Source organism: Scyliorhinus canicula, chromosome 24 (genome assembly GCF_902713615.1).
Source record: "Scyliorhinus canicula chromosome 24, sScyCan1.1, whole genome shotgun sequence".
Classification (NCBI taxonomy): domain Eukaryota; kingdom Metazoa; phylum Chordata; class Chondrichthyes; order Carcharhiniformes; family Scyliorhinidae; genus Scyliorhinus; species Scyliorhinus canicula.
In genome coordinates, this window is record NC_052169.1 from 200,708 (window position 1) to 303,261 (window position 102,554).

General features: G+C 48.3%; 3 protein-coding genes and 1 long non-coding RNA gene across 8 annotated transcripts; 2 read left to right on the top strand and 2 right to left on the bottom strand.

The window, feature by feature from the left end:
- The first annotated feature begins 1,993 nt into the window (after window positions 1-1,993).
- Window positions 1,994-27,983, top strand: larp6a (La ribonucleoprotein 6, translational regulator a). The gene is made up of 3 exons (XM_038784505.1): window positions 1,994-2,201; window positions 12,192-13,278; window positions 27,787-27,983. The coding sequence occupies exons 1-2, from the start codon at window positions 2,046-2,048 to the stop codon at window positions 13,275-13,277; spliced, it is 1,242 nt and encodes a 413-aa protein (XP_038640433.1). The 5' UTR covers window positions 1,994-2,045; the 3' UTR covers window position 13,278; window positions 27,787-27,983.
- Window positions 26,837-39,478, bottom strand: tm2d3 (TM2 domain containing 3). Of its 5 annotated transcripts, none has more exons than XM_038784507.1 (6): window positions 39,340-39,464; window positions 37,038-37,133; window positions 36,689-36,846; window positions 32,418-32,592; window positions 29,974-30,049; window positions 26,837-28,319 (listed from the first exon to the last, which is right to left on the bottom strand). In XM_038784507.1, the coding sequence occupies exons 1-6, from the start codon at window positions 39,404-39,406 to the stop codon at window positions 28,154-28,156; spliced, it is 738 nt and encodes a 245-aa protein (XP_038640435.1). In that variant the 5' UTR covers window positions 39,407-39,464; the 3' UTR covers window positions 26,837-28,153. The 5 variants fall into 5 exon arrangements, with proteins under 5 accessions (XP_038640435.1, XP_038640434.1, XP_038640439.1 ...); XM_038784506.1 differs by having other exon boundaries at window positions 39,307-39,421; XM_038784511.1 differs by lacking the exon at window positions 39,340-39,464 and adding an exon at window positions 38,807-39,051.
- On the top strand, window positions 28,319-34,516 carry LOC119956929. The gene is made up of 2 exons (XR_005458708.1): window positions 28,319-28,611; window positions 33,671-34,516. It is a non-coding gene; the product is annotated as an uncharacterized LOC119956929 (long non-coding RNA).
- Window positions 39,479-46,287: 6,809 nt separating the features above from the next.
- Window positions 46,288-101,635, bottom strand: LOC119956788 (threonine--tRNA ligase 1, cytoplasmic-like). Its single transcript, XM_038784208.1, has 19 exons — window positions 101,371-101,635; window positions 90,039-90,128; window positions 89,520-89,710; window positions 88,409-88,532; window positions 87,878-87,999; window positions 87,174-87,291; window positions 83,979-84,043; window positions 77,196-77,274; window positions 76,941-77,087; window positions 71,329-71,427; window positions 67,542-67,708; window positions 62,665-62,827; window positions 60,318-60,455; window positions 56,473-56,550; window positions 56,286-56,386; window positions 54,597-54,701; window positions 48,256-48,328; window positions 48,064-48,178; window positions 46,288-46,781 (listed from the first exon to the last, which is right to left on the bottom strand). The coding sequence occupies exons 1-19, from the start codon at window positions 101,605-101,607 to the stop codon at window positions 46,633-46,635; spliced, it is 2,361 nt and encodes a 786-aa protein (XP_038640136.1). The 5' UTR covers window positions 101,608-101,635; the 3' UTR covers window positions 46,288-46,632.
- Window positions 101,636-102,554: the final 919 nt, after the last annotated feature.

A 102,554-nucleotide genomic window follows, 5' to 3' on the forward strand; every position in this document is an offset into this window, starting at 1 on the left:
GGGAGGGGAGGGTCGGAGGGGTCTCGGGAGGGAGAGGGTCGGAGGGGTCTCGGGAGGGGAGGGTCGGAGGGGTCTCGGGAGGGGAGGGTCGGAGGGGTCTCGGGAGGGGAGGGTCGGAGGGGTCTCGGGAGGGGAGGGTCGGAGGGGTCTCGGGAGGGGAGGGTCGGAGGGGTCTCGGGAGGGGAGGGTCGGAGGGGTCTCGGGAGGGGAGGGTCGGAGGGGTCTCGGGAGGGGAGGGTCGGAGGGGTCTCGGGAGGGGAGGGTCGGAGGGGTCTCGGGAGGGGAGGGTCGGAGGGGTCTCGGGAGGGGGGTGATGCTGGTGGCGGCGGAGATAAAAGTGAAAAATTGTCCAACTCTTTTGGATTGTGATTTGATGGACTGTATTTTGTACTTGTTGATGTTACAGGAATATCAAGATGAGAGTTAAGACCTTTTAAGACTGAGATGAGGAGGAATTTCTACACACAGGGTGGTGAATCTTTGGAATTCTATATGCTGGAGGGCTGGGCTCAATTAGTCAGCATGTTGAAAACAGAAAAGCATGCTTGGATTGCAAGTTGCACATTCCTCTCTGGTGCAAAACCACAACAGGAAAAGTAGCCCAACCATGGCTAACACAATAAATTAAAATAGCATTTGACCCAAAGGAGAGTCGATAAAGTTACAAGAAAAATTAAGGAGGGGCAGCATGGTGGCACAGTGGTTAGCACTGCTGCATCACGGCACCGAGGTCCCGGGTTCGATTCCGGCCCCAGGTCACTGTCCGTGTAGAGCAGGGGTGTCAAACTCAAATATACCGTGGGCCAAAACAGTCGAGGGCCGGGACTGGTTCAATGTTTTTTGCAAACCTTATTGAAATGAACTTATTGAACCTGGAACTAATAAAGCTTAGGTTATTGCCTATAAAAACAACATTAAATATTAAATAAATAAAAAAATTAGTTGCATTTATTTCTTATTGCTTTATCTGGAGCTTTTCCAGAGTAATTTCTAATGAAACATTTTTCCACAGGCCAACACTTTGTGATTCACGCTATACCTGAATAAACTCGGCATCAGCCATATCATACGCCATAGGCGCTTCAATTGCTGGGGCCAGCTTTAATAGTAATTAGATATTATTAGGGCAGCACGGTGGCCTAGTGGTTAGCACAACCGCCTCACGGCGCTGAGGTCCCAGGTTCGATCCCGGCTCTGGGTCACTGTCCGTGTGGAGTTTTCACATTCTCCCCGTGTCTGCGTGGGTTTCGCCCCCACAACCCAGAAATGTGCAGAGTAGGTGGATTGGCCACACTAAATTGCCCCTTAATTGGAAAAAATAATTGGCTAATCTAAATTTTTTTAAAAAATTAAAATTTAAAAAAAAAGTAATTAGATATTATCTCGCGGGCCAAAGATAATTCCACCGCGGGCTGGATTTGGCCCGTGGGCCTTGAGTTTGACATATATGGTGTAGAGGGCAGGTGGATTGGCCATGCTAAAATTGCCCCTTAATTGGAAAACATTTTTAAAAAGGGGATAAAAATAAAGAAAAATTAAGGAGCCTGAGTATTGAGAGCAGTTTAGAATTCAGCAAAGGAGGACAATATCTAAGGAAGGATGTGTTGGCCTTGGAAAGGGTCCAGAGGAGGGTCACAAGGATGATCCCTGGAATGAAAAGCTTGACTTATGAGGAATGGTTGAGGACTCTGGATCTGTACTCGTTGGAGTTTAAAAGGATGAGGGGGGATCTTTTTGTAACTTACAGGATGCAGCTAGGCTTGGATAGAGTGGATGTGGAGAGGATGTTTCCACTTGTACTCTAAATTTATTTTTTTAAAGGGTAAAAAATGAAGAGTTTTGATCGCACAGAGAATCGATGGATTTGGAGAGCAGGCAGGCATGGAATTGAGGTAGAAGAGCGACCATGATCGTATTGAACAGCAGAGCAGGCTCAAAAGGGCTGAATGTCTACTGCTAGTTATGTTCATATATTTTTGTGTACCTCTTCAAGGGCTTCTTTCAGTGGAGCAGAGAACGAGCTGGATGAGCTGGACGGTGACTGGATGACTCCTGACCCTGAGCTGATGCAAAACCTAATTTCTCAGATTGAATATTACCTTTCGGATGAGAACCTGGAGAAAGATGCATTTCTACTGAAGCATGTGAGAAGAAATAAAATGGGATATGTCAGTGTTAAACTACTGACCTCCTTCAAAAAGGTAGTTAAATTAGAAAATACTTGGTGTATACAATCGGAGACTGTTCCAATATCTTGTTTGCATGTGAGTTAGTGTTTCGTATGATCAAAAAGGTCGTTTTTTTTTAATGTTAAACGTTGAATTGAGGTGATCAGAGCCTGAAATGATGTGAAGGGTGTGCTGGCCTTGGAAAGGGTCCAGAGGAGGTTCACCAGAATGATCCCTGGAATGAAGAGCTTGTCGCATGAGGAACGGTTGAGGACTCTGGGTCTGTACTCGTTGGAGTTTAGAAGGGTGAGGGGGGATCTTATTGAAACTTACAGGATACTGCGAGGCCTGGATAGAGTGGACGTGAAGAGGATGTTTCCACCTGTAGGAAAAACTAGAACCAGAGGACACCATCTCAGACTAAAGGGACGATCCTTTAAAACAGAGATGAGGAGGAGATTCTTCAGCCAGAGCGGGGTGAATCTGTGGAACTCTTTGCCGCAGAAGGCTGTGGAGGCCAATTGACTGAGTGTATTTAAGACAGAGATAGATAAGTTCTTGATTAATAAGGGGAACAGGGGTTATGGGAGAAGGCAGGAGAACGGGGATGAGAAAAATATCAGCCATGATTGAATGGCGGAGCAGACTCAATGGGCCGAATGGCCTAATTCTGCTCCTATGTCTTATGGAAATGGAATGTAAATACATGATTCAAGCTTTCAAGGATTCGTGTTCTAGATTGGGTTTTGGATTCAATTAAAATCTGTGCTGAATTTTCTAATTATTGATTGGGTTGTGGAATACTATAATTAGCTCACTGTCTTAACTCAGTGGGTTAGTTATCTGGTATGTGAAGGACCAATTCAGCCCTGGCACCATGCTTGGAAGCAAAGATAAATTTCACTATGTAGTACTGTTCATAGATGAGTTGCCAAATGATGCGGGTACTAATGAGGTGTCTCAGAAACACCCGTGAAAACATTACCCATGTAAAATTCAAAGCCATAAATTCAATCCTCCCTTTTTTAAAAAAAAGCATTTTATTGGAGGCATTTTTAATATATATTCACAAAAAGCCAACTATGGCAACAGGTAACAAAACAACCTCCCCCCACCCCCTACTTCCCCCTCCCCAACCTTCACGCTTCCTTCCCAGGTGCACTTTTTCATTTGCTTCGCCCACCTCAGTATCTTCTCCTTATTGAAAGAATGATGCAGCCGCACCGCCATCGCCTCGGCGTCTCCCCCGTCTTCAGCTGCCTCCTCAGTGCCCGGTGTCATAATATATATCTGTGTATATAATGAACTGCAGACAGGCAATGATTGACACACAGGATGACCAGTAGGCACACAGAACCGAGCAGCCAATCACCAGACTGGACACTACCACTATAAAGCCAGAGGGCACCAGGTTTCCTGCTCTTTCGGGACCCAGCCTCTGAGACAGTCAGAGTTTGTGAGCTAGTCAGTGCAAACACCATGCGGTAGCTAGTTAGTCTGGTCAGGCTAGTGTCAGGTCTCCCGTCAAGTCAGCATAGTGCCTTCCCACAGTTGAACATGTATAATAGTTAAGAGGTTAAATAAAACCGTGTTGCATCTTATCCAGTGTTGGAGGTCTGTCTCTCGCTACACTGCATCAAGTGCAGTCCACATCGACCCAGCCTGCCCAACACATCACCCGGTGCGCGCAATCCACCTTGGGAGGGGGGTCAAAGAACCCCTCCCCCACCAACGTCTCCAACATACTTGCCACATACTTTGCGGCCTGCGTTCCCTCAATCCCCAAAGACAGCCTGGAGATTCTGCCTCCTAGAATGGTTCTTGAGGTCATCCACCTTCTCCCTCTATCTCTTCTGGCTATCCGCCATAAGCACCATCTCTGCCTCCAGCAAGGCCAGCTGGTCCCCATGCTCCCCCATCGGCTCCTCCATCTTCTGTAGTGCCAGACCCTGCGCCTACAGCCTCTGCCCCACTCTCCCGATAGCCGCCCTAAGTGGTTCCACCACCCATGCCAGGTCTTCTGAGGCCTCCTGCCTCTGCTGCTGGAACTTTGCATTCAAAAAGTCCGCAAGCTCATAGCGCCAGGGTCCCAGGTTCGATTCCCGGCTTGGGTCACTGTCTGTGCGGAGTCTACACGTGCTCCCTGTGTCTGCGTGGGTTTCCTCCGGGTGCTCCGGTTTCCTCCCACAAGTCCCGAAAAACGTGCTGTTAGATAATTTGGACATTCTGAATTCTCTCTCTGTGTACCCGAACAGGCGCCGGAATGTGACGACTAGGGGATTTTCACAGTAACTTCATTGCAGTGTTAATGTAAGCCTACTTGTGACAATAAAGATTATTATTATTAAAGCTGTTCAGCAGACTACTGGGCTCGCAACAATACCCCAGCATCCTCTGCCATCTTTTCCTGTGTCGCATCTCAAAATTCCAGCTGCTGCTTCATACTTGTTACACTCCTCGTCTGATAAGCCATAAATCGGCCCCACCGGTGGAGTATTGCAGTTCCCCAGTGCTCATGCACCTCATACCAGCAAACACCCCCTAAATCGAGTAGGAAAGGACCGAAAAATCCCACCTCGAGCGGGAGCCACCAAATGTGTGACCGCTCACTCCATGGCTGCCACCGGAAATCATTCAACCCCCTTTCTGTCTCAACAATCTGTCTCAAAAATTCTCCTTTTAAGTATTTCCAAATGAGTATTTCCAAAACTCTAACTGCAACAAGGTTAACTGCCTTTTATTGAGATGATTACTGAAATTTCTTCCTTTCGCTTCTAGCTAAACAAATCTTCTAGTCGATTTTCCCCTCACCAACTTGGTCTCAAACTGAATACCAGCTCCCAATCGCAATTCTCCCATTCACTGTCTTGATGTGTAGGTCTGGCTTTACCACTTTACTTTCCAGGAGCTACAAGCTACCTAATGCCCAAAGCTGACAGTCTCTTAGCTGCTTTCCAAACATTAACCAGTTTTGCCTGTTTATGATCCAATTGAATTCACAGAAATCGCTCAGCTCTGCCCATCTCCATGGCAATCTCTCACCAAGTCTGTTCCCAGGTAAAAAGGCAAATTAACTACCTTCCAATTCCAAAACGTTCTTTAATTCTGGGAAACCACATGAATAACTTGTCCTTTATTGTAATAACTGTAAAAGTCATGTCTCCAATTCTTCCGTTAAATAAGTGCCCTATGGGGGTGGCATGTAGCGCAGTGGTTAGCACTGGGACTGCGGCGCTGAGGACCCAGGTTCGAATCCCGCCTCTGGGTCACTGTCCGTGTGGAGTTTGCACATTCTCCCCATGTCTGCATGGGTTTCACCCACACAATCCAAAGGTGTGTAGGTTAGGTGGATTGGCCACGCTAAATTGCCCCTGATTGGAAAATTAAAAAATAATAATTGGGTACTCTAAATTTATTTATTTTTAAAGTAAGTGCCCTCCTCCCCACTATTTTTGTGATCTTTCCTTTCTAACGGAGTTATATTTTCGATCGACGAGAAAGTCCAGGGTTATGGAAGATGGACAAGAAAGTGGACAGAGGCAACAGCCAGCCATGATCGTATTGGATGATGGAGCAAGGGCCAAATGACCTACTCCTAATTCTTATGTTCACCTCTTAAGTCAACATGACCCCAGGTGTGTTTGAATTAAAATTCCACCCACGTTTCCTCATCACTTTCCCAATTTGATTCTTCCCATTCTCCACAGTCAAAACTTTAATTTCTAAAGCCCACGAACTAGACGTTTTCAACAATATGCTCATCAAGTAACGGCACAACCTTTTTTACATCTAACTGAGGGGTCAGGTCAGATCTTGATTTAACATCTCGTACAAAAGACTGAGAATTTCCCGGTTCCTCATTCAAGCTGTAAAGTGCAACATGGTATTGGGCAGAATTGGGTAGTTAATATGCCCAACTTCACCTACATGACCTCGACTCGATGGATTCACATGAAGAGTTGACAGTTGCGTGAGCCAAAATACTACAGTTTTTTAATAATAATAATCTTTATTAGTGTCAGAAGGAGGCTTACATTAACACTGCAATGAAGTTACGTCGCCACACTCCGGCGCCTGTTCAGGTACACTGAGGGAGAATTCAGAATGTCCAATTCACCTAACTCGGCCTTTTACTGGAGAAGGATGGAACACGTCCATTGTCTTTAGAATGCTCTGAAAGGTGTCCGATTCTACCACTGCTTCAGTTGTGTGCACCAGTTACTGTGTACCAGTTTATTTAGACCCACTGAAATAACTTCTCATTTCTTCCAACCCGTTCTTTTTCCAATTACTTTCCATAACTTAAAGTTATCGACCCAAGAGTTTCTCCTTAACTCAATCAAAACCCCTCAAATCTGAAGACCTCCTTTTCCTACTTTGAATAACAGCTTCTTCAATTTCTCCATGGTTTGACATCCATCCTAAAATATGGTACAGCTTGCGCACAATATTCCATAGAATCATTCAGGACAGAAAGATGCCCTGTAGACCATCAAGCCTGCACCAACAAAAACTACTCTGAAATCGACACTAATCCCACTTCCCAGCATTTGGCCCAGAGCCTCGAATGTTGTGAAATTTCAAGTGCTGATCCAAGTATTTTTAAAGATTGTAAGGTTTCCTGCCTCAACTACCCTCCCTTCATTCCAGATTCCCAACACCCTCTGGATGAAAAACCTTGCCTTTCACCTTAAAATAATGCCCCCTTGTTATTGACCCTTCAATGAAGGGGAACAGCTGTTTTCTATCCACCCCATCCATGCCCCTCATAATCTTATCCACCTCAACCAGAGCCCTCCACCTTCTCTGCTCCAAAGCAAACCTGTGCTTTTCCAGCCTTTCTTCATACCTAAAATGCTCCATCCCAGGCAATGTCCTGGTGAATCTCCTCTGCATCATCCCAATTTGGGCCATTTACAATAACAAGCACCACCAAGCACCCCTCCAACGCACACGTTACTATCATGTGCCTACCTCCACCCCCCTCAATCCGCCGCCACCTTCACCTCTCCATCTGAAGCTTCACTCTCTTTCCCACCACAATCTCCACCCCCCTCGGCCCAGCACAGCCCCAGGGACTCGGGTTCGATTCCAGCTTCGGGTGACTGCCTGTGTGGAATTTGCACGTTCTCCCCATGTCTGCGTGGGTTTCCTTCAGATGCTCCGGTTTCCTCCCACAGTCCAAAGATGTGCAGGTTAGGTGGATTGGCCATACTAAATTGCCCTTAGTGTCCAGGGGTGTTACAGGGGAGTGGGCTGGGTAGGGTGCTCTTTCAGACGGTTGCTGCAGACTCAGTAGGCCGAATGGCCTCCTTCTGCACTGCAGAAATTCTATAACATCACAAATGGTTGCGGATAACTGCGCAATGTGCAGCACCATTCGCGACTCCTCAGATAATGAAGCAGTCCATGTCGATATGCAGGAAGACCTGGACAATATCCAGGCTTGGGCTGACAAGTTATATTCGCACCACACAAGTGCCAGGCAATGACCATCTCCGACGAGAGAGGATCTAACCATCGCCCCTCGACATTCAATGGCGTTACCATCGCTGAATCCCCCACTATCAACATCCTGGGGGGTTACCATTGATCAGAAACTGAGTTGGATTTGTCCTGTCGCTTGTGTGCAGGGCACACCTGAGAAATGTTCTACATTGCCAGGTAGATGCAAGTGATCAAGCTGCACTTACCCATCATTAAGGATGGAGATATTTGTGTCGCCTCCTCCTCCAGTGAGTTAATTGTCCACTATCATTCACGGCTGGGTGGGGCAGAACTGTAGAGCTTAGACCTAATCCGTTGGTTGTAGCTTCACCAGGTTGACACCTCATTTTGGGTATACCTGGTGTTGCTCCTGGCATGCTCTCCTCCACTCTTCATTGAACCAGGGTTGATCCCTTGACTTGATGGTAATGGTAGAGTGGGGGATATGCTGGGCCATGAGGTTGCAGATTGTGGTTGAATACAATTCTGCTGCTGCTGATGGCCCACAGCACCTCATGGTTGCCCAGTCTTGAATTGCTAGATGTGTTCAAAGTCTATCCCATTTAGCACGGTGGTAGTGCCACACAACACGATGGAGGATATCCTCAATGTGAAGACGGGACTTTGTCTCCACAAGGACTGTGCGGTGGTCACTTCCCTCATCACCTGCTGCAGTCCCAATCTAGCAGCTATGTCCTTTAGGACCTGGCCAGCTCGGTCTGTGGTGGTACAATCGAGCCACTGTTGGTGATGGACATCGAAGTCCCCCACCCAGAGCATAATCTGCATTCTTGCCACTCTCAGTGCTTCCTCCAAGTGGTGTTCAACAAGGAGGAGTACTGATTCATCAGCTGAGCTGATGGTGGCTGGTACGTAGTAATCAGCAGGAGGTTTCCTTGCCCATGTTTGACCTGAAGCTATGAGACTTCATGGGGTCCAGAGTCGATGTTGAGGACTCCCAGGGTAACTCCTGCCCGATTGTATACCACTGTGCCGCCACCTCTGCTGCGTCTGTCCTGCTGGAGAGACAGGACATATCCAGGGATGGTGATCGGGGTGCCTGGGACAATGTCTGTAAGGTATGATTCTGTGAGTATGACTATGTCAGGCTGTTGCTTGACTAGTCTGTGAGACAGCTCTCCCAACTTTGGCACAAGCCCCCAGATGTTAATAACTTTACAGGGTCGGCAGGACTGGGATTGCCATTGTCGTTTCCGATGCCTGGGTCAATGCTGGGTAGTCCGTCCGGTTTCATTCCTTTTATGTATTTTTGTGGCAGTTTCATAGATTTCATAGAATTTACAGTGCAGAAGGAGGCTATTTGGCCCATCGAGTCTGCACCAGCCCCTGGAAAGGTCACCCGACCTATGAAGATCCTATCCCCATAACCCAGTAACCCCACTTAGCCTCCTTTTTGGACACTAAGGGTAATTTATCACGGCCAATCTACCTAATCTGCACATCTTTGGATTGTGGAAGGAAACCGGAGCACCCGGAGGAAACCCGTGCAGATATGGGGAGAACGTGCAGACTCTGCACAGACCGTGACACAAGCTGGGAATCAAACCCTGGTCCCTGGCACTGTGAAGCAACTGTGGTAACCGCTGTGCTACAGTGCCGCTCGTGAGCGGCTTGCTAGGGTATTTAACAATCACATTGCTGTGGGTCTGGAGGCACATGTAGGCCAGACCAGGTAAGGATGGCAGATTTCCTCGACAATGGTCTCATAGTCACTATTAGACTTTTAATTCCAGATATTTTTTATGGAGTTTAAATTCCACCATCTGCCGTGGTGGGAATGAACCTGGTTCCCCAGATAATTACCACGGGCCTCTAGATTACTATTCCAATGACACTGTGCCCCCATCGCCTCTCCAAGTCAGACACAATTTTATTAGGAAATCCTTTGTTAATTCATTATAAAAAGAAAGCCAAGTGCTGGAAATATTCAGCTGGCAGCGTTTGTAGAGAGACAGAATTAAAGCTTTGTGTCTAATATGACTCTTCAGGGCAGCACGGTGGCACAGTGGGTTAGCCCCGCTGCCTCATGGCGCCGAGGTCCCAGGGCAGCACGGTGGCACAGTGGGTTAGCCCCGCTGCCTCATGGCTCCGAGGTCCCAGGGCAGCACGGTGGCACAGTGGGTTAGCCCCGCTGCCTCATGGCTCCGAGGTCCCAGGGCAGCACGGTGGCACAGTGGGTTAGCCCCGCTGCCTCACGGCGCCGAGGTCCCAGGGCAGCAGGGTGCCAAGGTCCCAGGGCAGCAGGGTGCCAAGGTCCCAGGGCGGCACGGTGGCGCAGTGGGTTAGCCCTGCAGCCTCACGGTGCCGAGGTCCCAGGGCAGCACGGTGGCACAGTGGGTTAGCCCCGCTGCATCATGGTGCCGAGGGCCCAGGGCAGCACGGTGGCTCAGTGGGTTAGCCCCGCTGCCTCATGGCGCCGAGGTCCCAGGGCAGCACGGTGGCACAGTGGGTTAGCCCCGCTGCATCATGGTGCCGAGGGCCCAGGGCAGCACGGTGGCACAGTGGGTTAGCCCTGCAGCCTCACGATGCCGAGGTCCCAGGGCAGCACGGTGGCACAGTGGGTTAGCCCCGCTGCCTCATGGCGCCGAGGTCCCAGGGCAGCAGGGTGGCACAGTGGGTTAGCCCCGCTGCCTCATGGCGCCGAGGTCCCAGGGCAGCACGGTGCCGAGGTCCCAGGGCAGCATGGTGGCACAGTGGGTTAGCCCCGCTGCCTCATGGTGCCGAGGTCCCAGGGCAGCACGGTGGCACAGTGGGTTAGCCCCGCTGCCTCACGGTGCCGAGGTCCCAGGGCAGCACGGTGGCACAGTGGGTTAGCCCCGCTGCCTCATGGTGCCGAGGTCCCAGGGCAGCACGGTGTGGGTTAGCCCCGCTGCCTCATGGTGCCGAGGTCCCAGGGCAGCACGGTGGCACAGTGGGTTAGCCCCGCTGCCTCACGGTGCCGAGGTCCCAGGGCAGCACGGTGGCACAGTGGGTTAGCCCTGCAGCCTCACGGTGCCGAGGTCCCAGGGCAGCACGGTGGCACAGTGGGTTAGCCCTGCTGCCTCACGGTGCCGAGGTCCCAGGGCAGCACGGTGGCACAGTGGGTTAGCCCCGCTGCCTCATGGCGCCGAGGTCCCAGGGCAGCACGGTGGCACAGTGGGTTAGCCCCGCTGCCTCACGGTGCCGAGGTCCCAGGGCAGCACGGTGGCACAGTGGGTTAGCCCCGCTGCCTCACGGTGCCGAGGTCCCAGGGCAGCACGGTGGGGCAGTGGGTTAGCCCCGCTGCCTCATGGCGCCGAGGTCCCAGCGCAGCACGGTGTGGGTTAGCCCCGCTGCCTCATGGTGCCGAGGTCCCAGGGCAGCACGGTGGGGCAGTGGGTTAGCCCCGCTGCCTCATGGCGCCGAGGTCCCAGGGCAGCACGGTGGCGCAGTGGGTTAGCCCTGCTGCCTCATGGCGCCGAGGTCCCAGGGCAGCACGGTGTGGGTTAGCCCCGCTGCCTCATGGCGGCGAGGTCCCAGGGCAGCACGGTGTGGGTTAGCCCCGCTGCCTCATGGCGCCGAGGTCCCAGGGCAGCACGGTGGCGCAGTGGGTTAGCCCCGCTGCCTCATGGCTCCGAGGTCCCAGGGCAGCACGGTTCCGAGGTCCCAGGGCAGCACGGTGGCACAGTGGGTTAGCCCCGCTGCCTCACGGTGCCGAGGTCCCAGGGCAGCACGGTGGCGCAGTGGGTTAGCCCTGCTGCCTCATGGCGCCGAGGTCCCAGGGCAGCACGGTTCCGAGGTCCCAGGGCAGTACGGTGGCACAGTGGGTTAGCCCCACTGCCTCATGGCGCCGAGGTCCCAGGTTTGATCCCAGCTCTGGGTCACTGTCCATGTGGAGTTTGCACCCCCACAACTCAAAGGTGTGCAGAGTAGGTGGATTGGCCATGCTAAATTGCCCCTTAATTGGAAAAAAAATAATTGGGTACTCTAAATTTATTTTTAAAAAAGATTTTAAAAAATAATATGACTCTTCAAAGTTTTCAGAAGAATTCTTATGAACCCATGGTTTTTCCATGACAATAGCCTCCAGTAGGTTTTTCACCACTGGCCTGTGGTTACCAGGTTCATTCTCTCTTGTTTTTACACATGTGTAACATCTACAATCATAATGCATCTCTCACATCTGTGGGGTTTGAGGAATTGTGGTCACAGTTTCTGTTTTGGACCTAATTTCTCTACTTTATCCTCACTAATGTCTCTACACCCTCCTCCTCTACTGTGGCATTCAGTTCATCTACTTGTGAAGAATAGACGCAAACTACTCGAGCAGATTTTAGGAATATAAAACTGTGTCAAGATTGCTTGATTGGACATATTTATTTTGCAAAATAAACTCAGTAAAATTCGTACTTAAACTCTGTGTCCTTTTGAAGTTTTCCCCTCGTAAACTGCAAGTGGTTGCTACAGTACAGTCAGTAATGCCTTTAGTGAATTGACTTCGCTACAAACCTAGCTGATAAACTAGGAACTATTAAAACCAGATCTTTCCTGTTTCAGGTGAAGCATTTGACTCGTGACTGGCAAACCACTGCCTTTGCTCTGAAGCACTCACAGCTACTGGAGCTGAATGAAGAAGGAAGAAAGGTGAGAAGGAAAACTCCTGTTCCAGTGTTCCCTAGTGAAAATCTTCCCAGTCGGATGCTGTTGGTAAATGATATGCACATGTGCCCAGAATTTCAAGCTTTAAACCAAAACCAGGAATCTGAAAACAGTGGCTTGCAAGAGAAGGTAATGGAGTACATAGTAAAGGTGTTTGGCTTGTTTGGTCCAATCTCTTCTGTTCGTGTTCTAAAGCCTGGAAAGGAGCTTCCTGCAGATGTGAAGAGGTTAAGCAGTCGCTATTCACAGCTAGGAATGAAAGAGTGTGTGATTGTAGAGTTTGAAGATGTTGAATCTGCAATCAAAGCACATGAGTCACTTGGAAAAACAGATGATGGCATGAAAGTGGTGTTGATAGGCATGAAACCACGAAAGAAGAAAGTTGTCAGAGAGAAGACCAAAGAAGCTGAAGATGATGGCAAAAATGGGTCAAAAAGCAAATCTGCCAATAAGCGAGTGGAAGAGCTGCAGTACACGGGTGAAGATTCCTCTGTGTACAGCTCATCGGACACTGAAAGCAACCCTGCTTCTCCAATGTTTAGCCGCAAACTTATACCCAATAATCAGCTGTGCCCCAACACCTATCAAAACAATCATCTGAGTCCTAATGCTTCACCTCGATCCAGTCCATGGACTAGTCCCCGTTCAAGCCCATCGATACAGCGGAAGAACATAATTCCATGGAAATCTCCACTTACTGTAGATGCAAAGCTCAGCCCTGCTACAAGTCCTGAATTAGGAAGTAAGTGGACTGACTATTCATCTGACAGTAGCAACACGCCCTCTGGCAGCCCATGGGTACAGAAACGAAAGCAAGCACAGGTGATATCGCATGAAAACAGTCCAACAGACAGCCCTCTGCTTTCCCGAAAAATGCATTCTGCAGGTGGACTGCCCCAAGGAGTAGTACGTTTGCCCAGAGGTCCAGATGGTACAAAAGGATTCCAAACCTTTGCAGAAAGGAAGAAGCCACTTGTGATCTGAAGTATGTCTTTTTTTCTGTTCCCTGTAATGTACTACTTGCTATATTTCTTTTTATAATGGCTCCTGAGTTTATGTACCTGGCTATTGGAAATAACTGAATTTAGACCAAGTGCAATGGGCTCAAGATGAATCAATCTTACAAAGTTTGTTTAAAGTGCTATTTATAACTCTGCAGTCGTGAATTGCAATTATCTTATTTTCCACGATTTGGGGGAAGTATTTTACCCGTTTTACGTTAAAGTTTTTGTTTTGCTTGGCAAGTGGGCAGTTCCTTCATTGAAGGTGAAATACATGTGCAGGAAACCCTATCAGCAGGCAGTAAAAATTATCTAAGCCACAAACAGGATGATGTTTGGCAACGTGACTCTGTAGAAGTGATTGGCCAGAAAACCTCGGATGGACTTGAAATTATTGGGTTGTGACTGACCGTACAGAAATGAAAGAAGCTTTTGTCTTGAATGGTGAGTTGGCAGTCACATTTGGGCCATTGTATATTGCTGTGTTGCAAATAAATGCAGATTAAGCATTCTTGTTTCTTTTATACATTTATTGTGAGAACTGATTTTCCTTCCCTTCCTAAAGGTATCTTTTGTCTGAAATCCAAGGCTACTATTCCACCCTCCATTTCCTCGACCCAAGCACTGCTACTTTTATGAGCCTTTATTGTGGCAGCAGCAACTGCTTGAATTTCACCCTGGGCTTGTTGGTATCTGGCGGGAAGACTGATTAACACTGTTAGAGCCGGCAGCACGGTGGCGCAGTGGGTTAGCCCTGCTGCCTCACGGCACCGAGGTCCCAGGTTCGATCCCGGCTCTGGGTCACTGTCCATAGAACATAGAACACTACAGCGCAGTACGGGCCCTTCGGCCCTCGATGTTGCGCCGACCTGTGAAACCATCTGAAGCCTATCTGACCTACACTATTCCATTTTCATCCATATGTCTATCCAGTGACCACTTGAATGCCCTTAAAGTTGACGAGTCTACTACTGTTGCAGGCAGGGCGTTCCACACCCCTACTACTCTCTGAGTAAAGAAACTGCCTCTGATATCTGTCCTATATCTATAACCCCTCAATTTAAAGCTATGTCCCCTCGTGTTGGTCAACACCATCCGAGGAAAAAGACTCTCACTGTCCACCCTATCTAACCCTCTGACTATCTTGTATGTCTCTATTAAGTCACCTCTCAGCCTTCTCCTCTCTAACGAAAACAACCTCAATTCCCTGAGCCTTTCCTCGTAAGACCTTCCCTCCATACCAGGCAACATCCTAGTAAATCTCCTCTGAACCCTTTCCAAAGCTTCCACATCCTTCCTATAATGTGGTGACCAGAACTGCACGCAGTACTCCAGGTGCGGCCGCACCAGAGTTATGTACAGCTGCAGCATGACCTTGTGGTTCCGAAACTCAATCCCCCTGCTTATAAACGTCCGTGTGGAGTTTGCACGTTCTCCCCGTTTTTGCATTGGTTTCGCCCCCACAACCCAAAAAGATGTGCAGGCTAGGTGGATTGACCACGCTAAATCGCTCCTTAATTGGAAAAAATGAATAGGGTACTCTAAATTTTAAAAATCAAACAAATACTGTTAGAGCCAGAGTCTCACATGAAATAAAAAGTGCAGATACACATGGATTTTAGTGCTGAGTGTTCAAGTGTAAAAGATCACATGAAAAGTATCAAATTCCAGGTTTATCATAATAATAATCATTTATTGTCACAAGTAGGCTTCAGTGAAGTTACTGTGAAAAGCCCCTAGTCGCCATATTCCGGCGCCTCTTCGGGGAGGCTGGTACGGGAATTAAACCCGTGCTGCTGGCATTGTTCTGCACTACAAGCCAGCGATTTAGCCCACTGTGCTAAACCAGCCCCTGGTTATATTTATATTTGGACCATAGAACACAGCATTGCTGAATGTGTTCTAATTACATAGAGGATATTGTGTGAAGTTCGAAGGAGGATATTCTGTAAAAAAAAAAAAATTGTTTTTTACTGTATTGATACAGGAGTTAAGGGCGGCAGGTAGAAAGGTGAAAATTGAATCTGAACACCCAAGGTTTTGAGAGTAATTAATGAGTAACAAAGACTGTTAGGCTAATCTTAAAGAGGGGATATTATACATTCCGCTTTGGGCGAGTCTAATTGAAGAGCTGGCAAAGGTACAATTGACAATTACCATTTGTGTTTGACTATTTGGAAGAGGTACAGATAAGATCCCAAGATGTGGAAGCAGAAGTAGGCCATTTGGCCCATCGAGTCTGCTCCACCATTCAATGAGATCATGACTGATCTTATGTGATAATCCTCAACTCCATCTTCGCCCCAAAACTCTTGACTTGCCTTCGGCAGGAGGGAGGACTGGACCTGCGTGGGTCACCGTGTACTGAGGCACGGATAAAGACAGCCCGAGGCTCGGGGTCTTCTCGAGGCTCAGGAGCTGTTCAAACAGCATGCTGGGGTTCAAGAAAAAAATCAACAGCAATATCACAGGATGTGGTAAACTGATTGGTTGGTGAGTAACTGATATTAGGGACTGTGTAACTGAAAAAGATAACGGTTAGTGAACCAAGCTTGTAGGATAAAGGAGAAGTGACCCTGAAAGCAGAGCCAGAAAATCGAAAGAGCTAATTGGGTGAGTACAGTTATCAATTGTATAATAAGGAGTGGAGAAGATGTAAGAGCGAGAGCAGCTGGGAGTTTGAAAGAACAATGGAGAAGGATAAATACATACCGCCAGTTCAGAAAGTGACGTAGGACCAGCCAAAGCAACTGATTTGGTGAGTAGGTTTGAGGTGCAGAATGTTTGAGGTGAGGGACGCCGTCAGTGTCCCTGCTGATTTCATCTGTGGGAAGTGCACCCAACTCCAGCTCCTCAAAAACCGTGTTAGGGACCTGGAGCTTGAGCTGGATGAACTTCGGATCATTCGGGAGGCAGAGGGGGTCATAGATAGGAGCTTCAGGGAAATAGTTACACCAAAGACTGGAGATAGATGGGTAACTGTAAGAGGGACTGGGAAGAAGCAGTCAGTGCAGGGACCCCCTGCGGTCGTTCCCCTGAGTAACAAGTATACCGTTTTGGATACTTGTGGGGGGGGACGACTTACCAGGGGTAAGCCATGGGGTACGGGCCTCTGGCACGGAGTCTGTCCCTGTTGCTCAGAAGGGAAGGGGGGAAAGGAGTAGAACATTAGTAATTGGGGACTCAATAGTCAGGGGCACAGATAGGAGATTTTGTGGGAGCGAGAGAGACTCACGTTTGGTATGTTGCCTCCCAGGTGCAAGGGTACGTGATGTCTCGGATCGTGTTTTCCGGGTCCTTAAGGGGGAGGGGGAGCAGCCCCAAGTCGTAGTCCACATTGGCACTAACGACATAGGTAGGAAAGGGGACAAGGATGTCAGGCAGGCCTTTAGGGAGCTAGGATGGAAGCTCAGAGCGAGAACAAACAGAGTTGTTATCTCTGGGTTGTTGCCCGTGCCACGTGATAGTGAGATGAGGAATAGGGAGAGAGAGCAATTAAACACGTGGCTACAGGGATGGTGCAGGCGGGAGGGATTCAGATTTCTGGATAACTGGGGCTCTTTCTGGGGAAGGTGGGACCTCTATAGACAGGATGGTCTACATCTGAACCTGAGGGGCACCAATATCCTGGGGGGGAGATTTGTTAGTGCTCTTTGGGGGGGTTTAAACTAATTCAGCAGGGGCATGGGAACCTGGATTGTAGTTTTAGGGTACGGGAGATTGAGAGTATAGAGGTCAGGAGCACAGATTTGACTTCGCAGGAGGGTGCCAGTGTTCAGGTAGGTGGTTTGAAGTGTGTCTACTTCAATGCCAGGAGTATACGAAATAAGGTAGGGGAACTGGCAGCATGGGTCGGTACCTGGGACTTCGATGTTGTGGCCATTTCAGAGACATGGATAGAGCAGGGACAGGAATGGTTGTTGCAGGTTCCGGGGTTTAGGTGTTTTAGTAAGCTCAGAGAAGGGGGCAAAAGAGGGGGAGGTGTGGCGCTGCTAGTCAAGGACAGTATTACGGTGGCGGAAAGGATGCTAGATGGGGACTCTTCTTCTGAGGTAGTATGGGCCGGGGGTAGAAACAGGAAAGGAGAGGTCACCCTGTTGGGAGTTTTCTATAGGCCACCTAATAGTTCTAGGGATGTAGAGGAAAGGATGGCGAAGATGATTCTGGAAAAGAGCGAAAGTAACAGGGTAGTTGTTATGGGAGACTTTAACTTTCCAAATATTGACTGGAAAAGATATAGTTCGAGTACATTAGATGGGTCATTCTTTGTACAATGTGTGCAGGAGGGTTTCCTGACACAATATGTTGACAGGCCAACAAGAGGCGAGGCCACATTGGATTTGGTTTTGGGTAATGAACCAGGCCAGGTGTTAGATCTGGAGGTAGGTGAGCACTTTGGAAACAGTGACCACAATTCGGTGACCTTTACGTTAGTGATGGAAAGGGATAAGTATACCCCGCAGGGCAAGAGTTATAGCTGGGGGAAGGGCAATTATGATGCCATTAGACATGACTTAGGATGTGTTGGTTGGAGAAGTAGGCTGCAAGGGTTGGGCACACTGGATATGTGGAGCTTGTTCAAGGAACAGCTATTGCATGTTCTTGATAAGTACGTACCAGTCAGGCAGGGAGGAAGGGGTCGAGCGAGGGAACCGTGGTTTACCAAAGAAGTGGAATCTCTTGTTAAGAGGAAGAAGGAGGCCTATGTGAAGATGAGGCGTGAAGTTTCAGTTGGGGCGCTTGATATTTACAAGGAAGCGAGGAAGGATCTAAAGAGAGAGCTGAGACGAGCAAGGAGGGGACATGAGAAGTCTTTGGCAGGTAGGATCAAGGAAAACCCAAAAGCTTTCTATAGGTATGTCAGGAATAAAAGAATGACTAGGGTAAGAGTAGGGCCAGTCAAGGACAGTGGTGGGAAGTTGTGTGTGGAGGCTGAGGAGATAAGCGAGATACTAAATGAATACTTTTCGTCAGTATTCACTCAAGAAAAAGATAATATTGTGGAGGAGAATGCTGAGACCCAGGCTATTAGAATAGATGGCATTGAGGTGCGTAGGGAAGAAGTGTTGGCAATTCTGGACAAGGTGAAAATAGATAAGTCCCCGGGGCCGGATGGGATTTATCCTAGGATTCTCTGGGAAGCCAGGGAAGAGATTGCTGAGCCTTTGGCTTTGATTTTTAGGTCATCATTGGCTACAGGAATAGTGCCAGAGGACTGGAGGATAGCAAATGTGGTCCCTTTGTTCAAGAAGGGGAGTAGAGATAACCCCGGTAACTATAGGCCGGTGAGCCTAACGTCTGTGGTGGGTAAAGTCTTGGAGAGGATTATAAAAGATACGATTTATAATCATCTAGATAGGAATAATATGATTAGGGACAGTCAGCATGGTTTTGTGAAGGGTAGGTCATGCCTCACAAACCTTATCGAGTTCTTTGAGAAGGTGACTGAACAGGTAGACGAGGGTAGAGCAGTTGATGTGGTGTATATGGATTTCAGTAAAGCGTTTGATAAGGTTCCCCACGGTCGTCTATTGCAGAAAATACGGAGGCTGGGGATTGAGGGTGATTTAGAGATGTGGATCAGAAATTGGCTAGTTGAAAGAAGACAGAGAGTGGTAGTTGATGGGAAATGTTCAGAATGGAGTTCAGTTACGAGTGGCGTACCACAAGGATCTGTTCTGGGGCCGTTGCTGTTTGTCATTTTTATAAATGACCTAGAGGAGGGCGCAGAAGGATGGGTGAGTAAATTTGCAGACGACACTAAAGTCGGTGGAGTTGTAGACAGTGCGGAAGGATGTTGCAGGTTACAGAGGGACATAGATAAGCTGCAGAGCTGGGCTGAGAGGTGGCAAATGGAGTTTAATGTGGAGAAGTGCGAGGTGATTCACTTTGGAAAGAATAACAGAAATGCGGAATATTTGGCTAATGGTAAAATTCTTGGTAGTGTGGATGAGCAGAGGGATCTCGGTGTCCATGTACATAGATCCCTGAAAGTTGCCACCCAGGTTGATAGGGTTGTGAAGAAGGCCTATGGTGTGTTGGCCTTTATTGGTAGAGGGATTGAGTTCCGGAGCCATGAGGTCATGTTGCAGTTGTACAAAACTCTGGTACGGCCGCATTTGGAGTATTGCGTACAGTTCTGGTCGCCTCATTATAGGAAGGACGTAGAAGCTTTGGAACGGGTGCAGAGGAGATTTACCAGGATGTTGCCTGGTATGGAGGGAAAATCTTATGAGGAAAGGCTGATGGACTTGAGGTTGTTTTCGTTAGAGAGAAGAAGGTTAAGAGGTGACTTAATAGAGGCATACAAAATGATCAGAGGGTTAGATAGGGTGGACAGCGAGAGCCTTCTCCCGCGGATGGAGGTGGCTAGCACGAGGGGACATAGCCTTAAATTGAGGGGTAATAGATATAGGGCAGAGGTCAGAGGTGGGTTTTTTACGCAAAGAGTGGTGAGGCCGTGGAATGCCCTACCTGCAACAGTAGTGAACACGCCAACATTGAGGGCATTTAAAAGTTTATTGGATAAGCATATGGATGATAAGGGCATAGTGTAGGTTAGATGGCCTTTAGATTTTTTCCATGTCGGTGCAACATCGAGGGCCGAAGGGCCTGTACTGCGCTGTATCGTTCTATGTTCTATGTTCTATGAGGTTTTTTTTCCCAATCTTTTTAATCAAATTCATTGTTTAAAACATAGTTGGGTCTAAAATAAATATATAAATAAAAAGGAGTATAGATTAGTACCGTAAAATTAGACTTCAATGAAGTTACTGTGAAAAGACCCTAGTCGCCAGGCTGATACGGGAATCGAACCGTGCTGCTGGCCTTCCTTGGTCTGCTTTAAAAGCCAGCGATTTAGCCCAGAGTGCTAAACCAGCCTCTATAGACAGACGCTTCTGTGATCACAAACGTGAATCAAGTATGGTATGTTGCCTCTCTGATGCCAGGGTCGGGAATGTCATGGAGCGGCTGCAGGGCATTCTGGGGGGGCTAGGTGAACAGCCAGTGGTTGTGGTACCAATGCATCGGCAAACTAAGGGATGAGGACCTAAAGCTGAGTACAGGAGGTTGGGAGATGAACTACAATCCAGGACCTCAAATGTAGTAATCTCAGGATTACTCTCAGCTCCACGCGCTAGAAAGAGCAGGAATAGGAGGATAGATCTGATGAATGCGTGGCTGGAGAGGTGGTGCAGCTGGGAGGGATTCAGATCCTTGAGGCATTGGGACTGGTTCTGAGGTGGGACCTGCACCCAGGCAAAGCTGGGACCAAGGTCCTTGCAGGGGCTTTCACTATTTCTGTTGGAAAGTATTTAACCTAGTGTGACAGGGGGATGACATCCCAGGTGTAGGGTCAGATAGGTCAAAGGCAGATCAGGAAAATGGAGGCAGAACTTTAGCCAATGATGTGGAAGATGTTGTGATAGACTTGGAATTACAGGAGAAGCAAAGTTTTTTAAAAGTGTCCAGCAAGAGAAAATGGCAAGGTTAAACTGTTTATACTTCAATGCGGGGAGTATTACAAACTAGGAAGATGAGTTGAGATCAGGGGTAGATACATGGCAGCAGAATGTCATTGCTATACACATAAACCTGGTTAAAGGAGGGGGGAAATTGGCAGCTCAATATCCCTGGATACAGTTTTCAGGCAGGACAGAGGGGGAGGAGGAGGAGGGGGAGCAGCACTAATGGTTAAGGAATCCCATTCCAGTTTTGAGAAGGGATGAGAGACTGAACGGGTCAACACGAGACTTTACGGGTTGAGTTTAGAAATAAAAAAGGGCAGTCACATTACTGAGAGTTTACTACACTCCCCAAATAGTGAAAGGGAGATAGAAGAGCAAATATGTAGGCAGGTTTCTGCCTGTAAGAACAAGAGGGCAATAATAGTCGGGGACTTTAACTATCCCAAAATCAACTGGGATTGAAACAATATAAGGGGAACTGAAGGAGAAACATTCATGCAGTGTGTCCAGGAAAATTTGTTCACTTAATTAGTGACAATCCCAACAAGATGAGTTGCAATTCTAGACTTCGTCTTGATGAGCACAGTGGGTGAAGTGACAGTTGGTGACTATATCGGGATGCTGATCACAATTCAGTTAGATTCAGTATTACCATGGAAAAGGACCGAGATAAAGCAGGAGTAAAAGTTTTGAACTGGGGGAAGACAAATATTGTAGAAATAAGAAAGGACTTGGCTGAGGTGGATTGGCCAGCATCGCTAGAGGATAAATCAGTGGGACGCACTAAAAGAGATCCTAAAGGTGCAAAGTAGACATGTCCCCTCCAAGAATAAGAGTGGGACTGTCAAATCTACACCCCCCTGGCTGTCTGGAGGAATACAGGGGAGGGTCAAACACAAAGAGAAAAAGATGGGCACAAAGAACAAAGCACTGCAGGTAGCCTAGACAAGTATATAAAGTGCAGGGACAAAGTCAAAAAGGAAATAAGGAAGTCAGAGAGGGTATGAAAAAAAATTAGCAAATAAAGTTAAAGAAACAGTTTTACCAATATATTAGTGGGAAAATGTTCGTTAAGGAAAAAGTGAGACTTGTCAGAGATGAAGTGGGGAACTTGTGTGTAGATGCAGAGGCTATGGGAAGTGTTCTAAATTAATATTTTGTCTCCGTGTTTACAAAGGAAAGGGATGATACAGATATAGTAGTCCAAGAGGAACACTGAGATACCGGATGGGATAATCATAAAGAGAGAGGATGTACTCAGAGTTGAAATCCTTGAAAGTTGATAAGTCGCCAGGGCCAAATGGAGTGTTTCTGAGGCTGCTGAACATGGTCAGGGAGATGATAGATGCTCTGAGGTTGATTTTCCAATCCCCACTCGACACTGGAGGTACCAGAGGACTGGAGAAATGCAAACATGGTGTCATAATATACATCCATGTATATGATGGCGTACAGACAGGCAGTGATTGACACACAGGATGACCAGTGAACACACAGAACACAGCAGCCAATCACCAGACAGGACACGACCACTATAAAGCCAGAGGGCGCCAGTTTTCCCGCTCTCGGGATCCAGCCTCTGAGACAGTCAGAGCTTGTGAGCAGCAGCTAGTACAAACGCCATGTGGTAGTCAGTCTGGTCAGGCTAGCCTCAGGTCTCCAGTCAAGTCAGCATAGTGTCAACCCACAGTTAAGCATGTAATATAGTTAGATGTTAAATAAAATCATGTTGCATCTCAGCAAGCCTGTCTCTCTTCATTGCATCAAACGCAGTCCACGTAAACCCAGCCTGCCCAACACATCACATGGTACCATTGTTTAAAATAGGATCAAAGGAAATGCCAAACAATTATAGGCCAGTTAGTCTAATGTCAGTGGTAGGCAAATTAGTAGAATCGATCCTGAGATAGGAGGAGTAACTGTCACACACAAAGGCATGGACTAGTCGGATAGACAGCATAGATTTGTTAAAGGAATGTCTTGCCTCACAAATTTGATCGAATTCTTTGAGGAAGTGACAAGAAGGATTGATGAAGGTAGTGCAGTGGGTGTGGTGTACATAGATTTTAGCATGGTGATTATCAAGGTCCCACATGGTAGTGAATGCTCATGGGATACAGGGAAACTGGATAAAAAGTAAAAGTTGGCTTAGTAACAGGAAACAAAGCGTAATGGTCGATGGATGTCCTTGCGAATGGAAAGTTGTTTCAAGTGCTGTTCCACACGCAAAGAACAATACAGCACACAAACAGGCCCTTCGGCCCTCCAAGCCTGCACCGATCATGTGTCCTATCTAGACTACCCGCCTGTATCCTTCTATACCCTGTCTGTTCATGTGCCTATCCAGGTAAGTCTTAAAAGTCACGAATGTATCTGCTCAATCACCTCACTCAGCAGTGCATCCCAGGCCACCACTACACTCCATGTAAAAAGCTTTCCCCGCACCTTGAACTTGTGCCCCCTTATAATTGTCATTTCCGCCCTGGGAAAAAGCCTCCAACTGTTCACCCTATCTATACCCATGATAATTTTATAAACTTTTATCAGGTCGCCCCTCAGCCCCCATCTCTCAGGGAGAACAATCCCAGTTTATTCAATCTCTCCTCGTAGCTAATACCCTCCATACCAGGCAAACATCCTGGTAAACCTTTTCTGTACTCTCTCCAAGGCCGCCACGTCCTTTGCGGTGACCAGAATTGGAGACAGTATTCCAAATGTGGCCTAACCAATGTTCTATATAATTGTAACATAATTTCCGAGCTTTTATACTCGATACCCCAGGGCAGCACGGTAGTACAGTGGCTTCACCGCTCCAGGGTCCCAGGTTCGATTTCTGGCTTGGGTCACTGTCTGTGCGGAGTCTGCACGTTCTCCCCACGTGTGCGTGAGTTTCCTCCAGTTTCCTCCCACAGTCCATAGATGTGTAGGTTAGGTGGATTGGCCTATGAAGGCAAGCATGCCATATGCTTTCTTTACCACCATTTCCACATGTGCTGCACTTTTAACGATTTGTGGACCTGCACACCCAGATCTCTCTGAGTCTCTATATTCCTGATGGTTCTGTCATTTATTTTATAGCTCCCACCCGAATTGGATTGGTGTTGGGACCCTTAGTTTGTGTTCTATATTAACAATTTGGACATGAATGTGGGGAGCATGTTTGGAAAATTTGCAGATGACAAGATTGGCTGAGTGGTGGACAATGTAAAGTTATAATAGTATAACCTTCAATACAATATAGATGGGCGATAAAGGGGCAGATGGAATTTAACTCCGAGAAGTGTGAGGTCATGCATTTAGAGAGGTCGAACATTGTAGGGAGTACACAATAAATGGGATATAGAGGGGTAGATGAAGTCGGGTCCCTAAAGGCAGCAGTTCAAGTAGACAAGGTTGTTAAGAAAGCATAAGGAATGTTCTCCTTCACTGGCAGACATATAGAATATAAAAGTACATGTTAGAAATGTATAAAACACTGGTGAGGCCACAACTGGAAGGCTCTGGAGAGAATGCAGAGGTTTACAAGAATGTTGCCTGGGTTAGAAAAGTGTAGCTATGAGGAGAGATTGGATAGGTTGGGGTTATTTTCCTTGGAACAAAGAAGGCGGAGGGGTGAGTTGATTGAGGTTTACTAAATTATATGGGGAAGAGATCGAGTGCACAGGATAAAATTGTTTCCCTTGACGGAGAGTTCTAGAACCGGGTACACAGATTTAAGGTAAGTGGCAGAAGATGTAAAGGGGACATGAGAGAAAAAACTTTTTACGCAGAGGGTAGTGGGAGTCTGGAATTCACTGCCCGAGTTGGTGATGGAGCCAGAGACCCTAAACTCCTGAATCTTCAGCTTAAGTGCTCAAAGCTACAGGGTTATGGGGCAGGTGCAGGCAGGTGGGATTAGTATGGGCACCTGGGCCTCCTAGGGCTGGCATGGACAATATGGTCATGTTTAGCACACTGGGCTAAACAGCTGGCTTGTAATCCCAAACAAGGCAGCAGCGCAGGTTCAATTCCTGTACCAGCCTCCCCGAATAGGTGCCGGAATGTGGTGACTAGGGGCTTTTCACAGTAACTTCATTGAAGCCTACTTGTGACAATAAGCTATTATTTTTTTTTTTTTTTTTAAATAATTTTTATTGAATTTTTCAAAATACAAACATTTTAACCCCCCCTACCTTTACATTTAAATTATAACAAAACAAAGTCAAACCCCCCTACTTAACAAGAAAAAGAAAAAAAACCCCCCCCCCCCCCCTACCCGCGCGTCCCCCCCCCCCCCCCCCCCCCCGCCGGCGAACCGACAGTCAGACCAACTTATCATTTCTAGCAGCGTCCTCGGGCAGGCCTTGCCCGTGCCACCGCCGCTACCGTACTTCCTTCGTCGTTGTCCCCCCTCCCCCCCCCCCCCCGCCCTCCCCTCCCCTCCCGGGTTGCTGCTGTCATGGCCTCAGTTTCTATCTCTGATCCAAGAGGTCTAGGAAGGGTTGCCATCGCCTGGAAAACCCCTGCACCGACCCTCTCAGGGCGAATTTGATCCTTTCCAATTGGATGAAGTTTGCCATGTCGTTTAACCAGGTGTTAACACTCGGAGGCCTTTCGTCCCTCCACTGAATCAGGATCCTCCTCCGAGCCACCAAGGACGCAAAGGCTAATATTCCAGCCTCCGACAATAAGCTATTATTAATAGCCTCCTGTGCTGTAATGATTCCCTTACGGATTAAATTCTGCCCATCTTCACCTTGAACTAACGACTCAGCCTCGACTGCTCTTTGTTGTAAAGAATTTCACATATTCACTACCCTCAGAAGAAATTCCTCCTCTGTCTTAAATGGATGACCTCTTACTCTGAGATTACGCCCTCTGGTCCTAGACTCTCCCACAAGGGGAAACCTCTCACATCAAGCCGGTCAAGACCCCTCAGAATCCTATATATCTCAATAAGGTTATGCCTCATTCTTTTAAACTCCAATGAGTACAGGCTCAGCCTCATCATAAAATCCCTCCAGGATCTACCTCGTGAACCTTCTCTGGACAGCCTCCAATGCCAGTATATCCAGCTTAGATAAGGGGACAAAAACTATTTAATATTCCAGGTGTGGTCTAACTAGTGCCTTGTGCAGTTTTGGCTGGACGTCCCTATTTTTATATTCCATTCCCTTTGAAATAAAGGCGAACATTCCATTTGCCTTCCCTAGTCCCTGCTGAATGTGCATGTTAGCTTTTTCTGATTTATGCTACTCAACAGCATGTCAATTCAGTTGATTTACAGGGCAACACTGTAGCACAGTGGTTAGCACTGTTGCTTCACAGTCCCAGGTACGATTCCTGGCTTGGGTCACTATCTGTACGGAGTCTGCACTTTCTCCCCGTATCCGCATGGGTTTCCTCCGGGTGCTCCGATTTCCTTCCACAGTCCAAAGATGTGCTTTTTAGGTGGATTAGCCATGATAAATTGTCCTTAAGTGCCCAAAAAAGGATAGGGTAGAAGTGTGGGCTAAATGGGGTGTTCTCTCCAAGGGCCAGTGCAGACTCGATGGGCCGAATGGCCTCCTGCACTGTAAATTCTGTGATTACCATAAAGAATTGAAGTTGCCCAATCGGAACTAAAACAGAACTCCCCACTGTCAAACCAAACAAATGGACAGTGACTGGTAAATGGCAATAGTTTTGTGCTCATACTGAACTCATGCTTGACTTGAGTAGAAAGCAAAGTTGTATCAGGACATTGTAATATTTGGTTGAAAATATATTATACGTTATCACAGTAAGATGGCTGAGAATGAAGGATGCAGATTCAAGGTATCTGGTGAAAAATAATGCAGCCTGTTATAATCTGGAACGCATTGCCCTCAGCGAGATTCACAAAACCCATTTGACTTCAGAACAAATCACTTAGGTGGTCATTCGGAATGATTCTAATACTTTCTTGATGTTACACTGCAAAGGCACACAGATATTATTCTTGTCTACTAGAAACAATGCTTGCATGTCATTCAGGTATATTCAATAAGAGACCATCTTCCCACTTTGTCAATTAATGAAGTTTAATATGAATCAAAAAATGAGACTTCTTCAATTTGTGGGTTATATTGATCCAGCAATCTTTATTTTCACATTTTTGTAACAATACAATAAATCTTTCCACGCCTCAATCCAGGAGTCAAACTGCTTGTAGCTCAGACAACCTTGGAAGACCAGAATCTTGATGTCTCAGTAAGAATTTATCAATGCACCTACTGATTTTGTACAGTACCAGGCTGCAGATTGTTGAAATTATGATCAGTTTCTGCCTCCTCATCTCACTCCACCAGTCTTCCAGATGGGCTGTCAGCTGCACAAAGTCAGATTGCAGCTCAGTCTGCTGCAGCCTTGCCTGAGACCACAGGTTCATTTTGAAATGATCACTAACGTATAGGTACATCATTATTCTCATGATAAGATCACATTAGCATCCCATCACCCCTCTTTTGCTCTCCCATGCCACAAAAGGAGGTTCCCATTATCATTTGCATCTGCTAATTCCACCTAGTGCCTCCTGCGGTTTGTGTTCCCTTTGGAGTTGGCAGAACAGGTGTAAGGTTGGTGCAATCGGACTGAGCTGGTGTGTTATTTTCAGGCATGTAATCTGCAATTATATCAGAGGTTACTCACCATATACACTGAACTGCACTGGTAGCAGACAGGTATTGATCCCAAGGTACACCCCTATCCGTCAGTGCATGCCACGTGACATATCAGAAGCTGGTGCACTTTCATCATCCAGCACCAATTCCAGGAAACACAACTCAGCAATATTCCCAATTTGCTGGGCTGAAAATCCCACAATTTGGTGATTACTCTGCCATCATTCACCGATCCCTATTTATTTATCTGCTTTCTTTCTCTACTATCTGAGTAAAATGTTAAAAGTATTTTTAAAAATGGTAATAAAGTTTCAAACAACTTCAAACTTTTTCAGTTTTATATTCAGTGAATTCCATATTTTGTCAAATTCCACTTCTTGACAGGGTCATTACTTTTAACCAGTGTTTTTCAGGAAAATATTGAATCCTCGCCTGTCTGCAGCCCTCCACAGAAGGACTCGATCAAAACCAGCAAGAATCTGGAGAATAATCAGTGGAAAAGCAAAAAACCACACAGGGTCCCAAGAATGCTTTCATTCGTCACTTCAATGATCAGCAAAACCTAAAAGCAATAGGAAGCCACTGCATCTGGTTGAATTGTCTACAAATTCTCACCTTCGGAGAAAAAGGCAAAAACAGTCAGTACAACTACTGTACACAACAGCAGCCTGCTTTCCCATCACTTTCCCGCAACTGCTGCTCCATAATTCCATATGGCGCTGTCACTTGTACAATTCAGGGCCGTCACAGGGCAAGGCTTCATGTGCAGCTCAAATGTACAGAGAGCCATCTGCTGGACCAACATACCCAATCCCAATCAGCAGCACATCTATCAAGGTCCATATTCCAAGTCCTCCGAAGCTGAAGAGTTTGCCAAGACCCTCCTTCCATTGGCCCAAATAGAAGCGGTCAGCTCCGAACCCTCCCAATGTGATGCTGAAATCAAATTAAACTTCCATTAAGTAAGAAGGAAATGGTGGACAACAAGCAAAGGTTCCTGGTTTTCCTCCCTGACCGGCAAACAAACACACAAATCACCTTTTCTTTGACTTTCTTTTGGCTGAGTCAGTAACAGCATTTCCACATGATATTGTTACTGATCTCAGCTGAGATTGTACAACTGATCTCACTGTTCTATATTAGAGAAGATCAGCCAGAATTCCCATTATTCATCACTGTCAAAGGACTGGAACAAAGACGAGAATGGACACAGGGTGAGCTGAGTCAGGTTTGTCTTACAGTTTAATACTTCAAGAAAAATTATTTTTTGTAATAAAAATATATAACTTTTAAAAATTACTCCTTCCAAAATGTTTACCTCTCACTTTTCAGGGTTAAATTCCATCTGCCCCTTAGACCATCTCGTCTACATCTTCCTGTAACCCAAGACACTCAACCTCACAGTTAAAATTGCAGATAAAAAATTAAAGGGTGATCAGATTAGGTGTTTCAGATAATTGAAGGATTTGTAAGGGAAGAGAGTGGAAAACTCTCCCCCTCTGGGAGGAGATCCAAGAAGGAGGACTTTGTAATTAGAGCTAAGCAGTTTTGTTTTCTCTTCATCCTTTGATATGATGCAAGTGTCAGTAGCGTGGCCAGCATTTGTGGGTCATCGCCGTCATTTCAGAGGATAGTTAAGAGTCAACCACTTTGCTGTGAATCTGGAGTCACGTGTAGGTCAGACAGGCAAGGATAGCAAATCCTTCACTGAAGGACATTAGGGAACCAAATGGATATTTCCGACGATCAATTGTAATTTCACCATTACCGAAACTAGCTTTCAATTGAACATTTTTCAAAATTTTATTTAAATTCCACTAGCTGCTGTGGTGGGATTTCAATCCTTGTCCCCACAGTATTAGCCTGGGTCTCTGGACTACTAACCCAGTGACACTGACACTACACCACTTCTTCAAACAAATGTTAATGAAAAATTGGAACTCTCCCCAAAAAAGCTGTTGAGGTCAATTGAAAATGTCAAAAAATCAGATTGATAGTTTGTTAGGCAAGGGTATTATGGATTACAGAACCAAGGTAGGTTGAGTTAAGGATCAGAGCAACCATGACCCAAGTGAATGTTAGAAAAGATTTGGCCACTGAAAGTCCTCCTGTTCTTATGAATTCACTGTTCAGTATTTCTGAACCCTTCCTGGAACTTAGAAAGTCCTAATGCAAGACTGAAACTGGATATAACACATTAAGTGACACCAATACAATAATTTCTGTTATAGACACAAATCCTAGAAATAACCACATGATCACAACGGACTGATTTCTACAACTGGTAAAAATAATTTCATCCAGCACCACTCTATTGTCCCTTACAACCATTTCAGGTGGGGAACGAGTGGGAAGGAAGGGCAGATTGATTCATATTAACGGATACTTCTTAATAGAAGTGAAACTCTTTATAAACTATCGTGAGCACAGGGCAGTCTCCTTCCCGTAAAGACAAATCATCTTCTCAGATCATCCTGGATGATAAGAGGTCACCCAAAGGCCTGTCAGGCTTTGACAAGAGCAAGGATAAGATTAAAATTCAGACAGGAGTCTCAGCCAAGAAACAACACAAATCACTACATGGTCTCACCTCAGAGCCAACGCAGTTGACCACTTGTAACCCCCTGTCCAATTGCAATACATCTTCTTTTGAAATGTACGATTGCCTGACGAATAAAATAAAAATCACTTCAATGTAAGATTCAGAGTTTACAGAACATATTATATCAGGGTAGCCTGTGTCTTTATGGTTGAAAATCAAGCACAAAGGAATACTTAACCTGAAAAAATAGAACAAAAAACTAGAAGTCATACAAATGTACTGTCAGGTTTCAGCACATTGAATCGCCCCAACATTAGATTGTTTGTTCAGATCTTACTGGTACAAAACCAGCTCCTAATTGGTCAAGTAATATAAAAGGATACGGTTAGCATTGGTCTTGACAGCCAAGGGAATGAGGGGAATTTGATCCAGCAAGAACTTTATACAAGAGCTGGAATGTCATTTCTGACCCTCTCATTACAAACTCAGCATTCCATTTGTTCTTTTTGATTATTTTTTTGTACTTGTCAGCAATATTTTAATGATCCATGTACAAGGATCCCCACTCAAAGTCTCTTTGCTCTTCAACTGTTCCAAGCTAGTTATTCGCTGCCAATAAATCAATGGAAACTAATATTTTCAATTGAAAATAACTGCATCAATTTGATCTCCATTTCGCCATATCCCCAAGATGAGGGATAAGTATGGCATGTTGCAAGAACCTAGGATAACGAAGGATATTGTGAGTGTAGTTCAAAAGAAAAAGGAAGCATTCATAAGATCTAGGAGGCTGAGAATAGACAAAGCCCTTGAAGAAGTACATAGAAACAAACTTAGGTAAGGAGTTAGGAGGGCTAAAAGGGGTCATGAAAAATCCTTGGCAAACAGGATTAAAGAGAATCCCAAGGCATTTTGCATGTATGTAAAGAGCAAGAGGATAGCCAGGGAAAGGATTGGCCCACTCAATGGCAGAGAAGGGAATCCATGCGTGGAGCCAGAGAAAATGTACAAGGTACTAAATGAATACTTTGAACAGTATTCATCAAAGAGAAGGCCTTGGTGGATGCTGTGTCTGGCGAAGGGTGTGTAAATATTCTGGGTCATGTCAATATTAAAAAGTTGTCGGGCAACTTAAAAAGCATCAAGGTAGATAAGTCCCCAGGGTCTGAAGGAATATACCCCAGAAAATGGAAAGAGGGAGGGGAGGAAATTGCTGGGGCCTTTACAGAAATCTTTGTAAGCTCATTGGCTACAGGTGAGGTCCCAGATGACTGGAGAATAGCCAATGTTGTTCCATTGTTTAAGAAGGGTAGCAAGGATAATCCTGGAAATTACAGGCCAGTGAGCCTTACGTCAGTGACAGGGAAATTATTGGAGAAGATTCTTAGGGACAGAATTTACTCACATTTGGAAACAAATAGACTATTTAGCGAGCGGCAGCATGTTCTGTGAGGGGGTGTTCTTGTCTCATTAACTTGATAAGAGTTTTTTGAGGAACTGACAAGATGATTGATGAGGGGAGGGCGGTGGATGTTGTCTCCATGGACTTCAGTAAAGCCTTTGACAAGGTCCCTCATGGCAGACTGGTACAAAAGGTGAAGACACACGGGATCAGAGGTGAGTTGGCAAGATGGATACAGAACTGGCTCGGTCATAGAAGACTGGGTAGCGGTGGAAAGGTAATTTTCTAAATGGAGGGCTGTGACTAACGGTGTTCTGCAGGGATCAGTGCTGGGACCTACGTTGTTCGTAATATATATGTAAATGATTTGGGGGAAAATGTAACTGGTCTGATTACTATGTTTGTGGATGACAAATATTGATGGAGTTGCGGATAGTGAAGAGATTTGCCAGAGGATACAGCAGGATATAGATAAGTCAGAGACTAGGGTGGAGAGATGTCAGATGGAGTTTAATCCGGACAAATGTGAGATGATGCATTTTGGAAGGTCTAATACAGGTGGGAAATGTACAGTAAATGGCAGAACCCTTAAAAGTATTGACAGGCAAAGATCTAGACGTACAGGCCCACAGAACACTGAAAGTGACAACACAGGTGGAGAAGGTAGTTAAGAAGGCATACGGCATGCTTGCCTTCATCGGTCAGGGCACTGAGTATAAAAATTGGCAATTCATGTGGCAGCTGTATAGAACCTTAGTTCGGCCACATTTGGAATATTGCGTGCAATTCTGGTCGCCCCACTACCAGAAGGATGTGGAGGCTTTGGAGAGGGTACAGAAGAGGTTTACCAGGCTGTTGCCAGGTATGGAGAGCATTAGCTATGAGGAGAGGTTGGATAAACTCGGATTGTTTTCACTGGAATGATGGAGGTTGAGGCGCGACCCTGGAAGTGCAGAAGTTTTAGTTTAGACAGGCATCATGACCAGTACAGGCTTGGCAGTCTGAAGGGCATGTTCCTGTGCTGTACTGTTCTTTGTTCATCTCTTTCTGACACATCATCTTCACCAGCTCTCCTGAAAAGACCACTCACCAAGACAATGCACATGTTCCAGGGTTGTGCAGTTGGAAATAAAATATTCTCGTGGGCACTGCACTGTCTTACATTTGGTGGTTTCTTTGCAGCGATACTCAGTGGGTGGCAGCTGCCAACAGAACCGGCAGATCATCGTAATCTGGAATGTTTTCTGTTCCATCTTATTTTCATCCTGAGTATGGAATGAGCAAGATACAAAAACATAAATAAGGGGAGAGAAGAGAATGATTATATAAAAGTTCTGATGAAGGTTGTTATGCCGAGTAGTTATGACTGCAAATTTATGAAGAACCTGTAAAAAGCCGAATGAAAATGGACAATTTACCGTGAAACAGGGGATCAGGTGACCTTTCCCCTTTCATTGCAAACACATGAAACTGCCTCCGGCTTGAAGTAGCCTGTATGGTCCGGGCAGGAAAACATAACTAATGTTCTGGACAGTCCACCATCTGCAGTGGTGAGATTTGAACCTGGGTCTCTGGATTATTAGTCCAGTGACAATACCACCTCCATCTAAGGGAATATTGTTATATTTAGAAGGTTCGCTGGGGTGTAGATAATTTGAGGGATTGAGTTTAGTCCTAGTTAAGCAGGTCATGGGACCTCGGTGGGAGGAGACTGGACATGCCTTGTGCTTGGGAGACACGGTGTAAATAATGGGAAGATCGAGGTCAGTCCGTTGTTTTGCCATTGGATTTTAAGTTCAATTGAAGTGTCTGACAAGACGGAAGGATTTTCAGGAAAGGGACTCTCTCCAAAGGTCTGCAGAGAGAAGCCAAATAACCTTGATGGTTAATTTTATTTACAAGAGGCTTCTGAACTGTATTGAGTTGCTTAATTGGAATATACAGTGGCAGGTGCAGGTAGTGAGTTAAAGTTTTATTTTCCTTTGAATTAAGAAGTGTTTTAACTGTTAATTATAAAGCTATTTCATTGTGGTTAATGTGGTTAATTCAGTGTTTAAATTAAAGTTTGTTTTACCACAGAAGATACCTATTAATCAGTCTTATTACTCTTGCGGTTTACAAGTCTTCCCTCAGTTTTATAAATTTTAAATTGTTGGGATTCTCGCATGGGATCTGAAAAATATATAGATTGAAATTGCCCATGTTTACTGTGTTACGACCCTCGTTCAATGCACCTCCAATTTCCTGACTTATACTGTGATTATGTTACCTATAAACAACTCCCACCAATGTTTGCTGCCCCTTGCTGTTTCTTTGTTCCATCCAAACTGATTTGTGTCTTAGGCTTCCAGGATGATTCTGGAGCAGCAAATGTTTTCAAGAGCAAAGTGAATTCCCAAAAACACCAGATATGATAGAAGGATGGGTAAACCAGTCGTGTGGCAGACACATTCATGTCTGTAGAGCAAAAATGAGTGTCGTATGTAATTAACATTAGCAATTGGTATGTATATTGTATTTTACACCTGTTGCAGTAATGTTTTTACAATGTCTGAGTTCAGGTATATATATCCGTTGCTGTAATATTATTAAAGAATCTAAGTTACATTTCCCAGACACTATGGCTGCAGAAGATGCAATGAAGATATCATAAAAAGTGAGATCGTCAGTCATTCCAACCATGTATATGATTGTTATTATATTGTTTACCTATATAGGGCTAATTGATTTTTTTTATAGAAAGAAGGCATCCCGGGGTTTAGATAATGAAAGACAATGTTTACGGTGAAGTAGGTAATGGGATTTTTGTGGGATGAAGATGATGTAATTAAGGGGAGAGCCAGGTCTGGAGGGAGCAGCTGTAGTTTAGGTTGGCTGGAAGCTTTTGCAGAAGGCGATCAGATTCAGCATTAATTTGAGAAACAACGATTTGCAGGTTGTTTCCTTTCTCTCTCTTCCAGCAATCTTTCAAAGAACTCAGTCCAGAGAACAGCAAGTAATCCTGTGCTTGCTAACTTTCATTTAGAAGTGTGTTTTAACCTGTGGTGGGTTTTGCTTGATAGATAAGGTATCAGCCAGAAGGTAGTGTTTCCTTTTATTTTATTGTTAAGTTGGTATCTGGTAACTGTAAGCAATATTTCTGTGACATTTAATATTGTACTGATAATAAAGTTTGTTTAATATACCATATTCCTGTTTGTGTGTGGAATTACTCCTGGAGCAAAATGTCCTTTCCTCACAGTTTATCTTACAAGTTAAAAAGTTGTTGGGGTTCTTGTCCGGTATCCTAGTCAATGTTGGAGTCTGGTCTGGGATCGTAATCCATACCAGGGAAAACTGACTCTTATGAGAAATAGTGCCAATTTGTCTAAAGAGAACAGGAAAGGTGGAGATGAAGGAGAGACTCAGCAAATCAACATTCTGAAAGGTATCAGGCACAATACCACCAGCTTCTATTCACTGACTGGTCTAAGCAGTCCCACCACCTCTCCATTCCAGAATTGATAACAGAACCTCAAACCCTCTCTGCACCACCCAATGGAGCTCTACACATTGCTACTCCTCTCCCTGGATTCAAATACCTATCTTTTGACCCACAGTCATCACCCCCAATTCTTCTGCTGGTACTCTTGTTTTTCCAGTATAAAACAGCACATAATGTTTACTATATTAAATATGCTACATAGTAGACAACTAAATGTGATGCCCCCATTCAAAAAAGAGGCAAAAAGTAGGAAATTATAGGCCGACTAGTCGGTGGGCTTGTAATGAATATTGATGGTCAGTCTATCACCGAAAATAGAGACAAGAAGAAAGAACAAAGAAAATTACAGCACAGGAACAGGAGACAGAGCCTGCGCCGATCCAGATCCTTTATCTAAACCGGTCTCCTATTTTCCAAGGATCTACTTCCCTCTGTTCCCACCCGTTCATATATCTGTCTAGATGCATCTTAAATGATGCTATCGTGCCCGCCTCTACCACCTCCGCTGGCAAAGCATTCCAGACACCCACCACCCACTGCATAAAAAACTTTCCACGCACATCTCCCTTAAACTTTCCCCCTCTCACCTTGAAATCGTGACCCCTTGTAATTGACACCCCCACTCTTGGAAAAAGCTTGTTGCTATCCACCCTGTCCATACCTCTCATAATTTTGTAGACCTCAATCAGGTCTCCCCTCAACCTCCGTCTTTCCAATGAAAACAATCCTAATCTACTCAACCTTTCTTCATTGCTAGCACCCTCCATACCAGACAACATCCTGGTGAACCTCCTCTGCACCCTCTCTAAAGCATCCACATCCTTCTGGTAATGTGGCAATCATAACTGCACGCTGTATACCAAATGTGGCCGAACCAAAGTCCTATACAACTAACATGACCTACCGACTCTTGTACTTAATACCCCATCCGATGAAGGCAAGCATGCTGTATGCCTTCTTGACCACTCTATCGACCTGTGTTGTCACCTTCAGGGTACAATGGACCTGAACTCCCAGATCTCTCTGTACATCAATTTTCTCCAGGACTCTTCCATTGACCATATAGTCTGCTCTTGAGTTAGATCTTCCAAAATGCATCACCTGGCATTTGCCTGGATTGAACTCCATCTGCCATTTCTCTGCCCAACTCTCCAATCTATCTATATTTTGCTGTATTCTCTGACAGTCTGCCTCGCTATCTGCAACTCCACCAATCTTAGTATCATCTGCAAACTTACTAATCAGACCACTTATACCTTCGTCCAGATCATTTATGTATATCACAAACAACAGTGGTCCGAGCACGGATCCCTGTGGAACACCACTAGTCACCTTTCTCCATTTTGAGACACTCCCTTCCACCACTACTCTCTGTTTCCTGTTGCCCAGCCAGTTCTTTATCCATCTAGCTAGTACACCCTGAACCCCAGACGACTTCACTTTTTCCATCAAAGAGGTCAAAGAGGTTAAAGATGGACCACGTGAAGGTGAGAGAGAGGTGGAAATTGGAGGTACACGTGACAAATTTTTCCAGATCCAGATGCGAGCATGAAGCGACACCAATACTGTCATCGATTGAGCCAGCCAATATCATGCTACCAGTTCTCAATGAAATGATCATGGGGAGATAGGAGGCAAGGGAAGGGTCCAGGTAGAGGGAGAGTACAGGATGCAGGTGAAAGGATCAATTGAATGGGGGTGGGCAGGGGCAGAGACTGTCCAAAGAAGTGAGCACGAGGTCAGAGGTGACAGTTCAGCATTATACTATATAATAGGCCGTTTTAACAAGTTCAGGTGAACTAAACCAAAGATAAGGCCAGAAATGGATAGATTTATATTTCCATAATCTCCAAACATTGTACAGAAGGTTTACTTACTGTGCACTGTACACCTGGCTTGACTGTACAGTTGAATGATACGTCCTTTCCATAGGTGCAGTTCCAATACAGCGGACAATTCATACACACTGGTGGCAACTTGACACACCGTCCAGCACTGGGGCAGTCCGCCAGGTAAGAAGGTTCTGTAGTTATTGCTAGAAACAGTGACAGGTAGAGTTTCACTGAACCATCACTGTGTCAAAGGGTAAGCTACATCTTACATTTAGACTGGTCTCATGTTCTACTTTAAAGTTGATTATTGTACGAGTCCATTTTAACAAACATTAACTATAGAATAGGAGTAACAAAAAGTTAGAAGTTACATTGTTAGTCTATATTTCCTTACAGGCTGCTAGATGAGCACGGATGGTGCCTAGGGTGGATGGAAATACAGCATCTTTGGGTGACAGCATTCCGTCAGGTTCCTTGGTGCTCAGGGAGTCTGTTGGAGAATATTTACACCGTGTTCAGGCTGAAACTTGTGTATCATTCACCAAAATACCAGCATCACTTCATAACTGGGTCATGACAAAAATGTCAAGGAGATAAATGACCTCAGCTGGACAAACAAGATGTGCCAGATGTTGATGAAGAGGGAGAGGGATCAGCACGGGGAAGGGGGGGCACAGTGGGAGCGACACGGGGGGGGCACAGTGGGAGCGACACGGGGGGGCACAGTGGGAGCGACACGGGGGGGCACACAGTGGGGGGGGGGGCACAGTGGGGGGGGCACAGTGGGGGGGGCACAGTGGGGGGGGGGCACGGTGGGAGCGACACGGGGGGGGCACAGTGGGAGCGAGACGGGGGGGGCACAGTGGGAGCGACACGGGGGGGCACAGTGGGAGCGACACGGGGGGCACAGTGGGAGCGACACGGGGGGCACACAGTGGGGGGGGGCACAGTGGGGGGGGGGCGCACAGTGGGGGGGGGGCGCACAGTGGGGGGGGCACAGTGGGGGGGGGGCACAGTGGGGGGGGCACAGTGGGGGGGGGCACAGTGGGGGGGGGCACAGGGGGGGGGGGCACAGTGGGGGGGGGGCACAGTGGGGGGGCAGCACAGTGGGGGGGCAGCACAGTGGGGGGGCAGCACAGTGGGGGGGCAGCACAGTGGGGGGGGGGCACAGTGGGGGGGGGGGCACAGTGGGGGGGGGCACAGTGGGGGGGGGAACAGTGGGGGGGGCACAGTGGGGGGGGCACAGTGGGGGGGGCACAGTGGGGGGGGGCACAGTGGGGGGGGCACAGTGGGGGGGGGCACAGTGGGGGGGGGCACAGTGGGGGGGGGCACAGTGGGGGGGGCACAGTGGGGGGGGGCACAGTGGGGGGGGGCACAGTGGGGGGGGGCACAGTGGGGGGGGCACAGTGGGGGGGGCACAGTGGGGGGGGCACAGTGGGGGGGGCACAGTGGGGGGGGGCACAGTGGGGGGGGCACAGTGGGGGGGGCACAGTGGGGGGGGGGCACAGTGGGGGGGGGGGCACAGTGGGGGGGGGCACAGTGGGGGGGGGCACAGTGGGGGGGGGCACAGTGGGGGGGGGCACAGGGGGGGGGGGGACAGTGGGGGGGGGCACAGTGGGGGGGGGGGACAGTGGGGGGGGGCACAGTGGGGGGGGGCACAGTGGGGGGGGGGCACAGTGGGGGGGGGAGACACAGTGGAGGGGGGGTACAGACATTAGCACTGTTGTTTCACAGCTTCCTGGGCCCCAGGTTCGATTCCCGGCTGGGTCACTGTCTGTGTGGAGTCTGCACGTCCTCCCCGTGTCTGCGTGGGTTTCCTCCGGGTGCTCCGGTTTCCTCCCACAGTCCAAAGTGCTGTTCGGTGAATTGGACATTCTGAATTCTCCCTCTGTGACCCCCAACAGGCGCCGGAATGTGGCGACTAGGGGCTTTTCACAGTAACTTCATTGCAGTGTTAATGTAAGCCTACTTGTGACAATAGAGATTATTATTATTATGGGGCCATTCCCGGGACACGACGGACGGACCCCCGGGACTGAGCTGGATCCCGGCCTCGGATCACCCAGACCCAGCGACACCTTCCCGCAAAGCCTCCGCTCCGCCCGGGCCCGAGGTGGAGCCCAAACCCCGGACTCACCGCCCCGCTGGAGGCCCCGGACTCACCGCCCCGCTGGAGGCCCCGGGCCCCGGACTCACCGCCCCGCTGGAGGCCCCGGGCCCCGGACTCACCGCCCCGCTGGAGGCCCCGGGCCCCGGACTCACCGCCCCGCTGGAGGCCCCGGGCCCCGGACTCACCGCCCCGCTGGAGGCCCCGGATCCCGGACTCACCGCCCCGCTGGAGGCCCCGGATCCCGGACTCACCGCCCCGCTGGAGGCCCCGGGCCCCGGACTCACCGCCCCGCTGGAGGCCCCGGACTCACCGCCCCGCTGGAGGCCCCGGACTCACCGCCCCGCTGGAGGCCCCGGGCCCCGGACTCACCGCCCCGCTGGAGGCCCCGGGCCCCGGACTCACCGCCCCGCTGGAGGCCCCAGGCCCCGGACTCACCGCCCCGCTGGAGGCCCCGGGCCCCGGACTCACCGCCCCGCTGGAGGCCCCGGACTCACCGCCCCGCTGGAGGCCCCGGACTCACCGCCCCGCTGGAGGCCCCGGGCCCCGGACTCACCGCCCCGCTGGAGGCCCCAGGCCCCGGACTCACCGCCCCGCTGGACATCCAGCAGCTGCCACAGAATCAGCGCCCATTCCAGAAACTTCCACAGCGCCATCGCCCCGACCCAGCCAATCACAGCCCAGACACACCCAGCCAATCACAACCCAGACTGACCCAGCCAATCACAACCCAGACAGTACCAGCCAATCACAGCCCAGACAACACCAACCAATCATAGCTCAGATAGCACTAGCCAATCACAGCCTAGACAACACTAGCCAATCACAGCCCAGACAACGTTAGCCACTCACAGCCCAGACAGCGCTAGCCAATCACAGTTCAGACAGCACAAACCAATCACAGTCCAGACAGCACGAGCCAATCACATCCCAGACAGCGCTAGCCAATCACAGCCGACAGCTCTAGCCAATCACAGCTCAGTCTGCACAAGCCAATCACAGCCCAGACAGCGCTAGCCAATCACAGCTCAGTCTGCACAAGCCAATCACAGCTCAGACAGTACAAACCAATCACGGGCAAGACAGCACTAACCAATCACAGCCCAGACTGCACTAGCCAATCACAGCTCAGACAGCACTAACCAATCACAGACTGTATAAGGAAAGTTTTTTAAAATATTTTTTATTCTCCTTTTTCACATTTTCTCCCAAATTTACACCCAACAATAAACAATAATCAGTAACGAATGTAATGTCAATATATAAAACACAAAAGAGTGGCTAAGGTAAATATTGGTCCTTTAGAGGATGAGAAGGGAGATTTAATAATGGGAGATGAGGAAATGGCTGAGGAACTGAACAGGTTTTTTGGGTCGGTCATCACAGTGGAAGACACAAATAACATGCCAGCGACTGATAGAAATGAGGCTATGACACGTGAGGACCTTGAGAGGATTGTTATCACTAAGGAGGTAGTGATGGGCAAGCTAATGGGGCTAAAGGTAGACAAGTCTCCTGGCCCTGATGGCATGCATCCCAGAGTGCTAAAAGAGATGGCTAGGGAAATTGCAGATGCACTAGTGATAATTTACCAAAATTCACAAGACTCTGGGGTGGTCCCGGCGGATTGGAAATTAGCAAACGTGATACCACTGTTTAAAATAGGAGGTAGGCGGAAAGCGGGTAATTATAGGCCAGTGAGCTTAACTTTGGTAGTAGGGAAGATACTGGAATCTATCGTCAAAGAAGAAATAGCAAGGCATCTGGATAGAAATTGTCCCATTGGGCAGACGCAGCATGGGTTCATAAAGGGCAGGTCGTGCCTAACTAGTGGAATTTTTTGAGGACATTAGCAGTGCAGTAGATAACAGGGAGTCAATGGATATGGTATATCTGGATTTCCAGAAAGCCTTTGACAAGGTGCCACACAAAAGGTTGATGCATAAGATAAAGATGCATGGCATTAGGGGTAAAGTAGTAGCATGGATAGAGGATTGGTTAATTATTAGAAAGCAAAGAGTGGGGATTAATGGGTGTTTCTCTGGTTGGCAATCAGTAGCTAGTGGTGTCCCTCAGGGATCAGTGTTGGGCCCACAATTGTTCACAATTTACATAGATGATTTGGAGTTGGGGACCAAGGGCAATGTGTCCAAGTTTGCAGATGACACTAAGATGAGTGGTAAAGCAAAAGTGCAGAGGATACTGGAAGTCTGCAGAGGGATGTGCATAGGTTAAGTGAATGGGCTAGGGTCTGGCAGATGGAATACAATGTTGACAAATGTGATGTTATCCATTTTGGTAGGAGTAACAGCAAAAGGGATTATTATTTAAATGATAAAATATTAAAACATGCTGCTGTGCAGAGAGACCTGGGTGTGCTCGTGCATGAGTCGCAAAAAGTTGGTTTACAGGTGCAACAGGTGATTTAAGAAAGCGAATGGAATTTTGTCCTTCATTGATAGAGGGATGGAGTTTAAGACTAGGGAGGTTATGCTGCAATTGTATAAGGTGTTAGTGAGGCCACACCTGGAGTATTGTGTTCAGTTTTGGTCTCCTTACCTGAGAAAGGACGTACTGGCGCTGGAGGGTGTGCAGAGGAGATTCACTAGGTTAATCCCAGAGCTGAAGGGGTTGGATTACGAGGAGAGGTTGAGTAGACTGGGACTGTACACGTTGAAATTTAGAAGGATGTGGAGGGATCTTTCAGAAACATATAAAATTATGAAGGGGATAGGATAAATGCGGGCAGGTTGTTTCCACTGGAGGGTGAAATCAGAACTAGGGGACATAGCCTCAAAATAAGGGGAAGTAGATTTAGGACTGAGTTTAGGAGGAACTTCTTCACCCAAAGGGTTGTGAATCTATGAAATTCCTTGCCCAGTGAAGTAGTTGAGGCTCCTTTATTAAATGTTTTAAAGATAAAGATTGATAGTTTTTTGAAGAATAAAGGGATTAAGGGGTATGGTGTTCGAGCCGGAAAGTGGAACTGAGTCCACAAAAGATCAGCCATGATCTCATTGAATGGCAGAGCAGGCTCGAGGGGCCATATGGCCTACTCCTGCTCCTAGCTTCTTATGTTCTTAATCCCCATATCAATAACAATGATCCATCCTCCCACCAAACCCCAGACATTAGCCCACATGTTAACATAAACAAATGACAAAAAGGAATCAGGAATCACCCATCGTCACCATTAACACACACAGCCCCCCTCCTCCCAACCCTCCCAGCCCCCAACCCCCATAATGTTCAATTTGATCCAATTCTTTTCAAGCGTCAAGAATTCCAGCAGTCCCCCTGCCACACCAGGGCACAGGTTGGAGAGGTTGATCTCCACCCTGACAGGATCCGCCTTCGAGCGATCAACATAGGCTACAACATCTGCCTCCAAGCCCGTTTCCAACCCTGGCTGATCCGACACCCAGAATATGGCCTCCCGAGGGCCCGGGTCCAGTTTCACGTGCACCACTTTAGAGATTACCCAAAACAACACCTTCTAATAATCCTCCATCTTTGGATAGGACCAAAACATATGAACGTGGTTTGCCCCCCCCCCCCCCCCCCCCCCCCGTGCAAAGTGAACCAATCACAGACTGTACAGAGTTAGCCAATCAGAGACTTTAGTTGAAGGCAGTATAGTAGCATTGTGGATAGCACAATCGCTTCACAGCTCCAGGGTCCCAGGTTCGATTCCGGCTTGGGTCACTGTCTGTGCGGAGTCTGCACATCCTCCCGGTGTGTGCGTGGGTTTCCTCCGGGTGCTCCGGTTTCCTCCCACAGTCCAAAGATGTGCAGGTTAGGTGGATTGGCCATGATAAATTGCCCTTAGTGTCCAAAATTGCCCTTGGTGTTGGGTGGGGTTACTGGGTTATGGGGAGAGGGTGCTCTTTCCAAGAGCCGGTGCAGACTCGATGGGCTGAATGGCCTCCTTCTGCACTGTAAATTCTATGACTATGACTAATTGCAGCTACTTAGTTTTGCTGACACTGAAGGATAGATAGTTGTCACTGCACCAATCCACGAGGTTCTCCCTCCTGTACTAACTTATCGTTATTTGGGATTCAACCCACTACAGTCGTGTCATGAACAAATTTGTAGATGGAATCACATTTAAGGGGCTACGGGGTTATTGGAATAGAGCAGGCAAGTGGCTTGGGTGGAGTGCACTTTCAGAGGGTCGGTGCAGGCTCTATGGACTGAATGGCCTCCCTCTGTACTGCAGTGATTCTATGATTGATTTAAGTGCTGAGGTATACGCTGATTGCACACAGCGAGCCATGTGCTCTCTCTGCAACCAACATGTAAATATTTTATTTTTAACATTTGAAGTTGATCTAGTTCTATTAATATATGAATGATTAAGCATTTTCCTCATGATGTCATTTTTTGCTACTCACCTTAGTTCTCAATCCTTCCATCAAGGAAAGAAGTTTCTTTCCATGGTAGCCATAGGTCATTTTATGCAGGACCGTCCCCAAGATTGAGCCAGTCCAGCCACTGTCCAATAATGGATTTAATGCTGGCATTTTGTGCCCTCATTCACTTACCTCAGGGCTGTGCCAGCAGCTTCATACCAACGTGGACATCGAAAACAGATTGGCTTCCACATTTTTTTTCAACACATCACCTCCCTTCCCTTAACTACACCACTCATCTCTCATTTACTTTCAAGTGAGTCTTTTCCATCTCAAGTTGCAATGCATCTCCATACACGATGACATCAATCACATGTTGTAAGGTGTTTGGTATTAGTGGCGTCCAGCGATGATACCGCTACCTTCCTATTGACTCCGTCCAGCCCCCTCATGATATTGAGAACCTCTCTCAAATCTCCTCTCAACTTTCTCTTCTCTAAAGATAACCCAACTCGAAAGATAATCCCAACTTCTCCAATTGATCCAGGATAAAGTCCTTCAACCTAGGACCATTCCTGTAATTCTATTCTGCAACCTTTCTTTTCCTTTCACATCCGTCAAGAAATGGCATGGTAAGATTGGAGACAGGGGGCTGGATTCTCCGTAGCCCGATGACAAAACCATGTTCGCTGATCGGGCGGAGAATGGATTTTCATGCTTAAATCGGGGCTGGGGCAGGTTTGACGTCAGTCCACCCCCTCCAACTGGCCTTGGCCGGCCCGCCTACAATGGGCTGAGTTCCCGATGGAGCGGGGCACGTGTGGTCCCAACTGTGAGAGAACCTGGCGCGACGGCTGCGGACTGTGTCCAGCGCCACCACACTTGGCCGGGTTCCATGCCACTGGGGGGGGGGGGGGGGGGGGCTTCTGCAAGAGCTGGGAGGACTGGTAGGGAGTGGGCTATCAGTTGGCGAGTTGGGGTCATGCAAGGTCAGCACCATGTTGTGCGATGCGACCAGTGCAGGTTGGCATCGTGCAAGTGCGGCCTGGGAACTGGCCATTCCCGGCGCAGGTTTCAGTCGGCGTCAGTGCTAGCCCCTCACCGGTGCTGGAAACAGTGAGGGTTGCGCACCAATTTTTCAGTTGTAAAAGACCACACCCATGCTCCGCTGGCGCCGGCACTTAGCCGCTGAAACGGAGAACCCAGCCCAATATTCCAGTTAAGGCCAAACTCGTTTCATAAAAGCTCACCGTAATGAGCCTCCTCAAACTACCCCGGTCACCTACAACTGTGTGTGCAAATACATCACGAGCTTTCTCTGTTCCTCAACCCCCTTCAGAATGGTACCAGTTCGGGCAGCACGGTGGCGCAGTGGTTAGCACTACTGCTTCATGGCACCGAGGACCCGGGTTCTGTCCATGTGAAGTTTGCACATTCTCACTCCCACAACCCAAAGTTGTGCAGGTTAGGTGGATTGGCCACACTAAATTGCTCCTTAATTGGAAAAAAATAATTGGGCACTCTAAATCTTAAGAAAAAAAATGAATGGTACCATTTATTGATTCTGGCAACTCGTGTGCCTCCTGATTTTAGTCGCTCCATCAATGGCGGCTGTGTCATCAGTTGGAACCTTCGCTTTCCTCCTTGAAACCCAAAATCTCTATGTGGCTTCATAGAATTTACAATGCAGAAGGAGGCCATTCGGCCCATCCAGTCTGCACCGTCCCTTGGAAAGAGCTCCCTATCTAAGCCCACACCTCCACCCTATCCCCGTAACCCCACCCCACCTTATTGGACACTGAGGGCAATTGATCATGGCCAATCCGCCCAAGCTGTGCGACTTTGGACTGTGGGAGGAAACCGGAGCACCCGGAGGAAACCCACACAGACACGGGGAGAACGTGCAGACTCCGCACAGACAGTGACCCAAGCCGGGAATCGAACCTGGGACCCTGGAGCTGTGAAGCAACAGTGCTAACTACTGTGCTACCGTGCTGCCCAGTGTCATATTGTTGTATAATGTTCTTCTGAGCCACTTTGGCATGTTTCATTATGGCAAAGCCACTACGTAAACGTTTTTGGCCTTCATACCAAAATGCATCACGTCACATTTCTCTGCATTAAACTTAATTGGCCATGTGCTTGCTCATTCAACCAGCCTGTCTAGATCTCTCTCTCCTCCGCACAGTTCACAAAACCTCCAAGTTGTCATGTGAAAATTATGAATTGTACTCGAGACATCCAAATCTTTATCACGCTTCAAAAAAAAAAGCATTGGGCGTGAATACCAATCCCTGGGCATAATTTTAAGCACAATCCACTATCAAATCCACTTTGCCTTTCCTTAATTATTATTACTTTTTAAAATTTCGAGTACCCAATTAATTTTTTCCAATGAATGAGTAATTTCAGCCGGGGGCTTAATGCTGCGTGTCTCCCCCCCCCCCCACCGGACGGAGGACTGGTGCAGGGCGCTGCCGACTTTCTGGTTGGAAAGCCAGACGGACAGACAATGCCGCAGGATCAGAGAACCCAGCACCCTGACTTTCTTCCTCTCCCACTCCCTCCTGAAAAGTAAATCTTGAACCAGCCCCAGAAAATCACGATGACTTTGAATTTTAGTTTCCACCTGCAGTTTCAAGTGGCTGAGAAAATATTCTTTATTTTGTCAAATATTAGAAACAGGGCAGCTCACAAGCGAGATATATTAATTCCAAAGTCTCTATACCACCAAGATTAAATCTTTTTCATAGAAACCCAATACAAATTCCCCCAAAATTGATAATGGGGGTGGGGGGGGGGGGGATGCTGAACAAAAGGCCACAGTACTCCATCTGAACGATTCTCCTCTGAGATCGCCACAATAAAGTTACTGATTCCAGTGCCAATTGATACCAGCCACCCAGCGAGATGAATAATGGCTGGTTTAAAGCTGCCATGTAGGGAGCGGAAAAGCTGAGTTATTAAGGGATGGAACTGAATCATCGTGACTTCCAGGGCTCAGTGATGTAAATGGACCAAAGGGAGAGTCACAGCTTTCAACACCAACATTCAAACTTCCGTGACATGAAGATCAGATGCCTCAGGATAGATCTGGGAATGAAGCTGAATCGTGCGATCCGTATATCCCAGCGAGTGACACTGAACGATCAGAGGAAGAAATAAAGTCAGGAAACCAGGGAGCTGCACAACATCAGCCAATATTTTATTCAACACAAAGTGAAATTATGCCTTTTGGGATTACATTTACCTTTATTTCCTCCATGCACTGGAACATGCAGTGAGCAGCAGCTGATCCGTGTGTTTCTTTGACATAGTCAGAAATGAAATATGTGAGTTTAATTGAACAAATTCCAGAATCAGATTAGCCAAGCTTCACATCTCCATTATAGACTGATTTCCCAGTCAGAATAACATTATAGCTTCAATTAATAAGAGGTTCATTTTAAATTGTTCCAAATGGGCTCTGGGGTCTTCAATAGTTCTGCTCTATGTTTATTCATCCACCCAGTAAACAGGATGGGAAATTAAAACTCCTCTTCGGCCCTTACTCTGCGCAGTTGCTTCAGCCTCTTCATTTTCTCGATAGTTGCTGCCACAGAAAGCTCACCGTGTACCTTGTTATCTCTTGTACGGACATTTACCGAATTATTGGCTTTCTCTCTCTCTCCGACTACTACAGACAAAGAGGGTTCACAAAAAATCACTCATTTCCAGTGCAGCTCAATACAGATGCTGAATTCCTGCAGCAAATATTTAAACACAAGACAGAGTGCAGGAACTGCAAGAGGGCAAGGGTCACTGGGGCGCCATTTTTGCAGTCAATAAAAGCATCCAAATAGTCTAGTTGATTCCTGTTTCACGTGTCCACTTTCACCAGTAATTGTCAGAGACTCTAATAACTGCTCAGATTTATCACAATAGGCTGTTGGATCCCTCCCATCCGGACACCTCCGTGCTGGGGACACCCTCCGTCCATCAGCCCCGACACCTCCATGCTGGGGACACCCTCCGTCCATCAGCACCTCTGTGCTGGGGACACCCTCTGTCCATCAGCACCTCCGTGCTGGGGACACCCTCTGTCCATCAGCACCTCCGTGCTGGGGACACCCTCTGTCCATCAGCCCTGACACCTCCGTGCTGGGGACACCCTCTGTCCATCAGCACCTCCGTGCTGGGGACACCGTCTGTCCATCATTTCCAATACCTCTGTGCACAGCTGAGAACAGAAGCATACAGCAGTGGGAATCTTAATACATCCCTTCATTCCGTGTTAACAACAGTGTTGAAATAGGAGCACAATGGACTGACATAAGGATAAGCAGGGTGACAGTGCGGCACCTCCTGAGTTTACTGCAAGTTTAGAAAGTTGCAAGATGCAGTGAGCTGGATAAACATTAAGTCATCAAAGAGCCACTTTCCATTTAAATTCCAATTAACAGACATTTTCTACAATAAACATAAATTTGCATTAAAAAGAATAAGGGATCCCAGCAATATTTACGGATTGTGTCAGGCAGCAACAATCAAAGTTGTCACTAACCCTGCCAAGTGTTTCTCTTCACATTTGACAACACACAGACACAGATCGTGCTGATTGTTAGAGGAACATTTGGTAACTGGTTCCAATAGAGTAAAGACCATGCAGATGGAGTGAGAGAGGGGGAGTGGGCCGGGGGAGCGGGCCGGGGGAGCGGGCCGGCGGAGCGGGCCGGGGGAGCGGGCAGGGGGAGCGGGCAGGGGGAGCGGGCAGGGGGAGCGGGCAGGGGGAGCGGGCAGGGGGAGCGGGCAGGGGGAGCGGGCAGGGGGAGCGGGCAGGGGGAGCGGGCATGGGGAGTGAGTGAGGTGGAGTGAGAGAGAGTGAGCAGAGGGAGTGAGCAGAGAGAGTGAGGGGGAGTGAGTGGTGTGCAAACTGATTAAATTAAATCTTAGACGAGGGAGCATCAGATTTCATTTACCTAAGATGAAATTGTACTGAGCAAGTTGTGAATTCCGGATTTTCTTATTCAGCAAACAGCCAGGATCCAGGTCCACATCGGCCATGAAACCAGCTTCAACAAACTCTTGACAAACCTAAAAGAAACATGCTTAAAGATCTCTTCAAATATTGTTAAGATCAACCATTCAGTACCATACACAGCTGTGCTCACCATCCGACCATACTCCTCACAACCTGATCCAACAGGTATCACCACAATCTGACAGGGGGACAGCCAGAATGGCCTAGATTAAAACAGAAACAGTCACAAGATTACTCACAATAATCAAATAGTTTGAATATTATTCAAACAAAGCGACAGAACTTGCCCCTTATGATTTCAGCTTCCCAATAAATGTTTTCATTGATTTTCATATTTTATGGCCTACAATTCTGTCATCACTGAAAGTCAAAGTTTGCATATTTACATAGTTCCTTCTGGGGGAGTCCCCTACCCTACTTCTATCCCTAGTTCTTCCTCCCATTTTTCTCTCGTCTCATCTCATGTGCCTCCTCCAACAGTCGCCCATACGGGTTCCCCTCAGTTCCCTTTTCCCAAATCGCTCACGTCCAACAGTTCCTCTACCAGCGAGTGTCTCGGCAACCTGGGGATGTCATCGTTTTTACGTTCTTTATGTCTTAATTATGAGAGGATAGTGGGTGCCTGGAACCCGCTGCCGGAGGAGGTGGTGGAAACAGGGACGTTAGTGACATTTAAGGGGCATCTTGACAAATACATGAATAGGATGGGAATAGAGGGATACGGACCCCGGAAGTGTAGAAGATTGTAGTTCAGTCGGGCAGCATGGTCGGCACGGGCTTGGAGGGCCGAAGGGCCTGTTCCTGTGCTGTACTTTACTTTGTTCTTTGTCCTTTGGGCAGTTGAAAACTCTCCGTAAGTTCTTCCAGCATCGCTAATCCGTCATTTGTGTTTAAGTTGCTGACTGTCAACCTCCACCATCCTGTCTCCACCTTTTAAAGGTGGTGTCCACTGCAGCTGGCGTGAACCTGTGCTTGTTGCAGATGGGGCCATAGTGCACATGTCGGTTAGGCTGAAGTGTTGCCTCAATTGGTAGCATGTCCAGAATGGGCTACCACCACTGGGCTTTAAGAGTGTTTGGTTGGTAGGATTGGGAGCGCTGTCGTGACCAGGGCTCGGAGGGGTATCCCCGTGCAGGAACTCTCCTCCATCTTTACCCACTCTGCTGGGCTTACCTGGACAATTTTCTACTTTGCCAGGTAGGTGCCAGTGTTGTAGCTGGATGCGAAGTTAGTTCTGGGACACTATTGGCTGAATGCTACCAGGTCTCACAGCCTTTGCAGTATCCTGTGCCTCCAGCCATTTCTTGACACTGCACAGAGTGAATAGAATTGGCTGAAGACTGGCATCTGTGATGCTGGGGACCTCTGGAGGAGGCACATATGGATCATCCACCAGGCTCTGTCTGCGTCGAGAATGTCAGGTTGTGGGTGGCATGATAGCGCAGTGGTTAGCACTGTTGCTTCACAGCGCCAGGGTCCCAGGTTCGATTCCCGGCTTGGGTCACTGTCTTTGCAGAGTCTGCACGTTCTCCCCGTGTCTGCGTGGGTTTCCTCCGGGTGCTCCGGTTTCCTCCCACAAGTCCCGAAAGACGTGCTTGTTAGGGGAATTGGACATTCTGAATGCTCCCTGTGTGTACCCGAACAGGCGCCGGAATGTGGCGACGAGGGGCTTTTCACAGTAACTTCATTGCAGTGTCAATGTGAGCCTACTTGTGACAATAATAAATATTATTATTATTCAACAGTTGTGCTTTAAACTGTTCTTACTTCCAAGATAAGTTGGGGTCTCAAGGGTAGCTGATCCGCATATTTACATGGATACAAGGGCAATGCGATTCACGTTGCATGGAGATGGAAACTCTTGCCTTCTCAAAGCCTAAGATATCCTGAGTCATGTTAGTCTGGCAGGATCTGGGACAATACAAGTAGCAAGATTCTGTGATTCATCACCTGCTCGGTTTGACAAGACTGAATTCAGAAGTCAAAGTTTAAACAAGGCTGCAGGATTCCTGTAGCTTGTGCTGGAGTAAGTGTCTCGGCTGGGGGGTGGGGGGAGGATCGTCTCTGTGAAATAATCAATTCTGAGATTAAACGTCCCGAGGCTGCGGAAACAGAAGTAACCCTCAGGAGCTGAGGGTCACCTTGGACAGGTTCTGAGAGAATTGAATATCACCTCAAGTTAAGTGAGTGTGAAAATGGAAGGTTGTCCTCTTGACAATAATAAAAGAACTGAATATTGTTTAAGTGGAGAGACACCACTGAATGCCCCGAGAGGTTCCGGTGCATCAATCACAAAACGTTAGCATGCACATACGGAAGAATTAGGAAGGCAAATTGAATGTTGGTCTCTATTGCAAGGGGAAAGGGGCATAAAAGTAGTTTTACAGGGTTGCATTGGTGAGACCACACTGAGTGTATGGTGTGATTTAGAACATAGAACATAGAGAAATACAGCACAGAACAGGCCCTTCGGCCCACGATGTTGTGCCGAACTTTTGTCCTAATTTAATCATAGTGTCCAAAATTCTATGATAATCTAAGGGCAATTTATCATGGCCAATCCACCCAACCTGCACATCTTTGGACTGTGGGAGGAAACCGGAGCACCCAGAGGAAACCCACGCACACACGGGGAGGATGTGCAGACTCCACACAGACAGTGACCCAAGCCGGAATCGAACCCAGGACCCTGGAGCTGTGAAGCAATTGTGCTATCCACAATGCTACCGTGCTGCCCTTAAGAACAAATTAATCAACATTCCATTATTCTACCCTAATCCATGTACCTATCCAATAGCCGCTTGCAGGTCCCTAATGTTTCCGACTCAACTACTTCCACAGGCAGTGCATTCCATGCCCCCACTACTCTCTAGGTAAAGAACCTACCTCTGACATCCCCCTTATATCTTCCACCATTCACCTTAAATTTATGTTCCCTTGTAATGGTTTGTTCCACTCAGGGAAAAAGTCTCTGACTGTCTACTCTATCTAGTCCCCTGATCATCTTATAAACCTCGATCAAGTCGCCTCTCATCCTTCTCCGTTCTAATGAGAAAAGGCCTAGCATCCTCAACCTTTCCTCATAAGACCTACTCTCCATTCCAGGCAACATCCTGGTAAATCTCCTTTGCACCTTTTCCAAAGCTTCCACATCCTTCCGAAAATGAGGTGACCAGAACTGCAAACAGTACTCCAAATGTGGCCTGACCAAGGTTTTGTACAGCTGCATCATCACCTCTCGGCTCTTAAATTCAATCTCTCGGCTAACGAACGCTAGCACACCATAGGCCTTCTTCACAGCTCTATTCACTTGAGTGGCAACTTTCAAAGATCTATGAACATAGACCCCAAGATCTCTCTGCTCCTCTACATTGCCAAGAACCCTACCGTTAACCCTGTATTCCGCATTCATATTTTTCCTTCCAAAATGGACAACCTCACACTTGTCAGGGTTAAACTCCATCTGCCACTTCTCAGCCCAGCTCTGCATCCTATCTATGTCTCTTTGCAGCTGACAACAGCCCTCCTCACTATCCACAACTCCACCAATCTTCGTATCGTCTGCAAATTTACTGACCCACCCTTCAACTCCCTCATCCAAGTCGTTAATGAAAATCACAAACAGCAGAGGACCCAAAACTGATCCCTGCGGTACGCCACTGGTAACTGGGCTCCAGGCTGAATATTTGCCATCCACCACCACTCTCTGACTTCTATTGGTTAGCCAGTTCGTTATCCAACTGGTCAAATTTCCCACTATCCCATGCCTCCTTACTAACTATCTCTTTAAGGAGGGATAATCCCGAAAAGACGTGCTGTTAGGTGAATTGGACATTCTGAATTCTCCCTCTGTGTACCCGAACAGGCGCCGGAATGTGGCGACGAGGGGATTTTCACAGTAACTTCATTGCGGTGTTAATGTCAGCCTACGCGTGACAATAATAAAGATGCTGATGATAAACTTGCATTGGAAGCAATTCAGAGAAGATTCACGGAGGTGCTTTCAGGATGAAGGTATTGTCTGCTGACGAACGGTTGAGCAGATTAGCCCTGTACTCACTTGAATTCAGAAGAACAAGAGGTGATCGTATCGAGACATTTCAGAGGTTGGCTTGGTCAAGGCTGAGAGAGACAGATTTTTAATCAGTGAGGGAATCAGGGTTCTGGGGATACGGCGGGAAAGTGGAGTTGAGGATTATCAGTCAGTCATGGTGGAGCAGACTAGATGGACCGAATGGACTACTCTGCTCCAATGTCTTTTGCTCTTATTCTGAAGTTATGGAAACTTAGATGGTGGAAGGATGAGTTTTATAACAGGGGAATATTAGGTCTAGAGAGTACAGTTTCAAAATAAGGGGTCACTTTCTGTACCAAACCCTCAAAGTCAGCAGTGAGTTCAAACAGCAAAACTTCAAACAAAATCAAACATTTAATACAAGTCAGTCAAACAGTAGCACTTCATTTCCTCGGGGCTGAGCTTAATCTCAGAAACATAGAAAATCTATGGCACAAGAGGCCATTTGACCCATTATATCTGTGATAGTCAAGAAAGTACTATCCAGCCTAACCCCACATTCTGTGGGCTTGAAGATTACAGCACTGTCAGGGCAGCACAGTGGTTAGCACTGCTGCTTCACAGTGCCAGCGGCCCGGGTTCCAACCTCGAGTGACTGTCTGTGTGAAGTTTTCACTTTCTCCCCATGTCTGCGTGGGTTTCCTCCGAGTGCTCCAATTCCTCCCACAGTCCAGGTTAGGGTTGACCATGCTAAATTGGCCCTGAGTGTCCAAACATGTGCAGGTTAGGTGGGGTTATGGGGATAGGGCAGGAGAGTGGGCCGAGGTGGGTTGCTCTTTCAGAAGGTTGGTGCAGACTCGATGGGCCGAATGGCCTCCTTCTGCACTGGAGGGATTCTATAAATATGGAAACATAGTTTAAATGTGAGGAGGGCTTCATCCCTTCCCACACTGACATGTATTTCTGTCGAGTAGACACCATTACATTTACAAGTGATTCTTAATAATAAAGGCGAATAATGTTTGAAACATTCAAACAGATGGTAAATCAGATTAATCGGGCTTTCAATGTTCTTTTAAGTAACAGCAATGAAGAGTAAATTTTCCCAGGGTTCAGTGGGATTATTACAAAGGCTGCGAATAGGCCAATGTCACCTTTTCCCGGGGACGGCCTTCAAGGCAGACCAGTGCCTTGACATAAATCAGTCAGAGCTCCTGTCTAATCCTGACTGTCCATCTGTTGCCATTTAAAGCTCTTCAATGTTTGCACTGACATCAATAATCTCCAAATAATGTTTACTCACCAGAAGCATTCTTCCACTCAACAGCATTGTTACACTCAGAAAAGCTGATTAATTCAGCATTTTGGCCACTCCTGCAAATGACACAGAGCTGGGCAGGAAGTGAATACAAAGTGTATTAACTGGGGCTCAGGTACCAGACTCTAACCTCCAGGATCTCGGATCCAAACCAGCTCAGAGTGAATGGGATTGAAATCTTCCTGACTGGGAAGGTTATCTGTGAAATAAACGCCAATCAAGAACATCGAGGTCAAGGCCCAGAGCTGAAAATTGCTGCTAATTATTCAGCACGACCTGGAAAAGTGCACAAAGCCCAGAGCAGGGCCAGATTGTGGGGTGGAAAGAAACATCATCGTGGGCACAGAAAAATCACCACAAAATATGAAAATGCATGACAGCCTTCACTATAAAGGACTGATGATCAGAGAGACCAGAGCATCTCACACATTGTTAGCTGTTGCAGAGAGGAGAAGTACAAGAGCTTACAGCTTACAGCACAGATCTTCACCATGTGCTGAGTGATTAGACTGGTTAGGATAGGCACAGGTCTTTAGTTAATCTAACATCGTGTTAACCCACAGTAAGAGTATGTTCAACAGTTTATAGTTTAATAAAATAGTGTTTTAAGTATTTTAAGTGTTGGTGGCCTGTATGTGTTCCACGGATCCAGAGCACCCAACACATCACATAGCACGTCAACATATTCAAATTCAATACATCAGAGTTTCTGTTGTTTCCATGGGAGAGTCGGTCTTCACAGCCGGGGGGGGGGGGGGGGGAATGCCTCGATGTTTATTTGGGAGGTGGGTATCGGCAAGAACGTGCTAACATTTACAGGGAATCCTTGCAACCTGGGGTCAGCAATCTAATTCACTTCATAAGTGGGCCTCCCCAGCTCTATCTATGCTGCATGTGACTTCAGTCCCATGCCAAATTGTGAGATTGCCTTCAGCATGTTCCCTACATTGTAGAAATAAATATTAAAGCAGCTCTCAGTATCAAAGGAACCTCATGTTGAGGATTTACATGACAGTGAATTGAGCTGGTACTGTAACGACCTCTGACTCCAGACATTAGTCAACGTCCAAGGGTGAGGGCAGTTGAGTTTGAGAATGAGACACTCGCTCTCTACAGTGTCTACTAGTTGAAACGTTACCATTTCCCGGCGTAGTTCTCAGCAAGAATTGCCATCATGCGTTCCAGCGACCCCAGCACAGCGCGATGAATAATAACTGGGCGGCTTCCATCCATTCCATCCTTACTGTACAGAACAGGAAAGTGAAGTAGCAGCGACATTGCAAAAACAAAGACCTCCCCAGTCCCAACTCCCCTCCCTGCAGGGCATTGACCCAACCTAACCAAGCACACCCAACACACACACCCACCCAACACACGCACCCACCCAACACACACACCCACCCAACACACGCACCACCCAACACACACACCCACCCAACACACGCACCCACCCAACACACACACCCACCCACCCAACACACACACCCACCCACCACACGCACCCACTCAAAACACACGCCCACCCAACACACGCACCCACCCACCCAACACACCCACCCACCCACCAACACACCCACCCACCCAACACGCACCCACCCACAACACCCACCCAACCCACACACCACACCACACACCCACCCAACACACACACCACCACACGCACCCACCCACCCAACACACACACCCACCCAACACACACACCCACCCAACACACACACCCACCCAACACACACACACCCACCCACCACACGCACCCACTCAAACACACGCCACCCAACACACGCACCCACCCACCCAACACACGCCCCACCCAACACACACACACGCCCACCCAACACACACACCCACCCACCACACGCACCCACTCAAAACACACACCCACTCACAACACATGCACCCACCCACCCAACACACGCCCACCCAACACATGCACCCACCCAACACACGCACACGACCACCCAACACACGCATCCACTCACCCAACACACGCACCCACCCAACACACACCCACCCAACACACGCACCCACCCACCACACACACCCACTCAAAACACACGCACCCACCCACCAACACACGCACCCACCCACCCAACACACGCACCCACCCACCCAACACACGCACCCACCCACCCAACACACGCACCCACCCACCCAACACACGCACCCACCCACCCAACACACGCACCCACCCACCCAACACACGCACCCACCCACCCAACACACGCACCCACCCAACACACGCACCCACCCACCCAACACACGCACCCACCCAACACACGCACACGACCACCCAACACACACCCACCCAACACACGCACCCACTCAAAACACACACCCACTCACAACACACGCACCCACCCACCAAACACACGCACCCACCCACCAAACACACGCACAGGACCACCCAACACACGCACAGGACCACCCAACACACGCACCCACCCACCCAACACACGCACCCACCCACCCAACACACGCACCCACCCACCCACCCAACACACGCACAGCCACCCAACACCCGCACCACAAACATGCACACCCCCCCCACACACCCCTCCCCAACACACACACCCCCCTCCCCAACACACACACCCCTCCCCAACACACACACCCCCCTCCCCAACACACACACAACCAGACTTGGAAAGTGGGACTAACGCAGTCAGTAAAGCTTGATGCCACATTGGCGTTGCAGTGAACGCAAAGCAACTTCTGCACCCAGCACAGGATGCGGATGTTGTGGGTGGGTAAACGGGGAATCAAAAGTAAGATGAGCAAACAAAGGGGATTCTGAGAAGTCACAATAACATCTTCAAACTGAACTGACCTAACGTAAGTCAGATTAAGCCGTATGGGCAGCTGGAAATCCAGCTGGATGGTTGCACACTGATGGTTTCGGTCTAGAGCGTCCTTTATCTCAATGTCAATCTGCAGCGAACCAGAGAATCAGAAAGTCAGAAAGTCAGTGCCAGCTTTGAGAAGATGATTGAACCAGAGTGATGCTCAACACTAACCTTTGGTCCAGGCAATGCTTCATCTCCGTCACTCAGTCTCCAGCTCTCGCCAAACTCATCCAAACAGCATTCCAACTGCTAAAGCACAGGAAATAAAAGCACAAAACTCAGCTTGCCTGACTGTTTTTTTTGGAATAAATTTAGAGTACCCAATTAATTTTTTCCAATTAAGGGGCAATTTAGCATGGCCAATCCACCTACCCTGCACATCTTTGGGTTGTGGGGGTGAAACCCACGCAGACACGGGGAGAAAGTGCAAACTCCTCACGGACAGTGACCCAGGGCCGGGATCGAACCTGGGACCTCAGAGCCATGAGGCAGCAGGGCTAACCACTCTGCCCCCGTGCTACCCTGTTATATTTTTTTAAAACATGTCTTTAAGAACTTCCATCGAAATTCAAATACTGGTACCATGAGGGGCATGGACAGGGTGGATAGGGAGCAGATGTTCCCTGAGTCAAAGGGTCAGTTACGAGGAGAAACACGTTCAAAGTGAGGGGTGGGAGGTCATGGGGAGATTTGAGGAAAAAACGTTTTCCCAGAGGATGGTGATGATCTGGAACGCACGGCCTGGGAGGGTGGTAGAGGCGGGTTGCCTCACATCCTTTAAAAGTACCTGGATGAGCACTTGGCACATCATAACATTCAAGACTATGGGCCAAGTGTTGGCAGGTATGATTAAAGTGGCAGGTCAGGGCCTTGCATGCATCGGTGCAGACTGATGGGCTGAAGGGCCTCTTCTGCACTGTATTGTTCTGTGGTTCTGTGAACCTCTTTGCTCAGAGGGTGGTAAACCTGTGGAATTCTCGACCACAGAAGGTTGTGGAGTCCAAGGCGCTAAATATATTTAAGAGGGAAATAGATTTCTAGACTCTAAAGGTATCAGACGGTTTGGGGAAAGTGTGAGGTTGAGATAGAGAATTAGCCATGATCATATTGAATGGCGATGAAGGGCCGAATGGCCTATATCTGCTTATGTGTCTATGCTTCATCAAACAATTTGTCCCATCTGAAATGCTAATCTTTTTTGACTTCGGTCACTGATCTGTAATGTTCCAGCATTTTCCACTTATTTTTAACATTTTCCAGCTTTTGTGGTTTTGTATTTATCCAGGTGAGTACTGGTTGTTGAGTGAAATTTGGAGTTGGGTGGTAACAGGGAGTTCGGTGGAACTGTGAGAAGAGGCTACAAGAGAAAGAGAGAGAGCTGATTGGTAAGGAGTGGGTAAAATCGCTGCGTCTTTCCAACTGGTTGGTTTAACTGGGCAGGTTCAGCACAGTTGGCTAAACGGCTGGCTTGTGATGCAGAACAAGGCCAGCAGCGCAGGTTCAATTCCCGTACCGGCCTCCCTGAACAGGCGCCGGAATGTGGCGACTAGGGGATTTTCACAGTAACTTCACTGAAGCCGACTTGTGACAATAAGCAATTATTATATTAGTATTATTCTATCACTTTTATGGTTTGAAAATCCGTTTTGTGGTTTAGAGTCTGTAAGAGCTCTAATTGGCAGTTACGGGAACAAAGACAGGCCCTGGAGAATTTGATATAATCTGATCTCAAGCATCTTCTAAAGGTTTAATTTAAAGGGTTAGGTCATAGCAGGAGCTCAAAGCCTTGGTTTGCTCCTCTTTCTCCATGTGGGAAGACGGGAACATTTCCAATTCCTGGGACCAGCATGTGTGCAGGAAGTGTCCTGGAAGCCCAAGTTTCGGAGCTGGAGCAGGGGCTGGGGACACTGTGGAGCATCCACGAGTCGGAGAGTGTCGTGGATTGCACGGATAGAGAGGTGGTCACACCACGGGCTCAGACTCTGCAGGCAGGAAGGGAATGGGTGACCACCAGGCAGAGCAAGAGAGCTAGGCAGGCAGCGCTGGAATCTCCTGTGGCCACTCCCCTGCAAAATAGATATACCATTTTGGATACTGTTGAGGAGAATGTCCTCTCAGATTGAGTCGGTTAGGATTGTATTCGCTGGAGTTCAGAACAATGAGGGGGGAACCTTACAGAAACTGTACAATTCCAACAGGACTGGAAAGGGTAGATTCAGGAAGGATGTTCCTGATGGGGGGTGTCCAGAACCAGGGGTCACAGTCTGAAGATACGGCATAAACCGTTTAGGACAGAGATGAGGAGAAATTTCTACACCCAGAGAGTGGTGAGCCTGTGGAATTCATTACCACAGGAAGTAGTTGAGTCCAAAACATTGTATGTTTTCAAGAAGCAGTTAGATATAGCACTTAGGACAAAGGGGATCAAAGGATATGGGGGAAAGCGGGATTAGGTTATTGAGTTGGATGATCAGCCATGACCATAATAAATGGTGCAGCAGGCTCGAAGGGCTGAATGGCCTCTTCCTGCTCCTATCTTTTTCCATGTTTCTATGATACAAAGTAAAGCTCCCTTTACACTGTCCCCATCAAACATTCCCAGGACAGGTACAGCACGGGGTTAGATACAGAGTAAAGCTCCCTCTACACTGTCCCCATCAAACACTCCCAGGACAGGTACAGCACGGGGTTAAATACAGAGTAAAGCTCCCTCTACACTGTCCCCATCAAACACTCCCAGGACAGGTACAGCAGGGGTTAGACACAGAGTAAAACTCCCTCTACACTGTCCCCATCAAACACTCCCAGGACAGGTACAGCATGGGGTTAGATACAGAGTAAAACTCCCTCTGCACTGTCCCCATCAAACACTCCCAGGACAGGTACAGCACGGAGTTAGATACAGAGTAAGGCTTCCTCTACACTGTCCCCATCAAACACTCCCAGGACAGGTACAGCATGGGGTTAGATACAGAGTAAAGCTCCCTCTACACTGTCCCCATCAAACACTCCCAGGACAGGTACAGCACGGGGTTAGATACAGAGTAAAGCTCCCTCTACACTGTCCCCATCAAACACTCCCAGGACAGGTACAGCACGGTGTTAATACAGAGTAAAGCTCCCTCTACACTGTCCCCATCAAACACTCCCAGGACAGGTACAGCATGGGGCTAGATACAGAGTAAAGCTCCCGCTACACTGTCCCCATCAAACACTCCCAGGACAGGTACAGCATGGGGTTAGATACAGAGTAAAGCTCCCTCTGCACTGTCCCCATCAAACACTCCCAGGACAGGTACAGCACGGGGTTAGATACAGAGTAAGGCTTCCTCTACACTGTCCCCATCAAACACTCCCAGGACAGATACAGCACCGGGTTAGATACAGAGTAAAGCTCCCTCTACACTGTCCCCATCAAACATTCCCAGGACAGGTACAGCACGGGGTTAGATACAAAGTAAAGCTCCCTCTACACTGTCCCCATCAAACACTCCCAGGACAGGTACAGCACGGGGTTAGATACAGAGTAAAGCTCCCTCTACACTGTCCCCATCAAACACTCCCAGGACAGGTACAGCACGGGGGTTAGATACAGAGTAAGCTCCCTCTACACTGTCCCCATCAAACACTCCCAGGACAGGGACAGCACGGGGTTAGATACAGAGTAAAGCTCCCTCTACACTGTCCCTGTCAAACACTCCCAGGACAGGGACAGCACGGGGTTAGATACAGAGTAAAGCTCTCTCGTACCCTGCCGGATCAATCATTCCCAGGGCAGGTGCATCAAGGGTTGGATGCAATATAGTTTGTAGGGAGTTTGCTGTAAAGAGCTTGAAACCCTCCTTTTCAATAAGGGACATGAGAGCTCTTACATGCATGAGCATCAAATACCCAGAGAGTTTCCAAACTCTCCATAAAGGAGACACCCAGCCTCGCACTGTTGATTTTAAAGCAACTCACTATCACCAATCACTTGGTTATCCAACATTAACCTGTACAGTCCAGTTATCACTTGCCTTTTCAGCCTGATTCCACAAGTTCACATCTCCAAGAAACACCTCTGTCCGTTTGGAGAGGTTGAGCTGGAAACTAAAGCCAAACACTCCATACACTGAGCGGAGGAAGACCAGGCATCCCCGGATCTCCTCCTCAATCTGAAATAAGAAAAAGGAGAATGAGAACATCCAACTACAAATCAGCAAAGGGACAACCTCTTTGGCAAACTCAGTACATTTCAGGGAATGTGTTAAATAGCAAGTCTCTGTGTCAGCGACAGCTGGAGATCCAGTGTGTGGTCACTGGGCTGTGCTCAGTAATCTGACCTCAGCTCAGATGGTAATTCAGTATTACCATAGGTCTCGGCCCTGGGGATGGGCAAAAAATTTAGCTGAAGGTCTTATTCGTGATCACTGGCCAGCAACACCTGCTGCTCAGAATCAGGAACAGTTGCCAGTCTCGACTCTCAAGAATAAAGTTCCATCACTTATCCAAGGGTAATTATAGGCCAGTGAGCTTAACTTCAGTAGTAGGGAAGATGCTGGAATCTATCATCAAGGAAGAAATAGCAAGGCATCTGGATAGAAATTGTCCCATTGGGCAGACGCAGCATGGGTTCATAAAGGGCAGGTCATGCCTAACTAATTTAGTGGAATTTTTTGAGGACATTACCAGTGCAGTAGATAACGGGGAGCCAATGGATGTGGTATATCTGGATTTCCAGAAAGCCTTTGACAAGGTGCCACACAAAAGGTTGTTGCATAAGATAAAGATGCATGGCATTAAGGGTAAAGTAGTAGCATGGATAGAGGATTGGATAATTAATAGAAAGTAAAGAGTGGGGATTAATGGGTGTTTCTCTGGTTGGCAATCAGTAGCTAGTGGTGTCCCTCAGGGATCCGTGTTGGGCCCACAATTGTTCACAATTTACATAGATGGTTTGGAGTTGGGGACCAAGGGCAATGTGTCCAAGTTTGCAGATGACACGAAGATGAGTGGTAAAGCGAAAAGTGCAGAGGATACTGGAAATCTGCAGAGGGATTTGGATAGGTTAAGTGAATGGGCTAGGGTCTGGCAGATGGAATACAATGTTGACAAATGTGAGGTTATCCATTTTGGTAGGAGTAACAGCAAAGGGACTATTATTTAAATGATAAAATATTAAAGCATGCTGCTGTGCACAGAGACTTGGGTGTGCTAGTGCATGAGTCACAGAAAGTTGGTTTACAGGTGCAACAGGTGATTAAGAAGGCAAATGGAATTTTCTCCTTCATTGCTAGAGGGATGGAGTTTAAGACTAGGGAGGTTATGCTGCAATTATATAAGGTGTTAGTGAGGCCACACCTAGAGTATTGTGTTCAGTTTTGGTCTCCTTACTTGAGAAAGGACATACTGGCACTGGAGGGTGTGCAGAGGAGATTCACTAGGTTAATCCCAGAGCTGAAGGGGTTGGATTACGAGGAGAGGTTGAGTAGACTGGGACTGTACTCGTTGGAATTTAGAAGGATGAGGGGGGAATCTTATAGAAACATATAAAATTATGAAAGGAATAGATAGGATAGATGCGGGCAGGTTGTTTCCACTGGCGGGTGAAAGCAGAACTAGGGGGCATAGCCTCAAAATAAGGGGAAGTAGATTTAGGACAGTTTAGGAGGAACTTCTTCACCCAAAGGGTTGTGAATCTATGGGATTCCTTGCCCAGTGAAGCAGTTGAGGCTCCTTCATTAAATGTTTTTAAGGTAAAGATAGATAGTTTTTTGAAGAATAAAGGGATTAAGGGTTATGGTGTTCGGTTGGAAAGTGGAGCTGAGTCCACAAAAGATCAGCCATAATCTCATTGAATGGCGGAGCAGGCCCGAGGGGCCAGATGGCCTACTCCTGCTCCTAGTTCTTATGTTCTTATTTATCTGGTACGATGAAACTGCCCCAGCAACAGTGAGTACACCATATTAGTGCCTCAGTAAGAGTCAGCACCGTCAGGAACCGTCCCTCAGTGAGAGTCAGCACCTTCAGGAACTGTGTCCCAGTGAGAGTCAGCACCTTCAGGAACTGTTTCCCAGTGAGAGTCAGCACCTTCAGGAACTGTCCCCCAGTGAGAGTCAGCACCTTCAGGAACTGTACCCCAGTGAGAGTCAGCACCTTCAGGAACTGTGTCCCAGTGAGAGTCAGCACCTTCAGGAACTGTGTCCCAGTGAGAGTCAGCATCTTCAGGAACTGTGTCCCAGTGAGAGTCAGCACCTTCAGGAACTGTGTTCCAGTGAGAGTCAGCACCTTCAGGAACTGTGTCCCAGTGAGAGTCAGCACCTTCAGGAACTGTCTCCCAGTGATACAGATTGAAATGTAAGTGAGAAAGAATGCAGAATTCACCTGCTCTATTGTACAGAAGATGTGAGCATCGTCCTGTTCGAATCGCCGCACTCTGGTTAATCCGGTTAACTCCCCTGTTGGTTCGTTGCGATGAAGAACACCAAAATCGGCAAAACGCAGAGGGAGCTCACGCCAGGAACGCGGGCGATAGTCAAACATCAAACTGATAGAAATATTGTATTAGAGCATTCTGTCACAATTTGTGTGGTACACCATTTCTCTTTGGAACAAAGTTTCTCTTCAGGAACCACTCCCTGTCTGAATTATCACCCCAAATTGACAGATGGAATATGGCACAGAAACAGGTGATTGAGCCTGACCACTCCTTGCTGGTATATATTCTAGAGTGAGGCAGTGGTGTAATTCCATCATTATTAAACTGATGACCCAGGGGACCCAATCCGAATCCCGCTACGGAAGGTGGTGGAAACAATCCTAAAAAGAAATCTGGAATTTAAGAAGGCGAATGGTGACAACGATCACTGTTATGGGCCAGGGTTTAGAGAACACCAAAGTATATCATGGAGTTCACCTGGCCCCCAACTTTTCATACATTTTGGTTGTGGGGAGCACAAGGGCCCGCAATACAGGTGTGATGCAAGAGATCTAAAACATTTTATAAACACACAATAAACAATTTATCAACTACAAACACTGATACTTTCCCAATTACAATATTCTCTAGGTAACCCTTAGTGACTTTCCTAACAGCATCCATAAGTTAAACCATTTTTAAATAACGACAGCAGGTTTAAATTGTCTACACAAACAGGTATTACTTTGAAATAATCAAGTGATCTGGAGACAGTCTTTAGATTGCAGAGAGAGATCATAACATCTTATTGCTGTGAATGTAACTTTCCAACTCTGACAAATCTGTTAGAATTCACTGAGGAGGTAACAAGGAAGTTAGACAAGGGAGAACCAGTGGACGTGATCTACTTGGATGTCCAGAAGGCCTTTGAGAAGGTGTTCTACAGGAGGTTGTTAAATAAGTTAAGAGCCCAAGGTGTTAAGGGTAAAATACTGGCATGGATGATTGGCTGACTGGCAGAAGGCAGAGAGTGGGGATAAAGGGGTCTTTTACAGAGTGGTGTGCCTCAGGGGTCTGTGCTGGGACCACAACTTTTCACAATATACATGAATGATCTGGGAGAAGGAACTGAATGCACTGTTGCTAAGGTTGCAGATGATACAGATAGTATTGAGGAAACAGGGGAACTACAAAAGGACTTGGACAGACTAGGAGTGGGAAATGATGTGGCAGATGGAATACAATGTGGAAAAGTGTGAGGTTGTGCATTTTGGTGGGAAGAATGGAGGCATGGACTATTTTCTATGGGAAAAGGCTTCAGAAATCAGAAGCACAAAGGAACCTAGGAGTCCTAGTTCATGATTTTCCTACAGTTAACGTGCAGGTTCAGTCAACAGTTATGAAGGCAAATGCAATGTTCGCATGCATGTCAAAAGGACTAGATTACAAGAGCAGGGATGTAACTCTGAGGCTGTATAAGGCTTTGGTCAGACCGCATTTGAAGTATTATGAGCAGTTTCGGGCCCTGTATCAGAGGAAGGATGTGTTGGCTTTGGAAAAGGTCCAGAAGAGGTTCACAAGAATGATCCCTGGAATGAAGAGTTCATCATATGAGGAGTATTTGAGGACTCTGCGTCTGTACTCGTTGGAGTTTAGAAAGATAAGGCGGAATCTTATTGAAATTTACAGGATACTGCAAGGCCTGGGTTGAGTGGACGTGGAGAGGATGTTTCCACTTGTGGGAAAAACTAGAACCAGAGGACACAACAGAGATGAAGAGGAATTTCTTCAGCCAGAGGGTGGTGAATCTGTGGAACTCTTTGCCGCAGAAGGCTGTGGAGGCCAATTCACTGAGTGTCTTTAAGATAGAGATAGATATGTTCTTGATCAATAAGGGGATGAGGGGTTATGAGGAGAAGGCAGGAGAATGGGGATAAGAAAGATATCAGCCATGATTGAATGGCGGAGCAGACTCAATTGGCCAAATGGCCCAATTCTACTCCTATCCCAAGGTATTACACATTCTCTGCTATCTGCATGCCTTTTTCCTAACCCTTAGTTTTCCCCTATGTCTTTCTCCATGGAGACTCACTGGTGTTTAGTTTGTTCTTTCTTTTTTGTGAAATCGATTTTCCCTGCACTCTGTTAAACACGGTTGTGAATATTTTCAATTCTTATTCTGCATCATTGTTTGCCAACATTGTTGCCTATTTTATTTTCCCAAGCTTTATTCTCAATCCCTCAAAATCTGCTTTTCTCCAATCAATTAACTTGGTTGTCATCATACTTATGTCACCCTCTATCGTTATTAAATGACAAAGAAAATTGATGAGGGAAGGGCTCTGGATGTAGATTATATAATAATAATAATAATCTTTATTGTCACAAGTAGGCTGACATTAACACTGCAATGAAGTAACTGTGAAAATCCCCCTAGTCGCCACATTCCGGCGCCTGTTCGGGTACACAGAGGGAGAATTCAGAATGTCCAAATCACCTAACAGCACATCTTTCGGGACTTGTGGGAGGAAACCGGAGCACCCGGAGGAAACCCACACAGACACGGGGAGAATGTGCAGACTCCACACAGACAGTGACCCAAGCCGGGAATCGAACCTGGGACCCTGGCGCTGTGAAGCAACAGTGCTAACCCACTGTGCTACCGTGCTACCCACTTTATGGACTTTAGTAAGGCACTTGACAAGGTCCCACAAGGCAGACTGGTACAAAACTAAAATCACATGGGATTTGGGGTGGGCTGGCTGGATGGATACAGAACTGGCCCGGATATAGAAGACAGCAACAGTGGAAGAGAGTTTTTCAGAATGGAGATCTGTAGCTAGTGGTGTTCCACATGTATCAGTGTTGGCAGCTCTGTTGTTTGTAGTATACATAAATTATCTGGAAGAAAATGTGGGCGGTCTGATTAGTAAGTTTGCAGATGACACCAAGATTGGCAGAGTTGCTTACAGTGCCGAAGATTGTCAGAGGATACAACAGGATATAGATAGATTGGAGACTTGGGCACAGAAATGGCAGATGGAGTTTAATCCGGACAAATGCGAGGTGATGCATTTTGGAAGATCAAATCTAGGTATGAATTATATTGTAAATGACAGAACCTTTAGGAACATTAACATGGAGGGATCTGGGTGTGCAGGTTTACAGTTCCCTAAAAGTGGCAACCCAAGTAGCTAAGGTGATTAAGGAGGCATGTGGCAATCTTGCCTTCATCAGCTAGAGTATTGATTACAGGAGCTGGGAAATCATGTTCCAGCTGTATAAAACCTCGGTTAGGCCGCATTTGGAGAATTGAGTGCAGTTCTGGTCACCACATTATCAGAAGCACGTGGAGAGAGTGCAAAGAAGGTTCACCAGGATGTTGCCTAGTCTTGAGTGTGTTGACTATGAGGAGAGGTTGAATAAACTAGGGTTGTTTTGACTGGAAAGACGGAGGCCGAGTGGAGACCTGATAGAGGTCTACAGAATTATGAGAGGTATAGACAGGGTGGATAGTCAGAGGCTTTTTCCAAGGGTGGAAGTGATGTGAGGGGTACGCTTTTCACGCAGAGAGTGGTGGATGCCTGGAACGTTCTGCCAGAGGATGTGGTGGAAGCAGGCACATTAGCAACATTTAAGAGGTATCTGGATGGAAACAGGAATAGGGAGGAAATAGAGGGATATGGGCCAAGTAAGGATAGTTTTTTTTTAAGTTAGGGCATCATGATCGGCACAGGCTTGGAGGGCCGAAGGGCCTGTTCCTGTTCTGTACTTTTCTTTGTTCTTTGTATCTTCAAGTATACAATATTATTGTCTCGGTGTTCTCCTGATTTGAAGTCTTTTATCTGTTCTGGTTCATTCCTCATTTATAGATCCAATAGCAAATCTTCCCTTGTTGAACTTTTTATGTTTTGGGTTGGGAAACTGTCCTCTACACATTGTAGAAACTCAGTTTCCTTATTCGCTTAACCTCCCTCCTCTGTCCAATTATTATCCAATAGGGTAGCTGAAGTTCCTGTAATTATTATTATTTTTACTCAATTCCCTAACTTGTCTCCACCTCTGTCCCACTATCACGTGGACAGCATCTGTTGGTGTGATTGATCCTTTTTTACCTTTTATCTCTATTGACATGGATTCTTATGTTGTCCTGTTGAGACATGCTGCTGTGTTATCCTTAATAAGCTCCTCCACCAGCTTTCCTAAATATGTTACATCCTGCAATGTTAAATTCCCAGCCCTAATTTTTATGTCTCAGAATCCCGACCTCAACTGATTCCATCCACTGCATGATTGTCTCTGTTTTATTACGGGTGCTGTGTGCATTGCATTTAATTCATTTTAACAGGATTTCCTCTCACTATGTTTAACCATTTTTTCAGATTCCTATTCAATCAGACTATTTATTCCCTCGCCGTCAATGTCCTCGCTTACTTTATTCTTTCCTATGTACTCCTGTCCTACTTAGTTTACATTCGGGTTGCTTACATATTCATACATGCCACCCATCTCCCCCTCACTCTTCCTAGTTTAAAGCCTTTGCGACCTCCCTATTTACCCTTTTCCAGTCAGGAATGGGTCCCATTCCAGTTCAGACAGTGCCGATTCCTTCAGTATAGTTGCTGGGTTATTGCAAAACACCCAAATGCCTTTTAAGGAAAGCTGTCTGCAATTCTTGCCCAGCCTCTACAGGAGAATGTCCGCTTGATTCTCGGGGGAACTACAATGGCAACAAATATCCCTCACTTCATGAAAAATGACCAGGACAAACTAACCCCAAACAAACTTTCAAACGTTTAACAGTATTAAATATTGTAAAGCAGTCTTTGTGTTTGACACATACCAGTGACCTGGGCAATTCATAGGCTTCAGCGCAAAAACCTCCTTCTCTACCTCAAAGCTGAACATGTTCTCACTGTCGTGCTGCCAGTAGCCAGACATCTCCCACAGGCGGCTGTTGTAGATATTTGGAGAGACCACTTCAGTGAATCCACGTCTACAATACTCCTCCTGCAACAAGAACAGATTAACAATCAAGACCAAACTTGCATTTATATAGCACCTTTCACAAGCGGAGTCCCAAATGCATTACAGCCATGAAGTACTTTTGCAGTGTCAATGTAGGGAGATTGCAGACAATTTGCACAGCGTAAAATCCCACCAAACAGCAATATGATTACAGACTGCAATCCATTTTAGTAACATTATTAGCGGGATAAATATTTGCCAGAGCACTGGGGACAGCTTTTTAAAAATTCTTTCAGTGTATGTGAGTATCACTGGCAAAACCAGCATTTTCTGCCAATTTTTATTTTCCCTTGATAAGGTGGCAGTGTGTCGCCTTCTTGAAACACGGAAGTCCACCTGGTGTATGTACTTCCACACTGCCCAGCGACAGGGAAGAAACAGCGATATAGTTCCAGGTCAGGATAATGTATCGGCTGCCCTTGTCCTTCCAGGTGGGAGGTCATTGCTCGTCAAAATAAAATGCGAATCCGGCAGCACGGTGGCGCAGTGGTTAGCACTGCTGCCTCACGGCACCAAGGACCTGGGTTCGATCCTGGCCCGGGGTCACTGTCTGTGTGGAGTCTGCATATTCTCTCCGTGTTTGCGAGGGTTTCGCCCCCACAACCCAAAGATGTGCAGGTTAGGTGGATTGGCCACGCTAAATTGCCCCTTAATTGGAAAAAATTAATTGGGTACTCTAAATTTATAAATAAATAAATAAAATGCGAATCCTACCTGAGGTAGGAAGATAGGGTCTGGGTTTATATCTCATCTGAAGGTCAACACCAATGACAGCGCAGCATTCCCTCACAATTCAATTGCAAACCGGAATTTTCCTGGAATGCCTGCTCCCGGACCTGGCCAAATTGGCCATTAATAGGTCCAGTCAGCAGACCATTGAGTGGGTTGTCTGACCCGACTGTCTGTACTCGTGGCCGCTGGCACACTACAGGCCTTCTGCGATCAGCAGGAACCATGGGACTGGGTGGATTATTGACTCTGAAAATCATACGTTAATTTGAATGTTTGTAATTTTCCTTTGTGATTTTGTTGCAATTTCCCTTTAAGAGGCTGCTTTTCAATTTATTCACTGGACATTTAGTTAATTTGGTAAATCAAATGAATATAAATGGGGATAGCTGGGACATTGGTGTAATGTTAACTGTGAACTAAGTCAATAAACACTCTCCATCAAAGAAAGGTGTTGTTTAACTTCACCAACCGATGTTAACTTCATTAGTTAACGTTCAACTCAATTTTCCTGCCCACGCCCCATGACCCTCAATGGCCTCGAGACCAAAACTCTGCCTATCCCTCCAGGAACAAAAAGCCAAATTTACTTAACCTCTCATCATAGGACAACCCCCTTATCCCAGGGACCAATCGCGCAAAACTTTCCTGTACTGCCTCCGATGTGAGTACATCCTTTAAAACTCTAACACAGAGCTGGGGTGGTGGAGGAAAAGTTCTGCACCCACCTCACCTCCTGCGTCACATGTCAATAGCATCATGCCATCCTTGTCCTCGATTGGGGCATGTTGCTTTTTGCACCAGTTAATCCTGTGCAGAGTCCACAGAACTATAGAATACCTACAGTGCCGAAGGCTCATAGAGTCTCCAATGATCCTCTGAAAGAGCATTCTATCTCAACCTATCCCTGTAGCCTCATCTAACCTGCACATCTTTGGACTGTGATAGGTAACCAGGACACCCGCACAAAACCCACACTGACATGGGGAGAAAGTTCAAACTCCACAGAGTCACCCAAGGCCGCAATTGAACCCAGGAATCTGGGGCTGAGGCAGCAGTCCACTGTTCCGCCATGCCACCCATTCAAATTTATTGCCTTTTTCTGCCTGCCTGCCTTTTAACTCTATCCATACACAAGAAACTACAGAGTCGTGAACATAGCCCAGTCCATCATGCGAACCCGCCTCCCATCCAATGATTCTGGCTACACCTCAGGCTGCCTTGGGAAAGCAGGCCGCATAATCAAAGACCCCTCCCAACCAGGTTATTCTCTCCATCAGCATTTCAACCCTTCCGAATATCTTGCAGTGATGTCGTCCTTCTGCTGCTGATACACAAATAGTCACTCTCATTCAGAGTGTTACCATATGGGGACCTCCACGTCCTTTTTGTGGATGCCCTTGTATTTGAAGAAGATATTCTCAATGCTGAGTCCATTTCTGTTTCAGCAGATGTTTGCAGCTTCTGTTGAGTAACTTGGGGCCAATTAGACTGTCAGTCCTCACCTGTTTCCATTGAGCTCAGCACAGAGGATCAGTTGACTGATATCGTTTCTCGGTGTCCTGTCCTGTGTGTCCTGTAATTGATGGTCAAAGTCTTCTTTCTCCTCCTCTGTCTGTCTCTGTTGATTCGCAAGCCTGCATGCTAGAGGGCGAGACTCTCGGTCCGCCAGCCGCTTGTTTCTCGTTCGCTGTCAGCAGGAAAAGTGAATCACAATGACTAGCGAATTCCAGCCAGTGACTTTGGTGTGCCTTATGTGGAATCTGCCAGTAATGATGTGATGACCGGTGATGATGTGCTTCTGCTCATCTAACGCATGTGCTGAGAATCTGATCAATTCCATGGGTCGTGTGTTCTTCTTGCCCTGAATACAAGATTTGTCACATCTCACTGCTGCCCTTGGCCTGGCCACCGTATTTCGCAGATGCCCAAGATGTCAAAGCGAAAGGTTCTCATTTCTCACAGCAACTGGGACATCTTCCAACATTGCAAGAATGTTCGGATATTCCATGTGCCGATTCTGATGATGGTTTTGGCATTGTAAATTAGGCTGGTCAAGAATTTGACTTTTGGCTTTCACCCAGTTCCTTGGATGTGCAATCCTTTCTTTAAAAAAAAATACATTTAGAGTACTCAATTTTCCCCCCCAATTAAGTGGCAATTTAGCTTGGCCAATCCACCTACCTTCACATCTTGGGGTTGTGGGGGTGAGACCCACGCAAACAGGGAGAGAATGTGCAAACTCCACACGGGCAGTGAACCAGGGATGGGATCGAACCTAGGTGCTCAACGCCATGAGGCACCAGTGCTAACCACTGCGCCGCCCACGCCTTGCTTTCTTTGATGGGTTTGTCAGTATGGCTATTTCCTGTAGTTTCTGTAGTGGCGATCAGATTTTACAGGGTGTGGGAGGGAGACCAATCCTCCTCCTCTCCAACCAAGCTTGGACACCCACCTACACAAACACTTGCTTGTCTCTATTTGTCCCCTGCACCCCTCAAGGACCAAGTCTTGTCACCCTCACCGCGAGCACGATACTCCTCATTGAGCCCAGGAAGGTTATTGCACTCTGTGAAGTATTGTGGCAGAGCCACATTACATCCTGTTCTCACCCAAACAAGTGGGAACAGTAATTTCTTCAAATCGTTCGTCCTTAAACCCATGGGCACGGAAGCCTTTTGTTGCTCAGTGAGCACAGACTGGAGTTGGAACCGGGAACTGTTCTGGTCCATATCAGGTGGTGCAACTACTGAGGGATCGCAAAGAATACGAACATAGGATGTGTTCCGCCTCTCCATATATCTCCTAACCTCAATGATTTCTATAAACAATAGGATCGGTGGCAGTACAATTGTTGTGAATGAGGTTCATACCCGTATAAATGTTGTCAGCGTGTTGTAAATAGAAGCCCCTCTCGGGAGAAAAAAACAGCTTCCAGGGCTGAGCGGATGGAAGAAAAACAATTCCTGTTCCTGTAAAGCAGATGGAAGTAAAATGAGGATAAATACTGCACAGCTGAGGAATAAACTGGTCAGGGACTGCAGTAAATGTAACAGAAAGTAATGCAGCATGTTGTTAAATTTGCACAATGTTGATTTTTTTCGCTGTCTACTCAGATCAGAGCAGTTCTGAACTCCCTGCTCCAGCTCTCCTGAAGTTTCACTGGCCTGATCCACACAGTCCCATTGCTACTCATGTTTCAAACACTTCAGCATTAACACCTAAGCTTGTGCGTTAGAACATAGAACATACAGTGCAGAAGGAGGCCTTTCGGCCCATCAAGTCTGCACCGACCCACTTAAGCCCTCACTTCCACCCAATTCCCATAACCCAATAAACCCTCCTGACCTTTTTGGACACTAAGGGCAATTTAGCATGGTTAATTCACCTAACCTGCACATCTTTGGACTGTGGGAGGAAACCGGAGCACCCGGAGGAAACCCACGCACACACGGGGAGAACGTGCAAACTCCGCACAGATAGTGACCCTCGGGGAATCAAACCTGGGATCCTGGCGCTGTGAAGCCACAGTGCTAGCCATGTGTGCTACCGTGCTGCCCGTTGTGCAACCTCACACTGAACACATTACTTGTATTTATCTTTGATGTGGAGATGCCGGCGTTGGACTGGGGTGAGCACAGTAAGAAGTCTTACAACACCAGGTTAAAGTCCAACAGGTTTGTTTCAAACACTAGCTTTCGGAGCACGGCTCCTTCATCTGAAGAAGGAGCAGTGCTCCGAAAGCTCGTGTTTGAAACAAACCTGTTGGACTTTAACCTGGTGTTGTAAGACTTCTTACTGTATTTATCTTGTAATGTATTCTATGTCTGGAGCTACTGCATCTACCATTACTGGGTATCTCTGAAGGAAGAACAGAATAATTCCGGCAAGCAGAGAAAGGGTAAATTTAAATATGGAAACCTTCAAAGGCTGGTGCCATTATTTACGTTCACAGGGTGCTGGGGGTCAGATTAGAAGATCTTAATCTAAATTGAATTTTATGAAACAAAACAGAAACACCTACTATTTCATTAGTTAAATGAAGGAAGGTAGGAAAGATGTCAATGAGTTTATTAATTTCTTAAATTAATAGCTTGGTCCTCAACGAACACAACTGCCCCAGCCAGAGTCTGTTTCGGAATAATTGCAGGTAAATCCTCTCAGGTTGCCATCCCTCCAAATTCTCCCGACGCCATCAGGGCAGCACGGTGGCATAGTGGTTAGCACTATGGCTTCACAGCGCCAAGGTCCCACGTTCGATTCCTGCTTGGGTCACTATGTGTAGAGTCTGCATGTTCTCCCTGTGTCTGCGTGGGTTTCGTCCGGGTGCTCCGGCTTCCTCCCACAGTCCAAAGATGTGCAGGTTAGGTGGATTGGCCGTGATAAATTGCCCTTGGGTTAAATGGGGTTGCTGGGTTCCAGGGATAGGGGTGGAGGTGTGGGCTTAAGTAGGGTGCTCTTTCCACACTTCCGGTGGCGGCAACACGGAGCTAAGCCGCACGATCGGCAGCTCCCGCTAATTTTCAGGGCCCCCAACGGAACTTCGTCGACGAATCCCGACGTGGGAAGGTGTCTGGAGTAGATCCCTATGATCCTATGGTCCGGACCAGGAGTGGGGTAAGAAGAAGATTGGTGGAAGCACCCCTGGAAAAGCGGGGGAAGAGAAACAAAATGGCGGCCGGCGGAGCCTTCGAGGAGCTGAGGCAGTGGGCGCAGGAGCAGCAGGCGACTCTGCTGCTCTGCTTCCAGGAGCTGAAGTTGGAGCTGCTGGAGTCGCTGAAGGCTACCACCAGAGAGCTGATGGAGACTCAGACAGCCCAGGGGGCTGCGATCCGGGAGCTGCAGCAGCAGGCCTCCGAAAGGGAGGATGAGGCCGTGGCTGCCGCGGGGAAGGTGGAGATGCACGAGGCGCTCCATAAAAGATGGCAGGAGCAGTTTGAGGAGCTGGACAACCGGTCGAGGCGGAAGAATTTGCCGATCCTGGGCCTCCCGGAGGGGCTGGAGGGGTCGGACCTGGCGGCCTATGTGGTTGTTGTGCTGAACTCGCTGATGGGAGCTGGGTCCTTCCAGGGGTCCCTGGAGTTGGAGGGGGCCCACAGAATTCTGGCTAGGAGGCCCAAGCAGAACGAGCCGCCGCGGGCGGTGTTGGTGCGGTTTCACAGGTTCGTGGATCGTGAGTGTGTGCTCCGGTGGGCCAAGAAGGAGCGGAGCAGCAAGTGGGAGAACACGGAGGTGCGGATCTTCCAGGACTGGAGTGCGGAGGTGGCGAGGCGGAGGGCCGGGTTCAACCGGACGAAGGCGGTGCTCCACAGACGGAGCGCGAAGTTTGGCATGTTGCAGCCGGCGCGTCTGTGGGTCACCTACAAGGACCGGCACCATTATTTTGAGTCCCCGGAGGAGGCGTGGGCCTTTGTGCAGGCCGAGAACCTGGACTCAAACTGAGGGTCTAAGATGGAGGATTTTGTATGATAATGTAATTGTGTTTGCTCTGTTTAATGCAAGATGTGGGTTGGCTTTAGCGTGGGTGGGGCGATGTCGTTATGTCTTTTTGCATGGGTGTGGTGGACGGGTTCGGGCAGGGAGGTAAACGGGAAGTGCGGGGAGCTGGTGGGGGGGACTGCCAATGGGAGTTGCCCTAGAGGAGGCGGGGTTGGGCAGGGCGAAAGTGCGGGCTTTTCTCTGATTTCCTGCGCTGTGGGATGATGGGGGCGGAGTCGGGGCTGAGTCGGAGTCGTTGCTGGCTGTTATTTTCCCGCGCAAGAGGGGGGGGGCGCTGGTGGGCGCGAAGGAGGAGGTGTAGTCCCACATGGGGAGGAGTCGGAGGTATGGCGGGAGTCGCCGGGGTCAGCAGAAGTTAGCTGGCTCACGGGAGTGCTACGAAGGGAGGGGTGCGGCTAGGAGGGGTCCTAGCCTGGGGGGGGGGGGGGGGGGGGGGGGGGGGGGTGTTGCCGCCGTGGGGAACTGGCCGAGCGGGGGACGCTGGCCAGTGGATGGGTTATGGCTAATCGGCAGGGGAGGGGGGCAGGGAGCACTCGGCGGGGGGGAGAGAGACGGACTTCAACACGGTGCTGGATCCCCCATTGGATTGATCCAAGTCCCGGACGGGTAGGAAGCCAGCTAAGGTGTTGAGGGGAAGGCGAGCAGGATGCTGGCACACCAGCTCCGAAAGTGGGACGCGGCCAGGGAGATTAGGGGAGTGACGGATAGAGCTGGGAAGGTGGTGCGGAGAGGTGGTGGGGAGAAGCATCGAGTGTCGCTTTATGCGGACGACCTGCTGCTGTATGTGGCGGACCCGGTGGGGGGGATGCCGGAGGTGATGAGGATTCTTAGTGAATTTGGGGGCTTCTCTGGGTACAAGCTGAACCTGGGCAAGAGTGAGTTGTTCGTGGTGCACCCGGGGGATCAGGAGGAGGGGATTGGTGGGCTCCCACTGAAGCAGACAGGAAAGAGCTTAGGTACCTAGGAGTCCAGGTGGCTGCGAGCTGGGGGGCCCAGCACAAACTCAACCTCACAAGGTTGGTGGAGCAGATGGAGGAGGAGTTCAAAAGGTGGGATATGAGGGTGCAGTCCGTTAAGATGACGGTGCTCCCGAGGTTTTTGTTCCTGTTCCACTGCCTCCCCATCCTTATCCCGAAGGCCTTTTTTAGGAGAGTCAACAGGAGTATTACGGGATTTCTGTGGGCGTATGGGACTCCGAGGGTGAGAAAAGTGTTCTTGGAACAGGGCAGGGATGGGGGGGGCTGGCGCTGCCCAACCTATGTGGGTACTATTGGGCTGCCAACGCAGCGATGGTGCGTAAGTGGGTAATGGACGGGGAAGGGGCAGCATGGAAGAGGATGGAGGTAGCATCCTGTGTGGGCACGAGCCTGGAGGCGCTGGTAACGGCGCCGTTGCCGCTCCCCCCAACGAGGTATACCACGAGCCCGGTGGTGGCAGCTACCCTCAAAATTTGGGGGCAATGGAGACGGCATAGGGGGGAGGTGGGGGGCTCGATGGAGGCCCCGATACGGGGGAATCATCGGTTTGTTCCAGGGAGCATTGATGGCGGATTTCTGGGCTGGCACAGGGTAGGGGTTAGGAGGTTGAGGGACCTGTTTGTGGAGGGGCGGTTCGCGAGCTTGGGGGAGTTAGAGGGGAAGTTTGGGCTCCCCCGGGGAACATGTTTCGGTACATGCAGGTTAGGGCGTTTGCCAGGCAGCAGGTGGAGGGGTTCCTCTTGCTGCCCCCACGGGGGGTACGGGACAGGGTGCTCTTGGGGGTGTGGGTTGGAGGAGGGAGGATTTCGAACATATACCGGGTAATGCAGGAGCTAGACGAGGCCTCGGTGGAGGAACTGAAGGGTAAATATAGAGGAGCTGGGTGAGGAGATTGAGGGGACGACGTGGGTGGATGCCCTGGAGAGAGTGAATTCCTCCTCTTCCTGTGCGAGGCTTAGCCTCATACAGTTCAAGGTGCTGCATAGGGCCCACATGACTGGGACGAGGATGAGTAGGTTTTTCAGGGGAGAAGACAGGTGTGCTAGGTGCTCGGGGAGCCCAGCGAACCACGCCCATATGTTTTGGGCATGCCCAGCGCTGGGGAAGTTTTGGAAGGGGGTGGCAAGGACGGTGTCGAGGGTGGTGGGACCCAGGGTCAAGCCAGGCTGGGGACTCGCAATTTTTGAGGTTGCAGTGGAGCCAAGAGTGCAGGAGGCGAAAGAGGCCGGTGGTCTGGCCTTTGCGTCCCTAGTAGCCCGGCGGAGGATTCTTCTTCAGTGGAAGGATGCGAGGCCCCCAAGCGCGGAGGCCTGGGTCAATGACATGGCGGGGTTCATCAAATTGGAGAAGGTGAAATTTGCCCTGAGGGGATCAGTACAAGGGTTCTTTAGCCTTTCCTGGACTTCCTGGCAACACAGGACAAAGCTCACTCGGAATTGAAGACTTTCTTTTCCATTTAAAAAAAAACAGCTTCATCAGTTATAAAAAATATTGCCGATGAGAATAAAACTAAAAACTGATAATCTCCAGGATCTAATGGGATGCACCCCAAGGTATTAACGGAAATGGCTGCAGAGATGGTGGGTGTATTCCATTAACCCGATCATAGATCTTCCCTTTTATTCTTTCCTTCCTAACCCCTTCCTAACAAGTCCACCTGCTTGTTTAAAAGATGTTATATTTCTAACTTCTTTCAGTTTTGATGAGAGATCAGAGCTAAAACGTTAACTCTTTCTCTCTTTACTGATGCTGCCTCATTTGTTAAGTATTACCAGGATTTTCTGTATTGACTTCAGAAAGAAGCAGGCCTTTGGGTTGAAGGGACAGATATCAAAACTGCCTGTTAACTTGCAGTGGACAAAACTAACTTCTCCATTCTCACATTTGCATTGTCCAAGCTCTACATGTGGATTTACTGCCTCTTTTCTCTGTAATTGTGACTCTTAACTATGGACTAGCTTGCTGCACCTATTTGCTTGAAACCTCCAAAACACAAACATTTCCCAGACCTGTCCAATCTTTCTGTGGTCCTGGTTCTTGGCTTCCTCCTGCAACTGCTCCCACTCCTTCAGCATCTTGTCATCAGGAAATGAGATCCCGTAGATTCTCTGCAGAGTCTCCATGTTGGACTTTCCTTCCCAGTATGTCAAGGATTTCTGAAAATTTATAAAACACATATTTTTATTTGCATAAAACCCACTCCAATTTCAAAATCAATTCAGTGCCAGTGATGGACTGAGATAAGTGATCACACGCTCACTCACCTTATAAATTCTCATGGCTTTAATCTTGCCAGTGTGCCTGACGTGGGGTCCACTGCACAAATCAATCAATGGGCCACACCTACGACACAGCAGAGTCAGGGTAAGATTCAGGTGAATCAGAGGCAGGGTCAAGACCAAGGTCAGCTAGAGCAGGGACCTGCTGTTGACTAATCTCAGCCGAGAGCTTGTGAAGCTGCAATCGCTAGGCCGCTAGGTTAGGAAGGGAAAGCTGTCTACCTGTCTCTATCTCCCAGTGACTTGCACAGGAAATTGCATGGGCACCTGTCAGAAGAGATAGGGTCACCTGTGATCGACCCCACTGTCAGAATGGCTGTGGGAACTTATTGTGCAAAGCCACATACTTCTGACTGATTGGTGACAAAGTCTCAGGCAAAGACCTATTGACAGCCGTGTATTGTTGCTGCTGGAGGGAGGCGGGGGGGGGGGGGGGGGGGGGGGGGGGGGGACAGAGGGGGAAGAGGGGACAGAGGGGACAGAGGGGACAGAGGGGGAAGAGGGGGAAGAGGGGGAAGAGGGGACAGAGGGGACAAGAGGGGACAGAGGGGACAAGAGGGGACAGAGGGGACAAGAGGGGGAAGAGGGGACAAGAGGGGGAAGAGGGGACAAGAGGGGGAAGAGGGGACAAGAGGGGGAAGAGGGGACAAGAGGGGGAAGAGGGGACAAGAGGGGAAAGAGGGGACAAGAGGGGGAAGAGGGGACAAGAGGGGGAAGAGGCGACAAGAGGGGGAAGAGGCGACAAGAGGGGGAAGAGGCGACAAGAGGGGGAAGAGGCGACAAGAGGGGGAAGAGGCGACAAGAGGGGGAAGAGGCGACAAGAGGGGGAAGAGGCGACAAGAGGGGGAAGAGGCGACAAGAGGGGGAAGAGGCGACAAGAGGGGGAAGAGGCGACAAGAGGGGGAAGAGGCGACAAGAGGGGGAAGAGGCGACAAGAGGGGGAAGAGGCGACAAGAGGGGGAAGAGGCGACAGAGGGGGAAGAGGGGACAGAGGGGGAAGAGGGGACAGAGGGGGAAGAGGGGACAGAGGGGGAAGAGGGGACAGAGGGGACAGAGGGGGGAAGAGGGGACAGAGGGGGAAGAGGGGACAGAGGGGAAGAGGCGACAGAGGGGGAAGAGGCGACAGAGGGGGAAGAGGCGACAGAGGGGGAAGAGGCGACAGAGGGGGAAGAGGCGACAGAGGGGGAAGAGGCGACAGAGGGGGAAGAGGCGACAGAGGGGGAAGAGGCGACAGAGGGGGAAGAGGCGACAGAGGGGGAAGAGGCGACAGAGGGGGGAAGAGGCGACAGAGGGGGAAGAGGCGACAGAGGGGGAAGAGGCGACAGAGGGGGAAGAGGCGACAGAGGGGAAGAGGCGACAGAGGGGGAAGAGGCGACAGAGGGGGAAGAGGCGACAGAGGGGGAAGAGGCGACAGAGGGGGAAGAGGCGACAGAGGGGGAAGAGGCGACAGAGGGGGAAGAGGCGACAGAGGGGGAAGAGGGGACAGAGGGGGAGGAGGCGACAGAGGGGGAAGAGGCGACAGAGGGGGAAGAGGCGACAGAGGGGGAAGAGGCGACAGAGGGGAAGAGGCGACAGAGGGGAAAGAGGCGACAGAGGGGAAGAGGCGACAGAGGGGAAAGAGGCGACAGAGGGGGAGGGGGGTACAGAAGGGGAAGAGGGGACAGAAGGGGAAGAGGAGACAGAAGGGGAAGAGGGGACAGAAGGGGAAGAGGGTACAGAAGGGGAAGAGGGTACAGAGGGGGAAGGGGGGACAGAAGGGGAAGAGGGGACAGAAGGGGAAGAGGGGACAGAAGGGGAAGAGGGGACAGAAGGGGAAGAGGGGACAGAAGGGGAAGAGGGGACAGAAGGGGAAGAGGGGACAGAAGGGGAAGGGGGGACAGAAGGGGAAGGGGGGACAGAGGGGGAAGGGGCGACAGAGGGGGAAGAGGCGACAGAGGGGGAAGAGGCGACAGAGGGGGAAGAGGCGACAGAGGGGGAAGGGGGGACAGAAGGGGAAGAGGCGACAGAGGGGGAAGGGGGGACAGAGGGGGAAGAGGCGACAGAGGGGGAAGAGGCGACAGAGGGGGAAGAGGGACAGAAGGGGAAGAGGGGACAGAAGGGGAAGAGGGGACAGAAGGGGAAGAGGGGACAGAAGGGGAAGAGGGGACAGAAGGGGAAGAGGGGACAGAAGGGGAAGAGGGGACAGAAGGGGAAGAGGGGACAGAAGGGGAAGAGGGGACAGAAGGGGAAGGGGGGACAGAAGGGGAAGAGGCGACAGAGGGGGAAGAGGCGACAGAGGGGGAAGAGGCGACAGAGGGGGAAGAGGCGACAGAGGGGGAAGGGGGGACAGAGGGGGAAGGGGGGACAGAAGGGGAAGAGGCGACAGAGGGGGAAGGGGGGACAGAGGGGGAAGGGGGGACAGAAGGGGAAGAGGGGACAGAGGGAGGAGGAGGAAGGGTGGGCACAATACAGGAGGAACGAGGGGAAGGTGGGAGGAGGGAGAAGGACAAGGAGGGGAATGAGTATAGATATTTTCAGGGATATAATAGAATATTCTCCACTTGCCTGGATGAGTGCAGCTCCAACAACTATGACAAAACCGCCCACTTAGCAACCCATTCACCCCTTTAACCATTCACTCCTTGCACCACCAATGAACAGCGGCAGTAGTATGTAAAATCTATGATGCACTGTAACTTGCCAAGTCTCCTTCAACAACTTTCAAACCCGCCATCCTCTAACACCTAGAAGGTCAAGGGCAGCAGGCACATGGGAAAACCACCACCTGCAAGTTCTCCTCCAAGCCACACGCCATCCTGATTTGGATGTTTCTTCACTGCCACTGGGTCGAAAATGTTAGAACTCCCTTCCTAACAGCGCTGTGGGTGTACTGACCATATATACACTGCAGCACTTCAAGGCAGCAGCTCACAGCCATCTTTAAGGGCAATAAGAGATGGGCAATAAATGGTGCTTTGCCGCCAATGCCCCATCATGCTTTTTTTAAGCTCGCGGTGATTAGGACTTGAATTTAGACAAAGGCATAATTTCAAATTTACTGAGGATAGAATATCGACCACAATCTGTTGCAATAGACAAGCCTGGAGGCAGGGATGAGGATTTCAGCAAATGAGCTGACGCAGTGGCAGAGCGTGACATAGTTCGTGGTGGAAATGGGTGGTCTTGGTGACGATGCAGATTTGTAGTCGGAAGCTTACCTTGGGTCAAATACAACACCATAATCCCAGCCAAGCTCATATCAAAGCTCCAAAACCTAGGACTTGGCTCTCCACTCTGCAACTGGATCCTCGATTTGCTGACCAACAGACCACAATCAGTAAGAATGAACAACAACACCTCCTCCACAATAGTCCTCAATACCGGGGCCCCGCAAGGCTGCGTACTTAGCCCCCTACCCTACTCCCTGTACACACACGACTGCGTGGCAAAACTTGGTTCCAACTCCATCTATAAGTTTGCTGACGATACGACCATAGTGGGCCGGATCTCGAATAACGACGAGTCCGAATACAGGAGGGAGATAGAGAACCTAGTGGAGTGGTGCAGCAACAACAATCTATCCCTCAATGCCAGCAAAACTAAAGAGCTGGTCATTGACTTCAGAAAGCAAAGTACTGTACACACCCCTGTCAGCATCAACGGGGCCGAGGTGGAGGTGGTTAGCAGTTTCAAATTCCTAGGTGTGCACATCTCCAAAAATCTGTCCTGGTCCACCCACGTCGACGCTATCACCAAGAAAGCACAACAGCGCCTGTACTTCGTCAGGAAACGAAGGAAATTCGGCATGTCTACATTAACCATTACCAACCTTTACAGATGCACCATAGAAAGCATCCTATTGGGCTGCATCACAGCCTGGTATGGCAACTGCTCGGCCAAGGACCGCAAGAAACTTCAGAGAGTCGTGAACACCGCCCAGTCCATCACACGAACCTGCCTCCCATCCATTGACTCCATCTACGCCTCCCGCTGCCTGGGGAAAGCGGGCAGCATAATCAAAGATCCCTCCCACCCGGCTTACTCACTCTTCCAACTTCTTCCATCGAGCAGGAGATACAGAAGTCTGAGAACACGCACGAACAGACTCAAAAACAGTTTCTTTCCCACTGTCGCCAGACTCCTAAATGACCCACTTATGGACTGACCTCATTAACACTACACCCTGTATGCTTCATCCGATGCCAGTGCTTATGTAGTTACATTGTATATCTTGTGTTGCCCTATTATGTATAGAACATAGAACATTACAGCGCAGTACAGGCCCTTCGGCCCACGATGTTGCACCGTCATGTGATACCCTTCTAAAGTCGCTCTACACTATTCCCTTATCGTCCATATGCCTATCCAATGACCATTTGAATGCGTTTAGTGTTGGCGAGTCCACTACTGTTGCAGGCAGGGCATTCCACGCCCTTACTACTCTCTGAGTAAAGAACCTACCTCTGACATCTGTCCTATATCTATCTCCCCTCAATTTAAAGCTATGTCCCCTCGTGCTGGACATCACCATCCGAGGAAAAAGGCTCTCGATGTCCACCCTATTTAATCCTCTGATCATCTTGTATGCCTCAGTTAAGTCCCCTCTTAACCTTCTTCTCTGTAACGAAAACAGCCTCAAGTCCTTCAGCCTTTTATCATATGATCTTCCCTCCATACCAGGCAACATTCTTGTAAATCTCCTCTGTACCCTTTCCAATGCTTCCACATCCTTCCTATAATGTGGCGACCAGAACTGCACACAATACTCCAAATGCGGCCGCACCAGAGTTTTGTACAACTGCAACACGACCTCATGGCTCCGAAACTCAATTCCTCTACCAATAAAAGCTAACACACCGTACGTCTTCTTAACAACCCTCTCAACCTGGGTGGCAACTTTCAGGGATCTATGGACATGGACACCGAGATCTCTCTGCTCGGCCACACTACCAAGAATCTTACCATTAGCCCAGTACTCTGCCTTCTGTTATTCCTTCCAAAATGAATCACCTCACACTTTTCTGCATTAAACTCCATTTGCCACCTGTCAGCCCAGCTCTGCAGCTTATCTATGTCCCTCTGTAACTTGTAACATCCTTCTGCACTGTCCACAACTCCACCGACTTTAGTGTGATCTGCAAATTTACTCACCCATCCTTCTACGCCCTCTTCCAGGTCATTTATAAAAATGACAAACAGCAATGGCCCCAAAACAGATCCTTGTGGCACACCACTAGTAACTGGACACCAGTCAGAGCATTTCCCATCTACCACCACTCTTTGTCTTCCATCAGCTAGCCAATTTCTGATCCAAACTGCTAAATCACCCTGAATCCCTTGCCTCTGTATTTTCTGCAATAGCCTACCGTGGGGAACCTTATCAAACGCTTTACTTAAATCCAAATACACCACATCAACTGCTTTACCCTCATCCACCTGTTTGGTCACCTTCTCGAAGAACTCAATGGAGGTTTGTGAGGCACGACCTACCCTTCACAAAACCATGTTGACTATCTCTAATCAAATTATTCCTTTCCAGATGATTATACATCCTATCTTTTATAAACCTTTCCAAGACTTTTCCCACAACAGAAGTAAGGCTCACTGGTCTATAGTTACCGGGGTTATCTCTACTCCCTTCTTGTACAAGGGGACAACATTTGCTATCCTCCAGTCCTCTGGCACTAATATTCTTTTATTCCCTTTTCTTCCCATGTACTTAATGAGCTGCTCGCAGAAAAATAAATTTCACTGGACCTCGGTACACGTGACAATAAACAAATCCAATCCAATCCAACTGTAATGTTAGGGGCTGGTTTAGCACAGAGGGCTGAACAGCTGGCTTGTAAAGCAGAACAAGGCCAGCAGCGCGGGTTTAATTCCCGTACCAGCCTCCCCGAACAGGTGCTGGAATGTGGCGACTAGGGGCTTTTCGCAGTAACTTCATTTTAGCCTACTTGTGACAATAAGCCATTTTCATTTTTTCATTTTTCAAACAGTCTGGTTCTGCCTCAGGCAGTTACCAGGAGAAAGGATGGAGTCAGTGGCGAGGGTACAGAGTTTGGAGCGGGGGCCAAAGACAATGGCTTTGGTCTTCCAAAGTTTAACTGGAGGACTTTTTGCTTATCCAGTGCTGGCAGTTGAAGATTCTGATAATTTAGTGACAGTGGACGAGCTGGAGGGAGGGTGTCCTCATCATACGTGTGAAAACTGATGTGTTCTGGGATGATGTCACTGAGGGCACAAAAAACGGTAGATCCCACATTTTCAGTCGGAGGAATCATAGAATCCCTACAGTGCATAAGGAGGCCATTTGGCCCATAAGTCTGCACCTACACTCTGAAAGAGCACCCTACCTAGGCCCACTCCCCCATCCTATCCCCATAACCTGCACATCTTTGGACACCAAGGGTCAATTTAGCATGGCCAATCCACCTAACCTGCACATCTTTGGACTGTGGGAGGAAACCGGAGCACCCGGAGGAAACCCACGCAGGCACAGGGAGAATGTGCAGACTCCATCCAGGTACTCACCCAAAGCCAGAATTGAACCCGGGTCTAGATATAGATCCCACATTTCCAGATGGGGATTCAGGATAGATCCTCCATTTCCAGGAAACCCAGGATAGATCCCACATTTCCAGATGGGGATCCTAGATAGATCCTGCATTTCCAGCTGAAACACAAATATTCCAGATTCTGCGACATTGATTTATCAAATCTAATCGGACTCCCAACCCTAAATCCTAACTGGTAACAGAGATGGTACAATTCTCAGCTCCTGCTCACCTGTACACTGTGGTGGTCAGTGTCTCAATCTTCTCGTTTAATATCCGCACCTTAAACTTGTTGTACTGAGAAAGAAAACAGAGAATAGTCAACAGCTAAAACAAGTTGAGAAAATTCAATAATAACATATAATCTCATCGATCTTGATTCTCCTTTTTTGGGCGGGGTTTCCTTGTTGCCCCAATACCATCCCACCCCTCCCCCACAAGGCCACCTGTCCCTTGTTTTCAGTTTTGCTGCCACTGAGCTTTGTTCTGCTATCTTAACTTTCTGCCACTATTTAGCACCTCTGCAGTCCTTAATGTCACCATTAACACCCACTTTGTCTTGTGTCTATGCCATCTTTGTCAATAGCTCCTTAGCTTCAACCGATCCCAGACCTTCTATTCTGCTCCAACCATAAGACACCAGACCATAAGAAATTGAGCACAGTAAGAAGTCTTACAACACCAGGTTAAAGTCCAACAGGTTTGTTTCAAACACTAGCTTTCGGAGCACTGCTCCTTCCTCAGGTGAACTTCCTCAGGACTTTAACCTGGTGTTGTAAGACTTCTTACTGTGCTCACCCCAGTCCAACGTCGGCATCTCCACATCATAAGAAATTGAAGCAGAATTCGGCTATTCGGCCCATCAAGTTTGCTCCCCATTCAATCATGGCTGATATTTTCTCATCCCCATTCTCCTGCCTTCTCCCCATAACCCCTGATCCCCTTATTAATCAAGAACCTATCTATCTCTGTCTTAAAGACACTCAGTCAATTGGCCTCCACAGCCTTCTGCAGCAAAGAATTCCACAGATTGACCACCCTCTGGCTGAAGAAAATCCTCCTAATCTCTGTTTTAAAGGATCGTCCCTTTAGTCTGAGATTGTGTCTTCTGCTTCTAGTTTTTCCTACAGGTGGAAACATCCCCTCCACGTCCACTCTATCCAAGCCTCGCAGTATTCTCTAAGTTTCAATAAGATCCCCCCTCATCCTTCCAAACTCCGAGTACAGACCCGGAGTCCTCAACCGTTCCTCATACAGCAAGTTCTTCATTCCAGGGATCATTCTTGTGAACCTCCTCTGGACCCTTTCCAAGGCCAACACATCCTTCCTTAGATACGGGCCCAAAACTTCTCACAATACTCCAAATGGGGTCATACATAGATACATACATAGAAGATAGGAGCAGGAAGAGGCCTTTCGAGCCTGCTCCACCATTCATCACGGTCATGGCTGATCGTCCAACCCAATAGCCTAATCCTGCTGACCTCATCTGGTCTGACCAGAGCCTTATGCAGCCTCAGAAGTACATCCCTGCTCTTGTATTCTAGCCCTCTCGACATGAATGCTAACATTGCATTTGCCTTCCCAACTGCCGACTGAACCTGTACGTTAACCGTAAGAGAATCGTGAACAAGGACTTCAGTTCCATATAAGGGGTCATATGGACTTGAAACGTTAACTCTGTTTCTCTCGGGCAGTACGGTGGTGCAGTGGATAGCACTGCTGCCTCACGGCGCCAATGTCCCAGGTTTGGTCAAACCTGCTGAGTTTATCCAGCAGTTTGTTTTTATTTCAAATTTCCAGCATCTGAAGAATTTTGTTTTTATTATTGTGAGGAAAAGGGCAGCACGGTGGCGCAGTGGTTAGCACTGCGGCCTTAAGGCGCCGAGGTCCCAGGTTCGATCCCGGCTCTGGGTCACTGTCCGTATGGAGTTTGCAAATTCTCCCCGTATGTGCGTGGGTTTCGCCCCCTCAACAAAAATGTGCAAGTTAGGTGGATTGGACACGCTAAATTGCCCCTTAATTGGATAAAATGAATTGAGCGCTCTAAATTTTCCCAAAAAAAATTGAGAGGAAAATTCAAGATTTGAATAATCCAGATTCCTCCCTCAGAATGTGACAGTAATGTACAAAGTTCTGATCCACGAACAGACCATTAGGCTGATTCATCCTCAGAAATCTACAAACCAGCAGATTGAGGTGGGGACATGGGCGGACGCCCTGGAGAGGGTCAACTCCTCCTCTTCATGTGCGAGGCTTAGCCTCATCCAGTTCAAGGTACTGCACAGGGCTCATATGTCCGGGACGAGGCTGAGCAGGTTTTTTGGGGGCGAGGACAGGTGCATTAGGTGTTCGGGGAGCCCAGCGAACCATGCCCATATATTTTGGGCATGCCCGGCACTGGGGGAATTCTGGCAGGGGGTGGCGAGGACGGTGTCGAGGGTGGTAGGGTCCAGGGTCAAGCCAGGCTGGGGACTCGCGATATTTGGGGTTGGGGTGGAGCCGTGAGTGCAGGAGGCGAAAGGGGCCGGTGTCCTGGCCTTTGCGTCCCTAGTAGCCCGGCGGAGGATCTTGTTACAGTGGAAGGATGCGAGACCCCAAAGCGTGGAGACCTGGATCAATGACATGGTGGGATTCATTAAGCTGGAGAAGGTCAAATTCGCCCTGAGGGGGTCGGTACAAGGGTTCTTTAGGCTGTGGCAGCCTTTCCTCGACTTTCTGGCTCAACGATAGGGAACTAGGTCAGCAGCAGCGGCAACCCGGGGGGGGGGGGGGGGGGGGGGGGGGGGGGGGGGGTTCAGGGGGGTATATAATTTAATTTATTTTGTTGTTCATCGGGTTTGAAGGGGGCTCGTTATATGCGTTGTTACGGGTCCGGGGGGTGTTTATTATTGTTATTATTATTGTTTTGTTGTGATACATTTTTCAAAAATTTCAATAAAAATTATTTATTAAAAAAAGAAATCTACAAGCCTCTGCAAACGGGTTCCAGGTTTGAGCCAGAATTTTTGCCTCATGCCTGCTGCCCATCCCAAGTTTAAGCCTGTGACGGGCTTGGTGTCTCTATCCTCCAGTCTGGATAGAGTTCAGATTGAATGATTCTATCCCATTACTATCCTCCACAAAAGTTACTCTCATTCAACTCCTCAAGGTCATTACACATAAGTTAGGCCCCTGGCCCTCATAGGTCTAGGGTCAGAGGTTAGCCTTGCCTGCAGCCCCTCAGGAATTTAAAATCTGTGCCCAGAGGACTGGTCAGTCATCCACACAGAGATAGACTGGAAAGCCCAGCTGTTATGTATAGAGCCCTGTGCCACTTGTCTCACACTCCAGTAACCAACAGTGCTTTGGGGACCTAGCAATAGGCCATACAAATTCTCAGAGATAAATCAAGACAGAACACAGGACAGCAAATAGTGAATATTACCTTGAACATTTCAAGCAAAGTTTGCTTGCTGACCTCCAATCTCTCAAATGGCTGACAGTCTTTAATGATCGACTTACAGATATTCTCCAGGTAAGGAAACTGGTCACTGGACACTCCTCTGTGAAACAAAAAACCATGTAAGAGGGTGAGAGGGCAGGGGCAGTGGTGGGGAAATTACGAGAGCAGAGGTCTGGAGAAAGGTGTAGAGGTGATGGGAGCGGGTGGCAAGTGAACAGGCAAGGCCCGAGCTGCGAGGTACTGCTTACCCACATTGATTCTTTATGCTAAAGGTGCAGAGATTTGATATCACGAGGAGCACAGCCCAAAACCCAGTTGAGAAATGAGGGAACTGAACCCAGCTATAGCAGTTCATCCAAATAACACATATCCAGAAACAAGGAGCCGAATATTCCTCCTTCTCTCCAGGCACAGATTTTAGAGAGCTATCACCCTTCAGACCTGACACCAGGGATACATACCTCCAGATGTCAGTGACAAGCACCTCAAACACACAGAAGGTGCAACATTTACCAGGTTGTGTAACTATACCTTCCAACTATGAGGATATCACCATGAAAGCCCTCAGAATCTCTGTAAAAGACTCACCTCGTTGCTTCAGTTACTCTGAGATTTACTTCAATAAAAAACACAAAAACATGAGTTTTTTGCTTCTAAAAAGAATTGGTTAGAAACACAAGCTCTACCTGTCTTCCAGGAACATGTCATAATAGAATCCAGTCTCTATGGGTGGCCCGTAACATAGGCATCCTCCATAATACCGCTCCATGGCTTCTCCCAGAATGTGCGCACTCGAGTGCCAATATACCTGTGTGACAAACAGTTATCAGCCCACGAACTACACAACTCCCAGCTCTAAATACGTCAATTTAAATTCAATCATAGTTAGAAATTCTATGTCTCAGTGCTTCTGGGTGCATAATATAATGCAATTTCTTTCTAGCGACAGGAATTAATGTGCCTGGAATTAGAATTTGTGGCTTTTCAGAGGTAATCCCCTTCAACATCGATCCACTTTAGTGACAAAACACAAAATACGACCTCCCTGGCTACGTGGTAATCACCATTAAGACAGCAACAAGGTGAGAACTTCTAACTTTAATGCTGTAAAAACCTATTCATTAGCTGAAGTACAAGATAGCATGTTTCGAAATGATTTCACTTTGTTAAATTACATTGAGATTACTGAAATAGCTGAACAGTGGCAGGTAACTTACAGCTCGCGCCGCTGGGTCTTCAAAGTTTAACAGTTGAAGACTGGTATCTCCTTCCAGCGGCCGATCCAGGTCCCACAACTCATCACCCACCTTGGCAATAATGGAACTCTCCGCTAATCTTCGGCTACAGTCAGGAGGAAACCAACAGAGTATTTTTGTGGCACCTACTTGCATAGCTGATGTACCAAACACACAAGGGATTCTGATTTTGCACAGTAAATACGCGGAAAACCTGGAAACAAGTGACATCCCTCAGTTCTCAGTTTACAAAGACCGCAATTGGATTCATACAAAACTGAGGTTCGACTTCCGGTGGCGACATGAAGCCGGAGGACGCACGCTGGCTCCTGCCAGAGTCGGTGTTTTTTGGCCCTTTGCACCCAGCTTCGGGGGACAGTTTTATGTGAGGATTTGCAGGAAAGTCCGAGGTACTTCAAGGATGTAAAAAACAGGGATAAAGAATCGGGGGGGGGGGGGAATGAGCGAGAATCCACTGTCGAGCGTGGTGCGGAACTCAGCGGGAGGCAAGATGGCGGGAGAAGACTCGTCAGATGGAGCCGCGCCCATTACAGTGGAAAAGAGGCCAATGTGATGGCCATGGAGTTGAGTGGCTGTTTTTGAAGCATTTTGACAGGTGGGAGGATTGGAGAGGCGGGCGGGTTGCCTTGGAGTTATATGGGAGGATATTGGAGGACAGGGTATCGCTGGATAGGGCCAAAGCCAAGTGGGAGGAGGAGTTGGGAAGGGATTGTGGTGTGAGGTGCTGCAGAGGGCGAATGCCTCAACCTCGTGTGCGAGGCTGGGGCTGGTTTAGTTGCAAGTGGTACATCGACTGCACCCGACGAAGTCAAGGGTGGGCCGATTGTTTGAATAGGTGGAGGATGCGATCCTGAGGAAAAATAAGCTGAAGGGGGAAAGTTTGAAATGTGGACTGTGACATTGGGGTAAGTGGATATGGAGAGTGACTATTAGTAAGAAGTTTGGGGGACAGGAAACGTTTACAAAAGCCGAATATGGAATGTGATTACTTTAAGTGGCCGGAACTGTTCTAAAATGCTGCATATTGAGCACCAAGGATTGGAGTAGAAACAGGAACCTATTGTGAATTTACCTGATTTGACAAGCGACCTGATATGGTGTTGTCCTCCATGATTCCCCACGAATCTGCATGTTGTTTGGCAGCGTGATGGTGATAATTCGAGAGTCCCGTGCAGCCTGCTCACTGAGCATGGAATCATGCTCCCGTTTGAGACGCTCATAAAGTTGGAAACGTTCCTCAACGTAGGGTGGCCACTCGCTCCACTGAAAAGACAAGCACAACTGTGTCAGACCCCCTCCATCCCACACCCAGGAGGGTGGATTCAGTCATTCCCCCAAGCGACTGCCCAATCCCTTCCGGAAGCCTTAGTTTCCCCTTCACTGGGTCAGCCAAGCAGCCATTCTTCCACCGTCAATCAATACAGCACCTCTGGATGAAACATGGGCATGCCCAATCCTCACCCTATCACCCCTCAGCATTTCCACACACTCTGTGCTCCACTGGAGTCGCTTGCACGTTATCCGGGGCAGAAATCCTGGCTGATCCATCCTCTCCCACCCTTCCAGCCCAGACCAGTACTGGTATAAATACCTCTATTGATTTGGCTTCTCCTCCAGTTGGACTGTTCTCGTCCTTCTTGTTCTTGAGCTGCCGATCCAGCTGCTGAGAATCAACCTCAGTCTACAGGTTAAACCAGAACAAAATGTAAATACTGAATAAAGTGAGCATTTGGGCTCCATACTCCAAAGGTAAATAGTCAGATATTGTTATCACTGGTCAGTGTTTCATTAACTAGAGGTATTAATCGTCGATAGCTACAAAAGAATATTAAAGGGAAACCTATGAGCCACATGTGCATTTTTCAGCATAAATTATTGGGTAATAATTGGGAGCAGGAACTATGACTCTCCCCCCCCCCCCCCCCCCCCCCCCCCAAGCCAGATGATGTAGGCAGGAATCAGCTCTCTCAGCACACAGCAGATGACTACTTCCGGTTGAAAAACTCTGACTCGAGTGGTTAAATAATGGATAAACTGTCCAGAACATAAGGGGCTGGTTTTAAACTAAACATAAAGAAGAAAGTTGGCAATGGATTTCGCTGGGTAGACCTCTGACCCTAATCAATGAGCTTGCATGACACTGTCCAATATTTATACAAATATTTGAGGGCACGACAAAATAGGTTATGTTACTAGATGAGTAATCCCAGAAATACAAGTTTAAATACCAACGTATCAGATAGGAAATTTTAATTTAATTAAATAAATGTGCATTTTTTTAAAACTTGCATATGTCATGATCATAAAACTGCCAGATTGTCACAAAATGCCATCACATTCATTAATGTTCCTTATGGAAGGAAATTTGTCATCCTTACTCAATCAAAGCTATATGTGACTCAAGACTCACAGAATATAAGTCGGCCAGTTGGCCTTCCAAGCCTGCTCCACGATTCAATAACATTGCTGATGTGACTTGGGGCAATCAGTAACCTGGACTTTAATAGGGGCACAGAGTACAAGAGCAAGGAGGTTATACTGGACCCTTGTTAGGCCTCAGTTGGAATGTTATCTACAGTTCTGAGTGTCACATGCTCAGAAGGATGTTGGAGAGAGAGTGCAGAAATGGTTTACAAGAATGGTTCCAGGGATAAGAAACTTCAGTTCTGAGGAAAGATTGGGTCTGTTCTCCTTGGAGAGAAGGCTAAGAAGAGATTTGGTTAATATTCAAAATCATGAGGTGGTGGACAGATCGGGAGAAACCGTTTCAACTCACGAAAGGATGGAGAACAGGAAGACGCAGATTTCTTTTTAATAAACAATTTTGAGGTATTTTTGGCATATAAAACAGCAATATTATACCATAGTGTACAAAAAGCAAATAAGACATAATGCAAGCATTGGCTCCCCTCTCGCAAGAACCTGCCTAAGCAACCCACTACTCTACACTACCCTAACCCCCCCTCCCCTACTGACGATTAATTCTCCGCAAAGAAGTCAATGAATGGCTGCCACCTCCGGGAGAACCCTGACAGCGATCCTCTCAAGGCAAACTTAATTTTCTCCGGCCCGAGAAAGCTCGCCATGTCCGAAAGCCATACTTCAGACTTCGGGGGCTTTGAGTCCCTCCATGCCAACAGTATTTGTCGCCCGGCTACCAGGGTAGCAAAGGCCAAGACGTCGGCCTCCTTCTCCTCCTGGGTCCTCCGAAACGCCAAAAATTGCCACCTCAGGACTCATTGCTAGCTTAGTTTTCAATACCCGGGACATGACGTCCGCGAATCCCTGCCAGTACCTCCCTGGTTTAGAACATGTGTACATGGTTCGCTGGTCCTCCAGCCCAAAGAATTTGCTCATCCGGGCCACCGTCATGTTGGCCCGATGTACAACCTTGAACTGAATCAGACTGAGCCTGACACATGTTGCGGTCGTGTTTACTCTACTCAAAGTGTCTGCCCGTATGCCGTCCTCTATCTCCCCCGAGCTCCTCCTCCCACTTAAGCTTCAATTCTTCGATCTGTGCCTCCTCTGCTCCCATTAGTTCTTTATAAATGTCGGAGAGTCTCCCCTCTCCTCTGGAAACTACCCTGTCCTGAGTCCCCCTTGGTGGGAGGCGTGGGAAGGATGGTACCAATCTGCGTACGAAATCCCGCACCTGCAAGTACCTGAAATCATTCCCTCTCGCCAGCCCAAACATCTCCTCCAACACCCTCATGCTCGGGAAGCTCCCTTCCAGGAACAGATCGCCCATCCTCGCAATCCCCGCCGTAACTGGAACCCACCGTCCATATTCCCCGGGGCAAATCGGTGGTTACCACAGATTGGGGACCAAACCGATGCTCTCACTTCCCCTATATGCCTCTTCCACTGGCCCCAGATCCGTAGAGCCGCCACCACTATAGGGTTGGTGGAGTATCGTGCCGGCGGGAGCGGCAGCGGCGCCGTAACCAAGGCTGCCAAACAGGTGCCCCTGCACGAAGCAGCCTCCATCCGCTCCCAAACCGACCCCATACCCACCATCCATTTCCTTACCATGGCTATGTTAGCTGCCAGTAGTAGTTGCTAAAGTTCGTCAATGCCAGCCCCCTTCTCCTCGGTTCCTCTTGACATCACCGTCCTCACCCGTGGGGACTTTCCCACCCAAACAAATCCCAGGATAATTATATCCAGCCTCTTAAAGAAGGACCACGGAATGAAAATGGGGAGACACCAAAATATGAATAAGAATCTCGGGAGAATCGACATCTTCACCATCTGCACTCTCCCCACCAATGACAGTGGGAGCGCATCCCATCTCCAGAACTCATCCCTCACTTGCTCCACCAACCGGGACAAGTTTAGCTTATGCAACTTACCCAGTCTCGCGCTACTTGTATCCCTAAATATCTGAAGCTTTCCCCTACCAGCCTGAATGGCAGCCCCCTCAGCCTACTCTCCTGACCTCTCACCTGCACTACCCACATCTCGCTCTTTACCATGTTCAATTTATATCCTGAGAACTGATCAAATTCCCACAGGGTTTCCATGATTCCGTCCATCCTCGCCATTGGGTCTGACACGCATAACAGCAGGTCATTGGCGTGTAACGAGACTTTATGTTCCACTCTCCCCCCCCCCCCCCCCGACCAGCCCTTTCCACTCCCTTGAAGCTCTCAGAGCAATTGCCAGCGGCTCTATAGCAAGCGCAAACAGCAGTGGGGACAAGGGGCATCCTTGTCTAGTGCCACGGTGCAGTCTGAAGTAGTCAGATGTCGTCCTGTTCCTCCTCACACTAGCCTCTGGGGCCTGATATAGCAGCCTAACCCAGTCAATGATTCCCACCCCGAACCAAAATGTCTCAGCACCTCCCATAAATAGTCCCACTCAACCCAGTCGAAAGCCTTTTCGGCATCCATTGCTCCCACTATCTCTGCCTCCCTACTCTCCGGGGGCATCATAATCACATTGAGCAGCCTCCTTAGATTTGCCACCAGTTGCCTGCCCTTTACAAACCCGGTTTGGTCCTCCACAATCACGTCCGATACACAGTCCTCAATTCTAGACTCCAAGATCTTGGCTCGTAACTTAGTGTCTGCGTTAATCAAAGAGATCGGCCTATAGGACCCACATGCCTCCGGGCCTTTATCCCGTTTCAGTATAAGCGAGATAGTGGCCTGCGACATCATCGGGGGGTAAGACCCCTCTGTCTCTTGCCTCGTTGAACCCCCTGACCAGCACCGGCCCCACTATCTCGGCGAACTTTTTATAAAACTCCAAAGGGTATCTGTCCGGCCCCGGGGCTTTACCCGACTGCATGACCTTCAGGCCGCCCAGTACTGCTTCGGTCCTGATCGGGGCCCCCAGCCCGTCTACCAACCCCCTACCTACGGAAGATGCAGATTTAACTCATGTACAAATGCAATGTGAGAAAAAAAACTTTTTCACACATTGAATGGTTCAGATCTGGAATGCACGGCCTGGAAGTATGGTGGAGGGAGGTTCAATTCAGGCAGTCAAGAGGACATTCAATAATTTTTTGATCAGAAATAGTGTGCAGCGATATGAAGAGAAAAGGCAGGAGTCATATTGTTCGCTTGGAGAGCAGGTGCATACGCAATGGACCAAACGGCCTCCTGGATTGGATTTGTTTATTGTCACGTGTACCGAGGTACAATGAAAAGTATTTTTCTGCAAGCAGCTCAACAGATCATTCAGTACATGGGAAGAAAAGGGAATTAAACAGAATTCAAGAAAATACATGAGAATACATAATAGGGGAACACAATATATACAATGTACTACATAAGCACCAGCATCGGTTGAAGCCTACAGGGTGTAGTGTTAATGAGGTCAGTCCATAAGAGGGTCATTTAGGAGTCTGGTGACAGTGGGGAAGAAGCTGTTTTTGAGTCTGTTCGTCCGTGTTCTCAGAGTTCTGTATCTCCTGCCCGATGGAAGAAGTTGGAAAAGTGAGTAAGCCGGGTGGGAGGGATCCTTGATTATGCTGCCTGCTTTCCCCCGGCAGCAGGAGGTGTAGATGGAATCAATGGATGGGAGGCAGGTTTGTGTGATGGACTGGGCGGTATTTACGACTCTCTGAAGTTCCTTGCGGTCCTGGGCCGAGCAGTTGCCATACCAGGCTGTGATGCAGCCAGATAGGATGCTCTCTATAGTGCATCTGTAAAAGTTGGTAAGGGTTAATGTGGACATGCCGAATTTCCTTAGTTTCCTGAGGAAGTAAAGGCGCTGTTGTGCTTTCTTGGTGATAGCGTCGACATGAGTGGACCAGGATAGATTTTTGGAGATGTGCACCCCCAGGAATTTGAAACTGCTAACCATCTCTACCTCGGCTCCGTTGATGCTGACAGGGGTGTGTACAGTACTTTGCTTCCTGAAGTCGATGACCAGCTCTTTAGTTTTGCTGGCATTAAGGGAGAGATTGTTGTCGCTGCACCACTCCACTAGGTTCTCTATCTCCTTCCTGTATTCGGACTCGTCGTTATTCGAGATCCGGCCCACTATGGTCGTATCGTCAGCAAACTTGTAGATGGAGTTGGAACCAAGTTTTGCCATGCTAATCCATCCTTCTGCGGCGTAACAAATCTGTGATTGAATTCCACTTTCCTGCCTATACCCATAACCCTCAACGTCCTGGCAGATCAAAAATCTTTCTATCTCAGTTCTGAATATATTCAATCACACAGCCTCCACTGGTCTCTAGGGTCATGATGACAAAGATTAACCAACCTCAAACAAATTCCTCATGCTTTGCAATTAAAAGCTAGTTAATTTGCATTTACCCGGGAACAGGTGGCTGCGTCAGGTTTCCATGGAGATGGGGAAAGCTCAATGAGGCTTTGCTTTGAGTTATCTGTGAATTAAGTTAGGCCATAGCTAGCTGGCAAGATTGCTTAATGTTTGGAAAAGCAGTTAAGAAACGGTCAGCTTTGGGTCTTATCTAGCTGTAGCTCCTTGGAAGTCGAGCGATAAAGCCAGACTTACACCTGAAGTACAGTAAATGCGAGATGTACCACCCATGTTGCAGACTGCGATTGGGAGCTGGTATAATTTGAGGCTAAGCGGGTGAGGGGAAAATCAATTGGAAGATTTGTTTAGCTAGAAGCCAAAGGAAGAAATCACAGTAATCCTCTCAGTAAAAGGCAGTTAATTAACCTGGCTGCAGTTGAAGTTCTGGACTTAACCAACTTGCTTGTAGTTTGAAAGCAAGGGCGTTTATCTTTAAGCCATGATGTGGAGATGCCGGCGTTGGACTGGGGTGAGCACAGTAAGAAGTCTTACAACACCAGGTTAAAGTCCAACAGGTTTGTTTCAAACACGAGCTTTCGGAGCACGGCTGAAGAAGGAGCCGTGCTCCGAAAGCTCGTGTTTGAAACAAACCTGTTGGACTTTAACCTGGTGTTTATCTTTAAGCCATTGCGCAGGAATCACAGAGGCCTATACTGAGCTGTGAAATCCAGCGCTGCGAGGTCTGAAAATAAATAGTGCTTAGGCAAAAGTTAATGGAAAGATCCATCTGAAATCTTTTAATATGGCAAACAGCTGAAGAGAAATCAGGGTGTATTCAAGACAGTGCTGAAATATCGTGAGTTGACTGCAGGAAAAGTGAACAAACATGAAAGGTTTCAGAAGATAAGGGAACACAATGCGTGGGGAAAAGAATAGAAAGAGTTTACTTTGTTTAATTCTTTTTGATATAAAAAAAAAGTTTTTTATATTAAAAACGTGAAATCTTTTGTGGTGGTTCCATCAGTTAACCACTGGGTGTTCGGATATATTTCTTAAATGTTAACGGTCATTAACAGAATTGTAACAAATCTCGCCTTAACCTCAAATGGGGGATGCCGTACTCTGAAACTATGTCCCCAAGTTCCAGATTCCTTCAAGGGGAAACGTTTTCTCAACACCGAACCTCCAAAGCCTCCTCAGAATCTCGTGAACTGCCACCTATACATGTATATCCTACTTACCATTCCAGGAGCTGGTTTAGCTCAGTGGGCTGGACAGTTTGTGATGCAGAACAAGGCCAGCTGCGCAGGTTCAACTCCTGCACCAACTGAGGTTATTCATGAAGACCCACTCTGTCCCTTGCCAGTGATTCTCAGGTTAAATCACAACCAGTCAGCTCTCACCTCAATGGGGAAAGCAGCCGATGGGTCATCCTGTTTTAAATGGGGCCGGTACTTTCCAGGTGTAGTTTCATCAGTGCCCTGCACAGCTGCAACAAGTTTTATACTCCATCTCCCTTACCATAATCGGCAACATTCGGTTTCCCTTCCAAATTACTTTCTGCAGCCGAACACCGATTCATGGACAAGACCCCCCCTCTCTTTAAATATTAATATTCTTCAATGTGGTTGAAGACTTGCAGGCTCATTTAAATATTAATATTCTTCAATGTGGTTGAAGGCTTGCAGGCTCATTTAAGACCTCAGTAGATGGTCATCTCTGCCCTTTTGCACAACGTTCCGGGACCAGGTAGGGTCTCATGCTCAGTTAAACGCCATAACTGATGGCAGATTTTTGGGTCTGCGACTTGGCAAACCCCCTGGTCTTCACCCTCAGATCTTAAAAGTGGCTGAGATAGATGGTGCAATGGTCTTAATTTTCCAAAATTCCCTGATTCGGGGAAGGTTCCATTAGATTGGAAAATAACAAATGCAACTCCTGTTTTCAAAAAGGGAAGATAGAAAGCAGGAAACCACAAGCCAGTTCGCCTGGCATCTGTCCTAGGGAAAATGTTAGAAGTCATTATCAAAGATTTATTATTAAAGATGCTAAAGATATTAAAGATCAGGGCACTTGGAAAAAGTCACAGCAATCAGGCGGAGTCGACACAGTTTTGTGGCAAGGAACTCATGTTTAACCAATTTATTGGAATTCTTTGAAGGAGCTGAATGTGCTGCGGATAAAGGAGAACCAGTGGAAGTACTGTTTTGGTCTTCCAGGAGGTATTTGGCAAGGTACAACATCAAAGGTGGGCGGCACGATAGCACTGCTGCTTCACAGCTCCAGGGTCCCAGGTTCGATTCCGGCTTGGGTCACAGTCTGTGTGGAGTCTGCACGTTCTCTCTGTGTCTCCGTGGATTCCTCTGGCTGCTCCGGTTTCCTTCCACAAGTCCCGAAAGACGTGCTGATCAGTAATTTGGACATTCTGAATTCTCCCTCTGTGTACGCGAACAGGCGCCGGAATGTGACGACTCGGGGCTTTTCACAGTAATTTCATTGCAGTGTTAATGTAAGCCTACTTGTGACAATAAAGATTATTATTCAAATAAAAGCTTGGTGTAGGATTTCAGGTTGGTTAGCTAACAGGAAACAGTTGGCATAAATGGGTCCTTTTCTATTTGGCAGAATGAGATGTGGTGTGCCACAGGGATCATTGCTGGGACCTCAACTTTTTTCAATTTATATAAATGACTTGGATTAAAGAACTGAAGGTATGGTTGCTAATTTATTTTTAAATTTAGCGTACCTGGGCGGCACAATGGCGCAGTGGGTTAGCCCTGCAGCCTCACGGCGCCGAGGTCCCAGGTTCGATCCCGTCTCTGGGTCACTGTCCGTGTGGAGTTTGCACATTCTCCCCCTGTCTGCATGGGTTTCAGCCCCACAACCCAAAGATGTGCAGGCTGGGCGGATTGGCCATACTAAATTGCCCCTTAATTGGAAAAAAATAATTGGGTACTCTAAATGTATTTTTAAAAATTTAGCATACCCAATTCATTTTTCCAATTAAGGAGCAATTTAGCGTGGCCAATCCACCTACCCTGCACATCTTTGGGTTGTGGGGGCGAAACCCACGCAAACACGGGGAAAATGTGTAAACTCCACACGGACAGTGACCCAGAGCCGGAATCGATCCTGGCACCTCGGTGCCGTGCTAACCACTGTGGCACCATGCTGCCCTGGTTGTTAAATTTGATGGCGGCATAAAAATATCCATGAAACTAAATTGTGTACAGGACGTCAGGAGGCTACAAAGGACATAGGTTAAGAGAGGGGAAATCTGGCACGTGAAATATCACGTGGGAAAATATAAATTGTCCATTTTGGAAGAAAAAATGAAAAGCTTATTATCTAAAGAGACAGATTGCATAGCTCTGAGCTGCAAACGGATCTGGATGTCCTTTTGCATGAACAACAAAATGCTAGTATACAGGAACATCAAGTATTTAGGAAAGCTACTAGGACGTTGTTTATTGTGAAGAGAATTGATTACATAAGTATGCTTGAGTTGTCCAAGGCATTGGGGAGACCACATCTGGAAGGGTGTACAGTATTGGTCGTCTTATCCAGGAAAGATGTAAATTTGTTAAAAACCGTTCAGAGAAGCTTTACTAGACAAATACCAGGAACGGGCAGATTGTCTTACTAGGAAAGGGTGGAGAGGTTAGATTTGTATCCACTCAAGTTAGAGGAGTAAGAGGTAACTTGATCAAAACCTTTTAAGATCAAGAGGGTCTTGTCAGGGTGGATGGGGAGAGGATGTTTCCTCTTGTCAGAGAATCTAGAACTAAGGGTCATTGTTTTTAAAAGGGGGTTTACTCAGCTGGTTTGTGATGCAGAACAAGGCCAGTAGCGTGGGTTCAATTCCCATATCGGCTAACGTGATTCATGAAGGCCCATCTTCTCAACCTTGTCCTCGACTTGAGGTTTAGTGATCCTCAGGTTAAACCACCACCTGTCAACTTTCACCCTCAAAGGGGAAAGGAGCCTATGCTCACCTGGGCGATGGCGACTTTACCTTTACTCATTTCAAACAATAGTGACATCATCATCTTTTCTGAGGGTAGTGAGTCTCTGGAACTTGCTTCCACTACCTTTTGACGAAGAGGAGTCTGAATATTTTTAAGGCAGAGCTATTTGGATTCTTGATCAACAAGGGGGTGAAAGGCCGAGGGCAGTGCTCCGAATTTGTATGATTGTAAAAGTAAGAAGCAACCTAATTGGAACTAAGATCCTGAGGGTCCTGACAGGGTGAATGTGGAAAAGATATTTCATCTTGTGGGAGAATCTAAAACTCGGGGTCACTATTTAAAAAAAATTAGGGGTCGCCCATTTAAGGCAGAGCTCAGGATTCTCTCTCTCAAAAGGTAATGAGTGTTTGGAACTCCCATCCTCAAAATGTACTGGAAGCAGTCTTTTAATATTTTTACGGCAGAGTTCGATAGATTGTTGAAAAACAAGGGGGTGAGGTTATCGGGTTGGCAAGAGGTTACAAGCAAATCAGCCAATCTTATTGAATGGCGGAGCAGGCACGAGGAGCCGAGAGACCTCCTCCTAATTCGTATGGTAGAACCAGCTCGTTTCCAATAGTGACAGCAAAGGAGCAGGAACCTCAAAGGGCAACAGCTGCTTTGCAGATGGGATGATCCTTTGGGATGAGGATGGTTTTCCTGGAAAATGCAAGAGGAAAACACCTTCCATTGTTTTCTGTTTATATTGCTCTATTCTCACATATCACCAATCCCGTACCAGCCTCCCTGAACAGGCGCCGGAATGTGGCGACTAGGGGCTTTTCACAGTAATTGCATTTGAAGCCTGACTTGTGATAATAAGCGATTTTCATTGTCTGGACCCCAGGACTGTAACTGAGCCCCTAACCCCAGGACTGTGTTTGGACCCCGGGTCTGTATCTGGACCCCGGGACTGTATCTGGGCCCGGAGCCCGGGACTGTGCACGGACCCCAGGACTGTACCCGGGCCCGGAGCCCAGGACTGTGCACGGACCCCAGGACTGTACCCGGGCCCGGAGCCCAGGACTGTGCACGGAGCCCAGGACTGTACCCGGGCCCGGAGCCCAGGACTGTACCCGGGCCCGGAGCCCAGGACTGTGCACGGAGCCCAGGACTGTACCCGGGCCCGGAGCCCAGGACTGTGCACGGACCCCAGGACTGTACCCGGGCCCGGAGCCCAGGACTGTACCCGGGCCCGGAGCCCAGGACTGTGCACGGACCCCGGGACTGTACCTGAGCACCTAACCCCGGGACTGTATCTGGACCCCGGGACTGTGTCTGGACCCGGGTCTGTATCTAACCCCTAACCCCGGATCTGTGTCTGGAACCCGGCACTGTGTCTGAACCCGGGCCCCGGGGCTGTCTGGAACCCGGCACTGTGTCTGGACCCGGGTCTGTATCTACACTCGGGCCCCAGGACTGTATCTGGACCCCGGGTCTGTATCTGGCCCCTAACCCCGGGTCTGTACCTGGACCCCAGGACTGTACCTGGACCCCGGGTCTGTATCTGGCCCCTAACCCCAGGACTGTGTCTGGACCCCGGGTCTGTATCTGGCCCCTAACCCCGGGTCTGTACCTGGACCCCAGGACTGTACCTGGACCCCGGGTCTGTATCTGGCCCCTAACCCCAGGACTGTGTCTGGACCCCGGGACTGTGTCTAGACCCCAGGTCTGTGTCTGGACCCCGGGTCTGTGTCTGGACCCCGGGTCTGTGTCTGGACCCCGGGTCTGTGTCTGGACCCCGGGACTGTGTCTGGCCCCTAACCCCGGGACTGTGTCTGGACCCCGGGACTGTATCTGGACCCCGGGACTGTACCCGGGCCCGGAGCCCAGGACTGTGCACGGACCCCAGGACTGTACCCGGGCCCGGAGCCCAGGACTGTGCACGGACCCCAGGACTGTACCCGGGCCCGGAGCCCAGGACTGTGCACGGACCCCAGGACTGTACCCGGGCCCGGAGCCCAGGACTGTGCACGGACCCCGGGACTGTACCTGAGCACCTAACCCCGGGACTGTATCTGGACCCCGGGACTGTGTCTGGACCCGGGCCCCGGGGCTGTCTGGACCCCGGGTCTGTATCTGGCCCCTAACCCCGGATCTGTGTCTGGACCCGGGCCCCGGGGCTGCCTGGAACCCGGCACTGTGTCTGGACCCCGGGTCTGTATCTACACTCGGGCCCCGGGACTGTACCTGGACCCCGGAGCCCTGCGCTGAGCTCCGGCCTCTCCTCAGCTCCGCCCGCACGCTTCGCTCCAGATGCAGCCGCCGGTATTTGAGTTTCTCATTCTCCTCTCTGAGGCACTGCAGCTCCGGGCCGATGACCAACTCCTCGGTGCCCCGCTGGAGCCGCTCCGTGGCGGCTCTGAGCTGCCGGAGCTCCGCTTCTTGCGCAGCCAGGCGCAGCTCGAAAGCAACCACGGCCGCCATTGCTCTGAGGGAATCGGCACTGCGCAGCCGCACCGGTACCCCGGGCAGTGCTGGCCATTGCGCAGCCGCACGGAGGGGCCCGGCACTGCGCAGCCGCACTGAGGGGCCCGGCACTGCGCAGCCGCACTGAGGGGCCCGGCACTGCGCAGCCGCACTGAGGGCCCGCTGACTAACCGTTGAGGGCTGTGGTGATGATTGAACGGCAGCAAGAACCATATGGAGCAATTGGACCCGGGCTCAGAAGGAAAAGGTTCCTGTTTTCAGCTCCATCCTTGTGTAAAGTGAGGGGGAATAGCAGATGCTTTGATGGAATTTTGTGAGGAGGTGACGAGACCACTCGGCCCATCAAGTCCATTCAATCATGGCTGATATTTTCTCATCCTGTCTATCTCTGGCTGAAGAAATTCCTCCTCATCTCTGTTTTAAAGGATTGTCCCTTTAGTCTGAGATTGTGTCCTCTGCTTCTAGTTTTTCCATCAAGTGGAAACATCCTCTCCACGTCCACTCTATCCAGGCCTCGCAGTAGCCTGTAAGTTTCAATAAGATCCCCTCTCATCCTTCTAAACTCCAACAAGTACAGACCCAGAGTCCTCAACCCGTTCCTCCTACGGCAAGTTCTTCATTCCAGGGATCATTCTTGTGAACCTCCTCTGGACCCTTTCCAAGGCCAGCACATCCTTAGATACGGGGGCCCAACACTTCTCACAATACTCCAAATGGGGACTGACCAGAGCCTTATACAGCCTCAGACATACATCCCTGGTCTTGTATTCTAGCCCTCTTGACATGAATGCGAACATTGCATTTGTCGTCTTAACTGCTGACTGCATATTAACCGTTAGAAAATCCTAGGACTCCCTAGTCCCTTTTGTGCTTCAGATATCCAAAAGTTTTTTCCCATTTAGAAAATAGTCTCTGTTTCTACTCTTCCTACCAAAGTGCCTAAC

What these genes read in the sequence shown, in the direction of transcription:
- tm2d3 (XM_038784506.1), bottom strand. Translation starts at nt 39,406, where the DNA reads ATGGCGCTGTGGAAGTTTCTGGAATGGGCGCTGATTCTGTGGCAGCTG. An exon ending in CTGGGGCCTCCAGCGGGGCG is followed by an intron (nt 37,134 to 39,306) that starts GTGAGTCCGGGG and finishes ATTCTCCAACAG; the next exon opens with ACTCCCTGAGCACCAAGGAA. An exon ending in CCGTGCTCATCTAGCAGCCT is followed by an intron (nt 36,847 to 37,037) that starts GTAAGGAAATAT and finishes CACTGTTTCTAG; the next exon opens with CAATAACTACAGAACCTTCT.
- LOC119956788 (XM_038784208.1), bottom strand. Translation starts at nt 101,607, where the DNA reads ATGGCGGCCGTGGTTGCTTTCGAGCTGCGCCTGGCTGCGCAAGAAGCG. An exon ending in CGCTGACAACATTTATACGG is followed by an intron (nt 67,709 to 71,328) that starts GTATGAACCTCA and finishes TTCTTGTTGCAG; the next exon opens with GAGGAGTATTGTAGACGTGG. An exon ending in CTTAATCTGACTTACGTTAG is followed by an intron (nt 54,702 to 56,285) that starts GTCAGTTCAGTT and finishes TGTTCTGTACAG; the next exon opens with TAAGGATGGAATGGATGGAA.
- larp6a (XM_038784505.1), top strand. Translation starts at nt 2,046, where the DNA reads ATGACTCCTGACCCTGAGCTGATGCAAAACCTAATTTCTCAGATTGAA. An exon ending in TACTGACCTCCTTCAAAAAG is followed by an intron (nt 2,202 to 12,191) that starts GTAGTTAAATTA and finishes TTCCTGTTTCAG; the next exon opens with GTGAAGCATTTGACTCGTGA.